Source organism: Carex rostrata, chromosome 13, assembly GCF_964058835.1.
Source record: "Carex rostrata chromosome 13, lpCarRost1.2, whole genome shotgun sequence".
NCBI lineage: Eukaryota > Viridiplantae > Streptophyta > Magnoliopsida > Poales > Cyperaceae > Carex > Carex rostrata.
The window spans coordinates 2,875,838-3,020,016 of NC_135930.1; the positions used below are offsets into that span (position 1 = coordinate 2,875,838).

Here is a 144,179-nt window from a genome sequence, read left to right on the forward strand (position 1 = left end):
TAGTCAGACTAAATTGACATCTAAATGAAAATTTTCCAAGCTGTTCAATTGTGTTTTTTCTCTACTGACAGGGCCGTAGTGACAAGTGATAGGATGGATTTCTGAAAGCACGGCATGCATGTTCAGACCTGCTCCCGAAGTGAAACTATAATGTAGCCAGCTTGGAGTAGATCCCTTTATGCCGTTGATGGAGAAAACAGAAGTATAAGACAGGTATTTTTGTGAATGACTCTCATATAGGTACGTTATGCATTGTTTATATTTGTTCTATTAATCAGTTATTTAGAGACTTTAGACTGTTTTACCTCTACAGAGAATATATTTAGGAAATGAAATTAGTGGAAAATGAAGACAAACTGTGAATCGGCAAAATAGGGTTTGGTTGAGTTAAAAGTAGGTTTGGCATTTTAATTTAAGTGCAAAAGCTTCTATCTTTGTGACTGAAATTCAAGTTAAGTTACCCAATAAACTGTTCTAGTAATGTTTTCCCTCGTCAAAATCTTCTATCATTGTTCATTTGTCCATATGAGTAAGTCTCCTGTTTTGACAATTTGGGTTGATAGTGAGTTAAGTAGTCATATCAGAATCTGTTCAATTTCACTTCCAATTCAGGTCCTTGGTCATCTTGCTTTGTCCCTATTAATTGTTTCTTTCTTACAGAAGAGTATTAACCTTACTTCTAAGTGGTGTGTACAAGAACTCTTGCATGCTTCAACTTTATCCAGTTATGCCCAAGGGAGATGCTGCTCTGCTTGTGATTTGGAATTTTTTAGCAAGATAAGTTTCTTCTTTCAATATTTAGTCTTGTTAATGGAAGTAAGATTTTTTTGGTATTTAATGCATAGATGCTTGATGTTCAATACCTGCATGGAGATATTTAAAGTTGGTCGGTTTGAACCCCCATGAGACTAAATGGTATTCAACCCTTGCGTACCATCTAAGGACCATCAGGTTTTGAGCTAGTAAATGCACCGAACTAAAACCAACTATAGTTGTACCTCAAAAACTGTGGTGGTATAGTATACTTGTGATGCCTCAAAGGCTACTAGTCAGACTAAATTGACATCTAAATGAAAATTTTCCAAGCTGTTCAATTGTGTTTTTTCTCTACTGACAGGGCCGTAGTGACAAGTGATAGGATGGATTTCTGAAAGCACGGCATGCATGTTCAGATCTGCTCCCGAAGTGAAACTATAATGTAGCCAGCTTGGAGTAGATCCCTTTATGCCGTTGATGGAGAAAACAGAAGTATAAGACAGGTATTTTTGTGAATGACGCTCATATAGGTACGTTATGCATTGTTTATATTTGTTCTATTAATCAGTTATTTAGAGACTTTAGACTGTTTTACCTCTACATAGAATATATTTAGGAAATGAAATTAGTGGAAAATGAAGACCAACTGAGAATCGGCAAAATAGGGTTTGGTTGAGTTAAAAGTAGGTTTGGCATTTTAATTTAAGTGCAAAAGCTTCTATCTTTGTGACTGAAATTCAAGTTAAGTTACCCAATAAACTTTTCTAGTAAGGTTTTCCCTCGTCAAAATCTTCTATCATTGTTCATTTGTCCATATGAGTAAGTCTCCTGTTTTGACAATTTGGGTTGATAGTGAGTTAAGTAGTCATATCAGAATCTGTTCAATTTCACTTCCAATTCAGGTCCTTGGTCATCTTGCTTTGTCCCTATTAATTGTTTCTTTCTTACAGAAGAGTATTAACCTTACTTCTAAGTGGTGTGTACAAGAATTCTTGCATGCTTCAACTTTATCCAGTTATGCCCAAGGGAGATGCTGCTCTGCTTGTGATTTGGAATTTTTTAGCAAGATAAGTTTCTTCTTTCAATATTTAGTCTTGTTAATGGAAGTAAGATTTTTTTGGTATTTAATGCATAGATGCTTGATATTCAATACCTACATGGAGATATTAAAAGTTGGTAGGTTTGAACCCCCATCAGACTAAATGGTATTCAACCCTTGTGTACCAGCAAAGGTCCATCAGGTTTGGAGCTAGTAAATATACCGATCTAAAACCATCTATATTGTTTCCACAAAAACTGGGGTGGTATAGTATACTTGTGATGCCTCAAAGGCTACTAGTCAGACTAAATCAACATCTAAATGAAAATTTTCCAAGCTGTTCAATTGTGTTTTTTCTCTACTGACAGGGCCGTAGTGAGAAGTGATAGGATGGATTTCAAAAAGCACGGCATGCATGTTCAGATTTGCTCCCTAAGTGAAACTATAAAGTAGCCAGCATGGAGTACATCCCTTTATGCCGTTGATGGAGAAAACAGAAGTATAAGACAGGTATTTTTGTGAATGAGGCTCATATAGGTACGTTATGCATTGTTTATATTTGTTTTATTAATCAGTTATTTAGAGACTTTAGACTGTTTTACCTCTACATAGAATATATTTAGAAAATGAAATTATTGGAAAATGAAGACCAACTGAGAATCGGCAAAATAGGGTTTGGTTGATTTAAATGTAGGTTTGGCATTTTAATTTAAGTGCAAAAGCTTCTATCTTTGTGACTGAAATTCAAGTTAAGTTACCCAATAAACTGTTCTAGTAGGGTTTTCCCTCGTCAAAATCTTCTATCATTGTTCATTTGTCCATATGAGTAAGTCTCCTGTTTTGACAATTTGGGTTGATAGTGAGTTTAGTCATATCATAATCTGTTCAATTTCACTTCCAATTCACGTCCTTGGTCATCTTGCTTTGTCCCTATTAATTGTTTGTTTCTTACAGAAGAGTATTAACCTTACTTCTATGTGGTGTGTACAACAACTCTTGGAAGCTTCAACTTTATCAAGTTATGCCCAATGGAGATGCTGCTCTGCTTGTGATTTGGAATTTTTTTGCAAGATAAGTTTCTTCTTTCAATATTTAGTCATGTTAACCGAAGTAAGATTTTTTTGGTATTTAATGCATAGATGCTTGATGTTCAATACCTGCATGGAGATATTTAAAGTTGGTAGGTTTGAACCCCCATGAGACTAAATGGTATTCAACCCTGGAGACTAAAGTTGGTAGGTTCGAACCCCCATGAGACTAAAGTTGGTAGGTTTGAACCCCCATGAGACTAAATGGTACTAGCAAAGGTCCATCAGGTTTGGAGCTTGTAAATGTACCGAGCTAAAACGAACTATAGTTGTGCCACAAAAACTGGGGTGGTATAGTATATGTGTGATGCCTCAAAGGCTACTAGTCAGACTAAATCGACATCTGAATGAAAATTTTCCAAGCTGTTCAATTGTATTTTTTCTGTACTGACAGGGCCGTAGTGGCAAGTCATAGGATGGATTTCTGAAAGCTTGGGACGCTCATTCAGATCTGCTCCCGAAGTGAAACTATAATGTAAGCCAGCATGGAGTACATCCCTTTATGCCGTTGATGGAGAAAACAGAAGTATAAGACAGGTTATTTTATGCATGAGGATCACGCAGGTACGTTATGCATTGTTTATATTTGTTCTATTAATTAGTTATTTAGAGACTTTAGATTGCTTTACCCTTACATAGAATATATTTAGGAACTGAAATTAGTGGAAAATGAAGACCAATTGAGAACCGGCAAAATAGGGTTTGGTTGAGTTAAAAGTTGGGGTTTGACATGCGAAATTTAGTGCAAAGCTTCTATCTTTGTGACTGAAATTCAAGTTAAGTTACCCTGTAAATTGTTCTAGTAGGGTTATCCCTCGTCAAAATCTTCTATCGTTGTTCATTGGTCCATGTAATTATGTCTCCTGTTTTGACAATTTTAGTTTTCAGTGAGTTAAGTAGTCATATCAGAATCTATTCAATTTCACTTCCAATTCAGGTCATTGGTCATTCTTCTTTGTCCCTATTAATTGTTTCTTTCTTACAGAGGAGTATTAACCTTACTTCTAAGTGGTGTGTACAACAACTCTTGCATGCTTCAACTTTATCCAGTTATGCCCAAGGAAGATGCTGCTCTGCTTGTGATTTGGAATTTTTTTGCAAGATAAGTTTCTTCTTTCAATATTTAGTCTTGTTAATGGAAGTAAGATTTTTTTGGTATTTAATGCATAGATGCTTGATGTTCAATACCTGCATGGAGATATTTAAAGTTGGTAGGTTTGAACCCCCATGAGACTAAATGGTATTCAACCCTTGCGTACCATCTAAGGTCCATCAGGTTTTGAGCTAGTAAATGCACCGAACTAAAACCAACTATAGTTGTACCTCAAAAACTGTGGTGGTATAGTATACTTGTGATGCCTCAAAGGCTACTAGTCAGACTAAATTGACATCTAAATGAAAATTTTCCAAGCTGTTCAATTGCGTTTTTTCTCTACTGACAGGGCCGTAGTGACAAGTGATAGGATGGATTTCTGAAAGCACGGCATGCATGTTCAGATCTGCTCCCGAAGTGAAACTGTAATGTAGCCAGCATGGAGTACATCCCTTTATGCCGTTGATGGAGAAAACAGAAGTATAAGACAGGTATTTTTATGCATAAGGATCACGCAGGTACGTTATGCATTGTTTATATTTGTTCTATTAATTAGTTATTTAGGGACTTTAGACTGCTTTACCCCTACATAGAATATATTTAGGAAGTGAAATTAGTGGAAAATGAAGACCAACTGAGAACCGGCAAAATAGGATTTGGTTGAGTTAAAAGTAGGTTTGACATGGGAAATAAAGTGCAAAATCTTCTATCTTTGTGACTGAAATTCAAGTTAAGTTACATAGTAAACTGTTCTAGGAGGATTATCCCACGTCAAAATCTTATATCGTTGTTCATTGGTTCGTATGATTATGTCTCCAATTTTGACAATTTGGGTTGCTAGTGAGTTAAGTAGTCATATCAGAATCTGTTCAATTTCACTTCCAATTCAGGTCATTGATCATCTTGCTTTGTCCCTATTAATTGTTTCTTTCTTACAGAAGAGTACTAACCATTCTTCTATGTGGTGTGTACAACAACTCTTGGAAGCTTCAACTTTATCAAGTTATGCCCAAGGGAGATGCTTCTCTGCTTGTGATTTGGAATTATTTTGCAAGATAAGTTTCTTCTTTCAATATTTAGTCATGTTAACCGAAGTAAGATTTCTTCTTTCATTGGTTCGTATGATTATGCCTCCAGTTTTGACAATTTGGGTTGCCAATTTGGGTTGCCAGTGAGTTAAGTTGTCATATCAGAATTTGTTCAAATTCACTTCCAGTTCTGGTCATTGGTCATCTTGTTTTGTCCGTATTAATGGTATTCAATCCTTGTGTACCAGCAAAGGTCCATCTGGTTTTGATCTAATAAATGTACCGAGCTAAAACCTACTATAGTAGTACATCTAAAACTATTGTGGTATAGTATACTTGTGATGCCTCAAATGCTACTAGTCAGACTAAATCGACATTCGAACGAAAATTTTCCATGGAGTTCAATTGTGTTTTTTCTTTACTGGCAGGGCCGTAATGACAAGTCATAGGATGGATATCTGAAAGCACGGGTTGTGACAAATTATGAAATGGAAACCCTGCCAGAATACTTGACTACAATAATGGCATAGAAGCTAGAGATCAGGGGTTGTACTGAGAGGTTGCTGTCGAAGATTGTAAGCCAAGAAGAAACTGGTTTTGAGAGGATCAAATTCAAGCACATTCCCAATGTGACTATCAAGAAAGTACTGGAAGAAGTACATTTCAAGAAAGTACTATGTTCTATATCAGAATAATTTATGCAAATCAAGCTACTGATAATGTTGGTACAGAGCGGTTTGATCACACATTTGTATATTATTTTTTTATGTGTCCTTATGTTCTTGTCTTGATTTGTGTCTGTTTCACAATTGGGTCTTTGTTGTACATGTAAGGTCCTATCGAGGCATAATTGCAGAAAATCTGGCATAGTTACAATTTTTGACGGGCTTATCTTTTATATGGTTCACAACATTTTCAATCATATGAATAATAAATGTCATGAAAGAAGACTTTTTTTTGTACAATCCTAATCTTTAGTTCACTAAATAAAATATTAGAGAAAAAAAATCATTTTTTAGTTTCATTTATCTCATTATTCTTTTTTGTTTATTTTCTTTTTTGCATGAGGTATTGCACCCGTTTCTATAATAACTGATTTTTTTTATCCCTTATTTTTTTTATCTGTTGGAGTAGTGTCTTGAGTTTTCAAATATATGGTTAGGTTAATGAAAATGTTTATATCAATTTAATATGGGTAAAACGTGAAAAAAAATGATGTAACAAAGATACAACTAGTTACATTATTCGAATATTATTTAAAAAAAATTAAAAAATAAAATATATCTAGCGTTGTAAAAATTATGCTAATAAGTTGTAAAGATTATTCTAATAAAGTGTAAAAAGGTATTGATGCTTTGTTAATTCATCTATATTGTATAGTAAAAAAAAAACTAATGGGTCATTTTTTATTTAAGAGAAAATTAAATGTGTTCTTACTGATATTTGTCAACCAAATTAATATCAACTGCATAATTTATTTATTTTACAAACTTCTGAGTTTCATATATGAAAAAAAAAACAATTCAGCCGAAATTCGTAGACTGCTAGATAAGAGAAACGTATCGGTGAAAATCCAAATTCAATATGCCTGAAATTTTTATAGTGACATCAATTAACATTATTTAAAAGTTAATACACCTTTCAATTAACATTATCCTTATTCTGAATTTTTATATGGTTCACATTTATATTGATTAAGATAACCATGAAGAAACGTTAATACACCTATCAAGTACTGCGTGCACAATTTTTGATGTATAAGATGCACCCTCAGCAATTAAAAATGGTATCAAAATCCTAATTACATGAATGCTACATCAAAACTGCAACATAATTTCCAAAATGTGACTTGTTTCCGATTAATCAAAATCTATTACTTTATTAACTTTCCTCATGACGTATGAAAAATAAATAACAATTAAATTTTATGAAAAGAGAGATGATTTATTTTGGATATATACGTCTTATGAAATATAAATTTTGTAAAAAATGTCCCTTGCGTTGCTAATATACAAATTATACTTTAGAAACCAATAATATACATCAAAATTTTGAAATAAATTAAATTTGTTAAACATTTGCTAATTAGGGAAATAATATCATGTCTTGTCCAGGCCAACTGGCAACACTGGAGATCTCCAGTTTATACCTCTTTCAATTGTTTAGTCGCATCAATTAGTGCTAAACAAAAAGAATGATGCATGATGAGTTTCCAAAAAGTATAATTAGTATAAATGAATGGGCAATAATTAGTCCTGAATTGATGAATTTCAGGTTGAGCAACAAAATTTGGGTTAATATATTGACAGCGTTCTTTTTGCTTCATACACTGCATAGACAACAGAATCAAAACAGGAACTTATATGACTCTTGTGCTGCACGATACGAAAACTACTCTGTCAATATGTTTATCTAGGATTGGCGAGGTCCAGGGCAGGCGGTCATGAATCATATAAAATCTATAGCCCTGCGACTGGGGTCCGCGTTTAATAACCTATCCGCGACCGTTGAAGGTATCGAAATCGAACCACTGAGAGAAGGGCCCCGCATCGCCAGAACAGGAGAAGATACGCGGTAAGCTACTGGAGAGCAGCTGGCGCGTTCTGTAGCAGATCCGTTGGGACAGATCATTTTGAATGATTGTTGTTTCTCTAATTTCGTCAGCATATAGGGAATCGATGTATGGATTCAATTTAGTCAATTCATAACTAATTTTGTTGTTTCACCTCACACTTCACGTTTCGCTATTGTTGGATCTGCGTTCCTGATTAATAAAAAAATTGATTCCATTCTTGAGTTGTTTGTACAATTTGAGAATTGCTGAGTGAAATTAGGTCTTCAACTTAACAATGTATGTTGTGTTGTTGTAGCTGGATTAATTTCTTTTCTAATTTTCTTGCTTTCAAGTATTTTTCACTTTTCAAAATCCTCAAAATTTATCAAAGTTCAAAAAATTCGCAGATTGCCGCAAAATTGAAATTTGGTGGCTATTAATCGCTAGAGGTTCACTGTGTAAGGTCATAATTAGGTCTCTCTAGACTTGATCTTGTTGTAATTTGTTTGAGTTGATTTCATATTCACTTCCACCAGAATAATAGCAGTCAAAAACCACATGAGAATACACCAACTTGATATAATCTTGTGTTCTTCTTACCTTATTCAATTTTGTAGTGCATCCCCACTTTGGCAATTTTGCACTTGTTTCCTTTGAAGTTTGAACTCGATACAGGCACCTTGCTGTATCTTTTAGTCCTTTCACTTGATCCTATCTGAATATATTCATAAATGAAATATATATCAGTTCAGTTGAAATAAAGTCTGGTACTGTGAGAAATTAAAAGTTGGTGCGGTTGACAATGCTAAAATCTGATCCTGGGGTATTATCAGAAGAAATTTAGTTAAGAATCACCAAAGGTATCCCCTAAAATAACTGTAATAGGAAAGGATCACCAAACATATCCAATTAAAAGTAGTTCTGAACACTGAATTATTTGTCATGTCACTAAATAAATTGGTCTCAAGAACTGAAAAATCATAGATTTGTCTCAAGAAATAAATAAATTGTATCATAGTTGAGCAAAATTCAAACTAAATACATTTTGTTAACACCCTCAAAGGTTGGTGGATTCATCACACAAAACTGGTAGCTCACCTATACCGGTATAGGGTCAATCAAGCTGCAGTTGAGTTTGTGATTAAGCTGGTACAATATTTGTACCAGAAAGAATCATGAGAAGCTCGCTGAACAGGTACTGTATTTCTAAGAGTCATAGTTCATTCCTCCTCCGACTTAAACTAAATTCTGGTTCTGGACTAAGTGCCAAAGTCCTGGAGCAAATTTTGTTAGGGTTCCAATTGCTAAAGAGTTACTGCAAGCAAATTTTGTTAGGGTCCCAATTGCTAAAGAGTCCTGGAGCAAATTTTGGAGGGAGAACAATAACAGCTTGGACGATCTAATCAAGTTCTTCAAGACTTGAACAATAACAGCTTGAACAATAACTGACATGTACCACTTCTGAACACAAAAAGAAACAGAAAAGATCAGATAAAAAGCACTTAATCTAGTAAAAACAGGTTCTTTCACAGACAAATTGAACAAACTTATGTCAGTTAGAGTGGTGCTTCAATAAAACCATTGGCCCATTGGCCCATTGGAATTGCAGATATTATTTTTTTATCTGCAAGAAACTCAACTGAAATGCTATCTAAATTAAGTGAAAGAGAAACTAGATGGTGGCATGGTGCATCATTTTGTCTCAGCAGGCCTCATATATATAAGCATCAAATATCCAATTGTTCAAACAAATGTTGTACCCAGATGATCCAAACTTCAAATTTCCATTTCCAAGTTATATTATGTTACCATTTTAAACTTTCTTGTTATTTTTTGTTTCACTGTTTCACATTCAATTGTTATTTATTTAATGAGGAGGGTTCCAATGCCTCATCTCTTCATACCTCAGCCATACCTCATATCTCCTCCCTTGGATCTGCATCAAGATCCGTATGGATCTAAGTGCTGGTTGAAATATTTTTCATTTTTTATTCCTCTCCAGTGCTCTATCGTTCTCTCTGGGAAAGAGAGATATCAGCCCCCACCTCCACCCGGTGCCTGCCTGCCTCGTCCCTCCCATCTCAATCTCCTTTTAGTGCAAATGTGGTACCGATTAGCTGACCAGTATTGGTATGTTGTTTGCAAGCATAATTATCTGTTATAGGCTAAACAGGGTAGGTGTTTAATTAGTACACTTTCAAGCTATTTGCAAGCATAATTCAGATGCATCGAACTCTTTTTACAATTTATGATACAAAAGTACAAAAGCGGGGCATGACTCAGGTACTTGGTAATTTATGGTATTAGTCTGGTATAATAACAGTACTACTTTGGCAGTCTAGTCAATACTTGAGAATGGTATCACTATTATTATTTTTTTTTTAATAATATTTTTCTAATTTTTGTCTTATTCTAAATGGTATCACCCTTTCGCTATTGTTTTATTTTACATATTTTCTTTTCATTAAATGGGCAGGCAACATATGCAACAACAAAAGAAATAAAGAGAGAATATCGAAGCTGGTTTGAGAGACAACAACATAAAGCATAGCAGAAGAAAAAAAAAAAAAAAGTCAAAATGGCAGGGAGCTTAATATTAGAAATCTGCACGCTGCAACTTTTTAATTTTCTTTTACTTGTCTTATTGTCTAGTTTTTTTACTTTCTATCATTTTCTTTCTTTTTCCTTAATTAGAACTAGGTCCTTTCTTTTAGATTTTTTTCAAAAGTCAAAACCTTGTATGGCAGACAGTTCTACTGTCAATTTAATGGAACTTGATTGATTGCTTGAATCCTAAATGCCAATGCAAGTGATTTTTTACTTTATTTTTCATCTAAATGCATGTACAAGCTTTGCTGATCTGGTACTGTGATTTCTTTAATAAGATCAGTGTATACTTATACAGTAAATTACAGAAAAAATACTCATTACAGAGTATAACTTAAACAGTAAATGACAGAAATATCCAACCTATTAACCATGAACAGGAAGAGATGATAAAAACTAAATATCATACCTTCATTTTTGTGTTGTTTCTCATAACAGTATCAAATTTCATGCAAAAGCAAACATTCTCCAATTTAGAATAAAAATTGAAAATCACATAAACTGATCACCCAATTAAGTTAATAAAAATACATTTTTGATTACTACAAAAATGCCAAAATTGGAAAACACCAAAAGTATCATTTCTATGCCTATACAAAAAGTACCATTTCTACGACTCTTTAGTTGGTGCATCGTCCATAGCATCATTCAGTTTTCTTCTCTCACAACTTGAAGAGTAGTGACCATACTGACCACAGATTTTCATTACCATTTCACCTTTTTCGAATTGTAAGTTTTACTATTAAAATTATTGTGTTTCAATTTTTGGTATGAGTACACAAATTTTCTGACACAAAAGTCAAAATAATTAGAAACAATTTAAAATTACATAATAATGGTTGCACCATCTGCCGTTAAGGATAAAACAAAAATAAAAAATACAAAGTTGGTTGCAGGGTAGACGACAGTCAAGGTAGTTTTTAATTAAATTGAAACTAATTATAAGATATAAATAAAATAATATTGTAAGAGTTGAAAGGCGAATAGGATAAATTTAAATTTTTAGAGACAAAAAAAATTATATTTATTTTTTAGGATAAATAAAGAAATTGTCCCTAAATTAAAACTCAATATAAACCAACCAGTAATGAATCGATGTACATCTAATTAAAATTAAAATACTGAAAAAACGATAAATGTGAGATACTTTCTTAATAGTGTCAAGGTTGTTAATTATAAATAGTAATTGCATTGTCAAATTTAGATGTGAGGGAATCAAACCAGATATAAAAGGAAATCAGATTAAAAAAGGAAAATGTATGTGACCCAGACAAATGACTTCGGCACTAATTAATTAATCTATTAATAGCAGGATTATTTCTATTGCCTCTATATATATCAAGCACCCCAACGTTCAATATTACATCTGCTTTGATTGTTTCTCGCTCTCTTAGTCTTGCATGCCCTCTCTGTTTTCAATAACAGGGCCCCTTCCGCAGAATAAACTGAGTGTCAGACTCGATCTAGGTTAGTGAACAAACAATCTCTTCTCCAACTTCTTTAGTTTTCTTCGACTTCTTTCAAGTTCCCAAGGTATTTCTTGCAAGCCATCTTTGTTCAGAATTTTCTTGTTTATTTTTTTTTTGGGGAATTTTGTGTTGCCGTGGATATTTTTTGTTTTTCAATCTTCATTTTCATATAAGAATATAAAACAGCATGGTCTCTGATGTGGGGCTCATGCATGCCCTCTCACGAGGATCATATATATAACTCAAAATGTGTACACTCTATTTTGAATGGATTGTCGCGGATTCGAATCGGATAGTTCCAATCTAAAACCCAAAAATTGAGTTACTTCACTGGATCTGAATTTAGTCGGTTTTGGGTCTCTAAATCTCGAAATTTGACCAAAAACTGGTTATTTGGATTTTTTTTTTTGGTAGATGAAAAATAATACAAATTTGGTTATTATACTTTCTTGTTTAGAATTAAAATAATTTAAAATTTAAATGTCAAAATAAAGCTGTTACATATAATCTATATAATTTTTTTATGTATATGCAGAAGATCTTGATATTTTAATTTTATTTTGGATAGTATCAAGTTTTTGCCAAAATAAAATAAAATATTGTGTATAGAACCAATGTCGGATGTCAAATTTTCAAGATTTATATAAAATAAAATTAAAATAACAAAAATAAAAGAAATAAAAATCTTAAGATATATTTTATTTGGCCGTAAAATCAGAAAACAAAAACATCAATCAGTGTTACTTGGTTAGAGGTATTTTTTTAACAACTTACTGATTTTACAACTTACTTGTAATTCCATTATTTACAAAGTTCGCTCTGAAGGTCGTTCGCTGTTCCTCGCTCGCTCTATTGTATCAGAATTCCAAGTAACAACTTACTGATTTTACAACGAAGTCGATTAACAACTTACTGATTTTACAGCTGATCTCATCTTGACCTTGATTAGAGGTATTTTTTTAATTTTAACATTCATCAAGTTATATAGGATCATGAATTAGTGTAGAGCCCGGTACAGATTCATACCAACGGTAAGTTTTTTTGTAGCTAATACTGTACTTGCTTTTGGAATCAGTTTAGGTTGTATTATCGAGGCAACATGCTAATCTTAATTAAGCATTACAATGAACAATCAGATTAGGTTGTATTCATCATGATAATTGATAGAACCAACAACATATACATGCCAAACTATATCTCACGTAAGCTTACCCTAGAAACATGCTATTTATGATATTATTTTTGTCATATTTCCTTCACAGGTAATTAACCATCATCATAAGATGTAGAAGTATGAACTTCTTTGCAAACACTCCTACTTTAAAAAAAATTACTTTAAGATATATGCACACACAAGAGTTATAAAAGAAGAAAATTTTCATTCTATGACATGATCCATGCTAAGGCACAAGGCATTTCTTTCTTCTCTCTGATTTTGGATCCCACACAGGGACTGCAGGCGACCACTTTGAGAGATGAGAGATTCATTCTATATTGTATTTAGATCCAATTTTATTTTAATATCGATGAATATTGTTAAATATATATTTTTTTTATTGATTTATCTTATTAATAAATATTTGTCATTTTGTATGAGAATTCATTTTTATTATCTTAAAAAATATTCCGTCACAACGCACGGGCACAATACTATAAAATCAAATCAAATTTCCATAAATATATTTTATTTGGCCACATGGGTTAAATAAAAGAAATAAAAATTTCCTAGAAATCTAGTCATAATTTTTTATGTGGTCGCATTGGCACAGTGTAGACTCTAGTCTTTGGGACCGCATCAGTATACTACAACTAGGGCAGAATTAAAATTTCTCAAAAATCTGAGTTTTCTGGTTTATATTTTTTCAAAAAATGGTAGAAATAAAAAATTTGGAAAAAAAAGTCTATATTTAATTATGTGACTTGAAGTCGATTAACAACAAATTTTCTTGGTTTTTTCCTAATTAACTGAAAGATTTCATTTTGTTTGTTTCCTCAGGTGGTTAATTACAACATAATTGCAAATTTGCAGAACTCAGTACCAGAATTCCATGTAACACCGATTGATGTTTGCATATTGCTGAAACTACTACATGAGTGGGCTTCTTAATTATTTTAGAACTGTTTGTAGGACCCAGCCATCTATGACTATTAATGATATTATGTTTGTTTGATTACAAAATAAGAATAGCCAAATTAAAAATAACTTATTATTTGTGTTATTAAGAAGTAAGGACAGAAAAAAAATTAGAGACAACTATATATGTACCGTGCTACATTTTTTGCCATATAATCGATATTACATTTGAAGAAAGTGATCAAATTCTGACAAAAATAAAAATTAATTAATTAAAAATAAATAAATAAATTTCAACAACAAAAAACGAATTATGTATAAAGCTTATTGATCTCAAAACTTTTTACCGTTACTAAAATTGGAGTGAAATTAAATTGTTCTAAACTCCATGACATTTTATCCCTTTAATCACATCATAAATTCAATTTTTTGATTCAAGCGTCATATGTTAATTTCGAACTTTTTTTATAAACCATAAGTACAAAAAAGATTTTTATGAAACCAACATGATTACTTTTAAAAAAAAAAAAAACCATAAAAACCGAATGCCATTTCAGTTTTTTTTTTTTTTTTGAATCGAAATGTCATTTTAGTTCCAACCGTTTTCACATATTTTAAGAAAAAAATACGCTGAAAAATTATAAAAATTTCCGGATCGAATTGCCATTTCGGTTCAAAATTTTTTTTCGGAACCGAAATGCCATTTCGGTTCCTATAATTTTTATATAAAAAAAAATAATCATGTTGATTTCATTGAAACTTTTTTCTAATTATGGTTTATAAAAAAATTCGTTAATTTCCAACAACTTATTCTCATTTAGTAATTTTTCTATTTTTTTTTATTTTGGAAAAGACAATTGATATCATTACATTTTGGATCAGAGACGGGAGTGTTGTTTTTCTGTTATAACCTTCTGACTCAACTGCTATTACTTATCACGGACGGGTGGGTCCTACAGAATGACTCATAGTAAGTAGTAACTCACTACATGAAGAGCAGCAGAGGATATTTTATAGAATAAAACATGAAGGAAAGTAAAGCGGTGTGATACTCGTTACTCGAGACCTGTCAACTCTTCCCTTTACTGTAGAGAAGTTGAAACAATGGAAAAATTGAAAATAATTGTAAATGAAACTTGATTGTGTTTCAATCTTTATTAGGGGTGTTCATTGGTTACGGTTTATTTGGTTTTGAACCGAACTAAATTAGTTTGAATTAAACGGTTTGGTTTTTTTTGGTTTAATGGTTCGGTTTGGTTTGTTTTTTAAAATCGAATTATAATTTCGGTTCGGTTCGGTTTGGTTTGAAAATTTTGAAAATCGGAATTATTGAACCGACTGAATTTTTATATATTATGAATTTGGTCCGGACCGCTCTGGTTTATTTCTTAATACTCCAGTTTATTTCTTAATACCCTGGTTTATTTATTAATCAATTGCTTTAAATATTTCAGTTTATTTCTTAATACTCCAGCTTATTTCTTAATATATTTCAGTTTATTTCTTAATACTCCAGCTTATTTCTTAATATATTTCAGTTTATTATAAATCAATTGTTTTAAATAAGAAAAATAATATATTTTGGTTTGAACCGAACAAATCGAAATAAAACTTTAGTTCAGCTCGATTCGGTTGCAATGCTAAATCAAACCGAACCGTTGAACACCCCAAATCTTTATAGATTTGGAGACTTGGCGATGCAACAATGGCAAGTTATACAAACAGGTTTATCTTCTTAATTTAAAAGTTTAATTCAGTTCTTCTACTTTGACAGATGTTTAGTTTATCTTCTTAATTGCATGCATATAATTTTGGAGGATATTCCAAACAGGTTTGCAAAAATGTTCTTAGTATAATTAAAATTGAAATTGAAGTGAAATTAAATTAAAATTGAAATGAAATTAAATTGTTCTAAACCCGATGACATTATATTCATTTAATCACATCATTAATTAAATTTTTGATTCAAGTGTCATAAGTTAATTTGCATCAAACGATTCATTCAACTCTGCTCATATTACGATGCATTATTCCCAATTTCCCATTTTTTTATATTTTATTTTGGAAAAGACCTTTGATATCATTAACTTTTTCACCAGAGACAGGAGTGCTGTTTGTCTGTTACAACCTTTCTGCTCTCTTGTAAAATCAATGGGTCGGCGTGCTCTGAGTCTCTGACGCATCTGTAAAACAAGCACAGCTAAGAGGAAAGATCGATGTGGAATGCACCGGTACTTTTAATATTCGTGCAAAAACAGATCGAACGATCTAGATCTAACCTCAAAACTTATGTTACCTCAGGTGGTATCAATACGTCTTTTCTCTACCCCTAAATTAAAACCTCAGTGGAATGCTTTCTCTCCAAGCTTCGTTCCCAATCTTTCCCATATCTTACTAATTAATGCCGAAGATCCTTTCCGTTCCATCGCAACGGCTACACTCCTCCCATACTCTTATTTAATGCCATTTAGTTGTTTCTGTTCATTTTGTTCCTCAACGGAGAAAGAGTGTGCCTCTGTCTTACGAGATTGAAGGAGAGAGCATGCCAAGCCTCCGCCTCTCTTCTCCTCCCGCGCGTGTGAGAGACTATCTGGTGGCTTATCTCGCTCTTCGCACAGTCGCTTTCGGACGCGCCTCTTTCAGACCCTCTCACAGAGACGAAGACAGGCGTCCTCTCTTCTTAGCTATTTCTCTCTACATTTCCTCTCTAGATTTCACATTACAGTCTTGTTTCTTGAAATTCTGTCAATTGGTTTAGGATTTTGCATTTTTAAGCTTAATTGAAACAGTATGGAGGTAGATTTCATTTGTAGATTTCACATTACATTATTTTGCAATTTTAACCTTAATTTTGAGAAATTTTCTGTTTCTTTTACAATTTCTTGCAATGTCTTACATTACTTTTTTGTTTCTAAATAAATGAAAAACAGGGAGCCATATTCATCCCAAATCGGTCTACAATGGACATGGATGTAGCTCAGTCACTCTTGACAGAGTCAAAGAGAGATGAAGACGAAGGAGTGGCATCTCTTGCAAAAGAGGCATACGGAAAGCCTCTAGCTGACACGATGTTGCAGGGACGGACACACATCATCTCTCTTTGCAAGCCTCCGCCTCTCTTCTCCTCCCGCGCATGTGAGACTATTTGGTGCGGTTTCTCCTAGCTTATCTCGCTCTTCGCACAGTCGCTTTCAGACGCGCCTCTTTCAGACCCTCTCACAGAGACGAAGACAGGCGTCCTCTCTTCTTAGCCATTTCTCTCTACATTTCCTCTCTAGATTTCACATTACAGTCTTGTTTCTTGAAATTCTGTCAATTGGTTTAGGATTTTGCATTTTTAAGCTTAATTGAAACAGTATGGAGGTAGATTTCATTTGTAGATTTCACATTACATTATTTTTCAATTTTAACCTTAATTTTGAGAATTTTTCTGTTTCTTTCACAATTTCTTGCAATGTCTTACATTACTTTTTTGTTTCTAAATAAATGAAAAACAGGGAGCCATATTCATCCCAAATCGGTCTACAATGGACATGGATGTAGCTCAGTCACTCTTGACAGAGTCAAAGAGAGATGAAGACGAAGGAGTGGCATCTCTTGCAAAAGAGGCATACGGAAAGCTTCTAGATGACACCATGCTGCAGGGACGGACACACATCCTCTCTTTCCTCAACAACCCTCCTGCACCTGTCGATTTGCTGCCAGACATTCCTTCTTCCACTCAGGTATATTATCTTGTTACTTGTTCTTTAGTCAGGTTTAGTTTCTTGGATGTTCTTTAGGCGGATCTGTAATTTTTTTCCTACTAGGTCTCTATTTCAACAAATTTAATTAGTACAATGTTAGCTTGGTTAGGAGTTGTTGAGATAGCGTGTTGTACCCCACAATTCAGGTATGTGCACGGTGTATGTGATTTTTTTTTTTTTTATATATCTTGTTCATTTGTTCTTGTTCTGGTATATCTTGTTCGTTCTTCCTCCACTTTTTGCCATTAGTAATTCAGGTGTGCACGGTCTTCCCTCTTTAGCGTTGTTTACTGCTCCGCTTCTAATTGGTATAATAAGGATCTGTCCCCTTTGTTTCTCAGGACTGTTATTCTATCTGATTGCGTCTAACCTCGTTGATTTGTTCTTGATCAGTGGTATTTTGGGGGGTTATTTCCTGTCGACCTTATTTTTTTTACCAAAAGTTTTTATTATGACTGTGATTGATACTCAGTGGAGTGATTTCTGTTTTTCACTGATTTAACGATGCTTGTTTTTCCTTGGTTCTCAATTTTACTTTTTACAGGAAGATTCAACTATCACTATACTTCTTTATTTTTTATATCAGGTTTGGTCTCCTACCCCTTTCTCAATTTTTAAGTTATTTTCATGTGCAGTCAAATACCCCTTTCTCAATTTTATATTTGTCAGGTTTTGGTTTGTATCCTCAAGTTATTACTGTTTCCAGTGATTTAGTAGTCTTGTTTGGCTGAATACAAGTGTGAAATTAGCTTCAGCTCCTTGGTATCTCTTCTGTGACTGATATTCTTTATCAATTTAGGATTGAAATCTACTCTTTATAATTGGCATCAAGAGGTACTTGTTTTTCAACCTTTGATAATTGGCATCAGTTACAATCATGGTTTTATAATTCAATTTTGTTTCATACTATTGCTGCATTAGGAAGTTAACATTTGTCATATGTTAGGTTTTATGTATTGCTTTAATATTTTAATACAATTGCAGTCTTAAGAGGTTTTTCTTGTTTTCTAAATGCATACTGGTAAACGGGTGCAGTTACTGGTATGGCACTGTATTTTTAGCACATATGATTGTAACTGGCATCAGTTACAATCATGGTTTTATAATTCAATTTTGTTTCATACTATTGCTGCATTATGAAGTTAACATTTGTCATATGTTAGGTTTTATGTATTGATTTAATACAATTGTAGTCTTAAGAGGTTTTTCTGCTTTTCTAAATGCATACTGGTAAACGGGTGCAGTTACTGGTATGGCACTGTATTTTTAGCACATATGCCTCTAGTTGAGCTTGTATGTAAAGGTTGTATCATGGTGTGGGCTAATGCAACTATCTGGCAGCAACTGCCATAAATTAAAAAAAAAAAGAATTGTGGTATCTCTTACTGCATGGGGAAAAAGATATAGTATATTTGTTTTTTATGAAAAAATAAAGGAGCAATATGCTTTTATGTCCGAGTTGATTAACTCATAAACAGACCAAATTGCTTCTTTTCAATAGTTCCAGGACGAAATTTTATGTTTCCCAATTATAGGGGAGGCCAACTGTATGCTTCGGCCTAATTAAAATTTTAAAACTTTTTCTTACTTTCAATCTACTAAATTGGGCATTCATAAAGGAGGGTTGCATTCCCAAACTGTTTGAAAGTTCTTTTTTATTTTTTTCTTCATTCAGAAGGAATACCCACTGTTGGAATGTCACTATTGGCATATGGATGGTCAACTTGACAAATAAATGTTAGAAACAAATAATTCATTATCACATCTTTTTCATGCATTAGCTTCTTCCAAATTCTAATGGGTTGCTCAAGTTTTGAAATTGAAAATTTCAGATTGCATCAGCTGATGTGTCTCAAATTGAGGACTCACTCCTTGCCAGTTTTGTCCCTGTAAGTAACTTTGGCAAAAAAAAAAATTAGATTATGTTCTCTCTTAAATTTCCCTCTTGCAACAAAAATGTTATGATGTATTTTATTTTGGGTCTTGCATGGAGATGCAGTTTTTTGGATCTTTGGCCTTGTTCTTTGAAAGATTTGGATCACCTTTTCCGGCAAGAGGTATACATACATATTGCCTTTTATACTGTTGTTCTAAAAGGAATTGTTTATACTGTTGAATGATCCAGAATCATTAGATCAAGCAAAGTGTGAAATTATTAGATGTCAAGTTCTGACTATCAATGTTACGCCCCTGACTAGATAGGATTTGGTTTTAGTGATATACAGGTCTAGTATTATCTTTCCCTTATCCTCACCTAATCTCTCTCTTTATTACTATCTAGAATGAAGCTCAAGATTTTTCTTTTCATTGTTACACGAAGGTACAAGTTTTGTGTGCCTCAGTGTGATGCAGAGTCGTCAGATCTAATCACAAGGTCAGACCATGGGTGATGTTCTCATCTTTTTGTATTTTCTTACTTGTTAAAGGGTAACTGTAACTTAAAATTGAGAATCTCGGGGAGACATCAGGAGCATCAACCAGTGATAACTGCTATTTTTCTCATTTTTCCTTTTGTGTAGATTTATCAATGCTATATATTTAGATTTTCGTCTTCTGAAACCTTTGTGAGAACTGCTATTAATTCTTGTGTTTTTTTTTTTTGTTTTTTTTTATTTAAGTGTCTAAGAAAAGAACAGAAAAGGAAATGACTGGGATCTAAATAACTTGTCTTTTTTGGTTTTTCTTTTTATTCTCATAAACCTCTTTTGATAGAGATCTAAATGACTTGTCTATTCTTGACATGAATTCATTAAGTTCATAATGTCATTTTATTGTGTTTTGTATGATGCAGGTTATTAGTCGTGGGAAATGACTGGGATGCAAATGCGGCATGGCACCTGGTTCTTTTGGTCTGACAGGGTAAAGACTGTTGCAAGACTGTTTCAAGGTGCTTGGAGAGAGATTTCGGATCAAATGATTTACAATTAGAGGTAATTATTCAACATCATTTGGTAATTGTTTCAAGACTGTTTAAGGATGCAAATGTGCTTGTAGAAAGTGCAAAATTAACCCTATAATTATTAATGCAGTTTCAAACGTCTCTTCTTCTTTATCTTGTTTTTGAGACCTGGAAGTTATTAGGGACCCTATAAATTATTCTGATATAAGAGCATCAAGAACTATCAGCCAAACACGCGGGCCCCTGAGCTCACTTGCAGAGAAATTATGTACTGGAAGAAGTACATTTCAAGAAAGTACTATGTTCTATATCAGAATAATTTATGCGAATCAAGCTACTGATAATGTTGGTACAGAGCGGTTTGATCACACATTTGTATATTATTTTTTTATGTGTCCTTATGTTCTTGTCTTGATTTGTGTCTGTTTCACAATTGGGTCTTTGTTGTACATGTAAGGTCCTATCGAGGCATAATTGCAGAAAATCTGGCATAGTTACAATTTTTGGCAATGCAATTGTTATTCAGCAATAACTTTGTTGAATTGGTTTATGTTTCTCTGTTTCTAAATAGAAAATTTGAATTGGTTTATGTTTTCCATAACTGATCTGGCAGCAAGTGGCGGTTACAACATGGCCATGGGTGCACCAGTTATTGTGGCAGAGAAACTATACAGGTCTAGTATTACTCCAACTTTTATCTGAATTGTGTTCATATTTTTATTTTTACTAATTCATTTCTGTAGTTCAATATCTATTTTTGTTCTTTTTCAGAGGATGAGTTCCATTCAGCACTGAATAAGCTTCTGGAAGTTTTAAATATTGGTTCTCCTATCTTCATTGGTCCATATAATTAAGTCTCCTGTTTTGACAATTTGGGTTGCCAGTGAGTTAAGTAGTCATATCAGAATCTGTTCAATTTCACTTCCAATTCAGGTCATTGGTCATCTTGCTTTGTCCCTATTAATTGTTTCTTTCTTACAGAAGAGTACTAACCTTACTTCTATGTGGTGTGTACAACAACTCTTGCAAGCTTCACCTTTATCAAGTTAGCCCAAGGGCGATGCTGCTCTGCTTGTGATTTGGAACTTTTTTGCAACATAAGCTTCTTCTTTCAATATTTAGTCATGTTAACCGAAGTAAGATTTTTTTGGTATTTAATGCATAGATGCTTGATGTTCAATACCTGCATGGAGATATTTAAAGTTGGTAGGTTTGAACACCCATCAGACTTAATGGTATTCAACCCTTGTGTACCAGCAAAGGTCCATCAGGTTTTGAGCTAGTAAATGTACCGATCTAAAACCAACTATAATTGTACCACAAAAACTGTGGTGGTATAGTATACTTGTCATGCCTCAAAGGCTACTAATTAGACTAAATGGATATCTGAATGAAATTTTTTCAAGCTGTTCAATTGTGTTTTTTCTCTACTGACAGGGCCGTAGTGAGAAGTCATAGGATGGATTTATGAAAGCACGACACACGTTCAGATCTGCTCCCGAAGGGAAACTATAAAGTAGCCAGCATGGAGTAGAACCCTTTATGCCGTTGATGGAGAAAAAAGAAGTATAAGACATGTATTTTTATGCATGAGGATCACGTAGGTACGTTATGCATTGTTTATATTTGTTGTATTTATTAGTTATTTAGAGACTTTAGACTGCTTTACCCCTACATAGAATATATTTAGGAAGTGAAATTAGTGGAAAATGAAGACCAATTGGGAACTGGAAAAATAGGGTTCAGTTGAGTTAAAAGTAGGTATGACATGCGAAATTCAGTGCAAATTCTTCTATCTTTTTCACTGAAATTGAAGTTAAGTTACACAGTAAACTGTTCTAGTAGGATTATCCCACGTCAAAATCTTCTATCGTTGTTTTGGTTCGTATGATTATGTCTCCAGTTTTGACAATTTGGGTTGCTAGTGAGTTAAGTAGTCATATCAGAATCTGTTCAATTTCACTTCCAATTCAGGTCATTGATCATCTTGCTTTGTCCCTATTAATTGTTTCTTACTTACAGAAGAGTACTAACCATTCTTCTATGTGGTGTGTACAACAACTCTTGGAAGCTTCAACTTTATCAAGTTATGCCCAAGGGAGATGCTGCTCTGCTTGTGATTTGGAATTTTTTTGCGAGATAAGTTTCTTCTTTCAATATCTAGTCTTGTTAATCGAAGTAAGATTTTTTTGGTATTTAATGCATATATGCTTGATGTTCAATACCTGCATGGAGATATTTGAAGTTGGTAGGTTTGAACCCCTATGAGACTAAATGGTATTCAACCCTTGTGTACCATCTAAGGTTCATCAGGTTTTGATCTTGTAAATGCACCGATCTAAAACCAACTATATTTGTACCTCAAAAACTGTGGTGGTATAGTATACTTGTGATGCATCAAAGGCTACTAATCAGACTAAATCGACATCTGAATGAAATTTTTTCAAGCTGTTCAATTGTGTTTTTTCTCTACTGGCAGGGCTGTAGTTAGGGTATTAATAATGGGGCGGGTACGGGTACCCCGGGTATACCCGGGTAGGGTACGGGTACGTCTCGGGTATGGGTAGGTCGGGTAGGAAGGGTATAAGGGTAAGGGTATCTCGGGTATATTTTTCTAAAACCATACCCTACCCGTCCTATACCCGTACCCGTGTACCCTTGACGGGTAGGGAGGGTACGGGTAGGGCGGGTATGGGTATTTTTTTTTTTTTTTTTTTTTGCTGTTTTTTTTTCTGGTTTTTTGTTGGTTTTTTTCTGGTTTTTTGTTGGTTTTTTCTTTTTTTTTGGGAGGGAAAAACAGAATTTTTGAATTTTGAATTCGGATGAACAGTACTCGGGTAATAGGGTACGGGTAAACTCGGGTAGTCATATCAGAATCTGTTCAATTTCACTTCCAATTCAGGTCATTGATCATCTTGCTTTGTCCCTATTAATTGTTTCTTTCTTACAGAAGAGTACTAACCATTCTTCTATGTGGTGTGTACAACAATTCTTGGAAGCTTCAACTTTATCAAGTTATGCCCAAGGGAGATGCTGCTCTGTTTGTGATTTGGAATTTTTTTGCTAGATAAGTTTCTTCTTTCAATATCTAGTCTTGTTAATCGAAGTAAGATTTTTTTGGTATTTAATGCATAGATGCTTGATGTTCAATAGCTGCAGGGAGATATTTGAAGTTGGTAGGTTTGAACCCCCATGAGACTATATGGTATTCAACCCTTGTGTACCATCAAAGCTCCATCAGCTTTTGAGCTAGTAAATGCACCGATCCAAAACTAACTATAGTTGTACCTCAAAAACTGTGGTGGTATAGTATACTTGTCATGCCTCAAAGGCTACTAATCAGACTAAATCGACATCGGAATGAAATTTTTTCAAGCTGTTCAATTGTGTTTTTTCTCTACTGACAGGGCTGTTGTGAGAAGTCATAGGATGGATTTATGAAAGCACGGCACGTTCGTTGAGATCTGCTCCGGAAGTGAAGCTATAAAGTAGCCAGCATGGAGTACAACCCTTTATGCCGTTGATGGAGAAAAAAGAAGTATAAGACAGGTATTTTTATGCATGAGGATCGCGTAGGTACGTTATTCATTATTTATAATTGTTCTATTAATTAGTTATTTAGAGACTTTAGACTGCTTTATCCCTACGTAGAATATATTTAGGAAGTGAAATTAGTGGAAAATGAAGACCAAGTGAGAACCGGCAAAATAGGGTTTGGTTGAGTTAAAAATAGGTTTGACATGCGAAATTATGTGCAAAATCTTCTATCTTTTTGACTGAATTTCAAGTTAAGTTACCCAGTAAACTGTTCTTGTAGGATTATCCCACGTGAAAATCTTCTATCGTTGTTCATTGGTTCGTATGATTATGTCTCCAGTTTTGACAATTTGGGTTGCCAGTGAGTAAAGTAGTCATATCAGAATCTGTTCAATTTAACTTCCAATTCAGGTCGTTGATCATCTTGCTTTGTCCCTATTAATTGTTTCTTTCTTACAGAAGAGTCCTAACCATTCTTCATTGTGGTGTGTACAACAACTCTTGGAAGCTTCAACTTTATCAAGTTATGCCCAAGGGAGATGCTGCTCTGCTTGTGATATGGAATTTTTTGGCAAGATAAGTTTCTTCTTTCAATATCTAGTCTTGTTAATCGAAGTAAGATTTTTTTGGTATTTAATGCATAGATGCTTGATGTTCAATACCTGCATGGAGATATTTGAAGTTGGTAGGTTTGAACCCCCATGAGACTATATGGTATTCAACCCTTGTGTACCATCTAACGTCCATCAGGTTTTGAGCTAGTAAATGCACTGATCTAAAACCAACTATAGTTGTACCTCAAAAACTGTGGTGGTATAGTACACTTGAGATGCCTCAAAGGCTACTAATCAGACTAAATCGACATCGGAATGAAATTTTTTCAAGCTGTTCAATTGTGTTTTTTCTCTACTGACAGGGCTGTTGTGAGAAGTCATAGGATGGATTTATGAAAGCATGGCACGCTCGTTCAGATCTGCTCCTGAATTGAAGCTATAAAGTAGCCAGCATGGAGTACAACCCTTTATGTCGTTGATGGAGAAAAAAGAAGTATAAGACAGGTATTTTTATGCATGAGGATCACGTAGGTACGTTATGCATTGTTTATATTTGTTCTATTAATTAGTTATTTAGAGACTTTAGACTGCTTTACCCCTACATAGAATATATTTAGGAAGTGAAATTTGTGGAAAAGGAAGACCAAGTGCGAACCGGCAAAATAGGGTTTGGTTGAGTTAAAAGTAGGTTTGACATGCGAAATTATGTGCTAAAGCTTCTATCTTTGTGACTGAATTTCAAGTTAAGTTACCCAGTAAACTGTTCTAGTAGGATTATCCCACGTGAAAATCTTCTATCGTTGTTCATTGGTTCGTATGATTATGTCTCCAGTTTTGACAATTTGGGTTGCCAGTGAGTAAATTTGTCAAATCAGAATCTGTTCGATTTCACTTCCAATTCAGGTCCTTGGTCATCTTGCTTTGTCCCTATTAATTGTTTGTTTCTTACAGAAGAGTATTAACCTTACTTCTAAGTGGTGTGTACAACAACTCTTGCAAGCTTCAACTTTATCAAGTTATGCCCAAGGGAGATGCTGCTCTGCTTGTGATTTGGAATTTTTTTGCAAGATAAGTTTCTTCTTTCAATATTTTGTGTTGTTAATCGAAGTAAGCTTTTTTTGGCATTTAATGCATAGATGCTTGATGTTCAATACCTGCATGGAGATATTTAAAGTTGATAGGTTGGAACCCCCATCTGACTAAATGGTATTCAACCCTTGTGTACCATCTAAGGTCCATCAGGTTTTGAGCTGCACCGATCGAAAACCATCTTTAGTTGTTCCACAAAAACTGGGGTGGTATAGTATACTTGTGATGCCTCAAAGGCTACTAGTCAGACTAAATTGACATCTAAATGAAAATTTCCAAGCTGTTCAATTGTGTTTTTTCTCTACTGACAGGGCCGTAGTGACAACTGATAGGATGGATTTCTGAAAGCACGACATGCATGTTCAGATTTGCTCCCTAACTTAAACTATAAAGTAGCCAGCATGGAGTACATCCCTCTATGCCGTTGATGGAGAAAACAGAAGTATAAGACAGGTATTTTTGTGAATGAGGCTCATATAGGTACGTTATGCATTGTTTATATTTGTTCTATTAATAACTTGTTTAGAGACTTTAGACGGTTTTACCTCTACATAGAATATATTTAGGATATGAAATTAGTGGAAAATGAAGACCAACTGAGAACCGGCAAAATTGGGTTTGGTTGAGTTAAAAGTACGTTTGACATGCGAAATGAAGTGCAAAAGCTTCTATCTTTGTGACTGAAATTCAAGTTAAATTACCCAGTAAACTGTTCTAGTAGGGTTATCCCTCGTCAAAATCTTCTATCGTTGTTCATTGGTCCATATAATTAAGTCTCCTGTTTTGACAATTTGGGTTGCCAGTGAGTTAAGTAGTCATATCAGAATCTGTTCAATTTCACTTCTAATTCAGGTCATTGGTTATTATTCTTTGTCCCTATTAATTGTTTCTTTCTTACAGAAGTGTATTAACCTTACTTCTAAGTGGTGTGTACAACAGCTCTTGCAAGCTTCAACTTTATCAAGTTATGCCCATGGAATACTCTGCTTGTGATTTGGAATTTTTTTGCCAGATAAGTTTCTGCTTTCAATATCTAGTCTTGTTAATCGAAGGAAGATTTTTTTGGTATTTAATGCATAGATGTTTCATGTTCAATACCTGCATGGAGATATTTAAAGTTGGTAGGTTTGAACACCCATCAGACTTAATGGTATTCAACCCTTGTGTACCAGCAAAGGTCCATCAGGTTTTGAGTTAGTAAATGTACCGATCTAAAACCAACTATAGTTGTACCACAAAAACTGTGGTGGTATAGTATACTTGTCATGCCTCAAAGGCTACTAATTAGACTAAATCGATATCTGAATGAAATTTTTTCAAGCTGTTCAATTGTGTTTTTTCTCTACTGACAGGGCCGTAGTGAGAAGTCATAGGATGGATTTATGAAAGCACGGCACGCACGTTCAGATCTGCTCCCGAAGTGAAACTATAATGTAGCCAGTATGGAGTACAACCCTTTATGCCGTTGATGGAGAAAAAAGAAGTATAAGACATGTATTTTTATGAATGAGGATCACGTAGGTACGTTATGCATTGTTTATATCTTTTTCACTGAAATTGAAGTTAAGTTACACAGTAAACTGTTCTAGCAGGATTATCCCACGTCAAAATCTTCAATCATTGTTCATTTGTCCATATGAGTAAGTCTCCTCTTTTGACAATTTGGGTTGATAATGAGTTAAGTAGTCATATCAGAATCTGTTCAATTTCACTTCCAATTCAGGTCCTTGGTCATCTTGCTTTGTCCGTATTAATTGTTTGTTTCTTACAGAAGAGTATTAACCTTACATCTATGTGGTGTGTACAACAACTCTTGGAAGCTTCAAATTTATCAAGTTATGCCCAAGGGAGATGCTGCTCTGCTTGTGATTTGGAATTTTTTTGCGAGATAAGTTCCTTCTTTCAATATCTAGTCTTGTTAATCGAAGTAAGATTTTTTTGGTATTTAATGCATAGATGCTTGATGTTCAATACCTGCATGGAGATATTTGAAGTTGGTAGGTTTGAACCCCCATGAGACTATATGGTATTCAACCCTTGTGTACCATCTAAGGTCCATCAGGTTTTGAGCTAGTAAATGCACCGATCTAAAACGAACTATAGTTGTACCTCAAAAACTGTGGTGGTATAGTACACTTGAGATGCCTCAAAGGCTACAAATCAGACTAAATCGACATCGGAATGAAATTTTTTGAAGCTGTTCAATTGTGTTTTTTCTCTACTGACAGGGCTGTTGTGAGAAGTCATAGGATGGATTTATGAAAGCACGGCACGCTCGTTCAGATCTGCTCCTGAATTGAAGCTATAAAGTAGCCAGCATGGAGTACAACCCTTTATGCCGTTGATGGAGAAAAAAGAAGTATAAGACAGATATTTTTATGAATGAGGATCACGTAGGTACGTTATTCATTATTTATATTTGTTCTATTAATTAGTTATTTAGAGACTTTAGACTGCTTTACCCCTACATAGAATATATTTAGGAAGTGAAATTGGTGGAAAATGAAGACCAAGTTAGAACCGGCAAAATAGGGTTTGGTTGAGTTAAAAGTAGGTTTGACATGCGAAATTATGTGCAAAATCTTCTATCTTTTTGACGGAATTTCAAGTTAAGTTACCCAATAAAATGTTCTAGTAGGGTTTTCCCTCATCAAAATGTTCTATCATTGTTCATTTGTCCATATGAGTAAGTCTCCTGTTTTGACAATTTGGGTTGATAGTGAGTTAAGTAGTCATATCAGAATCTGTTCAATTTCACTTCCAATTCAGGTCCTTGGTCATCTTGCTTTGTCCCTATTAATTGTTTCTTTCTTACAGAAGAGTATTAACCTCACTTCTAAGTGGTGTGTACAACAACTCTTGCATGCTTCAACTTTATCCAGTTATGCCCAATGGAGATGCTGCTCTGCTTGTGATTTGGAATTTTTTAGCAAGATAAGTTTCTTCTTTCAATATTTAGTCTTGTTAATCGAAGTTAGATTTTTTTGGTATTTAATGCATAGATGCTTGATGTTCAATACCTGCATGGAGATATTTAAAGTTGGTAGGTTTGAACCCCCATCAGACAAAATGGTATTCAACCGTTGCGTACCATGTAAGGTCCATCAGGTTTTGAGCTAGTAAATGCGCCGATCTAAAACCAACTATAGTTGTACCTCAAAAACTGTGGTGGTATAGTATACTTGTGATGCCTCAAAGGCTACTAGTCAGACTAAATTGACGTCTAAATGAAAATTTTCCAAGCTGTTCAATTGTGTTTTTTCTCTACTGACAGGGCCGTAGTGACAAGTGATAGGATGGATTTCTGAAAGCACGGCATGCATGTTCAGATCTGCTCCCGAAGTGAAACTATAATGTAGCCAGCTTGGAGTAGATCCTTTTATGCCGTTGATGGAGAAAACAGAAGTATAAGACAGGTATTTTTGTGAATGACGCTCATATAGGTACGTTATGCATTGTTTATATTTGTTCTATTAATAACTTGTTTAGAGACTTTAGACTGTTTTACCTCTACATAGAATATATTTAGGAAATGAAATTAGTGGAAAATGAAGACCAACTGAGAACCGGCAAAATAGGGTTTGGTTGAGTTGGTTGAGTTAAAAGTACGTTTGATGTGCGAAATTAAGTGTAAAAGCTTCTGTCTTTGTGACTGAAATTCAAGTTAAATTACCCAGTAAACTCTTCTAGTAGGGTTATCCCTCGTCAAAATCTTCTATCATTGTTCATTGGTCCATATAATTAAGTCTGCTGTTTTGACAATTTGGGTTGCCTGTGAGTTAAGTAGTCATGTCAGAATCTGTTCAATTTCACTTCCAATTCAGGTCCTTGGTGATCTTAATTTGTCCCTATTAATTGTTTGTTTTTTACAGAAGAGTATTAACCATACTTCTAAGTGGTGTGTACAACAACTCTTGCATGCGTCAACTTTATCCAGTTAAGCCCAAGGGAGATGCTGCTCTGCTTGTGATTTGGAATTTTTTAGCAAGATAAGTTTATTCGTTCAATATTTAGTCTTGTTAATCGAAGTAAGATTTTTCTGGTATTTAATGCATAGATGCTTAATGTTCAATACCTGCATGGAGATATTTAAAGTTGGTAGGTTTGAACCCCCATGAGACTAAATGGTATTCAACCCATGAGACTAAAGTTGGTAGGTTTGAACCCCCATGAGTCCATCAGGTTTGGAGCTCGTAAATGTATCGATCTAAAACGAACTATAGTTGTGCCACAAAAACTGGAGTGGTATAGTATATGTGTGATGCCTCAAAGGCTACTAAGTCAGAGTAAATCGACATCTGAATGAAAATTTTCCAAGCTGTTCAATTGTTTTTTTTCTGTACTGACAGGCCCGTAGTGGCAAGTCATAGGATGGATTTCTGAAAGCACGGCACGCTCATTCAGATCTGCTCCCGAAGTGAAACTATAATATAGCCAGCATGGAGTACATCCCTTTATGCCGTTGATGGAGAAAACAGAAGTATAAGACAGGTATTTTTATGCATGAGGATCACGCATGTACGTTATGCATTGTTTATATTTGTTCTATTAATTAGTTATTTAGAGACTTTAGATTGCTTTACCCTTACATAGAATATATTTAGGAACTGAAATTAGTGGAAAATGAAGACCAATTGAGAACCGGCAAAATAGGGTTTGGTTGAGTTAAAAGTTGGGGTTTGACATGCGAAATTTAGTGCAAAGCTTCTATCTTTGTGACTGAAATTCAAGTTAAGTTACCCTGTAAACTGTTCTAGTAGGGTTATCCCTCGTCAAAATCTTCTATCGTTGTTCATTGGTCCATGTAATTATGTCTCCTGTTTTGACAATTTTGGTTTTCAGTGAGTTAAGTAGTCATATCAGAATCTATTCAATTTCACTTCCAATTCAGGTCATTGGTCATTCTTCTTTGTCCCTATTAGTTGTTTCTTTCTTACAGAGGAGTATTAACCTTACTTCTAAGTGGTGTGTACAACAACTCTTGCATGCTTCAACTTTATCCAGTTATGCCCAAGGAAGATGCTGCTCTGCTTGTGATTTGGAATTTTTTGCAAGATAAGTTTCTTCTTTCAATATTTAGTCTTGTTAATGGAAGTAAGATTTTTTTGGTATTTAATGCATAGATGCTTGATGTTCAATACCTGCATGGAGATATTTAAAGTTGGTAGGTTTGAACCCCCATGAGACTAAATGGTATTCAACCCTTGCGTACCATCTAAGGTCCATCAGGTTTTGAGCTAGTAAATGCACCGAACTAAAACCAACTATAGTTGTACCTCAAAAACTGTGGTGGTATAGTATACTTGTGATGCCTCAAAGGCTACTAGTCAGACTAAATTGACATCTAAATGAAAATTTTCCAAGCTGTTCAATTGTGTTTTTTCTCTACTGACAGGGCCGTAGTGACAAGTGATAGGATGGATTTCTGAAAGCACGGCATGCATGTTCAGATCTGCTCCCGAAGTGAAACTGTAATGGAGTACATCCCTTTATGCCGTTGATGGAGAAAACAGAAGTATAAGACAGGTATTTTTGTGAATGACGCCCACATAGGTACGTTATGCATTGTTTATATTTGTTCTATTAATAACTTGTTTAGAGACTTTAGACTGTTTTACCTCTACATAGAATATATTTAGGAAATGAAATTAGTGGAAAATGAAGACCAACTGAGAACCGGCAAAATAGGGTTTGGTTGAGTTAAAAGTACGTTTGATATGCGAAATTAAGTGTAAAAGCTTTTATCTTTGTGACTGAAATTCAAGTTAAATTACCCAGTAAACTGTTCTAGTAGGGTTATCCCTCGTCAAAATCTTCTATCGTTGTTCATTGGTCCATATAATTAAGTCTCATGTTTTGACAATTTGGGTTGCCAGTGAGTTTATTAGTAGTCATATCAGAATCTGTTCAATTTCACTTCCAATTCAGGTCATTGGTCATTCTTCTTTGTCCCTATTAATTGTTTGTTCCTTACATAAGAGTATTAACCTTACTTCTAAGTAGTGTGTACAACAACTCTTGCAAGCTTCAACTTTATCAAGTTATGCCCAAGGTAGATTCTGCTCTGCCTGTGATTTGGAATTATTTTGCAAGATAAGTTTCTTCTTTCAATATTTAGTCATGTTAATCGAAGTAAGATTATTTTGGTATTTAATGCATAGATGCTTGATATTCAATACCTCCATGGAGATATTAAAAGTTGGTAGGTTTGAACCACCATCAGACTAAATGGTATTCAACCCTTGTGTACCAGCAAAGGTCCATCAGGTTTGGAGCTAGTAAATATACCGATCTAAAACCATCTATAGTTGTTCCACAAAAACTGGGGTGGTATAGTATACTTGTGATGCCTCAAAGGCTACTAGTCAGACTAAATCAACATCTAAATAAAAATTTTCCAAGCTGTTCAATTGTGTTTTTTCTCTACTGACATATGAGTAAGTCTCCTGTTTTGTCAATTTGGGTTCATAGTGAGTTAAGTAGTCATATCAGAATCTGTTCAATTTCACTTCCAATTCAGGTCATTGGTCATTCTTCTTTGTCCCTATTAATTGTTTCTTTCTTACAGAAGAGTATTAACCTCACTTCTAAGTGGTGTTTACAACAACTCTTGCATGCTTCAACTTTATCCAGTTATGCCCGATGGAGATGCTGCTCTGCTTGTGATTTGGAATTTTTTAGCAAGATAAGTTTCTTCTTTCAATATTTAGTCTTGTTAATGGAAGTAAGATTTTTTTGGTATTTAATGCATAGATGCTTGATATTCAATACCTATATGGAGATATTAAAAGTTGGTAGGTTTGAACCCCCATCAGACTAAATGGTATTCAACCCTTGTGTACCAGCAAAGGTCCATCAGGTTTGGAGCTAGTAAATATACCGATCTAAAACCATCTATATTGTTTCCACAAAAACTGGGGTGGTATAGTATACTTGTGATGCCTCAAAGGCTACTAGTCAGACTAAATCAACATCTAAATGAAAATTTTCCAAGCTGTTCAATTGTGTTTTTTCTCTACTGACAGGGCCGTAGTGACAAGTGATAGGATGGATTTATGAAAGCACGGCATGCATGTTCTGACCTGCTCCCGAAGTGAAACTATAATGTAGCCAGCTTGGAGTAGATCCCTTTATGCCGTTGATGGAGAAAACAGAAGTATAAGACAGGTATTTTTGTGAATGACGCTCATATAGGTACGTTATGCATTGTTTATATTTGTTCTATTAATCAGTTATTTAGAGACTTTAGACTGTTTTACCTCTACATAGAATATATTTAGGAAATGAAATTAGTGGAAAATGAAGACCAACTAAGAATCGGGAAAATAGGGTTTGGTTGAGTTAAAAGTAGGTTTGGCATTTTAATTTAAGTGCAAAACCTTCTATCTTTGTGACTGAAATTCAAGTTAAGTTACCCAATAAACTGTTCTAGTAAGGTTTTCCCTCGTCAAAATCTTCTATCATTGTTCATTTGTCCATATGAGTAAGTCTCCTGTTTTGACAATTTTGGTTGATAGTGAGTTAAGTAGTCATATCAGAATCTGTTCAATTTCACTTCCAATTCAGGTCCTTGGTCATCTTTCTTTGTCCCTATTAATTGTTTGTTTCTTACAGAAGAGTATTAACCTTACTTCTATGTGGTGTGTACAACAACTCTTGGAAGCTTCAACTTTATCAAGTTATGCCCAATGGAGATGCTGCTCTGCTTGTGATTTGGAATTTTTTTGCAAGATAAGTTTCTTCTTTCAATATTTAGTCATGTTAACCGAAGTAAGATTTTTTTGGTATTTAATGCATAGATGCTTGATGTTCAATACCTGCATGGAGATATTTAAAGTTGGTAGGTTTGAACCCCCATGAGGCTAAATGGTATTCAACCCTTGAGACTAAAGTTGGTAGGTTTGAACCCCCATGAGACTATAGTTGGTAGGTTTGAACCCCCATGAGACTAAATGGTACTAGCAAAGGTCCATCAGGTTTGGAGCTTGTAAATGTTCCGATCTAAAACGAACTATAGTTGTGCCACAAAACTGGGGTGGTATAGTATATGTGTGATGCCTCAAAGGCTACTAGTCAGACTAAATCGACATCTGAATGAAAATTTTCCAAGCTGTTCAATTGTATTTTTTCTGTACTGACAGGGCCGTAGTGGCAAGTCATAGGATGGATTTCTGAAAGCTTGGGACGCTCATTCAGATCTGCTCCCGAAGTGAAACTATAATGTAGCCAGCATGGAGTACATCCCTTTATGCCGTTGATGGAGAAAACAGAAGTATAAGACAGGTTATTTTATGCATGAGGATCACGCAGGTACGTTATGCATTGTTTATATTTGTTCTATTAATTAGTTATTTAGAGACTTTAGATTGCTTTACCCTTACATAGAATATATTTAGGAACTGAAATTAGTGGAAAATGAAGACCAATTGAGAACCGGCAAAATAGGGTTTGGTTGAGTTAAAAGTTGGGGTTTGACATGCGAAATTTAGTGCAAAGCTTCTATCTTTGTGACTGAAATTCAAGTTAAGTTACCCTGTAAACTGTTCTAGTAGGGTTATCCCTCGTCAAAATCTTCTATCGTTGTTCATTGGTCCATGTAATTATGTCTCCTGTTTTGACAATTTTGGTTTTCAGTGAGTTAAGTAGTCATATCAGAATCTATTCAATTTCACTTCCAATTCAGGTCATTGGTCATTCTTCTTTGTCCCTATTAGTTGTTTCTTTCTTACAGAGGAGTATTAACCTTACTTCTAAGTGGTGTGTACAACAACTCTTGCATGCTTCAACTTTATCCAGTTATGCCCAAGGAAGATGCTGCTCTGCTTGTGATTTGGAATTTTTTGCAAGATAAGTTTCTTCTTTCAATATTTAGTCTTGTTAATGGAAGTAAGATTTTTTTGGTATTTAATGCATAGATGCTTGATGTTCAATACCTGCATGGAGATATTTAAAGTTGGTAGGTTTGAACCCCCATGAGACTAAATGGTATTCAACCCTTGCGTACCATCTAAGGTCCATCAGGTTTTGAGCTAGTAAATGCACCGAACTAAAACCAACTATAGTTGTACCTCAAAAACTGTGGTGGTATAGTATACTTGTGATGCCTCAAAGGCTACTAGTCAGACTAAATTGACATCTAAATGAAAATTTTCCAAGCTGTTCAATTGTGTTTTTTCTCTACTGACAGGGCCGTAGTGACAAGTGATAGGATGGATTTCTGAAAGCACGGCATGCATGTTCAGATCTGCTCCCGAAGTGAAACTGTAATGTAGCCTGCATGGAGTAGATCCCTTTATGCCGTTGATGGAGAAAACAGAAGTATAAGACAGGTATTTTTATGCATAAGGATCACGCAGGTACGTTATGCATTGTTTATATTTGTTCTATTAATTAGTTATTTAGGGACTTTAGACTGCTTTACCCCTACATAGAATATATTTAGGGAGTGAAATTAGTGGAAAATGACGACCAACTGAGAACCGGAAAAATAGGATTTGGTTGAGTTAAAAGTAGGTTTGACATGCGAAATAAAGTGCAAAATCTTCTATCTTTGTGACTGAAATTCAAGTTAAGTTACCCAGTAAACTGTTCTAGGAGGATTATCCCACGTCAAAATCTTCTATCGTTGTTCATTGGTTCGTATGATTATGTCTCCAGTTTTGACAATTTGGGTTGCTAGTGAGTTAAGTAGTCATATCAGAATCTGTTCAATTTCACTTCCAATTCAGGTCATTGATCATCTTGCTTTGTCCTTATTAATTGTTTCTTTCTTACAGAAGAGTACTAACCATTCTTCTATGTGGTGTGTACAACAACTCTTGGAAGCTTCAACTTTATCAAGTTATGCCCAAGGGAGATGCTTCTCTGCTTGTGATTTGGAATTATTTTGCAAGATAAGTTTCTTCTTTCAATATTTAGTCATGTTAACCGAAGTAAGATTTCTTCTTTCATTGGTTCGTATGATTATGTCTCCAGTTTTGACAATTTGGGTTGCCAATTTGGGTTGCCAGTGAGTTAAGTTGTCATATCAGAATCTGTTCAAATTCACTTCCAGTTCTGGTCATTGGTCATCTTGTTTTGTCCGTATTAATGGTATTCAATCCTTGTGTACCAGCAAAGGTCCATCTGGTTTTGATCTAATAAATGTACCGAGCTAAAACCTACTATAGTAGTACATCTAAAACTATTGTGGTATAGTATACTTGTGATGCCTCAAATGCTACTAGTCAGACTAAATCGACATTCGAATGAAAATTTTCCATGGAGTTCAATTGTGTTTTTTCTTTACTGGCAGGGCCTTAATGACAAGTCATAGGATGGATATCTGAAAGCACGGGTTGTGACAAATTATGAAATGGAAACCCTGCCAGAATACTTGACTACAATAATGGCATAGAAGCTAGAGATCAGGGGTTGTACTGAGAGGTTGCTGTCGAAGATTGTAAGCCAAGAAGAAACTGGTTTTGAGAGGATCAAATTCAAGCACATTCCCAATGTGACTATCAACAAGAAAACATTCCTATCAGGTGCACTAGTTGATTATGATCACAGCTAAGGTTGTAAACTAAGAATATACTCTGATGCTGGGTAATTATAATTTTTCCGTGTTAAGTTTTTACTTTTTAGTATGATTTTTATGTGAAGCATGCATTGTTTATTTGATAATCAATGATCTTTTTCTTTTAAAGTGTAGGTATCAAATATGCAACATTCGAATGCCTGGATCACTAGGCTTGGAACAGAAAGATGCAAACACATTTGCAACATGGGTATGCTGGAATTGTAGTTTTATTTTTCATCATAAGATTTTCACAATGTAACCAAGAGTTTTGATATTTTATTCCACTGAAAATGCAGCATATAAATTATTTAAATTATGATAATTGCATCAACAACTATACCGAGCCAACAAAGAGGTAATTTACACTTCTGCCCTCCCTTTTCATTTAGTACATTCAAGCACCTGAATAATGGATGTAGATTGTAACAGTCATGATCAGTAATGCACAAATTTAGTACAAGGCATGCAGAATGGAAAACCTCCAAATTTTAATTTTAATTTTTTTTTTAATAACCGTCCATCTAACTTATGTTTGGAATTTGGATTCTGTCCAAATGGACTTGAATACATGAAATTATTCCTATTGATATAAATAAAACTTGTAGTCCAAGCCTCCAAGAATAAAGAAAAAAGGAAAACATGTTGGTTGAAGTAGTTGTAATCTTTTTATTATATTTACAAGCATAAGGGTCTTTCTGCTGACAATCTCGTAGCGACTCTTTATATGCTACTTACAAGAAGATACTGTTCAGTTTCACCACCAATTATAAGCACAGGGTCAGGTCAGAGATGATGTGACAACAAGAAGAAGCTTATTCTTGCCAATACTCTTTTTGTTCAGGTAAATTAATTCCTCACCTGGTCTAACTAGCTTAGCTTTATATTAATTATAATATATTTGATTCATTTTTTTTATCTACTTTTAATGTGGAGAGACAAGTGTAGTGGGTACAGATTCAAATTTCAGTACCTATTGATTTAGCTTACAACTACAAAAAGAACCTATGCAAATGATTTTTTTCCATAACAGTACAGTACTGAACTGAACTTGGTTTTTGAGTAGCATGTTCTTGTCTGTTTTTGGCCCCCTCATTCATCTACTATGAAAGAAGTATGAACTATTTCAGGCCAGCTATCTCAAATAGAACCGTATCACAATTATCTGATTCATAACATGAGTACAATATTTCTGGAAGCAGTCATAGCGGTTTAGTTTTTGTACATTATTTTGGTTTTATAATTAACCAACTGATAAATGTTCAATACAAAACTGAGAGATATATAGCTGTATTGAAGCACTTAAATGATGATTTTTTCAATAGGTTTATCTAAGCAATATGTTTTGGTTAATTTGAGCATTTGGTGCACACTATATACAAGTATCAGCAGTACAAAACTAGGGTCTTCTTAAATTCACCAAGCTTCTTTGTGAGCTTAATTAAAAAACTCATCGAATTGGTTTTAAGCGACGCATCCAAATTGTTGAAACAAATCTACTTCACGAGTGATCATGCAAAATTTATAAATTTTCAAACTAATTTAATATAAAGTCAAGCGGACAAAAAATGATGAAAAATGAACACATTAAAATTAATTATAAACCATCTTTTTTTTACCGTTTGACTTTATGCTAAAATGATGAAAAATGAACACATTAAAATTAATTATAAACCATCTTTTTTTTACCGCTTGACTTTATGCTAAATTAGTTCAAAACTTCATAAATTTGTAAATGCATCACTCGTGAAGTAGATTGGTTTCAATGGTTTGGATGTATCTTTCGAAACCAATTCAATAGGTTTTTGAATTAAGCTCACAAAGGGACTTGGTGAGCTTAAGAACACCCTAATTCTACACCAAGTATCAGTACTAAACAACTGATTTAAGTTTTCTCTTTGTGTGCTTTATAGATTTAGCAACCAAAGATGCCAATGTTAAAATCTGCAAAAGGACAGTGTTGATGGTAAAATAATTCACTTGGAAAGGATCGTTTTTCAAATATTTATACATGTTTCACAGTTGTACCATATCTAGATGATTTGTTCAGGATGGAAAATCATTTCTTGTTAATAGAACTGCTGAATCTTTTTTTATTCTTTTTTATTCTTTTCACTAAATGAATCTGATATAATTAATATTTCCAAAGAAGTTCCTTTTTATTTTGCATATTATGATGATTATGATTAATTGGACTAAATTGACAATTTGAATATTGCTTTCTCAAATTAAGCTAAAAGATAAAAAAAATATTGTATTTTCATTCTACTTACAAACTAGTTTTGTACTAATTTTCGTGCTGAATATCATTCCATGTTTCACAAAATTCTGTCAATATATGGACCATTAAAAAAATTTAATTCACATGAAACTCAACTGAAATGCTATCTAAATTAAGTGAAAGAGAAACTAGATGGTGGCATGGTGCATCATTTTGTCTCAGCAGGCCTCATATATATAAGCATCAAATATCCAATTGTTCAAACAAATGTTGTACCCAGATGATCCAAACTTCAAATTTCCATTTCCAAGTTATATTATGTTACCATTTTAAACTTTCTTGTTATTTTTTGTTTCACTGTTTCACATTCAATTGTTATTTATTTAATGAGGAGGGTTCCAATGCCTCATCTCTTCATACCTCAGCCATACCTCATATCTCCTCCCTTGGATCTGCATCAAGATCCGTATGGATCTAAGTGCTGGTTGAAATATTTTTCATTTTTTATTCCTCTCCAGTGCTCTATCGTTCTCTCTGGGAAAGAGAGATATCAGCCCCCACCTCCACCCGGTGCCTGCCTGCCTCGTCCCTCCCATCTCAATCTCCTTTTAGTGCAAATGTGGTACCGATTAGCTGACCAGTATTGGTATGTTGTTTGCAAGCATAATTATCTGTTATAGGCTAAACAGGGTAGGTGTTTAATTAGTACACTTTCAAGCTATTTGCAAGCATAATTCAGATGCATCGAACTCTTTTTACAATTTATGATACAAAAGTACAAAAGCGGGGCATGACTCAGGTACTTGGTAATTTATGGTATTAGTCTGGTATAATAACAGTACTACTTTGGCAGTCTAGTCAATACTTGAGAATGGTATCACTATTATTATTTTTTTTTTAATAATATTTTTCTAATTTTTGTCTTATTCTAAATGGTATCACCCTTTCGCTATTGTTTTATTTTACATATTTTCTTTTCATTAAATGGGCAGGCAACATATGCAACAACAAAAGAAATAAAGAGAGAATATCGAAGCTGGTTTGAGAGACAACAACATAAAGCATAGCAGAAGAAAAAAAAAAAAAAAGTCAAAATGGCAGGGAGCTTAATATTAGAAATCTGCACGCTGCAACTTTTTAATTTTCTTTTACTTGTCTTATTGTCTAGTTTTTTTACTTTCTATCATTTTCTTTCTTTTTCCTTAATTAGAACTAGGTCCTTTCTTTTAGATTTTTTTCAAAAGTCAAAACCTTGTATGGCAGACAGTTCTACTGTCAATTTAATGGAACTTGATTGATTGCTTGAATCCTAAATGCCAATGCAAGTGATTTTTTACTTTATTTTTCATCTAAATGCATGTACAAGCTTTGCTGATCTGGTACTGTGATTTCTTTAATAAGATCAGTGTATACTTATACAGTAAATTACAGAAAAAATACTCATTACAGAGTATAACTTAAACAGTAAATGACAGAAATATCCAACCTATTAACCATGAACAGGAAGAGATGATAAAAACTAAATATCATACCTTCATTTTTGTGTTGTTTCTCATAACAGTATCAAATTTCATGCAAAAGCAAACATTCTCCAATTTAGAATAAAAATTGAAAATCACATAAACTGATCACCCAATTAAGTTAATAAAAATACATTTTTGATTACTACAAAAATGCCAAAATTGGAAAACACCAAAAGTATCATTTCTATGCCTATACAAAAAGTACCATTTCTACGACTCTTTAGTTGGTGCATCGTCCATAGCATCATTCAGTTTTCTTCTCTCACAACTTGAAGAGTAGTGACCATACTGACCACAGATTTTCATTACCATTTCACCTTTTTCGAATTGTAAGTTTTACTATTAAAATTATTGTGTTTCAATTTTTGGTATGAGTACACAAATTTTCTGACACAAAAGTCAAAATAATTAGAAACAATTTAAAATTACATAATAATGGTTGCACCATCTGCCGTTAAGGATAAAACAAAAATAAAAAATACAAAGTTGGTTGCAGGGTAGACGACAGTCAAGGTAGTTTTTAATTAAATTGAAACTAATTATAAGATATAAATAAAATAATATTGTAAGAGTTGAAAGGCGAATAGGATAAATTTAAATTTTTAGAGACAAAAAAAATTATATTTATTTTTTAGGATAAATAAAGAAATTGTCCCTAAATTAAAACTCAATATAAACCAACCAGTAATGAATCGATGTACATCTAATTAAAATTAAAATACTGAAAAAACGATAAATGTGAGATACTTTCTTAATAGTGTCAAGGTTGTTAATTATAAATAGTAATTGCATTGTCAAATTTAGATGTGAGGGAATCAAACCAGATATAAAAGGAAATCAGATTAAAAAAGGAAAATGTATGTGACCCAGACAAATGACTTCGGCACTAATTAATTAATCTATTAATAGCAGGATTATTTCTATTGCCTCTATATATATCAAGCACCCCAACGTTCAATATTACATCTGCTTTGATTGTTTCTCGCTCTCTTAGTCTTGCATGCCCTCTCTGTTTTCAATAACAGGGCCCCTTCCGCAGAATAAACTGAGTGTCAGACTCGATCTAGGTTAGTGAACAAACAATCTCTTCTCCAACTTCTTTAGTTTTCTTCGACTTCTTTCAAGTTCCCAAGGTATTTCTTGCAAGCCATCTTTGTTCAGAATTTTCTTGTTTATTTTTTTTTTGGGGAATTTTGTGTTGCCGTGGATATTTTTTGTTTTTCAATCTTCATTTTCATATAAGAATATAAAACAGCATGGTCTCTGATGTGGGGCTCATGCATGCCCTCTCACGAGGATCATATATATAACTCAAAATGTGTACACTCTATTTTGAATGGATTGTCGCGGATTCGAATCGGATAGTTCCAATCTAAAACCCAAAAATTGAGTTACTTCACTGGATCTGAATTTAGTCGGTTTTGGGTCTCTAAATCTCGAAATTTGACCAAAAACTGGTTATTTGGATTTTTTTTTTTGGTAGATGAAAAATAATACAAATTTGGTTATTATACTTTCTTGTTTAGAATTAAAATAATTTAAAATTTAAATGTCAAAATAAAGCTGTTACATATAATCTATATAATTTTTTTATGTATATGCAGAAGATCTTGATATTTTAATTTTATTTTGGATAGTATCAAGTTTTTGCCAAAATAAAATAAAATATTGTGTATAGAACCAATGTCGGATGTCAAATTTTCAAGATTTATATAAAATAAAATTAAAATAACAAAAATAAAAGAAATAAAAATCTTAAGATATATTTTATTTGGCCGTAAAATCAGAAAACAAAAACATCAATCAGTGTTACTTGGTTAGAGGTATTTTTTTAACAACTTACTGATTTTACAACTTACTTGTAATTCCATTATTTACAAAGTTCGCTCTGAAGGTCGTTCGCTGTTCCTCGCTCGCTCTATTGTATCAGAATTCCAAGTAACAACTTACTGATTTTACAACGAAGTCGATTAACAACTTACTGATTTTACAGCTGATCTCATCTTGACCTTGATTAGAGGTATTTTTTTAATTTTAACATTCATCAAGTTATATAGGATCATGAATTAGTGTAGAGCCCGGTACAGATTCATACCAACGGTAAGTTTTTTTTGTAGCTAATACTGTACTTGCTTTTGGAATCAGTTTAGGTTGTATTATCGAGGCAACATGCTAATCTTAATTAAGCATTACAATGAACAATCAGATTAGGTTGTATTCATCATGATAATTGATAGAACCAACAACATATACATGCCAAACTATATCTCACGTAAGCTTACCCTAGAAACATGCTATTTATGATATTATTTTTGTCATATTTCCTTCACAGGTAATTAACCATCATCATAAGATGTAGAAGTATGAACTTCTTTGCAAACACTCCTACTTTAAAAAAAATTACTTTAAGATATATGCACACACAAGAGTTATAAAAGAAGAAAATTTTCATTCTATGACATGATCCATGCTAAGGCACAAGGCATTTCTTTCTTCTCTCTGATTTTGGATCCCACACAGGGACTGCAGGCGACCACTTTGAGAGATGAGAGATTCATTCTATATTGTATTTAGATCCAATTTTATTTTAATATCGATGAATATTGTTAAATATATATTTTTTTTATTGATTTATCTTATTAATAAATATTTGTCATTTTGTATGAGAATTCATTTTTATTATCTTAAAAAATATTCCGTCACAACGCACGGGCACAATACTATAAAATCAAATCAAATTTCCATAAATATATTTTATTTGGCCACATGGGTTAAATAAAAGAAATAAAAATTTCCTAGAAATCTAGTCATAATTTTTTATGTGGTCGCATTGGCACAGTGTAGACTCTAGTCTTTGGGACCGCATCAGTATACTACAACTAGGGCAGAATTAAAATTTCTCAAAAATCTGAGTTTTCTGGTTTATATTTTTTCAAAAAATGGTAGAAATAAAAAATTTGGAAAAAAAAGTCTATATTTAATTATGTGACTTGAAGTCGATTAACAACAAATTTTCTTGGTTTTTTCCTAATTAACTGAAAGATTTCATTTTGTTTGTTTCCTCAGGTGGTTAATTACAACATAATTGCAAATTTGCAGAACTCAGTACCAGAATTCCATGTAACACCGATTGATGTTTGCATATTGCTGAAACTACTACATGAGTGGGCTTCTTAATTATTTTAGAACTGTTTGTAGGACCCAGCCATCTATGACTATTAATGATATTATGTTTGTTTGATTACAAAATAAGAATAGCCAAATTAAAAATAACTTATTATTTGTGTTATTAAGAAGTAAGGACAGAAAAAAAATTAGAGACAACTATATATGTACCGTGCTACATTTTTTGCCATATAATTGATATTACATTTGAAGAAAGTGATCAAATTCTGACAAAAATAAAAATTAATTAATTAAAAATAAATAAATAAATTTCAACAACAAAAAACGAATTATGTATAAAGCTTATTGATCTCAAAACTTTTTACCGTTACTAAAATTGGAGTGAAATTAAATTGTTCTAAACTCCATGACATTTTATCCCTTTAATCACATCATAAATTCAATTTTTTGATTCAAGCGTCATATGTTAATTTCGAACTTTTTTTATAAACCATAAGTACAAAAAAGATTTTTATGAAACCAACATGATTACTTTTAAAAAAAAAAAAAAACCATAAGAACCGAATGCCATTTCAGTTTTTTTTTTTTTTTGAATCGAAATGTCATTTTAGTTCCAACCGTTTTCACATATTTTAAGAAAAAAATACGTTGAAAAATTATAAAAATTTCCGGATCGAATTGCCATTTCGGTTCAAAAAAAAATTTCGGAACCGAAATGCCATTTCGGTTCCTATAATTTTTATATAAAAAAAAATAATCATGTTGATTTCATTGAAACTTTTTTCTAATTATGGTTTATAAAAAAATTCGTTAATTTCCAACAACTTATTCTCATTTAGTAATTTTTCTATTTTTTTTTATTTTGGAAAAGACAATTGATATCATTACATTTTGGATCAGAGACGGGAGTGTTGTTTTTCTGTTATAACCTTCTGACTCAACTGCTATTACTTATCACGGACGGGTGGGTCCTACAGAATGACTCATAGTAAGTAGTAACTCACTACATGAAGAGCAGCAGAGGATATTTTATAGAATAAAACATGAAGGAAAGTAAAGCGGTGTGATACTCGTTACTCGAGACCTGTCAACTCTTCCCTTTACTGTAGAGAAGTTGAAACAATGGAAAAATTGAAAATAATTGTAAATGAAACTTGATTGTGTTTCAATCTTTATTAGGGGTGTTCATTGGTTACGGTTTATTTGGTTTTGAACCGAACTAAATTAGTTTGAATTAAACGGTTTGGTTTTTTTTGGTTTAATGGTTCGGTTTGGTTTGTTTTTTAAAATCGAATTATAATTTCGGTTCGGTTCGGTTTGGTTTGAAAATTTTGAAAATCGGAATTATTGAACCGACTGAATTTTTATATATTATGAATTTGGTCCGGACCGCTCTGGTTTATTTCTTAATACTCCAGTTTATTTCTTAATACCCTGGTTTATTTATTAATCAATTGCTTTAAATATTTCAGTTTATTTCTTAATACTCCAGCTTATTTCTTAATATATTTCAGTTTATTTCTTAATACTCCAGCTTATTTCTTAATATATTTCAGTTTATTATAAATCAATTGTTTTAAATAAGAAAAATAATATATTTTGGTTTGAACCGAACAAATCGAAATAAAACTTTAGTTCAGCTCGATTCGGTTGCAATGCTAAATCAAACCGAACCGTTGAACACCCCAAATCTTTATAGATTTGGAGACTTGGCGATGCAACAATGGCAAGTTATACAAACAGGTTTATCTTCTTAATTTAAAAGTTTAATTCAGTTCTTCTACTTTGACAGATGTTTAGTTTATCTTCTTAATTGCATGCATATAATTTTGGAGGATATTCCAAACAGGTTTGCAAAAATGTTCTTAGTATAATTAAAATTGAAATTGAAGTGAAATTAAATTAAAATTGAAATGAAATTAAATTGTTCTAAACCCGATGACATTATATTCATTTAATCACATCATTAATTAAATTTTTGATTCAAGTGTCATAAGTTAATTTGCATCAAACGATTCATTCAACTCTGCTCATATTACGATGCATTATTCCCAATTTCCCATTTTTTTATATTTTATTTTGGAAAAGACCTTTGATATCATTAACTTTTTCACCAGAGACAGGAGTGCTGTTTGTCTGTTACAACCTTTCTGCTCTCTTGTAAAATCAATGGGTCGGCGTGCTCTGAGTCTCTGACGCATCTGTAAAACAAGCACAGCTAAGAGGAAAGATCGATGTGGAATGCACCGGTACTTTTAATATTCGTGCAAAAACAGATCGAACGATCTAGATCTAACCTCAAAACTTATGTTACCTCAGGTGGTATCAATACGTCTTTTCTCTACCCCTAAATTAAAACCTCAGTGGAATGCTTTCTCTCCAAGCTTCGTTCCCAATCTTTCCCATATCTTACTAATTAATGCCGAAGATCCTTTCCGTTCCATCGCAACGGCTACACTCCTCCCATACTCTTATTTAATGCCATTTAGTTGTTTCTGTTCATTTTGTTCCTCAACGGAGAAAGAGTGTGCCTCTGTCTTACGAGATTGAAGGAGAGAGCATGCCAAGCCTCCGCCTCTCTTCTCCTCCCGCGCGTGTGAGAGACTATCTGGTGGCTTATCTCGCTCTTCGCACAGTCGCTTTCGGACGCGCCTCTTTCAGACCCTCTCACAGAGACGAAGACAGGCGTCCTCTCTTCTTAGCTATTTCTCTCTACATTTCCTCTCTAGATTTCACATTACAGTCTTGTTTCTTGAAATTCTGTCAATTGGTTTAGGATTTTGCATTTTTAAGCTTAATTGAAACAGTATGGAGGTAGATTTCATTTGTAGATTTCACATTACATTATTTTGCAATTTTAACCTTAATTTTGAGAAATTTTCTGTTTCTTTTACAATTTCTTGCAATGTCTTACATTACTTTTTTGTTTCTAAATAAATGAAAAACAGGGAGCCATATTCATCCCAAATCGGTCTACAATGGACATGGATGTAGCTCAGTCACTCTTGACAGAGTCAAAGAGAGATGAAGACGAAGGAGTGGCATCTCTTGCAAAAGAGGCATACGGAAAGCCTCTAGCTGACACGATGTTGCAGGGACGGACACACATCATCTCTCTTTGCAAGCCTCCGCCTCTCTTCTCCTCCCGCGCATGTGAGACTATTTGGTGCGGTTTCTCCTAGCTTATCTCGCTCTTCGCACAGTCGCTTTCAGACGCGCCTCTTTCAGACCCTCTCACAGAGACGAAGACAGGCGTCCTCTCTTCTTAGCCATTTCTCTCTACATTTCCTCTCTAGATTTCACATTACAGTCTTGTTTCTTGAAATTCTGTCAATTGGTTTAGGATTTTGCATTTTTAAGCTTAATTGAAACAGTATGGAGGTAGATTTCATTTGTAGATTTCACATTACATTATTTTTCAATTTTAACCTTAATTTTGAGAATTTTTCTGTTTCTTTCACAATTTCTTGCAATGTCTTACATTACTTTTTTGTTTCTAAATAAATGAAAAACAGGGAGCCATATTCATCCCAAATCGGTCTACAATGGACATGGATGTAGCTCAGTCACTCTTGACAGAGTCAAAGAGAGATGAAGACGAAGGAGTGGCATCTCTTGCAAAAGAGGCATACGGAAAGCTTCTAGATGACACCATGCTGCAGGGACGGACACACATCCTCTCTTTCCTCAACAACCCTCCTGCACCTGTCGATTTGCTGCCAGACATTCCTTCTTCCACTCAGGTATATTATCTTGTTACTTGTTCTTTAGTCAGGTTTAGTTTCTTGGATGTTCTTTAGGCGGATCTGTAATTTTTTTCCTACTAGGTCTCTATTTCAACAAATTTAATTAGTACAATGTTAGCTTGGTTAGGAGTTGTTGAGATAGCGTGTTGTACCCCACAATTCAGGTATGTGCACGGTGTATGTGATTTTTTTTTTTTTTATATATCTTGTTCATTTGTTCTTGTTCTGGTATATCTTGTTCGTTCTTCCTCCACTTTTTGCCATTAGTAATTCAGGTGTGCACGGTCTTCCCTCTTTAGCGTTGTTTACTGCTCCGCTTCTAATTGGTATAATAAGGATCTGTCCCCTTTGTTTCTCAGGACTGTTATTCTATCTGATTGCGTCTAACCTCGTTGATTTGTTCTTGATCAGTGGTATTTTGGGGGGTTATTTCCTGTCGACCTTATTTTTTTTACCAAAAGTTTTTATTATGACTGTGATTGATACTCAGTGGAGTGATTTCTGTTTTTCACTGATTTAACGATGCTTGTTTTTCCTTGGTTCTCAATTTTACTTTTTACAGGAAGATTCAACTATCACTATACTTCTTTATTTTTTATATCAGGTTTGGTCTCCTACCCCTTTCTCAATTTTTAAGTTATTTTCATGTGCAGTCAAATACCCCTTTCTCAATTTTATATTTGTCAGGTTTTGGTTTGTATCCTCAAGTTATTACTGTTTCCAGTGATTTAGTAGTCTTGTTTGGCTGAATACAAGTGTGAAATTAGCTTCAGCTCCTTGGTATCTCTTCTGTGACTGATATTCTTTATCAATTTAGGATTGAAATCTACTCTTTATAATTGGCATCAAGAGGTACTTGTTTTTCAACCTTTGATAATTGGCATCAGTTACAATCATGGTTTTATAATTCAATTTTGTTTCATACTATTGCTGCATTAGGAAGTTAACATTTGTCATATGTTAGGTTTTATGTATTGATTTAATATTTTAATACAATTGCAGTCTTAAGAGGTTTTTCTTGTTTTCTAAATGCATACTGGTAAACGGGTGCAGTTACTGGTATGGCACTGTATTTTTAGCACATATGATTGTAACTGGCATCAGTTACAATCATGGTTTTATAATTCAATTTTGTTTCATACTATTGCTGCATTATGAAGTTAACATTTGTCATATGTTAGGTTTTATGTATTGATTTAATACAATTGTAGTCTTAAGAGGTTTTTCTGCTTTTCTAAATGCATACTGGTAAACGGGTGCAGTTACTGGTATGGCACTGTATTTTTAGCACATATGCCTCTAGTTGAGCTTGTATGTAAAGGTTGTATCATGGTGTGGGCTAATGCAACTATCTGGCAGCAACTGCCATAAATTAAAAAAAAAAAGAATTGTGGTATCTCTTACTGCATGGGGAAAAAGATATAGTATATTTGTTTTTTATGAAAAAATAAAGGAGCAATATGCTTTTATGTCCGAGTTGATTAACTCATAAACAGACCAAATTGCTTCTTTTCAATAGTTCCAGGACGAAATTTTATGTTTCCCAATTATAGGGGAGGCCAACTGTATGCTTCGGCCTAATTAAAATTTTAAAACTTTTTCTTACTTTCAATCTACTAAATTGGGCATTCATAAAGGACGGTTGCATTCCCAAACTGTTTGAAAGTTCTTTTTTATTTTTTTCTTCATTCAGAAGGAATACCCACTGTTGGAATGTCACTATTGGCATATGGATGGTCAACTTGACAAATAAATGTTAGAAAGAAATAATTCATTATAACATCTTTTTCATGCATTAGCTTCTTCCAAATTCTAATGGGTTGCTCAAGTTTTGAAATTGAAAATTTCAGATTGCATCAGCTGATGTGTCTCAAATTGAGGACTCACTCCTTGCCAGTTTTGTCCCTGTAAGTAACTTTGGCAAAAAAAAAAATTAGATTATGTTCTCTCTTAAATTTCCCTCTTGCAACAAAAATGTTATGATGTATTTTATTTTGGGTCTTGCATGGAGATGCAGTTTTTTGGATCTTTGGCCTTGTTCTTTGAAAGATTTGGATCACCTTTTCCGGCAAGAGGTATACATACATATTGCCTTTTATACTGTTGTTCTAAAAGGAATTGTTTATACTGTTGAATGATCCAGAATCATTAGATCAAGCAAAGTGTGAAATTATTAGATGTCAAGTTCTGACTATCAATGTTACGCCCCTGACTAGATAGGATTTGGTTTTAGTGATATACAGGTCTAGTATTATCTTTCCCTTATCCTCACCTAATCTCTCTCTTTATTACTATCTAGAATGAAGCTCAAGATTTTTCTTTTCATTGTTACACGAAGGTACAAGTTTTGTGTGCCTCAGTGTGATGCAGAGTCGTCAGATCTAATCACAAGGTCAGACCATGGGTGATGTTCTCATCTTTTTGTATTTTCTTACTTGTTAAAGGGTAACTGTAACTTAAAATTGAGAATCTCGGGGAGACATCAGGAGCATCAACCAGTGATAACTGCTATTTTTCTCATTTTTCCTTTTGTGTAGATTTATCAATGCTATATATTTAGATTTTCGTCTTCTGAAACCTTTGTGAGAACTGCTATTAATTCTTGTGTTTTTTTTTTTTGTTTTTTTTTATTTAAGTGTCTAAGAAAAGAACAGAAAAGGAAATGACTGGGATCTAAATAACTTGTCTTTTTTGGTTTTTCTTTTTATTCTCATAAACCTCTTTTGATAGAGATCTAAATGACTTGTCTATTCTTGACATGAATTCATTAAGTTCATAATGTCATTTTATTGTGTTTTGTATGATGCAGGTTATTAGTCGTGGGAAATGACTGGGATGCAAATGCGGCATGGCACCTGGTTCTTTTGGTCTGACAGGGTAAAGACTGTTGCAAGACTGTTTCAAGGTGCTTGGAGAGAGATTTCGGATCAAATGATTTACAATTAGAGGTAATTATTCAACATCATTTGGTAATTGTTTCAAGACTGTTTAAGGATGCAAATGTGCTTGTAGAAAGTGCAAAATTAACCCTATAATTATTAATGCAGTTTCAAACGTCTCTTCTTCTTTATCTTGTTTTTGAGACCTGGAAGTTATTAGGGACCCTATAAATTATTCTGATATAAGAGCATCAAGAACTATCAGCCAAACACGCGGGCCCCTGAGCTCACTTGCAGAGAAATTATGTACTGGAAGAAGTACATTTCAAGAAAGTACTATGTTCTATATCAGAATAATTTATGCGAATCAAGCTACTGATAATGTTGGTACAGAGCGGTTTGATCACACATTTGTATATTATTTTTTTATGTGTCCTTATGTTCTTGTCTTGATTTGTGTCTGTTTCACAATTGGGTCTTTGTTGTACATGTAAGGTCCTATCGAGGCATAATTGCAGAAAATCTGGCATAGTTACAATTTTTGGCAATGCAATTGTTATTCAGCAATAACTTTGTTGAATTGGTTTATGTTTCTCTGTTTCTAAATAGAAAATTTGAATTGGTTTATGTTTTCCATAACTGATCTGGCAGCAAGTGGCGGTTACAACATGGCCATGGGTGCACCAGTTATTGTGGCAGAGAAACTATACAGGTCTAGTATTACTCCAACTTTTATCTGAATTGTGTTCATATTTTTATTTTTACTAATTCATTTCTGTAGTTCAATATCTATTTTTGTTCTTTTTCAGAGGATGAGTTCCATTCAGCACTGAATAAGCTTCTGGAAGTTTTAAATATTGGTTCTCCTATCTTCATTGGTCCATATAATTAAGTCTCCTGTTTTGACAATTTGGGTTGCCAGTGAGTTAAGTAGTCATATCAGAATCTGTTCAATTTCACTTCCAATTCAGGTCATTGGTCATCTTGCTTTGTCCCTATTAATTGTTTCTTTCTTACAGAAGAGTACTAACCTTACTTCTATGTGGTGTGTACAACAACTCTTGCAAGCTTCACCTTTATCAAGTTAGCCCAAGGGCGATGCTGCTCTGCTTGTGATTTGGAACTTTTTTGCAACATAAGCTTCTTCTTTCAATATTTAGTCATGTTAACCGAAGTAAGATTTTTTTGGTATTTAATGCATAGATGCTTGATGTTCAATACCTGCATGGAGATATTTAAAGTTGGTAGGTTTGAACACCCATCAGACTTAATGGTATTCAACCCTTGTGTACCAGCAAAGGTCCATCAGGTTTTGAGCTAGTAAATGTACCGATCTAAAACCAACTATAATTGTACCACAAAAACTGTGGTGGTATAGTATACTTGTCATGCCTCAAAGGCTACTAATTAGACTAAATGGATATCTGAATGAAATTTTTTCAAGCTGTTCAATTGTGTTTTTTCTCTACTGACAGGGCCGTAGTGAGAAGTCATAGGATGGATTTATGAAAGCACGACACACGTTCAGATCTGCTCCCGAAGGGAAACTATAAAGTAGCCAGCATGGAGTAGAACCCTTTATGCCGTTGATGGAGAAAAAAGAAGTATAAGACATGTATTTTTATGCATGAGGATCACGTAGGTACGTTATGCATTGTTTATATTTGTTGTATTTATTAGTTATTTAGAGACTTTAGACTGCTTTACCCCTACATAGAATATATTTAGGAAGTGAAATTAGTGGAAAATGAAGACCAATTGGGAACCGGAAAAATAGGGTTCAGTTGAGTTAAAAGTAGGTATGACATGCGAAATTCAGTGCAAATTCTTCTATCTTTTTCACTGAAATTGAAGTTAAGTTACACAGTAAACTGTTCTAGTAGGATTATCCCACGTCAAAATCTTCTATCGTTGTTTTGGTTCGTATGATTATGTCTCCAGTTTTGACAATTTGGGTTGCTAGTGAGTTAAGTAGTCATATCAGAATCTGTTCAATTTCACTTCCAATTCAGGTCATTGATCATCTTGCTTTGTCCCTATTAATTGTTTCTCACTTACAGAAGAGTACTAACCATTCTTCTATGTGGTGTGTACAACAACTCTTGGAAGCTTCAACTTTATCAAGTTATGCCCAAGGGAGATGCTGCTCTGCTTGTGATTTGGAATTTTTTTGCGAGATAAGTTTCTTCTTTCAATATCTAGTCTTGTTAATCGAAGTAAGATTTTTTTGGTATTTAATGCATATATGCTTGATGTTCAATACCTGCATGGAGATATTTGAAGTTGGTAGGTTTGAACCCCTATGAGACTAAATGGTATTCAACCCTTGTGTACCATCTAAGGTTCATCAGGTTTTGATCTTGTAAATGCACCGATCTAAAACCAACTATATTTGTACCTCAAAAACTGTGGTGGTATAGTATACTTGTGATGCATCAAAGGCTACTAATCAGACTAAATCGACATCTGAATGAAATTTTTTCAAGCTGTTCAATTGTGTTTTTTCTCTACTGGCAGGGCTGTAGTTAGGGTATTAATAATGGGGCGGGTACGGGTACCCCGGGTATACCCGGGTAGGGTACGGGTACGTCTCGGGTATGGGTAGGTCGGGTAGGAAGGGTATAAGGGTAAGGGTATCTCGGGTATATTTTTCTAAAACCATACCCTACCCGTCCTATACCCGTACCCGTGTACCCTTGACGGGTAGGGAGGGTACGGGTAGGGCGGGTATGGGTATTTTTTTTTTTTTTTTTTTTTGCTGTTTTTTTTCTGGTTTTTTGTTGGTTTTTTTCTGGTTTTTTGTTGGTTTTTTCTTTTTTTTTTGGGAGGGAAAAACAGAATTTTTGAATTTTGAATTCGGATGAACAGTACTCGGGTAATAGGGTACGGGTATAGTCGGGTACGGGTATAGTCGGGTACGGGTAAACTCGGGTAGTCATATCAGAATCTGTTCAATTTCACTTCCAATTCAGGTCATTGATCATCTTGCTTTGTCCCTATTAATTGTTTCTTTCTTACAGAAGAGTACTAACCATTCTTCTATGTGGTGTGTACAACAATTCTTGGAAGCTTCAACTTTATCAAGTTATGCCCAAGGGAGATGCTGCTCTGTTTGTGATTTGGAATTTTTTTGCTAGATAAGTTTCTTCTTTCAATATCTAGTCTTGTTAATCGAAGTAAGATTTTTTTGGTATTTAATGCATAGATGCTTGATGTTCAATAGCTGCAGGGAGATATTTGAAGTTGGTAGGTTTGAACCCCCATGAGACTATATGGTATTCAACCCTTGTGTACCATCAAAGCTCCATCAGCTTTTGAGCTAGTAAATGCACCGATCCAAAACTAACTATAGTTGTACCTCAAAAACTGTGGTGGTATAGTATACTTGTCATGCCTCAAAGGCTACTAATCAGACTAAATCGACATCGGAATGAAATTTTTTCAAGCTGTTCAATTGTGTTTTTTCTCTACTGACAGGGCTGTTGTGAGAAGTCATAGGATGGATTTATGAAAGCACGGCACGTTCGTTGAGATCTGCTCCGGAAGTGAAGCTATAAAGTAGCCAGCATGGAGTACAACCCTTTATGCCGTTGATGGAGAAAAAAGAAGTATAAGACAGGTATTTTTATGCATGAGGATCGCGTAGGTACGTTATTCATTATTTATAATTGTTCTATTAATTAGTTATTTAGAGACTTTAGACTGCTTTATCCCTACGTAGAATATATTTAGGAAGTGAAATTAGTGGAAAATGAAGACCAAGTGAGAACCGGCAAAATAGGGTTTGGTTGAGTTAAAAATAGGTTTGACATGCGAAATTATGTGCAAAATCTTCTATCTTTTTGACTGAATTTCAAGTTAAGTTACCCAGTAAACTGTTCTTGTAGGATTATCCCACGTGAAAATCTTCTATCGTTGTTCATTGGTTCGTATGATTATGTCTCCAGTTTTGACAATTTGGGTTGCCAGTGAGTAAAGTAGTCATATCAGAATCTGTTCAATTTAACTTCCAATTCAGGTCGTTGATCATCTTGCTTTGTCCCTATTAATTGTTTCTTTCTTACAGAAGAGTCCTAACCATTCTTCATTGTGGTGTGTACAACAACTCATGGAAGCTTCAACTTTATCAAGTTATGCCCAAGGGAGATGCTGCTCTGCTTGTGATATGGAATTTTTTTGCAAGATAAGTTTTCTTCTTTCAATATCTAGTCTTGTTAATCGAAGTAAGATTTTTTTGGTATTTAATGCATAGATGCTTGATGTTCAATAGCTGCAGGGAGATATTTGAAGTTGGTAGCTTTGAACCCCCATGAGACTATATGGTATTCAACCCTTGTGTACCATCAAAGGTCCATCAGCTTTTGAGCTAGTAAATGCACCGATCCAAAACTAACTATAGTTGTACCTCAAAAACTGTGGTGGTATAGTATACTTGTCATGCCTCAAAGGCTACTAATCAGACTAAATCGACATCAGAATGAAATTTTTTCAAGCTGTTCAATTGTGTTTTTTCTCTACTGACAGGGCTGTTGTGAGAAGTCATAGGATGGATTTATGAAAGCACGGCACGTTCGTTGAGATCTGCTCCGGAAGTGAAGCTATAGAGTAGCCAGCATGGAGTACAACCCTTTATGCCGTTGATGGAGAAAAAAGAAGTATAAGACAGGTATTTTTATGCATGAGGATCACGTAGGTACGTTATTCATTATTTATAATTGTTCTATTAATTAGTTATTTAGAGACTTTAGACTGCTTTATCCCTACGTAGAATATATTTAGGAAGTGAAATTAGTGGAAAATGAAGACCAAGTGAGAACCGGCAAAATAGGGTTTGGTTGAGTTAAAAATAGGTTTGACATGCGAAATTATGTGCAAAATCTTCTATCTTTTTGACTGAATTTCAAGTTAAGTTACCCAGTAAACTGTTCTTGTAGGATTATCCCACGTGAAAATCTTCTATCGTTGTTCATTTGTTCGTATGATTATATCTCCAGTTTTGACAATTTGGGTTGCCAGTGAGTAAAGTAGTCATATCAGAATCTGTTCAATTTCACTTCCATTTCAGGTCGTTGATCATCTTGCTTTGTCCCTATTAATTGTTTCTTTCTTACAGAAGAGTCCTAACCATTCTTCTATGTGGTGTGTCAACTCTTGGAATGTTCAACTTTATCAAGTTATGCCCAAGGGAGATGCTGCTCTGCTTGTGATTTGGAATTTTTTTGCAAGATAAGTTTCTTCTTTCAATATCTAGTCTTGTTAATCGAAGTAAGATTTTTTTGGTATTTAATGCATAGATGCTTGATGTTCAATACCTGCATGGAGATATTTGAAGTTGGTAGGTTTGAAACCCCATGAGACTATATGGTATTCAACCCTTGTGTACCATCTAACGTCCATCAGGTTTTGAGCTAGTAAATGCACTGATCTAAAACCAACTATAGTTGTACCTCAAAAACTGTGGTGGTATAGTACACTTGAGATGCCTCAAAGGCTACTAATCAGACTAAATCGACATCGGAATGAAATTTTTTCAAGCTGTTTAATTGTGTTTTTTCTCTACTGACAGGGCTGTTGTGAGAAGTCATAGGATGGATTTATGAAAGCACGGCACGCTCGTTCAGATCTGCTCCTGAATTGAAGCTATAAAGTAGCCAGCATGGAGTACAACCCTTTGTGCCGTTGATGGAGAAAAAAGAAGTATAAGACAGGTATTTTTATGCATGAGGATCACGTAGGTACGTTATGCATTGTTTATATTTGTTCTATGAATTAGTTATTTAGAGACTTTAGACTGCTTTACCCCTACATAGAATATATTTAGGAAGTGAAATTTGTGGAAAAGGAAGACCAAGTGCGAACCGGCAAAATAGGGTTTGGTTGAGTTAAAAGTAGGTTTGACATGCGAAATTATGTGCTAAAGCTTCTATCTTTGTGACTGAATTTCAAGTTAAGTTACCCAGTAAACTGTTCTAGTAGGATTAGCCCACGTGAAAATCTTCTATCGTTGTTCATTGGTTCGTATGATTATGTCTCCAGTTTTGACAATTTGGGTTGCCAGTGAGTAAATTTGTCAAATCAGAATCTGTTCGATTTCACTTCCAATTCAGGTCCTTGGTCATCTTGCTTTGTCCCTATTAATTGTTTGTTTCTTACAGAAGAGTATTAACCTTACTTCTAAGTGGTGTGTACAACAACTCTTGCAAGCTTCAACTTTATCAAGTTATGCCCAAGGGAGATGCTGCTCTGCTTGTGATTTGGAATTTTTTTGCAAGATAAGTTTCTTCTTTCAATATTTAGTGTTGTTAATCGAAGTAAGCTTTTTTTGGCATTTAATGCATAGATGCTTGATGTTCAATACCTGCATGGAGATATTTAAAGTTGATAGGTTGGAACCCCCATCAGACTAAATGGTATTCAACCCTTGTGTACCATCTGAGGTCCATCAGGTTTTGAGCTGCACCGATCGAAAACCATCTTTAGTTGTTCCACAAAAACTGGGGTGGTATAGTATATTTGTGATGCCTCAAAGGCTACTAGTCAGACTAAATTGACATCTAAATGAAAATTTCCAAGCTGTTCAATTGTGTTTTTTCTCTACTGACAGGGCCGTAGTGACAACTGATAGGATGGATTTCTGAAAGCACGACATGCATGTTCAGATTTGCTCCCTAACTGAAACCATAAAGTAGCCAGCATGGAGTACATCCCTTTATGCCGTTGATGGAGAAAACAGAAGTATAAGACAGGTATTTTTGTGAATGAGGCTCATATAGGTATGTTATGCATTGTTTATATTTGTTCTATTAATAACTTGTTTAGAGACTTTAGACGGTTTTACCTCTACATAGAATATATTTAGGATATGAAATTAGTGGAAAATGAAGACCAACTGAGAACCGGCAAAATTGGGTTTGGTTGAGTTAAAAGTACGTTTGACATGCGAAATGAAGTGCAAAAGCTTCTATCTTTGTGACTGAAATTCAAGTTAAAATACCCAGTAAACTGTTCTAGTAGGGTTATCCCTCGTCAAAATCTTCTATCGTTGTTCATTGGTCCATATAATTAAGTCTCCTGTTTTGACAATTTGGGTTGCCAGTGAGTTAAGTAGTCATATCAGAATCTGTTCAATTTCACTTCTAATTCAGGTCATTGGTTATTATTCTTTGTCCCTATTAATTGTTTCTTTCTTACAGAAGTGTATTAACCTTACTTCTAAGTGGTGTGTACAACAGCTCTTGCAAGCTTCAACTTTATCAAGTTATGCCCATGGAATACTCTGCTTGTGATTTGGAATTTTTTTGCCAGATTAGTTTCTGCTTTCAATATCTAGTCTTCTTAATCGAAGGAAGATTTTTTTGGTATTTAATGCATAGATGTTTCATGTTCAATACCTGCATGGAGATATTTAAAGTTGGTAGGTTTGAACACCCATCAGACTTAATGGTATTCAACCCTTGTGTACCAGCAAAGGTCCATCAGGTTTTGAGTTAGTAAATGTACCGATCTAAAACCAACTATAGTTGTACCACAAAAACTGTGGTGGTATAGTATACTTGTCATGCCTCAAAGGCTACTAATTAGACTAAATCGATATCTGAATGAAATTTTTTCAAGCTGTTCAATTGTGTTTTTTCTCTACTGACAGGGCCGTAGTGAGAAGTCATAGGATGGATTTATGAAAGCACGGCACGCACGTTCAGATCTGCTCCCGAAGTGAAACTATAAAGTAGCCAGTATGGAGTACAACCCTTTATGCCGTTGATGGAGAAAAAAGAAGTATAAGACATGTATTTTTATGAATGAGGATCACGTAGGTACGTTATGCATTGTTTATATTTGTTGTATTTATTAGTTATTTAGAGGATTTAGACTGCTTTACCCCTACATAGAATATATTTAGGAAGTGAAATTAGTGGAAAATGAAGACCAATTGGGAACCGGCAAAATAGGGTTCAGTTGAGTTAAAAGTAGGTATGACATGCGAAATTAAGTGCAAATTCTTCTATCTTTTTCACTGAAATTGAAGTTAAGTTACACAGTAAACTGTTCTAGTAGGATTATCCCACGTCAAAATCTTCAATCATTGTTCATTTGTCCATATGAGTAAGTCTCCTCTTTTGACAATTTGGGTTGATAATGAGTTAAGTAGTTATTTATTTGTTCGTTATGCATTGTTTATATTTGTTCTATTAATTAGTTATTTAGAGACTTTAGACTCCTTTACCCCTACATAGAATATATTTAGGAAGTGAAATTTGTGGAAAAGGAAGACCAATTGCGAACCGGCAAAATAGGGTTTTGTTGAGTTAAAAGTAGGTTTGACATGCGAAATTATGTGCTAAATCTTCTATCTTTGTGACTGAATTTCAAGTTAAGTTACCCAGTAAACTGTTCTAGTAGGATTATCCCACGTGAAAATCTTCTATCGTTGTTCATTGGTTCGTATGATTATGTCTCCAGTTTTGACAATTTGGGTTGCCAGTGAGTTAATTTGTCATATCAGAATCTGTTCGATTTCAATTCCAATTCAGGTCCTTGGTCATCTTGCATTGTCCCTATTAATTGTTTGTTTCTTACAGTCATATCAGAATCTGTTCAATTTCACTTCCAATTCAGGTCATTGATCATCTTGCTTTGTCCATATTAATTGTTTGTTTCTTACAGAAGAATACTAACCATTCTTCTATGTGGTGTGTACAACAACTCTTGGAAGCTTCAACTTTATCAAGTTATGCCCAAGGGAGATGCTGCTCTGCTTGTGATTTGGAATTTTTTTGCGAGATAAGTTTCTTCTTTCAATATCTAGTCTTGTTAATCGAAGTAAGATTTTTTTGGTATTTAATGCATAGATGCTTGATGTTCAATACCTGCATGGAGATATTTGAAGTTGGTAGGATTGAACCCCCATGAGACTAAATGGTATTCAACCCTTGTGTACCATCTAAGGTTCATCAGGTTTTGAGCTTGTAAATGCACTGATCTAAAACCAACTATAGTTGTACCTCAAAAATTGTGGTGGTATAGTATACTTGTGATGCCTCAAAGGCTACTAATCAGACTAAATCGACATCTGAATGAAATTTTTTCAAGCTGTTCAATTGTGATTTTTCTCTACTGGCCGGGCTGTAGTGAGAAGTAATAGGATGGATTTATGAAAGCACGGCACGCTCGTTCAGATCTGCTCCCGAAGTGAAACTATAAAGTAGCTAGCATGGATTACAACCCTTCATGCCGTTGATGGAGAAAAAAGAAGTATAAGACAGGTATTTTTATGCATGAGGATCACGCAGGTACGTTATGCATTGTTTATATTTGTTCTATTAATTAGTTATTTAGAGACTTTAGACTCCTTTACCCCTACATAGAATATATTTAGGAAGTGAAATTTGTGGAAAAGGAAGACCAATTGCGAACCGGCAAAATAGGGTTTTGTTGAGTTAAAAGTAGGTTTGACATGCGAAATTATGTGCTAAATCTTCTATCTTTGTGACTGAATTTCAAGTTAAGTTACCCAGTAAACTGTTCTAGTAGGATTATCCCACGTGAAAATATTCTATCGTTGTTCATTGGTTCGTATGATTATGTCTCCAGTTTTGACAATTTGGGTTGCAGTGAGTTAATTTGTCATATCAGAATCTGTTCGATTTCACTTCCAATTCAGGTCCTTGGTCATCTTGCTTTGTCCCTATTAATTGTTTGTTTCTTACAGTCATATCAGAATCTGTTCAATTTCACTTCCAATTCAGGTCATTGATCATCTTGCTTTGTCCCTATTAATTGTTTGTTTCTTACAGAAGAGTACTAACCATTCTTCTATGTGGTGTGTACAACAACTCTTGGAACCTTCAACTTTATCAAGTTATGCCCAAGGGAGATGCTGCTCTGCTTGTGATTTGGAATTTTTTTGCGAGATAAGTTTCTTCTTTCAATATCTAGTCTTGTTAATCGAAGTAAGATTTTTTTGGTATTTAATGCATAGATGCTTGATGTTCAATACCTGCATGGAGATATTTGAAGTTGGTAGGTTTGAACCCCCATGAGACTATATGGTATTCAACCCTTGTGTACCATCTAACGTCCATCAGGTTTTGAGCTAGCAAATGCACCGATCTAAAACCAACTATAGTTCTACCTCAAAAACTGTGGTGGTATAGTACACTTGAGATGCCTCAAAGGCTACTAATCAGACTAAATCGACATCGGAATGAAATTTTTTGAAGCTGTTCAATTGTGTTTTTTCTCTACTGACAGGGCTGTTGTGAGAAGTCATAGGATGGATTTATGAAAGCACGACATGCATGTTCAGATTTGCTCCCTAACTGAAACCATAAAGTAGCCAGCATGGAGTACATCCCTTTATGCCGTTGATGGAGAAAACAGAAGTATAAGACAGGTATTTTTGTGAATGAGGCTCATATAGGTATGTTATGCATTGTTTATATTTGTTCTATTAATAACTTGTTTAGAGACTTTAGACGGTTTTACCTCTACATAGAATATATTTAGGAAATGAAATTAGTGGAAAATGAAGACCAACTGAGAACCGGCAAAATTGGGTTGGGTTGAGTTAAAAGTACGTTTGACATGCGAAATTAAGTGCAAAAGCTTCTATCTTTGTGACTGAAATTCAAGTTAAATTACCCAGTAAACTGTTGTAGTAGGGTTATCCCTCGTCAAAATCTTCTATCGTTGTTCATTGGTCAATATAATTAAGTCTCCTGTTTTGACAATTTGGGTTGCCAGTGAGTTAAGTAGTCATATGAGAATCTGTTCAATTTCACTTCTAATTCAGGTCATTGGTCATTATTCTTTGTCCCTATTAATTGTTTCTTTCTTCAAGAAGTGTATTAACCTTACTTCTAAGTGGTGTGTACAACAGCTCTTGCAAGCTTCAACTTTATCAAGTTATGCCCATGGCATACTCTGCTTGTGATTTGGAATTTTTTGCAAGATAAGTTTCTTCTTTAACCTTACTTCTAAGTGGTGTGTACAACAGCTCTTGCAAGCTTCAACTTTATCAAGTTATGCCCATGGAATACTCTGCTTGTGATTTGGAATTTTTTTGCAAGATAAGTTTCTGCTTTCAATATCTAGTCTTGTTAATCGAAGTAAGATTTTTTTGGTATTTAATGCATAGATGTTTCATGTTCAATACCTGCATGGAGATATTTAAAGTTGGTAGGTTTGAACACCCATCAGACTTAATGGTATTCAACCCTTGTGTACCAGGAAAGGTCCATCAGGTTTTGAGTTAGTAAATGGACCGATCTAAAACCAACTATAGTTGTACCACAAAAACTGTGGTGGTATAGTATACTTGTCATGCCTCAAAGGCTACTAATTAGACTAAATCGATATCTGAATGAAATTTTTTCAAGCTGTTCAATTGTGTTTTTTCTCTACTGACAGGGCCGTAGTGAGAAGTCATAGGATGGATTTATGAAAGCACGGCACGCACGTTCAGATCTGCTCCCGAAGTGAAACTATAAAGTAGCCAGCATGGAGTACAACCCTTTATGCCGTTGATGGAGAAAAAAGAAGTATAAGACATGTATTTTTATGAATGAGGATCACGTAGGTACGTTATGCATTGTTTATATTTGTTCTATTTATTAGTTATTTAGAGACTTTAGACTGCTTTACCCCTACATAGAATATATTTAGGAAGTGAAATTAGTGGAAAATGAAGACCAATTGGGAACCGGCAAAATAGGGTTCAGTTGAGTTAAAAGTAGGTATGACATGCGAAATTAAGGGCAAATTCTTCTATCTTTTTCACTGAAATTGAAGTTAAGTTACACAGTAAACTGTTCTAGCAGGATTATCCCACGTCAAAATCTTCAATCATTGTTCATTTGTCCATATGAGTAAGTCTCCTCTTTTGACAATTTGGGTTGATAATGAGTTAAGTAGTCATATCAGAATCTGTTCAATTTCACTTCCAATTCAGGTCCTTGGTCATCTTGCTTTGTCCGTATTAATTGTTTGTTTCTTACAGAAGAGTATTAACCTTACATCTATGTGGTGTGTACAACAACTCTTGGAAGCTTCAAATTTATCAAGTTATGCCCAAGGGAGATGCTGCTCTGCTTGTGATTTGGAATTTTTTTGCGAGATAAGTTCCTTCTTTCAATATCTAGTCTTGTTAATCGAAGTAAGATTTTTTTGGTATTTAATGCATAGATGCTTGATGTTCAATACCTGCATGGAGATATTTGAGGTTGGTAGGTTTGAACCCCCATGAGACTATATGGTATTCAACCCTTGTGTACCATCTAAGGTCCATCAGGTTTTGAGCTAGTAAATGCACCGATCTAAAACCAACTATAGTTGTACCTCAAAAACTGTGGTGGTATAGTACACTTGAGATGCCTCAAAGGCTACTAATCAGACTAAATCGACATCGGAATGAAATTTTTTCAAGCTGTTCAATTGTGTTTTTTCTCTACTGACAGGGCTGTTGTGAGAAGTCATAGGATGGATTTATGAAAGCACGGCACGCTCGTTCAGATCTGCTCCTGAATTGAAGCTATAAAGTAGCCAGCATGGAGTACAACCCTTTATGCCGTTGATGGAGAAAAAAGAAGTATAAGACAGATATTTTTATGAATGAGGATCACGTATGTACGTTATTCATTATTTATATTTGTTCTATTAATTAGTTATTTAGAGACTTTAGACTGCTTTACCCCTACATAGAATATATTTAGGAAGTGAAATTGGTGGAAAATGAAGACCAAGTTAGAACCGGCAAAATAGGGTTTGGTTGAGTTAAAAGTAGGTTTGACATGCGAAATTATGTGCAAAATCTTCTATCTTTTTGACGGAATTTCAAGTTAAGTTACCCAATAAACTGTTCTAGTAGGGTTTTCCCTCATCAAAATGTTCTATCATTCTTCATTTGTCCATATGAGTAAGTCTCCTGTTTTGACAATTTGGGTTGATAGTGAGTTAAGTAGTCATATCAGAATCTGTTCAATTTCACTTCCAATTCAGGTCCTTGGTCATCTTGCTTTGTCCCTATTAATTGTTTCTTTCTTACAGAAGAGTATTAACCTCACTTCTAAGTGGTGTGTACAACAACTCTTGCATGCTTCAACTTTATCCAGTTATGCCCAATGGAGATGCTGCTCTGCTTGTGATTTGGAATTTTTTAGCAAGATAAGTTTCTTCTTTCAATATTTAGTCTTGTTAATGGAAGTAAGATTTTTTTGGTATTTAATGCATAGATGCTTGATGTTCAATACCTGCATGGAGATATTTAAAGTTGGTAGGTTTGAACCCCCATGAGACTAAATGGTATTCAACCCTTGCGTACCATCTAAGGTCCATCAGGTTTTGATCTAGTAAATGCACCGAACTAAAACCAACTATAGTTGTACCTCAAAAACTGTGGTGGTATAGTATACTTGTGATGCCTCAAAGGCTACTAGTCAGACTAAATTGACATCTAAATGAAAATTTTCCAAGCTGTTCAATTGTGTTTTTTCTCTACTGACAGGGCTGTAGTGACAAGTGATAGGATGGATTTCTGAAAGCACGGCATGCATGTTCAGATCTGCTCCCGAAGTGAAACTGTAATGGAGTAGATCCCTTTATGCCGTTGATGGAGAAAACAGAAGTATAAGACAGGTATTTTTGTGAATGACGCCCACATAGGTACGTTATGCATTGTTTATATTTGTTCTATTAATAACTTGTTTAGAGACTTTAGACTGTTTTACCTCTACATAGAATATATTTAGGAAATGAAATTAGTGGAAAATGAAGACCAACTGAGAACCGGCAAAATAGGGTTTGGTTGAGTTAAAAGTACGTTTGATATGCGAAATTAAGTGTAAAAGCTTCTATCTTTGTGACTGAAATTCAAGTTAAATTACCCAGTAAACTGTTCTAGTAGGGTTATCCCTCGTCAAAATCTTCTATCGTTGTTCATTGGTCCATATAATTAAGTCTCATGTTTTGACAATTTGGGTTGCCAGTGAGTTTAGTAGTCATATCAGAATCTGTTCAATTTCACTTCCAATTCAGGTCATTGGTCATTCTTCTTTGTCCCTATTAATTGTTTGTTCCTTACATAAGAGTATTAACCTTACTTCTAAGTAGTGTGTACAACAACTCTTGCAAGCTTCAACTTTATCAAGTTATGCCCAAGGTAGATTCTGCTCTGCTTGTGATTTGGAATTATTTTGCAAGATAAGTTTCTTCTTTCAATATTTAGTCATGTTAATCGAAGTAATATTATTTTGGTATTTAATGCATAGATGCTTGATATTCAATACCTCCATGGAGATATTAAAAGTTGGTAGGTTTGAACCACCATCAGACTAAATGGTATTCAACCCTTGTTTACCAGCAAAGGTCCATCAGGTTTGGAGCTAGTAAATATACCGATCTTAAACCATCTATAGTTGTTCCACAAAAACTGGGGTGGTATAGTATACTTGTGATGCCTCAAAGGCTACTAGTCAGACTAAATCAACATCTAAATAAAAATTTTCCAAGCTGTTCAATTGTGTTTTTTCTCTACTGACATATGAGTAAGTCTCCTGTTTTGTCAATTTGGGTTCATAGTGAGTTAAGTAGTCATATCAGAATCTGTTCAATTTCACTTCCAATTCAGGTCATTGGTCATTCTTCTTTGTCCCTATTAATTGTTTCTTTCTTACAGAAGAGTATTAACCTCACTTCTAAGTGGTGTTTACAACAACTCTTGCATGCTTCAACTTTATCCAGTTATGCCCGATGGAGATGCTGCTCTGCTTGTGATTTGGAATTTTTTAGCAAGATAAGTTTCTTCTTTCAATATTTAGTCTTGTTAATGGAAGTAAGGTTTTTTTGGTATTTAATGCATAGATGCTTGATATTCAATACCTATATGGAGATATTAAAAGTTGGTAGGTTTGAACCCCCATCAGACTAAATGGTATTCAACCCTTGTGTACCAGCAAAGGTCCATCAGGTTTGGAGCTAGTAAATATACCGATCTAAAACCATCTATATTGTTTCCACAAAAACTGGGGTGGTATAGTATACTTGTGATGCCTCAAAGGCTACTAGTCAGACTAAATCAACATCTAAATGAAAATTTTCCAAGCTGTTCAATTGTGTTTTTTCTCTACTGACAGGGCCGTAGTGACAAGTGATAGGATGGATTTCTGAAAGCACGGCATGCATGTTCTGACCTGCTCCCGAAGTGAAACTATAATGTAGCCAGCTTGGAGTAGATCCCTTTATGCCGTTGATGGAGAAAACAGAAGTATAAGACAGGTATTTTTGTGAATGACGCTCATATAGGTACGTTATGCATTGTTTATATTTGTTCTATTAATCAGTTATTTAGAGACTTTAGACTGTTTTACCTCTACATAGAATATATTTAGGAAATGAAATTAGTGGAAAATGAAGACCAACTGAGAATCGGCAAAATAGGGTTTGGTTGAGTTAAAAGTAGGTTTGGCATTTTAATTTAAGTGCAAAAGCTTCTATCTTTGTGACTGAAATTCAAGTTAAGTTACCCAATAAACTGTTCTAGTAAGGTTTTCCCTCGTCCAAATCTTCTATCATTGTTCATTTGTCCATATGAGTAAGTCTCCTGTTTTGACAATTTTGGTTGATAGTGAGTTAAGTAGTCATATCAGAATCTGTTCAATTTCACTTCCAATTCAGGTCCTTGGTCATCTTGCTTTGTCCCTATTAATTGTTTGTTTCTTACAGAAGAGTATTAACCTTACTTCTATGTGGTGTGTACAACAACTCTTGGAAGCTTCAACTTTATCAAGTTATGCCCAATGGAGATGCTGCTCTGCTTGTGATTTGGAATTTTTTTGCAAGATAAGTTTCTTCTTTCAATATTTAGTCATGTTAACCGAAGTAAGATTTTTTTGGTATTTAATGCATAGATGCTTGATGTTCAATACCTGCATGGAGATATTTAAAGTTGGTAGGTTTGAACCCCCATGAGGCTAAATGGTATTCAACCCTTGAGACTAAAGTTGGTAGGTTTGAACCCCCATGAGACTAAAGTTGGTAGGTTTGAACCCCCATGAGACTAAATGGTACTAGCAAAGGTCCATCAGGTTTGGAGCTTGTAAATGTTCCGATCTAAAACGAACTATAGTTGTGCCACAAAACTGGGGTGGTATAGTATATGTGTGATGCCTCAAAGGCTACTAGTCAGACTAAATCGACATCTGAATGAAAATTTTCCAAGCTGTTCAATTGTATTTTTTCTGTACTGACAGGGCCGTAGTGGCAAGTCATAGGATGGATTTCTGAAAGCTTGGGACGCTCATTCAGATCTGCTCCCGAAGTGAAACTATAATGTAGCCAGCATGGAGTACATCCCTTTATGCCGTTGATGGAGAAAACAGAAGTATAAGACAGGTTATTTTATGCATGAGGATCACGCAGGTACGTTATGCATTGTTTATATTTGTTCTATTAATTAGTTATTTAGAGACTTTAGATTGCTTTACCCTTACATAGAATATATTTAGGAACTGAAATTAGTGGAAAATGAAGACCAATTGAGAACCGGCAAAATAGGGTTTGGTTGAGTTAAAAGTTGGGGTTTGACATGCGAAATTTAGTGCAAAGCTTCTATCTTTGTGACTGAAATTCAAGTTAAGTTACCCTGTAAACTGTTCTAGTAGGGTTATCCCTCGTCAAAATCTTCTATCGTTGTTCATTGGTCCATGTAATTATGTCTCCTGTTTTGACAATTTTGGTTTTCAGTGAGTTAAGTAGTCATATCAGAATCTATTCAATTTCACTTCCAATTCAGGTCATTGGTCATTCTTCTTTGTCCCTATTAGTTGTTTCTTTCTTACAGAGGAGTATTAACCTTACTTCTAAGTGGTGTGTACAACAACTCTTGCATGCTTCAACTTTATCCAGTTATGCCCAAGGAAGATGCTGCTCTGCTTGTGATTTGGAATTTTTTTGCAAGATAAGTTTCTTCTTTCAATATTTAGTCTTGTTAATGGAAGTAAGATTTTTTTGGTATTTAATGCATAGATGCTTGATGTTCAATACCTGCATGGAGATATTTAAAGTTGGTAGGTTTGAACCCCCATGAGACTAAATGGTATTCAACCCTTGCGTACCATCTAAGGTCCATCAGGTTTTGAGCTAGTAAATGCACCGAACTAAAACCAACTATAGTTGTACCTCAAAAACTGTGGTGGTATAGTATACTTGTGATGCCTCAAAGGCTACTAGTCAGACTAAATTGACATCTAAATGAAAATTTTCCAAGCTGTTCAATTGTGTTTTTTCTCTACTGACAGGGCCGTAGTGACAAGTGATAGGATGGATTTCTGAAAGCACGGCATGCATGTTCAGATCTGCTCCCGAAGTGAAACTGTAATGTAGCCTGCATGGAGTACATCCCTTTATGCCGTTGATGGAGAAAACAGAAGTATAAGACAGGTATTTTTATGCATAAGGATCACGCAGGTACGTTATGCATTGTTTATATTTGTTCTATTAATTAGTTATTTAGGGACTTTAGACTGCTTTACCCCTACATAGAATATATTTAGGGAGTGAAATTAGTGGAAAATGACGACCAACTGAGAACCGGAAAAATAGGATTTGGTTGAGTTAAAAGTAGGTTTGACATGCGAAATAAAGTGCAAAATCTTCTATCTTTGTGACTGAAATTCAAGTTAAGTTACCCAGTAAACTGTTCTAGGAGGATTATCCCACGTCAAAATCTTCTATCGTTGTTCATTGGTTCGTATGATTATGTCTCCAGTTTTGACAATTTGGGTTGCTAGTGAGTTAAGTAGTCATATCAGAATCTGTTCAATTTCACTTCCAATTCAGGTCATTGATCATCTTGCTTTGTCCCTATTAATTGTTTCTTTCTTACAGAAGAGTACTAACCATTCTTCTATGTGGTGTGTACAACAACTCTTGGAAGCTTCAACTTTATCAAGTTATGCCCAAGGGAGATGCTTCTCTGCTTGTGATTTGGAATTATTTTGCAAGATAAGTTTCTTCTTTCAATATTTAGTCATGTTAACCGAAGTAAGATTTCTTCTTTCATTGGTTCGTATGATTATGTCTCCAGTTTTGACAATTTGGGTTGCCAATTTGGGTTGCCAGTGAGTTAAGTTGTCATATCAGAATCTGTTCAAATTCACTTCCAGTTCTGGTCATTGGTCATCTTGTTTTGTCCGTATTAATGGTATTCAATCCTTGTGTACCAGCAAAGGTCCATCTGGTTTTGATCTGATAAATGTACCGAGCTAAAACCTACTATAGTAGTACATCTAAAACTATTGTGGTATAGTATACTTGTGATGCCTCAAATGCTACTAGTCAGACTAAATCGACATTCGAATGAAAATTTTCCATGGAGTTCAATTGTGTTTTTTCTTTACTGGCAGGGCCTTAATGACAAGTCATAGGATGGATATCTGAAAGCACGGGTTGTGACAAATTATGAAATGGAAACCCTGCCAGAATACTTGACTACAATAATGGCATAGAAGCTAGAGATCAGGGGTTGTACTGAGAGGTTGCTGTCGAAGATTGTAAGCCAAGAAGAAACTGGTTTTGAGAGGATCAAATTCAAGCACATTCCCAATGTTACTATCCACAAGAAAACATTCCTATCAGGTGCACTAGTTGATTATGATCACAGCTAAGGTTGTAAACTAAGAATATACTCTGATGCTGGGTAATTATAATTTTCCGTGTTAAGTTTTTACTTTTTAGTATGATTTTTATGTGAAGCATGCATTGTTTATTTGATAATCAATGATCTTTTTCTTTTAAAGTGTAGGTATCAAATATGCAACATTCGAATGCCTGGATCACTAGGCTTGGAACAGAAAGATGCAAACACATTTGCAACATGGGTATGCTGGAATTGTAGTTTTATTTTTCAACATAAGATTTTCACAATGTAACCAAGAGTTTTGATATTTTATTCCACTGAAAATGCAGCATATAAATTATTTAAATTATGATAATTGCATCAACAACTATACCGAGCCAACAAAGAGGTAATTTACACTTCTGCCCTCCCTTTTCATTTGGTACATTCAAGCACCTGAATAATGGATGTAGATTGTAACAGTCATGATCAGTAATGCACAAATTTAGTACAAGGCATGCAGAATGGAAAACCTCCAAATTTTAATTTTAATTTTTTTTTTAATAACAGTCCATCTAACTTGTGTTTGGAATTTGGATTCTGTCCAAATGGACTTGAATACATGAAATTATTCCTATTGATATAAATAAAACTTGTAGTCCAAGCCTCCAAGAATAAAGAAAAAAGGAAAACATGTTGGTTGAAGTGACAGAAAAATAGATGATATAATAAAGAAGTTAATTTCTCTCTGAAAACTGATATATGTTTCTGAGCCATATACATCTGTTTATATACACAACTGTAACCTAGCTTTTCTAAATAAGGAACAATATTTACAAGGATAATTTAATTGATTAAATTTCCAAAGTAGAGCAGAGAGGAGACGCCATAGATAGATAGAAATCCTTAGAGGATTGATAGGATTATTGACAGATTTAGGTAGGATTCTTAACGCCCTCCCTCAAATTGATGATGGTAAGGAAACCAGCATCAATTTGTTTACGAAGAAATCATGTCGGGTTAGCGCCTTCGTAAAAATATCTGCTGTTTGAAGATTGGTGGGCACATGAGCAAGTGATATCAATCCTTGCTCGAATGCATCTCTAATGTAGTGGCAATCGACCTCAATATGCTTCGTGCGTTCATGGAAGACTGGGTTTACTGAAATTTGAATGGCACTGGTGTTGTCGGCGTGGAGAAGTGTAGGTGAGGTTTGTGCACATCCCAGTTCTTCTAGTATCCCTCTAAGCCATACAACCTCAGAGCACGCTAATGACATTGCTCGATACTCTGCTTCAGTTGAGGATTTGGAGACACGATCTTGTTTCTTGCATTTCCAAGCTAGAAGAGCATGTCCTAGAAAGACACACCATCCTGAAGTGGATTTTCTTGTGTCTGGGCATCCAGCCCAATCGGCGTCAGCATAGGCTGAAAGTTGGAGATCATTTTCAGATGAAAAGAATAAGCCTCTTTCTGGTGTACCTTTCAAATACCGAATAATGCGCTGAACAGCAGCTAGATGCAAATGTCGAGGAGCATGCATAAACTGGCTTACCACATGTACAGCATAAGAAATATCTGGTCTTGTAATTGTAAGGTACACCAGGCTCCCAACTATGCTCCTGTACATCTCTGGGTTAGGTAATAAGTCCCCATCTTCTTTGCTGAGCTTGAGGTTCACTTCCATCGGAGTTCTGGCAGTAGCAGAATGTTGTTGTTGTGCCTTCTCTATAATCTCACAGAGGTACTTGTGTTGATTCACAAACAACCCTTTTGTGGTGTGATGTACTTCTAAACCAAGAAAGTATTGTGCTTCTCCAAGATCTTTCATTTGAAAGGCAGCTGTTAAGGTATTTCGAAGCCTAGATATGCTTTGCAAATCATCACCTGTGATTAGTATATCATCAACATAAACAAGTGCCAATGCAATACCTTTCGGAGACTTAAAGATGAACATAGAAGGATCATACGGGCTCTGCTGAAATCCAGCAGATAGAACAACATTTCTGAAAGTTTGAAACCATTCTCGTGGAGCTTGCTTAAGCCCGTACAAAGATTTCCTTAGCCTACAAATCTCATTAGGCTTAGAGAGGGGCAGACCTGGAGGTGCCTTCATGTAAATTGTCTCTTTCAATTCACCATGCAGAAATGCATTTTTCACATCCATCTGCTTAATAGACCAATTCTTTGCAGCCGCAATAGCAAGAATAATTCGAACTGTGGTCATTTTGGCTACCGGTGCAAAGGTTTGCAAATAATCAATTCCATATTCTTGACTATAACCGAGAGCCACTAAACGAGCCTTGTACCGGTCTAACGTACCATCTGATTTTAATTTGACAGTGTATACCCATTTACACCCAATGGGTTTCACATTTTCCGGACAAGTAACCAAATCCCATGTTTCATTTTTGTGCAAAGCATCTAACTCTTCCTTCATCGCATTTTTCCAGCATTCTTGTGTCATTGCCTCATTAAATGACCCAGGAATAGAATTCACAGGAATAGCAGCCAGAAAACCATACCTTTGTGGAGCTTGAACGGGACGAGTTGACCGTCTAACCCACTCAACTTCATTGTTCAAAACTGGGTTTAACCCAGGGTTTAGTAAATCAGGCGCATGTGGTCTATCTGAATCAGGTTCAAGTGTATCACATGAATCAGGCCCGACTTGAGGGCTTGTGTTGGGTTCTACCTCAGCAGGAACAGGTTCTGACATTAGTTCAGAGTTTTCTTCTGTCTCTAATTCCCTTAGCAGTTGAGGACACAGGGTTTGGTTGTGTGGCTTGTGCTCAGGCTGTAGCATAGTAGTGGGTACCTTCTTTCTTTGTCGAGTATAAACAAAACCTGGTTTGAAACGGTTACTGGTAACAGAAGACAGTTGTTGTTCAATTAAGGGTTGGAATAAGTGCAAAACAGATGTTGAGATATTTGGTGATAGAGAGGGGCAATTATGATAGTAGAAAACAGACTCACGAAACAGAACATTGCGAGAAATACGAATTTTTCTTGATTTTGGATCATAACATCGATATCCCTTCTGACCTATAGCATAACCTAGAAAAACACATTCAGCTGACTGTGGGGTCAGTTTTGTCCTTTCAGATGGAAGAAGGTGAACATAACAAACACAACCAAATGTATGAAGGACATCATAGTTAGGTTGTCTTTTATAAAGTCGGAAATACGGTGATTCATTTTGCAAATTCTTTGATAATTGACGATTAATTAGAAATACAGAGGTACGAACTGCCTCATCCCAAAAAGTAGGAGGAACAGCAGATTCTAAAAGAATTGTTCTCACAGTGTCTAAAATATGTCGATTTTTCCGTTCAGGTACTCCATTTTGTTGAGGAGTACCTGGACAAGACCTTTCATGAAGAATCCCTTTGTCTAATAGAAATGCTTGAAAGTCATTTGACATATATTCCCCTCCAGAATCTGATCTCAATTTTTTAATGTCACAATCAAATTGATTTTTAATCATGGCAAGATAATATTTGAACATCTGTGAAACTTCTGATTTTCTCTTTAACAAGTACACCCATGTAAATCTAGTATAATCATCAATAAAAAGTACAAAATACTTGTATCCGACAGCCGATAAGACAGGAGACGGACCCCACAAATCAGAATGAATAAGTTCAAATGGACTTGTGCTTTTATTTGTACTAACTGAAAATGGGAGAGTTTTACTTTTCCCTAGAGAACAAGCAGAACAAGGACTGGAACTAACACTTTTATTAGGAATACAACCTTTTTGAAACATTAAAGATAAACTATTAGAATTTAAATGACCTAATTTCCTATGCCACAAGACCCAAGGGTCTTGTGTTTGAGAGACAACCAAAGCAGATCCAATTGAATTTGACAGATTTTGTTTATCGTCAATAAGAAAGAGTCGCCCACTTCTATGCGCCATCATGTTCACCTTCCCAGTTTCCTGGTCCTGTATCATACAACCATTAGGGGTAAAGAGCACATGACAATTATTTTCAACCAATTGTCCAACAGAAATCAGATTTGAAGATAGTTTTGGTACCAATAAAACATCATTCAATGGTTTGTTGTCTAGTAACACTGCACCAACACCCGTAATTGGTAGGTTAGTACCATCAGCAGTAGAAATTTTCTCAGTACCCTCATAAGGTGTCAGAGATAGAAAATTACTGGGGACCCCAGACATGTGATTTGATGCACCTGAGTCTATGTACCATTTAGAAGTGTTATTACCTGATAGGCCCATAGCAGACAAGGCAGATTGGATCATTTGTTGTACAGCCTGAGGAGTAATTTGCTGTGAGTCTTGACTTGAAATGCTTTGGCCCTGCCCACCTGACACTTGCTGTGCTGATACACCTTGGTTCTGTCCACCTGAAACCTGCTGTGCAGGTACAGCCAGAGCTTGAAGTATGGTTTTTCGATTCTGTGGTCTCCGATGGCATGCACTGATTATGTGACCCTCCTTTTTGCAGTAATTGCAAAATTTCTTCTTGCAATCTTTTGCAATGTGCCCAAAACCTTGACAAGAATAACACTTAACATCTTTCCCAATTTTACTTCCAAAATTACCTTTGCTCAAGAGTGCCATATTTGATGCGTCACCTGCTACCAAGGTTTCTTCCAGACTCAAACGAGTGCTCATGATCTGCTCCTCACGCATTAATTCCCTAAAGCACTCAATTAAATTGGGCACAGGTGACCGGGCCATAAGTTGCCGTCGAACCGGCTCAAATTCGGGTTTCAATTTCATGAGGAATTGATCCCTCATATTCTTCTCCTGTAATTGCTGGACAGTAATGAGAGCTGCAACGGGCACGTTGGAATACAAAATAGAATTGTACTCAAGCCAAAGAGACATAAAACCTGAATAATACTCTTGAACACTTTTCGGTCCTTGACTATATTCATGGATTTCTAAGTCAAGTTGGTATTTTCTAGCATCATTCTGATGATGGTATATAGTACTAAGGTATGTCCACATATCGGCTGCGGTTTGATGGGGTCTTAAATTGACACCAATATGCGGTTCAACTGACCCGAGAATCCAACTCATTACCCGAGAATTTTCAGCTGTCCATTTCTTCAATTTGGTTTCATCTACATTGTTATCCGCATTAGGTTTAGGCTTTTTTTCACTACCATCTATATACCCCCATAATTCATGACCTTGGATGAAACAACGAAGATTAAATTCCCACAGCCCATAATTTTTTCCATTCAAACAAATAGGAATAGTTGCACTCTTTGAACCAAATTCCATTGGAAAAGAAAACTAAAGGTAAACAAATTCTATAGAGATACAAACTGCAACACACAAATCAGGCAAACCAAAACAGATCTGGTTCGAGTCAGAAATAAGACCCGTATCAGATGAATCCCACTAAAGTTGCAACAACACCCTTGAAGTTGAGAGAAGCCTCTCAACAGAGTACCAAGACAAGAGAACCAAGATGTCTGTGAAATCACAGCTCTGATACCATGACAGAAAAATAGATGATATAATAAAGAAGTTAATTTCTCTCTGAAAACTGATATATGTTTCTGAGCCATATACATCTGTTTATATACACAACTGTAACCTAGCTTTTCTAAATAAGGAACAATATTTACAAGGATAATTTAATTGATTAAATTTCCAAAGTAGAGCAGAGAGGAGACGCCATAGATAGATAGAAATCCTTAGAGGATTGATAGGATTATTGACAGATTTAGGTAGGATTCTTAACATGAAGTAGTTGTAATCTTTTTATTATATTTACAAGCATAAGGGTCTTTCTGCTGACAATCTCGTAGCGACTCTTTATATGCTACTTACAAGAAGATACTGTTCAGTTTCACCACCAATTATAAGCACAGGGTCAGGTCAGAGATGATGTGACAACAAGAAGAAGCTTATTCTTGCCAATACTCTTTTTGTTCAGGTAAATTAATTCCTCACCTGGTCTAACTAGCTTAGCTTTATATTAATTATAATATATTTGATTCATTTTTTTTATCTACTTTTAATGTGGAGAGACAAGTGTAGTGGGTACAGATTCAAATTTCAGTACCTATTGATTTAGCTTACAACTACAAAAAGAACCTATGCAAATGATTTTTTTCCATAACAGTACAGTACTGAACTGAACTTGGTTTTTGAGTAGCATGTTCTTGTCTGTTTTTGGCCCCCTCATTCATCTACTATGAAAGAAGTTTGAACTATTTCAGGCCAGCTATCTCAAATAGAACCGTATCACAATTATCTGATTCATAACATGAGTACAATATTTCTGGAAGCAGTCATAGCGGTTTAGTTTTTGTACATTATTTTGGTTTTATAATTAACCAACTGATAAATGTTCAATACAAAACTGAGAGATATATAGCTGTATTGAAGCACTTAAATGATGATTTTTTCAATAGGTTTATCTAAGCAATATGTTTTGGTTAATTTGAGCATTTGGTGCACACTATATACAAGTATCAGCAGTACAAAACTAGGGTCTTCTTAAATTCACCAAGCTTCTTTGTGAGCTTAATTAAAAAACTCATCGAATTGGTTTTAAGCGACGCATCCAAATTGTTGAAACAAATCTACTTCACGAGTGATCATGCAAAATTTATAAATTTTCAAACTAATTTAATATAAAGTCAAGCGGACAAAAAATGATGAAAAATGAACACATTAAAATTAATTATAAACCATCTTTTTTTTACCGTTTGACTTTATGCTAAAATGATGAAAAATGAACACATTAAAATTAATTATAAACCATCTTTTTTTTACCGCTTGACTTTATGCTAAATTAGTTCAAAACTTCATAAATTTGTAAATGCATCACTCGTGAAGTAGATTGGTTTCAATGGTTTGGATGTATCTTTCGAAACCAATTCAATAGGTTTTTGAATTAAGCTCACAAAGGGACTTGGTGAGCTTAAGAACACCCTAATTCCACACCAAGTATCAGTACTAAACAACTGATTTAAGTTTTCTCTTTGTGTGCTTTATAGATTTAGCAACCAAAGATGCCAATGTTAAAATCTGCAAAAGGACAGTGTTGATGGTAAAATAATTCACTTGGAAAGGATCGTTTTTCAAATATTTATACATGTTTCACAGTTGTACCATATCTAGATGATTTGTTCAGGATGGAAAATCATTTCTTGTTAATAGAACTGCTGAATCTTTTTTTATTCTTTTTTATTCTTTTCACTAAATGAATCTGATATAATTAATATTTCCAAAGAAGTTCCTTTTTATTTTGCATATTATGATGATTATGATTAATTGGACTAAATTGACAATTTGAATATTGCTTTCTCAAATTAAGCTAAAAGATAAAAAAAATATTGTATTTTCATTCTACTTACAAACTAGTTTTGTACTAATTTTCGTGCTGAATATCATTCCATGTTTCACAAAATTCTGTCAATATATGGACCATTAAAAAAATTTAATTCACATGATGGATGGTAAAATTTGTATCAATGTTTTTATCATTTTTCATGAGTATGATATGCATAAAATATAAGTTATATTTTAATTGTTATATTTCAACAATATTGGGATTTCTCTAAAGAGTAAGGCTTGGGTGCTATGCATAGCATAAGGCCATCTGTGCTATGGCCTTAAAAATCTATCAAATAAACTTTAAACTTTGATTTAAGTAGCTCAGTAGATTGGTTATATAATGAATTTGTAGAATACCAAACTTTATTATTTATGAAATTTTCTTACTATTTTTTATGATTTATGAAAGATGACAAACAATGACTTCAAAATAAAAGAAAATTGTCAATATTTTAGGTCATTTTTTTATCATATTTCATAAATCATAAAAAAATAGTAAAAAAATTTCAAAAATAGTAAAAAGTAGTATTCTACAAGTTTATTACATACCAATTTATTGAGTTACGAAAATTGAAGTTTGAAGTTTATACGATAAGTTAATGAGGCCGTAGCACGGATGACCTTATGCTATCCATAGCACCCAAACTTTACTCTTGTATAAAATAGAGGGGTATAATATAAAAAGTATCTGACATGAAATATGAGTGTTAAGTATATATCCATGCTTCCTACGAAACAAATTTGAACCTTATTTTCTCCTGAGAATCAGTGGTAGAAAAGAAAGAAAATCAAAAATAGGATGAGAAAATAAAATTGCTGTGAATCTCTCTGCAGTCTCTGCAGTGTCAAAGATAAATATCAAATGAAAGAGACCTTCATATCTTTACCTTAACCATAAATCAGGAAAACAATTTTTCACAGATAATTTTTTATTTATAGAACTTATTATTAAATAATAAAGGGAAACAACGATAGTGCTGGAGTTTTTCTATGGCATAGGATCCGAAAAAAAATTCAGATCCAAATTTTGAAGCTGAAATTAATTTTTTGGGCTCCACGTGTTTTCTGTTTTAGAAAAAAAATTCAGCATCTCTTTCTATTTAAAAAAATCTCAGCACTATTTATATTTCAAAAAACACCCAGACACTCTTTCCTTTTGAAAAAAACCCATTGTCTGCAGAAAGAGTCTTACTTAAAGTCTTAAACCCAATTTAGCCCTAAATACCATTTGGTTCAGAAATTAGGTCCATAGTTAACACAAATTGGCCTACAATTATGACTTTTATATGTGATCTAATAACATACTTCTATTTTTCTATTTGAAAAGGTTGCCTCGTTCAATGGAGAGAACAGAGCTGTCTCACTCTATGACAAACACATAAGTAAGACCTACCAAGCCACTGCAAAAGAAGGTGCTGCTAACGGGTTTGGCATGGGATCTGTTTTCCTAATCATCTTTGCTAGTTATGGTCTTGCCATATGGTATGGTGGTCAGCTCATTATAAACAAAGGATACAGTGGAGGCACAGTTATTAGTGTTTTATTGGCAGTCCTCGTTGGTGCTTCGTAAGTCTTGTTTTCCTTCCGTTATTTGTTTTTCAAACTTTTTCTTTCTGTTATTTGTTTCTAAAAGGCAAACAAGATACTATAACTCTTGTGCTTTTGTACTGGCTTCCTTGCGATACCAGCCCTAGTACAAAAACGAGAGCAAGATGAAAATTTGGTGTGGATAATATAAGCCATCCCAAAATATTACCTTCTAGGCTCATTGGTATGCAGTTGTGGTCCTCTGGAAAAAGTATGCCAGGAACTATTTTAATCTACTAACTGTGAAAATAGAAAAAGATGAGCGTGCTGGATAAATCAACCAAAATCCTTCTCTAGTTTTTCCATATACCATCTGCAAACTTGAATTTAGCATTGTAATAATCTCTCCTTTTTCTTTTACATATGAAATAAGGTCTCTGGGCAATGCAGCTCCTTGTGTGACTGCTTTTGCTGAAGGCCAGACCGCAGTATATTGGATGTTTGAAACAATCAAGAGAAAGCCAGATATTGATGCATATGATGAAAGTGGTGTTACCTTGGAAAAAATGAATGGTGATGTCGAGCTGAGAGATGTGTATTTTAGTTATCCTGCAAGACCCGAGCAGCTAATATTTAATGGATTCTCATTGAGAGTTGACAGCGGTATGTAGTGAGCTAAACATATTGTGATTGGAAAAATCATTAGCCTAATGATAAAATCAGACTAATCAAATACTGCACCAAATAATTATGATACCAAAATCGAGTGTGTAGCAATGTTGAATGGTTGTCTTAAATAAATTTGGTGATTCGAGGTGAACTTTTTTAATGTTGCTTCTCCTATAATCAGGATCCCAAGTACTTCAATAATTTCACACTACTAGCCTAATAATGAAACCTCAACTGTTGCAGTTATGTACTGTACTAATCCATACTGAATCAAACAATTATAGTAAAATTGAGTGTAGAAATGGTGAATTATCCTTTTAAGGAAGTTTGATATTTTAGCTCTTTTGCAAGTAGTTAATCAATGACACTGAGAAGGATCCCGCAGAAAAAAAAATGATAATCTAATATGGAATTGGGGTTTGAATTTGTCACATAATAGGTACTACAATGGCTATAGTAGGAGAAAGTGGGAGTGGGAAATCCACAGTTATAAGTTTGGTAGAGAGATTCTACGACCCACAAGCAGGAGAGGTTCTAATAGATGGTGTTAATATAAAAACATTGAAGCTTGGTTGGATTAGAGAAAAAATTGGGCTTGTTAGCCAAGAGCCACTGTTGTTTATGACAACTATCAAGGACAATATATTGTATGGCAAAGAGGGAGCCACACTAGAAGAGGTCACATAAGCTGTTGAGCTGGCAAATGCTGCCAATTTCATTGACAAATTGCCTGATGTTAGTAACTCATAACTAATGATATATTTGCTTCCTTTTTTTCTATTAAATACTCAAGTTTCAATATTTGTACTGTACACAACTTGTTAATAATATAACAAATCAATTTTAACAGCCAATATGTTTATATTAATCCTGTCCAGGGGCTAGATACTAAGGTTGGTCAGAGTGGGGCTCAACTTTCAGGGGGTCAGAAGCAGAGGATTGCAATTGCAAGAGCTATCTTGAAAAACCCTAAGATCTTATTGCTTGATGAAGCCACAAGTGCATTGGATGTTGAGTCAGAGAGGATTGTGCAAGAGGCATTAGACAGAATAATGGTAGAGAGAACCACTCTTGTTGTGGCGCACCGTCTAAGCACCGTGAGAAATGCTGATCGCATTTCGGTCGTGCACGAGGGTATAATTGTAGAACAAGGTGAATAAAATTCTAATTCATTTTCCAAAACTTCAATATTTGAAAAAAACTACGAGTGTTACTAGACAGTTTCCAAATTCTCATCCCTGTTGAAGTGCAAACAAATGTTTACTATATTCTGTGCTATTTGGAAAAACAGTCTCTATTTATTTTTCTGGGTATGCATGTCAATTGGCACTTTTGCAACAAAAAATTGGTGAAAAATCCAATTGCCAAATTCAACCAATGAAGTAATTGGTATACAATATTGAAGATAATTATCATCCTTTCCCATAATTATTTAATTATGAAGGTCCCCATGATGAGTTGACAAAAGATCCAGATGGTGCTTACTCCCAACTAATTCGCCTCCAAGAAGCTAGTCATGAGGGCAAAGATCATCATCATGTGTCTACAAGAAAATCATATAGCCATAGCGCATCTTTGAAACGCTCGCTCAGCCGTCGCTTGTCAGGAGCGAGCAGCAAACACCTTTCCTTCAACCTTCCCTTCACCACTCCTGGTCTAACACCAGATGATGAAGATGCCGATGAAGGTTATGGCGACAAAAGTGCTCCTAAAAAGGCACCTGTGGGTCGACTGATGAGTTTGAATAAGCCAGAATTTCCTGTTTTAATCATGGGCTCAATATCAGCTGCAGTACATGGTGTACTGTTCCCCATGTTTGGACTGATCATAGCAAGGGCAATAAAAGCATTTTTCCAACCACCACACAAATTGAGGAAGGACACAAGTTTTTGGGCATTGATGTGTGTGGTATTGGGAATTGGATCTATTATTTCAATACCAGCGGAGTATTTCTTGTTTGCGGTGGCTGGGGGGAAGCTTGTTGAAAGGATCCGGAGTTTGTCTTTCCGGAGCATAGTTCGGCAGGAGGTTAGCTGGTTTGACGATCCCGGTAATTCTAGGTCAGTAAACTAATCAATTTTGATTATTATTTTAGAGTTTGTTGTTGATACAGATAGATATTTTTTCGTAATTAAATTCCAATTCATTTTGTTATCTATATTCATAGTGGGAAAATCGGTGCGAGGCTTTCAATGGATGCTTTGAATGTTCGCCGACTTGTACGAGACACTTTGGCATTAATTGCTCAGACCTTGGCTACTCTGATTTGTGGATTTGTGGTGGCAATGGTTGCGAACTGGCAGCTTACCCTCATAATAACGGTTGTAATCCCATTGGTGGGTCTCCAGGCTTATGCACAAGTGAAATTTCTCAAGGGATTTAGCGCCGATGCTAAGGTTAGATCAACATTACATTTCAGAATTTCATAACTTCAGATCCAGATACTTATTTGACATAACTATGTATGGGGGTATAAATGATTTATTTTTTCATTACTGAGATGACTAGGGCTATGAAGTCCACACTCTACAGTTAATTAACTTTCCAAATAGAAATGTGGACTGCTAATAACAGGTATATTCCACTAGCAGAGTTTGATTTTTTAAGCCTGAACAAGCAATATCTTAGTTATTCATGAACAAGAATTAACAAGGAAGAAACCAAATTATATTAAGCCATTCAAATTAGTATATGGTTCAACACACTACACAATAACGAGAGCAAAATATGGCAACCCAGAGAATATGTGCCCCATGATTTATTATTTTTGTTATAGGTGATGTATGAAGAAGCAAGTCAAATTGCAAGTGATGCAGTTGGTAGCATCCGTACTGTGGCATCATTCTGTGCTGAGAAACGCATAATAGAGACTTATAACCACAAGTGTGAAGCCTCCATGAACCAAGGTGTGCGTACAGGCTGGATCAGCGGCCTTGGTTTTGGTTTCTCTTTCTTGATGCTTTACCTAACCCTTGCGCTCTGCTTTTATGTTGGAGCGAAGTTCGTGGAAAAGGACAAGGCGACATTCACTGAAGTCTTTAAGGTAATAATTGCCATGAGTTACTAATGCTGTCATACCCTTAATATTACCAATAATACATTTACTGTAGATCCTGGTGGTTCCTTCATATTGCCGGTAATATTCATCAATGTTATAAAATGTGGTTTCGATGCGGTATGCGGAAGGCCACCGCATACTGCATATACGGTATGCAGTTGTATATGCGGACTTATATATGCGGAGTAAAAAGTTAATTAAATAAAATAGTGTTGTATATTAATAATATTATGTGTTATTAAGCCAAAACTTCTGCATAATAATTTATTTATTATGAGTTAAATTGATCTTCAAAGGTTTAGCCCAAAATTATTCGGCCCAAATCCCTCTTCAAGGAGACCCGGGAAAGATTGTTGTAAACTTGCAATCATTACTACTTTATTTATTATTTTAAGGGTGTTGCATAGTTAAAGTTGAAACCGAGCGTTGGAGATCAAACCACGTGGCACTCAGAGTTGAAACCGCGTAGAGTAAAGGAAGAAATCACCCGTGATAACTCCGGTACATTTAATCCTTTTTAGTCCCACACCTCCAAACCAAAAAAAATACATCCCTTGTGAGCCTATAAAAGAAGCTGGGACTTCGACATAGATGAGGAATAAGAATGGGTTTTCGTTTTATACTGGGTATCCTTCTCTTATTAAATTTTAGGATCTGAATTCGGATCTTTATTTGTTTAATAAATAAAATATTTTAAGTGGGGTTTAAAATTTGCATATTAGTCCACATAGATGGATTTTATACAGCTGAGCACTGCAAACGTATATGTGGCCGCATATGCGCCACTTAGAACCACATTTTATTACAGTGATATTCATGCATGCCAATAGTTAGAGCTAGAGTCTTGTTAGAAGGATTGACTTCGTTATGGTGATCCTTAAGACTGTTTTTCCAACAATATAAACCACATAATGAAAGATTGCCACAGGGTGGGCAGCAGTGGCAGATAATTAGTTGCAATCAGTGTTTCCTTGTAACATACTACTTTCAAATTCTTGACGTAATATATTTTTTTGTTCGATTTAACAACATTTCTGCACCTTAGGTGTATCTGTGACAGTGGAGGGAAGTTTCGTGTTTTTTTAACATACTTTTAATTGGGCAATATGTCAGGTCTTCTTCGCACTACTTTTGACAACTACAGGTATATCACAAACAAGTGCATTAGGTTCAGATTCAGCAAAGGCACGGGACTCTGCAATTTCTATATTTGAAATAGTTGACCGAAAGTCAAAGATTGATCCTGGTAGTGAAGAAGGACAAGTGCTAGAAATTGTAATGGGAGATATAGAGCTGCGCCATATCAGCTTTAGGTATCCGACTCGGCCTGATGTACCAATTTTCACGAACTTGTCTTTGAGCATCCCCTCGGGCAAGGTACATATGTTATGCTTCTCTATACTGTAGTCTTATATTGTTAGGTGCTGCCACTACATACAATTATAAATGGAGGCCCAAATTAATTTGTACATATCTAACAGTCTCTTGCTTATAGTCTAGATTTTATAGATAGTATCAAAAGTCTGGTTTTTACGGAGATTGTGCCAATTTATAAATATATCCAAAATTCCAACACTGGAAATTAACAAGTAGTTTTTATATTTTGCAGACTATTGCTCTAGTTGGAGAGAGCGGTAGTGGGAAATCAACGGTAATCGCACTCCTTGAACGATTCTATGACCCTGACAGTGGTAATATCTTACTAGATGGAACTGAAATCACCACGCTCAATGTGAGATGGCTTAGAAAACAAATGGGACTCGTTAGCCAAGAGCCGGTTCTGTTTGATGACACGATACGTGCCAACATATCATATGGGAAAGAAGGGGAAGTCACTGAAGAAGAACTAATTGCAGTTGCTGAAGCATCCAATTTCCACCAATTTATTTCCAGTCTTCCACAAGGGTACGACACATATGTAGGGGAGAGAGGGATAGAACTATCAGGTGGCCAGAAGCAGCGTGTAGCCATAGCTAGAGCTATATTGAAAAACCCTAAGATTTTGTTACTCGATGAAGCAACAAGTGCACTAGATGCTGAGTCAGAGCATGTGGTTCAGGAGGCATTGGATAGGGTCATGGTCGGTCGTACTACTATTGTGGTTGCACACCGGTTGTCTACCATCAAAGGTGCGGATATCATTGCCATAGTGAAGAATGGAGAAATTGTAGAGAAAGGAAGGCACGAGACGCTGATGAGGATAAAAGATGGTGTTTATGCCTCCCTTGTTGAGCTGCGATCAAATTAAAAATATAGCATATAGCAAAAACTGTATATATTTGTTGGTAAAAAGTAATTAACTTCATCCTGCTTATCAATATTGGTAGCCAAAGCTAAAACTGCTGCTATTCATTGGTAACTATCAAGCACATGACGGAAGTTTCATATATGTGTGTGTGTGTGTGTGTGTGTGTGTGTGTTTTGTATTTCAATTCAGTTTTATAACTTGAATTCTAAATTTGCATTCATTTTTGTGGTGTCTTTTTCATTACAACTGTTTGTTGATCGTGTCATTTATGATTGATTAAAGAAGGTACTTAATTTGTTGGGCTTGCTTTATATAAAAGGTTGCTGATTATGATGCACATATTTGATTGATAGACTTGTTGAGCTTCCGGTGATGATCATTGAAACATGAAATTGTGAGAAATAATGCAAGATTGGCAATCATTTTTTGCACACTACTTGGGAAAAAAGAACTCCACAGTTTATGCAAGATCTGGTAGATATAATGCTAGGATGAGGAAAATTGTGAAAACTTTTCTGCTACATAACTTCTGAACCTAAACCAAGATAGACATCTTCTTTATTAATCACTTCAATGGAAATGAAATCAGTGTAGCGTCATGTTAATAAGGCTTGTTAAAGGAGCGTCATGTTAATAAGGCTTGTTAAAGGAGATCAGAGAGAGGGCTTTTCTCATAGGCATTGCATCAAACAGGTCGAGGGAAAATATATAATATTGATTGATCAACAGCACAGTGTCTTCTCACAAATGATCAGTAGGAACTGAGGAAGGCCGTTTTTTTTTTCTTTGCACAAAGTTGCTAATTTTTGTATCTTCTAGAGTTCTTCCCTAAATATTTTTTTTTTGAAAAAAGATGAAGAATTATACATGCATCATGATTGTACGATCGGACGGTCCGGAAGCTCCTGATTCTATTACCACTAATTGATGGGGCTAACCAATTAAGTAATCCCTTCCAGTGAAAGACAGAATGTTGCTTCCATCTACTAATATAGGCAGAACAATTGGGAAAGGCACAAACTGGAGATCTCCAGTGTTGCAGGTTAGCCTGGACAAAGACTGGATAATGTTTCGCTAATGTCTGATTAATTGAAGTTTAACAAATTTGATTTATATCAATATTTTGATGTTTACTAGTTTCTAAAGTACAATTGGTACATTTGCAAGACGTATTAAAAAAAACTATTTAGTGACTTTTGATTTCTAGTGAAATTTATATTAATATTTAAATTGATCTGATTCGGCCCAATCGCGACTGGACTAGTTCAACTTGCCACAATAGATACCCTTTTTTTAATGAGGGTTACGATCAAGCCACCCGATACTCTTTTCAAACTCCTGTTATTACAACAAATGATTTTTTCTATTTGAGTTTGAAATCCATGACCTCCCACATTAGAGGACATGTGGCTTTGCCAATGAACCAAATGCGAGATCTTTCGCCATAATAATCAATAGATACTCCTAAATCATTAATTGAGGATACCAAATTTACATAATCTTAGATGTATTATCTAAAAAATTTTTAATTCAGAATATCAAGTTCACATTAATCTTAGACGTATAATCTAAAAAAAACGTTAATTCAGAATATCTAGTTCACATTAATCTTAGACATATTATCGAAAAAAAATATTAATTTAGGATATCAAGTTTACATTAATCTTAGACGTATTATCCAAAAAAACATTGACAGAGATTGTTTTTCTTCATGCAGCGCACGAGTCGTATGCAATCCTGTTTTGAATCTATTGTCAATGCGCTGCATGAAGTAAAAACTGTAGTGTTGTTAAATCTTTCTCCAAGTTTTCTGGTGAGGCTCACTTCATTGATTCACGATTAATTAGTGCCCATTCATTTAAACTAATTATACTTCTTGGAAACACATAATGCATCATTTTTTTTTTAGTAATAATTGAAGCGACTAACCAATTAATCCCTTGCGGTGAAAGACAGGATGTTGTTTCAATCTCGTGATTCAAGTCAGATGGTCTCCGTTTAGGGAGGTGTGTGACAACTCCTGCTTTCAAATTTCCTGAACAGTAATCCAACAAAAGCCAATTAGTATGATGACTTGCCTTACAGTTTTAATAGAATAAGCATTACAACACAACCCATTTCTTTCTTTCCACACATTCCAACAGAGAGCACACACTGTAATCAAGCAAGCCTGTTGCTGTTCTCAAGGTAAATGCAATACCTACAGAACGAGATCCTCAAAAGAATTCCATTCCCTATGAACATCTTTGAACGCATCCATCCGAAACTAAATATTTTATCTCTATGTACATAAGGTGGATTCCTCTTGCTCATTACAGAAATGACATGTTTGTATTTCCAATCCATCCCTTGGTTACTAGTACAGAATTTGTCAGATTTTAGTTAGGAGTTAGTTGGCTTATCAGGTCGGGTTGGAAAGATCTGTTAATCCAAATTGTATTTCCTTTCTATCTTAGTATCGCCTATAAATAGGCTTCATTTGTACTAGTTCGGATCGTGGAATAAAATGAAATTTTGAATAGTTTATTATTTCATTTTTACTTTTCTGTATCTAGTTCTTATTTTTCTTAGAAATTAGCTTGATTCTTTAGATTTTCTGTGTACTTCTACTATTTGTGAGCATCTCTACATCAGGGGTGTTACATAATATGTTCTTGCCCCAAGGCATGGTGACATGTGAGCTCTTCTCAATAATTTTGGAGCCAGCGAATTGAGGAGAGAGAAGTGTGGGTTGTGGGTCCGGGTCCGAAATTGGTTTTCAGAAGGAAGCATCACTTCGTACAATGCTACATACTGTTGATCTTTCGGTAGTAGCCTACAACAAGCCTCAGTCTATTCTCCGGAAGGGCTAAAGAGAGAGATTTAGAAAGGTGTATCAAGAATGAATGAGGATATTAGTTACAAAATATTGGTTTGTTATTTATAACAGAGAGAGCAGGGGAGAGAAGAGGGGGGGGGGGGGGGGGGGGGGGGGGGGGAGTGATTGCAGTCATTTAATAACAGAGGAGCCTCAGTAGTCAGTCTATTCTTTGCCAGAACCACGCACAATAAAAGCATGTAATCTGAACCGTTCAATGTGGGTCCTACATTTTCCTCTTTAGTATTTCTATTTATATCTAATTTCATTTTCTTTTCACATCTAATAATATGTATGGACAACACAATATCTATTTATAGAAACTTGACACTATTAAAATTCCGTTCATGAGTATTATCTTAATAAATTATCTAACATTTATCATTTTGTTTTTAATATTTAAAATAGTTGTAGCTAATATTTGATAGGATTTAGAGTTTATGGAATTATTTGATATGGAAAATTGAACCAAGCACCTAGATTATGTTATTTTAAAAGAAAAATGATAATGCATGATTTTTTGAAGGTGCTTCTTCTATTTATTGAGAAGAATTATTTTTTACTCTAATTTAATTTCCATCTGATGCAAAATTAGTTGTATAAACCCAAAAACAAATTTCATATGCACTGGCTTTCACTTACATTGATGGTTATTAATTAATTAATTGTTTGTGGGGGATTCAAGGTCTTATCTTTATATTTTGGTTAACAAAATTAATGTTTCTTTCCAAAATTATTTACTTCAATCAACCTTAAAAAAAATTAGTTACTTCAATACATGTTATCACTACATATGTTAGAGTAAAACATATATTTGCCACAAAACGGAACAGTTTTCTAAATTAATAAGTATGCAAAGTCAATCGGATATCAATATCAATATGTTATTGCCACAAGGCATGGTGACAGCAAGGGAGCTCTTATAAGAGAAGGAAGAATACTACTGTATTTTTATTACTGTATTGTACAATTAATATATGTGTACATGCAGTATGTATGTAGTACCTGAAACTTTTTATCCATGTTTATTGCTCGTTGTGCAAATATTTTGGATGTGCTAAAACAATAAAAAAAAAACGCTTAATTGTTTGATGCTAAAACAATAAATATATATCTTTGAAATCGGTCCTAATGTAATAGATGTGGTTTTTAAAAAAATGAAAATACATCTACAAATTTAGTTTTCTAATTTGAATAGTGCTTGATATTTTGAAAATATCAAATAAATGTATTTTTGAAAAAAATAATAATATTACATAAGTACTAGTTAAGTAGGCTATGTTTAAATTTAGGTTCAGCTATTGATTTGATTCAACTTAATTAGTTTTTAATTTGTTAACATGATGCATTACAATTTGTTTGCAATAAGTTTTTGATTTATACTTATTAACACCATATGCATGTATGTATGCCATGGAAGATAAAGTTTATCCATACTAATTTATTTATTTCCATAAATAGATAGGCCTAAATCTGACAGCTGTTCCTTTCACCTTGTAAGAATAATTAAGTTTAGAACATAGAAAAAAAAATATTAATTAGGGACAAAAATGGTATAACACTAGAAAAGATTCATTATGCCCTCAATATTTGAAAATGAGCCCTCAAAATAGCGCTAATAAAAATACACTTTCGATTACTACAAAAATGCCAAAATTGGAGTACACCAAAAGTACCTTTTGTATGCCTATACCAAAAGTATCATTTCTATGCCTATACCAAAAGTATCCTTTTTTATGACTCTTTAGTCGGTACATCGTCATAGCATCATCCAGTTTTCATCTCTCACAAGTTGAAGAGTAGTGATCATATTGACCACATATTTTGCATTATCGTTCACTAGTACAAAAAACCCCTTCACTGACTGTTCAAATACCCCTACACTGACTGTTATAGCAGCGTCAGTAAAGCCGGCGCCAGTGAAGGTTATTCTACACTGACTGTTTTTTAACAGTCAATGTAGGTACTCTACACTGACTGTTTTTTAACAGTCAATGTAGGTACTCTACACTGACTGTTTTTTAACAGTTAGTGTAGAGTACTTGCACTGACTATTAAAAAATAGTCGGTGTTGGGTACCTACAGTGACTTTTTAAAAACAGTCGGTGTTGGCGTAAAAATTTTGGCATGATTTTGCTTGTATCGGGGCTAGCCTCCATATTTTTGCTAGCCAAATATATTAATATATGACATTCATTGACATTAAATAAAATATCATGCAAATAACGTAGACAACATAAACAAAAGACAACGCAATTTAATAACATAACATATTCATTTACAAAAAACCACACTATACTTACAATGGAAGGTGTTAAACTAAACCCATGCACAAAATTGCCTTGTTATTGTGATACTATGGCCAAACCTAAAACCCTAAATTTGAAAATCAACCTCAATCATGGCCATGTAGTAACCGCCACTTGCTGCAAGATCAGACATGGATACCCAGCTTCGATTCAGCAAGAAGTCGAAGCTCTCTCCACATTCTACAAATACAGAACTAAATTAAGTAAGATGATAAGAAATCTCATAAAAAAGACACAAGTTCAATGAACAATAAAAGCAAGAACCATGAATAGATAAGCTAGAACCCAAATTGTTGGTCTACATTGCTAAGCACCTGGAAAATTTAATATATTCAAATAAATTTTGTATGGAGTGAAATTAGAATTTGTACACCAAAACAAGGAAAGGAATTAAGAGAGAAAGAGAGCTTACTGTTTTTCGTTTCTGTGGCGGCTGGCAGTGCAGGGAAATTAACAGCTAAAGAGAAACAAATTTAGTATCACAAAAAGAAGGTCAATTGCCGCTGCATCTATAGATTCCCTTACTGGTACCAGTATCAGGAGACAATATCAGTATTGACATTGCAAATATTGGTACCCATGTTGGCTGGTTTTATCAGGAGGTAATTAGTATCACAAAAAGAAGGCCAATTGTCACTGCATCTATAGATACCCTTACTGGTACCAGTATCAGGAGGCAAATACCAGTACTGATATTGCAAATATTGGCACCCATGTTGACTGGTTTTATCAGGAGGTAAATACCAACATGCACCATCACAAATTTCGACTCTGGTAATGTAATAATCTAAGAAAAAATGAATGTATTTTCATACATTTGTTGCAAGAAGAGGTTGAGGCCTGAAGAGAAGAAGACAAAGGTGCCGCAATATTATCATTCAACACATGTGAAGCTAACACCTGTCACTGGATCCAATGTGGCGTCTGATGGCATGCTTGGCAAGAGACATCCTGATACTGCTCCAACATTTAAAATAGTTAATTCTCATATTCAAATATATAATATGATATTATTAGATTTAATAAGAGTATGTCTTAACATACCTTGTGTTCCAACTGATAGATGTTCCGAACCAGCAACCAAAGATATGATAAAGAAAAGAGAGACAAAGGTGCAAATTAGTTGGCTGCATTAAGATAAGAGATTAATGAAAGAAATTGGGAAAAAAACATATATTGATATAGACTGAAAATAGGTCTTTGGACTTGGTAAAAAGAATAATAGTGATAAAGACTAACTTGCGACAAGTGATAATAGGGATGTTATTTTTTTTTCTCCAAATATCAAAGGTCTTTTATGTAAAGCAGAAAGTCAAATGGATTACCTTTTGTAATATACACTTGTCACAGGGGCACTTTGCAAATATACACTTTGAAATGGAACTTCTATGTAAAATAGAGTGCGAAATGGATTACTTTTTGTAACATACACTTATCTCAGGGGCACTCTGTAAAGTAGAAAGTGAAATTTATACAACTAGGCAACAACTTTGAACAAGGAGATTGACTTTCAAATTTAAATTTATTTGTATTTTTTTTCTCTTCAATGGAAAATTTCATACAAATATGAGAATATAAAATTCCTAAGGTTATAATTTTGGAGAGCGAAATTATCTCCTAGGTTATAATTTTTTTGTTTCTGAACATTGAAAGAGAGAATTATTCAAAACAAAAAATAAATAAATAAAATCTAACCTTGGAGAAAGAAATCCTTGAGACTGACACCGCACAAGGCAAAAACATTTGCGGTTACATTCATCTTTTGTAACTTCATACCAAGAAAAGTGTAAATTCACCTCATATTAACTAGAAAAGTGCAAACCAGTGGGTTAAATCAGTATAGGTACAGAATACTGAGAATTCATATCACCTAAGGTAACTAAAATTTTGAGTTCAGATCCGGACGTCCGATCTACTTTAGCACGAATATTAAAGGAGCGCTGTCTATTCCATTTAAACTAAATTTGAACATGTTTTGCTAATTAAACTAAATTTGTACCTATGTTGTTTGTTACAACATAGTGTTAATTCATCTCATATTTATTGGACAAATACAAACCAGTGTGTTAAATCAATACAGTTACAGCCTTGAATATTGGTTTACAACAATTGAATAGTGATATAAATATAATCGGTATTCAAATCAGAGAGAGCATGAAGAGTAACTTTGGTATTTGATATTGTATTTTTGCATTGCGACTCAAGGTGAATTACATGCCATATATATAGGCAGGATTATTACATTGCAAAGATAAAATCGTAAATAGTAAAAATGCTATTGAAGGAAACAGAAGAAATAAAGGGAATAGAATCTAAATAATAAAATCTAAATCAAGGGAATGTAATCTGTTTTCGTGACAGAGAAGAAATTGGTAGAAGAAGTATTGTCTCAAGTGCAAGGTCAATTGGATAGCTCCATTAATTCCTTATCTTATTACACCCCCCTCAAGCGGAGGTGACTTCAGTCACAGCAAGCTTGGACCGCAGGAACTGGAATCTTGGTGTAGGGAGTGGTTTGGTCAAGATGTCGGCTAGTTGATCCTTAGAGCATAAGAACTGAACAAAGAGCTCATTAGAAACCACTCGTTCACGCACAAAGTGATAATCTATTTCCACATGTTTAGTTCTTGCATGAAACATCGGATTGGCGGCAAGAAATGTAGCTCCAAGATTGTCACACCATAAAGTTGGAGATGAGGTGAGAGGTACATGTAACTCATGAAGCAAGTATTGGATCCAAAGAATTTCGGCACAAGTAATTGCTAAGCTTCAGTATTCAGCCTCAGTACTAGAACGAGAAACCGTGGGTTGTTTCTTGGCACTCCAAGAAATTAAATTTTGTCCAAGATAAATGCAAAAGCCCGAAGTAGATCGACGATCATCAAGTGAGCCGGCCCAATCGGCATCACTATATGCATGAAGTGACATGGGAGAGGCCGAATGAATAGTGAGACCATGGTGAATGGAACCACGGATGTAGCGCAAGATACGCTTAACCGCGGACCAATGATTGGTAGTTGGGGCATGCATGAATTGTGAGACTTTATTAACGGCGAAGGATAAATCTGGTCGAGTAATTGTGGCGTATTGGAGAGCACCAACAATGCTTCGGTATAGGTGTGGATTGTCGAAAGGTGCACTATCATTGGTAGAGAGGGAAGAGGATGGGGTCATGGGTGTAGGGCTTGGCTTCGCTTCATGCATGTTTGATCTTGTTAATAATTCATGAAGGTATTTTGATTGGGATAAGTGGAGGCCGAGAGGGGTAGTTTTTGTCTCAATCCCTAGAAAATAACTTAGAGATCCAAGGTCTTTAATTGAGAATTTGTCATGAAGATATGCAATACATTGAGAGATATGAGAAGCATTGCTACCGGTTATTATGATATCATCAACATAAACTAAAATCAAGGTAGTATGGTTGGTAGAGTGAGAAATGAAGAGGGAAGGGTCATAGCATGAAGCAACAAAACCAAGTTCAATAAGAACCGAGCTAAGTTTGGTGAACCAAGCCCGGGATGATTGTTTGAGGCCATAGAGGGCTTTGGAGAGAAGGCACACATGATTTGGTCGGTCCGGATCAACAAAACCGGGAGGTTGACACATAAGCACTTCTTCAGTTAGGTCTCCATTGAGAAAAGCATTAGGAACATCAAGTTGTCGGATAGACCAACTAGAGGAAACCGCAATAGAAAGTATGAGTCTAATTGTGGTTGGTCGAACCACAGGACTAAATGTGTCAAAATAGTCGATACCTTCGATTTGATTGTAGCCTTTAGCCACTAAACGTGCCTTGTAGCGCTCGATTGAACCGTCGGCTCGACGCTTGATCTTAAAAACCCATTTGCATCCGATAATTTGTTGATTTGGTGGAGGAGGTACCAAAGTCCAGGTTTTATTTAGAATTAAAAACCCATCTCCACTCAGGTTTCGTGTTTGCTTGAAGAAAGGTGTGTGGTTCGGTCTCAAGGGTTGTGTTGAAAGCAATATGGTCTGGAAATTCTCGAATGCGGCGAGTATTGTCACGGTTGCGTGTAATCATTTGATGAGTGGAGGAGGGAGGAAGAGTAGTCTGAGAAGAGGTTTCTGCAGTGGTGGTTCGGTCATTAGCATGTAACAGGGAGAGATTATGTGAAGAGTTAGGCTGGGGCGAAAGTATTGGAAGGGTTCGGTCAGTAGCAGGTAGGGTAGAGGAATTTAATATATTTGGTTGTAATGGTGCTGGGCCTTGTATTGAAGGTGAATTAGTTGGTGTAGTTTGGGCCGAAGTGGGATGAAGTGGAATAGAAGGCTGTTGGGCCGTAGATAGAAGTTGTGGCTGGGCTGAATGTGTTTGTATTGAGGAGGAATTAAATGGTAATTGCTGGGCCGAAATTGGTAAAAATGAGAGGGTATCTTGGTGCGTGGGGAGGTCAGCAGTGGGGGTTTTGTTTGAGGCAGAGGAGGGGTTTTTGCATGGGAAAAATGCTTCATCAAATCTTACATGCCGAGAAATGTAAATTTTGTTGGTTGGAAGGTGAAGGCAGCGGTAGCCTTTTTGATTGGTAGCATAACCAAGAAAGAGACAAGGAAGAGCTCGGTTTTCTAGTTTATTTGAGTTAAAAGGTCGTGTGTGTGGGAAGCAAAGGCAACCAAGAACTCGAAGAAGTGAGTAATCGGGTTGTTTATGGAAGAGTTCGGTGTATGGAACTTTTTCTGAATTAGAGGGAGAAGGGAGTCGGTTAATGAGGTAAACCACACTTGAAAAAATTTCATCCCAATAGAGTGTTGGAAGAGAAGCACGGGACATGACGGCTAAGGCAAGTTCGACTATATGCCTATGTTTTCGTTCGGCAAGGCCATTTTGTTCGGGTGTATAAGGGCATGTGGTTTGATGTATAATATGAGGGAATTGTTTGAAAATGGGTAGGTATTCGGTACCTCCATCGGTTCGTAAGGTTTTAATGGTGGAGGAGAGTAAATTTTTGGCTTGAGCTTTGAAGCGAGAAAAGAGAAAAGGAACTTCACTTTTGTGTTTCATAAAATAGATCCATGTGAAACGAGAAAAATCATCCACAAAAATAACATAAAAGCGAAATTCATTAAAAGACATAACGGGAGAGGGCCCCTAAACATCCGAGTGCACAAGTTCTAGTGGTGAAGAAGTTATAGAATGAGAGGAAGTAAAAGGTAGTTTGTGAGACTTAGCCATCAAACAATCGTGACAAGTACTCAACTTAATTGAATTACAAGGTAAATTGGATGTTTTAAGTAAATGTAAAGTAGTGGATGATGATGGATGTCCAAAACGAGCATGCCATAGATCGGGTGAAGCTCGGACTCCGAGAAAGGCTTGAGGTGGTTGAGAGCAAGGTGAAATGGAGAAGAGTCCATTAGTAGGTTGAATTTGGAGGATAGTTGTCTTGGTGAGGTGGTCCTTGAAAGAACAAGACAAAGAAGAGAAATTTATAATTAGTTGGGGGTTGTCTTGCAAAAGTCTAGAAATACTTATGAGATTCCTAGAAAATTGAGGAACATGAAGAATTTGTTGTAGAGAAATAGAATGATTATGAAAATTGAGTTTAGAAGAACCGATATGAAGTATTGGTAAACCCGCACCATTGCCTATTTGAAGAGTGTCTTGACCATCATAATTGAAGAAAGAAGAGAGGTTATTGAGATCATTGGTGACATGATTGGTGGCGCCCGAATCCAATACCCACTCGGATGGAGCATTGGTCGAGCTAGATGGATTAGCAACATAGGCTTGGAAAGGTGAACCCGGGTAGGATGGATCGGCCTCATAGCGAAAATAACATGCCTTGGCTACATGTCCAAACTTAGCACAAATTTGGCATTGGGGCTTGATAGCTTGCTGGTTTGGTTTTGGATTTAGGTATGAAGGTCGGTTCTGCATTTGATTGGTGTTGTTTTGGTTATAACCAGGAAAGGTATTCTTGGCAGGAGTATTGAATTGAGGTCGGTTTTGGTTGTTATTAGGGTAGCGGTTTTGGTTGTTATTGGGATAGCGGGTTTGGTTTGTATTGGGATTAACAGTTTTCGATTGGTAAGGCTTATTAGATTTCGGGTTGTATCCATTGTTAGGTCTCGGATTGGCAAGAAAAGCATTGGGATCAGAAAAATTAGAAAGAGAGTTAGAGTTTGAAGTTTGACCTTGTATTCTTGATTCATGAGCTAAAAGAATGCCATGAATGTCAGAGAAGGAGTAGGGTTGAAATCGGCTGGATGTGGTGATGAAATGACAAAAGAGTTATATTCCGGACCCAATCCATTGAGAACGGTTGTCACAAGGTCATCATCAGAGAGTGGACTACCAATGAAAGCAAGCTCGTCGGCAAGGTGGCGGATGCGCTAGAGGTAATCACTGCAAGAAGAGGAACCCTTGGTGGTAGATTGGATTTGACACTTCAGATCGGTGAGCCGAGCACGTGATGTAGCAGAGAAGCTTTGTTTGAGGGAGTTCCACAGGTCATAGGAGGTTTTGCAAGAGGAAACCTGGGCTTGAACCGTTTCAATCAAAGAAGAACGGATCCAACCTAATAATAACTGGTCCTGTCGATCCCAGGTAGGAAAAGATGGATTGTCGACGAGTTGACCATTTGTTGAGAGAACTTGGCGAGCTGGTGGCGGTTCTTCTAAAAAACGAGTTAAGTTGAAGCCGTGCACAATAGGTGTGATTTGAGATTTCCATGTGAGGAAGTTTGAATGATTAAGTTTAGTTGCAATGGGGTAATTAAGGGGAATAATTTGTTCTGCAGCGGGAGAAGGAATAATTTGTTCTGCAGCGGGAGAAGGAAGAGGAGGTGTAGAGGTGGCGGCCATTAAAATGGCTCTGATACCATATAATCGGTATTCAAATCAGAGAGAGCATGAAGAGTAACTTTGGTATTTGATATTGTATTTTTGCATTGCGACTCAAGGTGAATTACATGCCATATATATAGGCAGGATTATTACATTGCAAAGATAAAATCATAAATAGTAAAAATGCTATTGAAGGAAACAGAAGAAATAAAGGGAATAGAATCTAAATAATAAAATCTAAATCAAGGGAATGTAATCTGTTTTCGTGACAGAGAAGAAATTGGTAGAAGAAGTATTGTCTCAAGTACAAGGTCAATTGGATAGCTCCATTAATTCTTATCTTATTAATAAACAATTACCTCCATTGACATTGCAATTGGAGATCTGTCTGAGCATCTGCTTAGCAGGTCTGCGTTGAAGCCTACTTGAGAGCCACCTAACCACTATCCTTCTACAACTCTCCCCCTTTTCCTTCTCACTCATATCTTCAATTCCACCTTCTGACAAGCAATTCGAGCCCCAATCAAGCAAAATCAGCAAGCAATTCACAAAGGTGCAGATTTAACTCAACACGAGTTCAGATTTCAAGCCTTACAAGGCACAACAGAGAAGCAAAAAGAAAAACGCAAGGAAGCATAGAGGGATTTACCGAACAAAAGCTTCAATTCACGAAAAGGGGTGAGGGATTTGATGCGTCTGTGCTGGTGAGGCTGATGGGAGCGCGTCTGTGCTGTGCTGGTGCTGATTTGATGCGTCTGTGCTGGTGAGAGATCGAGAGAGAGATGGTGTGTCAGGGATGGTGCCGATCTAATGCGAGAGAGCGAGAGAGAGATGGGTGAGGTCTGGCGGCTAGAAGGTCTGAAGAGAGCGAGAGAGACGGAGAGGGTTTATCACAAAGAAGAGGGAAACGAAATTTAGAAGGGGAAATGAAGTTCTTCGCGGCTAAAATCGAAACATATAACCGTCAGTGTTGATAATTAGTACTGACTGTTTTTTAAAAAAACAGTTAGTGTTGAGAGTAACACTTACTGTTTTTTGAAAAACAGACAATAGTGATTATCAACACTGACAGTTTTTTAAAAAATAGTCAGTGTTGAACACCAACATTGACTATTTTTTTTAAAACCGTCGGTGACTTTTTTGGCAGGGAGTTAAAAAATTTGCAAGAAAGAGAAATAAAAAAGTTTACAAAATAATTTGTATAATTATATTATATAGATTGAATTTTATTTAAGAGATATATTTTTTACAAAAGTTTATGAGATAAAAAATAGTAAACATAACCAAAATAAAATTTCTGAAGTTCGACCATGTCTAAGTTTCAATCCAACGTGAAGTGTTTATAGTGCCTCGATGTTTCAATATTTCATCCTCTTGATTGATAGGTAAATGAAAATAAAATTTCATCAAATTTTGGTACAAGAAAATAAATGCAATGTTCTTTAAATCGAACGGTTCTGATTGATCAACAGATGATATATTCCCGTACGTCTTTGTGAAATTACAAAACAAGAGTTTATGTTTCATGTTTTATGCATGTAAGTGTGAGCCATAAACTCTAGTTTTGTCAGTTGATAAAAGCGCACGTAGGATATGTCGTCCGTTGGTCTATCAGATGCGTTCAAATTAAAGAGCATTACATTTATTTTATCGTCAAAAAGTTGGATCAAATATTATTTCTATTTACCTATCCATCTGGTTGTCGGAATATTGAAGCATCGAAGGGCTATAAACACTTCACGTTGGATCGAACCTTAGACATAACCAAACTCGAGAAATTTTGTGTTGTTTATGTTCATAGTTTTCTCTTGATCATTTTAAAACAAACTTATATTCATTTTATTGCAAATCGACCGTTGATTGATTACGTAAAAATGAAAGGTATGAAATTATTGGCTCAATTTGAAGAGACAAATAAAGATAAAATTATATAAAATTGACATTTATAAGTATTATTTGACATATAAGATGTAAAAAGAGTAGAAAATATTTATTTTTAATTCTTAGATACAATTAAATTTAAATAAATTAATTTTGAATGTCTAAATTAATTCTATATAAAGGAAAACAAATTAAAATAAAAAAAAAAGATAAGAAAAAAAACCAATTTTTAGTTTTTGAGATTTTTTTATATATCTTATTGGATTAGAATTTTGTTCATTCTGAAATATAAAACAATTTTTTAATATAATTTCAATAGAAAAATTATATTTTATTTTTAAAAATATCATGATTCATAAATATATTATAACTTGCAAACATCCCTCTAAATTTTTGATGAGTTCACTCCAAATATCATGTCTATGTGTGAATTTATTAGATTCCCTCCAAATTTTGACTACTCCCTCCATAATTATTCAGTTGGCGCCAAATATATTCGGCTATCAAAAATCATCCAATATGCAAACAACACCAAGAGCGATCTTCGCTGCACTCAAATTATCAAAATATCGTGCAACAAATCACGTTGTCCCATTATATATCTAATCACGTTGTATCATATATACAAATAATTTAGACAACATAATATATTCATTCACCAAAAAACACACAACATAATAGATTCATTCACCAAAAAACACACTATAACAAAATTTACATGACAAATATGAACAAAATATACAACTAAAATATGAACAAAATTTACAAAGCATTACATGTCTTGTAAATAGATTAGACACCCCAGTGGAGACCCTCCATCTGCACGCTCCTGACCATCTCCTCTAGCTTCTTCATGTCAGTCTCGTCATCCCATGCTTCACATCCAACAGCACTGACGACTTCCCGGCTATCAATAGAAACCAACATTAGTTGCTACTTAGCATAGCCACACAAATTAAACAAGATCCAGAAAATTCAAGTGTTTACATACATAAGAAAAAAGGCATGATTCTACTATCTCAAATGAGTGTAAAACAATATTCAGGTTATATATCAGTAGGGATGTTAAATTAGGCCAAATTTTAGGTTGTTAAATTAGGCCAAATTAACAACTCTCACCTTTGGTGTTCTACATGAATTGACAAGCATTTGTTATAAGAGCTGATGATATAAAATCAGCATATTAATTTCATTATTGACTTAAATTGACTTAAAAACCAACAAGTACCTCTAAATTCTGGTAAAATTTTATATAAAAAAAAATTATGCCAGTACCTCAATCTGATAAGGGCATCAATGTGGCTGTACCACCTAGCAACATTGACATACTAGTAAGAGGGAGCCGAGTTCAGAATTGCATAAACTGCAAGGTCATCCTCGGAAGCTTGGTACCTAATTTAACAATTCAACAAGCAGAAATCACAAAGTCAATGCCAAAATTTAGATAGTATCAGTAGATGCATTCATTATGAAAATTAGATTTTAGTGTAATAGCAAATGTATGTTCGTACCAGTTGATTTGTTGCTAACTAGAATGTCTCCCATATCAAACTGCAAAAGGAGGAGCACTGTAAATTATTGGGAGTACGGTAAATCATATATTTGGTTGAGTCAATCTGAGATGTCGCGAGATATTGAGATTTCTCAAGTTAAGCGATTGACTTATAAAAGACCCAAATATTCATTGGTCTTAGTTGCTAATTTAAGAAAGTTAATTGTAATTTACGATAGCAGCACACATTGCTCTAGTTTGCCTAAAAAAGGTAACCTATTAAAGTGGCCCAACAAGTCAATTTAACCTATTAGAGAGAATGCGTCAAACCAGTAGAGGTAGAGGTTTGTGCTCGGTAGCGGTAGAAGTTTGTGCAGAGGTAGACAGACGGCAAGGTGGAGGTAGAGGTTTGTGCTCAGTAGAGGTAAAGGTTTGTGCGGAGGTAGACAGGCAGCAAGGCAGAGGTAAACAGATGGCAAGGCGGAGGTAGAGGTTTGTGCTCGGATGCTCGATCCTCAGAGGGAGTCGGCAGGGGGAGGATTTGGGCTTGGATGCTCGGTGCTCAGAGATAGAGATAGACATCAAGGTGGAGGCATGCTCGGAGGTGTGCTTGTGCAAGGCGGAGGTAGAGGTGTGCTCGCCGAGAGATTAGAAGGGTTTGGGTTTTGAAATTTTGTTTTCTCTTAGAGATATTTGGGTTTTGAAATTAGAAGGGTTTGTTTTAGAGAGAAGGGGCCGGGAAATGAAAATTTCCTTAGCGCGCGCGGCTGATCAAAAGAGAATCGGGGGAAGGAAATTTTTCGCTAGACATAACCAAGTTTGTTTCTGTCCAAAAAGAATCACCGACGATTTTTTACAAAAACAGTCAGTATTAGCTACCAACACTGACTGTTTTTATAAACCGTCAGTGTTGAGAACCAACACTGACTGTTTTTCAAGCGTCAGTGTTGGTATTCAATACTGACTGTTTTCGAAAAACAGTTAGTGTTGGTACTCAACATTAATGATTGTTTTCGAAAAACAGTCAGTGTTGGTAATCAACACTGACTGTTTTTCAAGCGTCAGTGTTGGTGTTGAACACTGACTGTTTTTTGAAAAATCATCAGTGTTGATAACAAACACTGACTGTTATTTAATAAAAGAGTCAGTGTAGTATGAGCAACACTGATGCTTTGCTCAAAAAAGTCAGTGGTTAAGGGTCGGTGAAGGAGTTTTTTGTACTAGTGGTTTCACCTTTTTGGAATTGTAAGTTTTACTATTAAAATTATTGTGTTGCTTGGTATGAGTACACAAATTTTCTGACACAAAAGTAAAAGTAATTAGAAACAATTTAAAATTACATAATAATTGTTTCACCATCTGCCGTAAAGGATAGGGGGAATTTCACGTATACCCCTAAAAAACTTTAAAATTACATATTCCCGCCTCTAAAATTTGAAATTACATATTTCCCCCTCTAAACAAAAATAAAAATACAAAGTTGGTTTCAGGGTAGACGACAGTGAAGGTAGTTTTTAATAATTACATTATAATTAAATTGAAACTAATTATATGATATAAATATAATAATATTGTAAGAGTTGAAAGGTGAATAGGATAAATTTAAATCTTTAGAGAAAAAAAAGAAATTATATTTATTTTTTCGGAATAATGAATATAATTCTTAACAAGGTATAAATTAAGATTTTTAATAGTTGCGTTATAATTAAATTGAAGCTAATTATATAATATAAATAAAACAATACTGTAGAGTTGAAAGATGAATGAGATAAATTTAAATTTTTACAGACAAAAAAATTATATTTATTTTTTAGGATAAAAAAGAAATTGTCCCTAAATTAAAACTCAATATAAACCAACCAGTAATGAATCACTACAACTAATTAAAATTAAAATACAGAAAAAACGATAAATGTGAGATACTTTCTTCATAGTGTCAAGGTTGTTAATTATAAATAGTAATTGGATTGTCAAATTTAGATGTGAGGGAATCAAACCAGATATAAAAGGAAATCAGATTAAAAAAGGAAAATGTATGTGACCCAGACAAATGACTTCGGCACTAATTAATTAATCTATTAATAGCAGGATTATTTTCACCGCCTCAATTTTTGTTGCCTCTATATATATCAAGCACCCCCACGTTCATTACATCTGCTTTGATTGTTTCTCGCTCCCCTAGCCTTTGCATGCTCTCTCTGTTTTCAATCTGAGACTCGATCCGAAAGTGAACAAACAATATCTTTTCCAAGTTCTTTAGTTTTCTTCGACTTCTTTCAAGTTCCCAAGGTATTTATTGCAAGCCATCTTTGTTCAGAATTTTCTTGTTTATTTATTTTGGGGAATTTTGTGTTGCCGTGGATATTTTTTGTTTTTCAATCTTCATTTTCATATAAGAATATAAAACTGCATGGTCTCTGATGTGGGGGTCATGCATGCCCTCTCACGAGGATCATATATATAACTCAAACAAAAATTGTTCTTCCATCCAAGATTTTTAACATTCTCTAATTTAATGATTATATTGTATTATTTTAAAGTATAAACTGCATTGTTAAATTGATTTTTAATTTAGATTATTAAAATATTATTCTCATTTTGAAAGCCATTTTTTGTTGTTTTCCGCATGTCTATTTTTTAAAGTTGAATTAAGGAGTTCATCGTTATTTTTGAGAAAGACAACTATATATACATAATTTGCATTCACTTGATCTAAATTCAATTCTCCGTTCTTAAGCAGGAACCCTTGTAATCTCTGACAAATGGAGATCTTTTATGCTTTGATAAATCTACCATCTAAACCAGAGGAGTTTTCCCTTCCACCTCACTTTTACATATCGGACCAAGGTCAATCTTCATCATCGTCTGCTCCAGTGCCTTGCCTCCAGGGGTCTCCTTCTACCTCAAGAAGAGATCCCAAACTAGAATCTAAGTGTGACCATTGTGGCAAGGGATTCAAGACGGACCAAGCCAAGTTTGGCCACATGAGAATTCATAAGGACAAAAGCTTGAAGGGTACTCTCAAAAGGCCAGCTGATCACCTTCTCCCTTATAGATGGGCCTCAACTAGAAAGCGCATCCGGAAACCCGTGATAGACATGAACAGCCTGGAGGATGTCGTGGCTGTTCTTACTTTGATGGAGATGTCACGCTCAAAATCAAATGACTTGTGGAGGACCATGGAATCTGATCCATTGGATGAGAAGAAGCATGCCTCTGAAAACTGCAACAGGAGTTTCCCTTCGGACCAGGCTTTAGTCGAGCATGGCTCCAGTCACAAAAAGGAGAGGAAGAATGAAGCAATTCAGGAACCGACTGAAGTACTAAAGAATGGTGAAGTGCAGAAGAGTCGGAAGAGGAAGAGGAAGGTGAAAAGCGAAAGCGGGTCCCATGTGTGTGAGGTTTGCAATGAGAGTTATGCCACGGGGCAGCAGCTAGGTGGGCACAAGCGGGCTCATTACAAAAAGAACCTACTGATCAGTGAGGTGCCAAATGGTCAAGCTGACATGGCACAGAATGCTGTTAATGAATGCCTCTAGGCTGAAGGCAGAACGCGTTTCATATTAGCTTATAATTAAGTAGTAGTATAATGGAGTGTGTTGCGGTAGTTTTATTTTTCCATTGGAAATTAAGACAAATGATTTTATTTTAATGGAGTCTGTAGTGGTCTCTATTTTTTTTTTTTTTTAAATTAATGGGAAGAGTTTGCACTTTGCTATTAATTATAACTAATTACAAGTGCATGTTTTGTAAGTTCAGTTAGTTAAACTTTTTTGGTACATAGTTTCTATTTGTTTATTAATAAATAATAATACTGTGTTAATCTTATAAGTTTGTGTCTTTCGGGACTATTATGTAGTTGTTAATTATTATGCTTTATGAGACTGTTATTTAGTTGTCGTCTGTTTGACTTTTATATTCTACTTTTATCGTATGTCTCATATTCTTCTTTTATTGTCTATTGTATCAATCCACTTTTATTTAAGCATGTGAGAATATCTCGTATAATTAAAATATTCATCGGAAAAGCTGTACAGATGTAAAACCATATTTTTCAAAAAATGAAAAATTGTACAACAATCACGCAATATATCGTACAGATCTACTCTCATGTAATTTACTCTATTAATCTATATATTTTGTGTAAATCCCCCTAGCAAACATAAAAAAAAGTTTTAATTGAACAACATATATAATGTTGATACCTTATCCGCTAGTATTAGGTGTGGTAGAGCTGCTCTTCCAACTATCAGTCATAGTATCGGAAGAAAAGTTTGTTTCACCCTTTAACAGATAAGCTTCATCAATTATCATATTTTCCTTAACTATTTTATCTCCATTATAGTCCCCTTTTTCGATCACTCTCAGTGCCTCCAAAACCTCCTTTATAGATGGTCTCATTTCTCTATCAGGTTGCAAGCATCAAAATGCCAGCTCAGCAACCAAAGAAACCATGCAGTGCACCTCCCAATTTGACATGAACCCGAGAGCTGAGTCCACCAACTCGTTCAACTGACACCTCTGTATTTTGTTTAACGCCATATTAGCAAGGTTGATCTCATCTTTGCCCCTGCTCAAATCTACAGCCTGTTTTGATGAAATCAATTCCATCAAAACAACCCCAAAACTGTAGACATCACTCTTGTCAGTAAGATGGTAGCACTGGTAGTACACCGGGTCCACATACCCAGGAGTACCCTGAGGAATCGTCGAAACATGTGTCACATCCAATGGGAACAAACGCGACAAACCAAAATCACCAACCTTGACATGGAAACTATCATCTAGTAATATGTTATTCGTCTTGACATCTCGATGAATTATTGGGGGCTCAACTGTGTGTAAATACGCAAGAGCATTTGCCGTCTCGATAGCAATTGACAAGCGAACCGGCCAGGTTAATGCATTTTCACTAGAGCGGGACCCATGGAGGTGATCGGCAACAGTGCCATTGGGGACAAACTCGAAGACGAGAAGCAGCTCCCGGCTGGAGCGGGCTGTGCAGCCAAAGAGAGTGACGAGGTTCGGGTGGTGGAGACGAGAGAGAATATCAACTTCATTCATAAATTGCTCGGTGCTTTTGTAGTTGTTCTTGTAAAGGCGCTTTACTGCGATTGTCCGCCCATCCTTGAGTATCCCTAGAGAATTTTCCATTGTTCATTGTTAATCACTGATTAACAACCTCAATAATATCCAAAAAGCCTTCTTTTAAATAAAATATCATGAGTGCTCCTACAGAATTCAAGGTCCTAAGTTAGGAGTCGGGATCCATCTGAAGTAACTCAAATTTTGAGTTTGAATCCATACCATCCGATCAGAATCCGGGCCAATCCGGCCCGAGATGGAATGCACAGAGCCCCTTTAATATTTGTGCCTAAACAAATCGAACGGTATGGATTTAAACTCGAAATTTGAGTTAACTCAGGTGATATTTATTCCTAAGTAGGTATATCTAACTTAACTAACTCGAGTAAAAACAGAGATATTTTTCTCCACAATAATAAAAAAAAAATCAAAAAGTTGAGAAAGCATTTTGAAAAAATATTAATAAATGAGATCAATGTTGAATAAAAAACCTCCATCACCAAGCTCTATTGATTCGCTAAATCCTTTGATTCACAAAGCTCTTTCTCAAAAATGAGATCAATTTTTGAGAAAACAATTACCTTACATATACAAGTGATAGTATTTACCTTTATATACAATGCCAAAACCTCCATCACCAAGCTCTTTTGATATGCTAAATCCTTCAGTTGCCTCGCAAAGTTCCTCGTAAGAGAAAATCTGAGTGTATTCTGACCCCACCATCTCTGGGTCATGAAAGTCTTGATCAGAAACATCTCTTTGTACCAGAAGCTTTGACGATGATGAGATCAATCTCAGTTTCTTGCGCTTGTAGAATAGAAGTAACAAACCACATAATGCAAGCACAAATGCGAATCCCACAACGCATCCTGAAGTGAAGCATAATTAAATCAAAGTGAGAATACACATAAATAGAGTACAAAAAGTAAAATGTTTAAAATTTGATCATTCCATGAGCTAGATGAAGTTGACTTTTCAAGTAGGTTTATCGAAGTTTCAATGGAAACCATGTTAATTTTTCTTCAACCCAATTGATATTCTCAAAATATTAATTTGCCTCCAAAAGAAATGGAGCAGAGAATATTATTGAAATCATGCTAAAATGAGTAATTCATCAGTTTGGATGGGTTGAAGACCAACTACTATTCTAAATTAATTAGTTCGACTATATATCTCATAATATTATTGAAGCCCTGTATGAAAGAGATGTCTTATCTTAACTCTTCTTCTAAAATGCAAAAAGATTCATGATTTTATAAATAAATGTAAAGATAGCACAGTTTGTATGTTTACCTTACTGTAAAACTAAAATAGAAGTGATACTTACCTATTATGATTCTCGTTCGCAAGCGATGTTCTGCAATATGGATAAAGAATGAATTGTAAGAGGTTTAAAGAGATAATCTTGTATTGAACTTGTGTCTTTAATTACAATGACATGATGCATATTTATAGGCTTGACTAATCCTAGACATCTCCACTAATCATCCTCTAATTAACTACCACCTATACATTTCTAATCATCTGCCATATTGTATACACACTAATATCTCCATGTACTCCATACAGTTTACTAGCAAAAAATGAAAAACAAAATAACCAAATAGAATGTGAGCAAGTTATTAAGCTATGCATTGTTCATCACAAGCGAGTATGGATATGCTGTTAGCAAAGCAATCATGCTAATTAGGCAAAAGATGATTTGAGTAATTAGCTCCTATCAGGGAAAGATCTTGATTGTCATAATTGATTCGTATAGAATTATTACGAGGTGTAGTTGGACACGAAATAGGGAAGCAGGGGAGGGGAATAGGAAGAATAAGAAGAGAATAAAAGGATTCTGCAGTGGCCAATGCAAAAGAGCACAAATTAGGATAAATTAGTTGCTATTTCTAAAAATGAGAGAAGTTTCGTAATAGTTATACTTATGTTCTATTCCTACTGTTTGACAAGAACCCTGACAGAATTTTTGGACAGGATAGAAAAATGGAAATTTCCTACCAGCACCTCCAGTAAAAATAAATTAGAACAACATAGATTGATGAAAAGCAATAAAGATATCAATACTAGAAGTAAAATGTTATGGAATTATTATGCTAAACATTGAGTTAGGTATGAAATAAAAGACTTCTGATTTTATTTTAGAAGGGAACGGAATAATCGACTATATGAAAAAGGTAGCCATCCTTTTCAACAAGTATGGGAAAATTGGGAATTATTCACATGGAAGTAAGACCAGGAAACTTTGAAAAGGGAAATTTTAGAAAGAAAAAAAAAAGGTTAGCTATTATTGTAATAATTCTGAATAGTCATAGGCTTAAGGGTTAATCAGTCAAAAGTCTCGTATATTATCTCTATCAGAGCTAGCTGTTATGTTAAGACCACATTAATTATTCCAAAAGGGAAATGAAAAATACAAAAAGAAAATGGAACTGTCCATAATTTACAAAAAGATTAAAAAGAAAATTAACAGGGATGAATTGATTAAATATGCAAGCTACTAACCTTTTCCATCTTTAGGATCAAAAACCTCTGTCCAGTTTGCAAAGCAACCGGGCTGTGCTACAAGATCATATGAGTAACTAGATGATAGTAGAGTAAGCTGTGGGCTGTCATTTTTGAATGAGAAAATGGAGTCAAATGATGGATCAAGGGAATAATTATGAGGCTTCAAACAAATTTGCGTAGGCTTATGATCATCTTCACCAAGAGAAGATGAGTAGCTAAGCTTGTAATCCTTTCCAAATATCTTGGGTGGTGATTGTATATGATCAGGAGGGACACATCTCACAGAAGACAGGCTTATATTCAATAAATCATACATCCCACGGTACACGCTAATAGGACTAGAGAAATTAAAATAAAGATTATGACAGCCAGATTTATTCAAAGAACTACTAAGATAAGGATCTTGAACCGTAATGGTGTTGTTTTCATATGAGATGTTTTTCAATGGTAATGACTTGGGAAGCCATAAAATAAATGGCGTACTCTTGTTACATCCAATCGTTAAATAGCCCGGACAAATAAGACCCATCGTAACATCTGATTAGAAGATGAAAGGAGGCTTAATTTGAATAGAAGAATCACATGGAAGTGTACGGGTACATGGGTTGGAGAAGCAGGCTGGAAGGAAGAAAATGAAAAAAAGACAAGCCAGTACTGAAGCAGCCATTAAAGACAACCAACTGAGATACTTAAGTTATTGCTATTTCTAAACTATAGAGAAGATACGGATACAGACATACTATTCTTCCAACCTCTTATAAAATTTTCCATGGATTGAATTTGAACTTGACTTGGATATATATTGAAAGATAAGCAGTTAGGCCCTTACAATTATGAAAAATGTCACCAAGAAGGTAGTTTAGTTTCTACAATACATGCATCTCTTTAACAACAACTTTGAATAAATTCTCATGGATGCTAGTTATATAGTGGGAAAGGCCCCTGATTTCATTTCAGAAGGGAAATAAATCAGTCAGTTTAAATGTTTTCTCACAGTATGTAAATTTCGAAATATACATCAAGGTAGAATAACTTGTAGACGAATCCGTATCCTCTGAAATAACAGAATATTAGAGTTCAGATCAGGGCCGTCCAATTAGAATCTAGGCCAATCCAGTCCGAGGTGAAACACACAGGGCCCCTTTAATATACGTGCAAAAGAAAATCGGACGGTCCGGATCAAACGTAAGCTATATAATCATTTTTCCCACGACTTCAGTCTGGCTTTCTGGTGAAATATTCCATGTTATTGTAAACATAATTATTCGTTGGGCTTAAAAGATAGTTCACTTAGTCAAGGTCTTCTCTTGTCTCCAAGTACAAGTCTTTATATACCTATCTTTGCATCACCTCGATCCTACGTACGGTCCTACCATTGACTGGGAAGTAAACTCAAAAAATATAACAAGAGAATATAAACCTTTTTATGACAGTCAGATTGAAATGGACGGTTCAGATATGTTAGAAATCTCCAATGATCTTTGTACGGCTGGAGAGGACAATTATGAAAGTTATTTAGACCAGAATAAAAAATAAAACCAACTAAAGCAACAGGTGGCAGAAAGAAAAGAGAAGAAACAGCTATACAAGAATGTTTTTTATAAATCATAATTAATTAAATTAATTTTAACAAAGCAGCATGACTATTATTTTTTTTTACAAAAATCATAAGGACCGAATACCTAATTCGGTCTCCACATTTTACTTTTTTTTGGACCGAATTAAAGATTCGGTCCCTCTTTATTTTGAAACAGAGGGCTAGCCCCTGACAGAAACAGCTTGTTCCTAGAAGAAACAGTGGCTGTCCTTGGCTGAAACAGCTTGTTTTTGGTAGAAACAAGACCGAAATAGGGGCCAAAATAGAAGAAAATGTGGAAAAAAAAATAGGGGCTGTCCCTGGCAGAAACAGACTGAAATAGAGGCTGTCCCTGGAAGAAACAGGCCGAAACAGAGAAAAATGTGGAGACCGAATTCGCAATTCGGTCTCTCCAAAAAGTAAAATTTGGAGACCGAATTGGGGATTCGGTCCTTGTGGTTTTTGTAAGAAAAAATAATCATGCTACTTTGTTAAAATTAATTTAATTAATTATGGTTTATAAAAAAATTCGCTATACAAATATCTCATTTATTATCCTGGATTTCTGGTGACCTCATACAGTGTTGCACTACCACATAAAATGGTTCCATAATCCATACGTGGTTGAAAAATAGATTTATACACGGTTTTGCAATGTTCACGGGAGTTGTATATAATAGAGTCCGTAAATTCGTAAATTACATACGTAAATTGTATGCAGTGTCCTATGTTTTTTTTTTTGTTAATTTTGCTCATTTTTTTGGGCCAAAACACATTATACCCGGTTTAAAGTAAAACTCATGTGTCTTAAAACATTAATCCTACACAATTTTTTTATTAAAAAACCCTATTAATTCATATATTTTTTCCAATGTTTTCACCAAAACACATCATACACAGTTTTTAAATTAAAACTGTGTATGAAAACATTAATCGTACACTTTTTTTTTATTAAAAACCGTACATAATTCAATTTTTTTTTAAATCAATGAAATCTTAGATCTGAATTCAAATCAAACCCTATATCTAAATACCAAAAGCATTAAACTAAATTTAAAAAATTATAAATTGAAGAAAGCTGGTAACAATACCTGCACTATAACTATAAAATGAAGTATTTATACTTGTGCACGGAAATATTTGTATTTATGATGGAAATAATTTTTACATAAATAATTGTTTCTCCAACTAAATATTCCAAAACGTATGAGTACCATAAATAACTATAGTGGACCACTCAAATTACATTGGGGGATGTGGGGAGGGGGGGGGGGGGGGGGGGGGGGGGGTTGGGCATACACGTTTTTAGATGTGGTTTTGTTTTCTTCGTTTAATCCCGTCTATATTTCTGACGATCTGTGAGGAAATTTTGCAAATGTATAACCACGAACGTCTTCTATGTAATTTTCTTTTTCAATTGAGATACATGATATCTTACTTTCGAGCTCATCGTTACAGAAGTATTTATAGCTCGTTGTGCAAATATTTATACATATACTAATAAATATTTTTTTACATATAACACTGGATGACGTTTGAAAGTATACATGAAGTATTTATACCTATGTGGTCAACTATTTTTATTAGAGTAAGGTTGACGTGTCAACGATTGGGTAAGGTTGATGCGGTGATATGGGACCCACCACTTCATTAGAGGAAGGTTGGTGCAGGAACGAATGCGAAAATTGGAAAAGGGGGGACTATATTAGTCGGGATCATAGAGGAAAAAAGTGTTGTAGAAATTTTTGAATAACAATTAGTGGGGACCATATAATTAGTAGGAACTAATTCATAATTTCTTTAAATAGAGTACAGAATTGATAAGCCAAAATTGTATCTATTTAAACCTAGGGTTAGGTATGTAAATTAAGCCAAGTTTTGGTTAAATTAGTTTAAATTAGGTTTAATTAGGTTAGAAATGTCCAAAAGTTCAAGTTACTGCCCTAGTTATGTTTGTTTTACAGGTAATCAAGTGTTTGGACCTTAACGAAGCAAAACGGGTGAGTTAGCACGAAGAAATGAGCTTTTGCCAACATTTATTGCGGCCCGAAATGGAGTTATTGCGGCCCGCAACCAAACAAGTCAGAGCCTCTTCATTACAGCACAGTTATTGCGGCCCGCAATAAAGTTATTGCGGCCCGCAACGCACTGTAGCAGTCAGCCAAAAATAGAGTATGAACTTAAAACGGCCATAACTTTTGACTCGTAACTCCGATTTAGGCTTGTGACCACTTTTTGGAAAGCTAACGAGAAGATCTACAACCTGAGAATATAAAAGGAATGTATTGCGACCCGCAAGGACTTTTATTGCGGCCCGCAAGGACCTCTTTAGAATTTTTCTGCGCAGTCTGTTAACTGCTACAGTACATTGCGGCCCGCAATTAAGTCGGTTCAGAGTCTGAATTTGCTATTTTTGGTTGGTTATTTCTAGGTTTTAGAGGGGGCTATAAATAGGAACCTGTAGAACAGATTGAGGGACGTTTTTTAGGCAGAATTTCTAGGATTTTAATAAAGAAAAGCAAGGAATAGCAAGAAGAGAGAAGAAGGGAGGAGAGATCATTGATCAATCGGTTTTATTATTTTCTTTTCTTCCTTTGGAACTCTTTTATTCTTTTGATTTGATTTGTGCTTTAGCCATGACTGGCTAAGGGCTTTTCTAGGGTTGATTAGGGTTGTACTTGAAACTTTTGTTATGATTTAGTTGGTTTTATTTTATATATTCTTGTTCTTTGTTGTGATCTATTCTTTATTTTAATTGATTGTGAGGACTTAATCGAAATCACATGAAACCCTAGGATTTGGCATTTGCAATTGAGAAATTGAATATTAGGTCCATACCATAAGGAATAGGGTATTTGATAGGCTAAGTACCGAGAGGTGACGCTTGTCTTATACGGGCTTTACCTAATAGTTTAGATAATTGTGCCAAGTACCGAGAGGTGAAAGATAGTTTTCTAGATTTATTGGGACAGTAAGAACTTAATGACTTTAGATTAGGGTAGCCAAGTACCGAGAGGTGACGTTTATTCTAATTTAAAGATGGTATTAATATAGAGATATCCCTTTGTACCTACAACACCCAACTGTGCCTTCATAACTAAAAGAACAAATTTAATAAACCAATTAGTCATAACACTAGTGGATAGGAACCCTAAGAAACCCTAATTTCTCATACTTGTTAAAAACTCATATTTTGCTTTAAGACTTTAGTTTAATTCATTTTAATCGAAACCAAACTAACCTTTGAACAAACAAAAACCTTTTTTACTTTCTTTTACTAAATTAAATTGTTAGGTTAGAGTTAATATTCCGACTTGTCCCTGTGGAGACGATCCCTAAGTACTCCTCGATAAGGTTGTACACTTGCAACCAAATTGAGTGCAATTTAGAATTTATTACTTGTATTGCATAATTCACATCAAGAATTTTGAGAGTACTAAAGTGAGGGTACTCAAATAATTATTCTAAATTTAAACAAAATACATACCATACCAAATACACTACATTTACTGATATAAACAACAATTACAATTACATCACATATTATTAGTTATATTAATAATATTCTAACTAAAAAAAATAAAAATATAACAAAAAAAATCTAAAAATTCATACATTTACATAAACAGTACTTAAAATAATGAACAAAAAAATAGAAAAAAAAAAAAAGTATAACCAGAAACTTCATCTCAAAACTGTTTTGAGGCTCTTCTATTTTTTTTTTTTTACTCTTCCGTTATAAGCGCAGACGGAGCTGTCAGTGTAGGGGTAAGGGACGCGCAAAGTCTTCAAAATTGACTTCAGAGGAGCAAGGGTCGCTTCCGCAGAGAGAGGAATGGTGATGCGATTGGTATTGAATACGGGTGAGAGAACGATGAAGAATTAAAGGTGGGAATGGAAGTGACCAATCAACGAAAGTGACAGTAAGGAATAAACACAAATAATCGTGGGTGGGATTAGGAAGAGAGAAAGCAGAAAAAATAAAATAGAAAGATGCTGTGTGCACTTATGTGAGTCGGGGTTCTGGCAGTGGGGACTCACATGTCACTGACCTAATTTGTTAAATTTGATTCCTTGTATTTTAATGGTTCATATTAGTCTAATTGATATTTGTGCATTTCATTGATTTCAAATGTTCTAATTATTTTATGTGTATGTATCTATTTAACTCGTTTCGATATTAATGAAGAGAAGTATTTCTAAGCTGCCTAAAAGATCCACTGGTACCATCAAATAATCCCTGCGTTGCTAATGTACAAATTGTACTTTACAAACCAATATACATCAAAATATTTATATAACAATTAAATTTGTTAAACTTTAATTAATCAGACATTAGGGAAACAACATGTTGTCTTTGTCTAGGCTTAAGTTGCAACACTGGAGATCTCCAAAGTATCCCATATATATCAAGTCCACACAACAATTGAAAAAAAATTAAAAAATTCGATTCCAAACTTTGGATCAGAATTTTTTTTTTTTATATCGTTCTACAGTAGAACTCGAATCGAATCATGAATCTCGAATTTTTTGTTCACCCCTACTTCTACTACACAAAAAAATGAAGCCACTCCTACTATTTACCTTTATTTTTTAATATTAATATATATAATTTTTTTTTTTGCAATTTAGCCTTTAGCGTAATTTCTTTGTAAATTGCATTATGTGCAGTTCTCGCCTTTGACCAAACGTCGGTTTGCCCTCGCAAATAGTTCTAGCTTATATAAAAATACCAACAGCACAATTTAACTTCTCAATGTCATTGAATTCAAAATTTTATTAGTAAACTTTTTTATATTTTAAATCTGTATTTCAGAAAAAAAAAAAAAGACTTTGCACGCAGCTTATTCCTTGCATATACAATCTAACATATATGAAACAATTAACAATACATTTCTTTTTTCAACTCCATATTCTTATTCCTTGATTTTTTTTTTTTTTTTTTTTTTTTTTGTGTAACTGTATATAGGGGTGTTCATCGGTTCTAGGTAACCCAAAGTTATAATTCGGTTTAAAAAGAGAACTAAACCGAACCGATTTAGCATTGCAACCTAACCGAACTGAACCAAAGTTTTATTTCGGTTTGTTCGGTTCAAACTGAAATATATTATTTTTTATTTAAAATAATTTATTTATAATAAACCAAAGTATATTAAGAAATAAATCGGAGTATTAAGCAATAAATTCAAATATTAAGAAATAAATTGAAATATTCAAGCAATTGATTTAAAAAATAAATCGGAGTATTAAGAAATAAACCGGGCGGTCCAGACCAAATTCATAATATATAAAAATTTGGTCGGTTCGGTTATTTTGGTTTTAAAAATTTCAAAACCAAACCAAACCATTAAACTGAAAAAATCAAACTGTTTGGTCAAAACTAATTCGGTTCGGTTCAAAACCGACTAACCCGAACCGTTAAATCCAAAAACGCCCTCAATTTTTTTGTTTTTAAATGTCCCAACCGTCAGAATTTTGATGGTTTACTAGCACAAAACCGACATGATTCCTCGTGGTTGCTATAGTATTTTTCTATGGTACATACATACATAATCAAGTTTACTCGAGTTTTAATGGGATCATAGAAATAATTTTTTGTTAGTAGTTATTGTCATTTTTTTTTCATGCAACAATGGTGTACATTGAATACTACATCATGCCATAGTCAAAATTAGTCACATTCAAAATGGCATTGTTCTTTTGAATTACTGCTATTTTCAAATTAAATTTCTCAGGATATATATATGGCAAAATTAGCTATTCCAATTAGATTCTATTTAAAATCAAAACAAGAAAAGGTCTATGGGACCGAATCTACATTATGCAATAACCAAAATTTAAAATTTGTTCCTCCGAGTTAGTTCACTAAATCATTGAAATTGAACAGATGATTCAGAATTGAACTCTGATGGTCGAAAGTACCTGCACATCGAAAATCAAACTATATAATAATCACAGTAACTGCCAAGTTTCTGGTGGTTGGGGCATTAAAAAAAAAAAACTTGAGGGTATTTCTGGATTTATTTTAATGGAGGGTATTGATAAAAATTTCGACTATATTGCAAACATATTGTCGGTAACTCCCAAAGTAATACTAACTTTCGTGTTACAATTTCGATTTCAAGAAGGCCCAAATAAAATAACTGTAAATATCATTTTGTTTGTGGCCCAAATTGAAGTAGCAAATGAGCCCACCAAAAACCAATTGACTTTGGAATGTCATAGTCAGACCCAGCCCTCCCCCTTTCTCCGTGGAGTGCGTATCCTCTGAGATATCTCAACTTTTGCGTGACTGACGTGTCCGGTGCCTATTCGGGGGTGATGTGGGGACAAGTATTATGTGCTTTGAAGTTCGTGCATAACATATTAAAACGGTTAGGATTTTCCATAAAGTCACGCAAAGTTTGAGATATCTCAGAGGATACGAATTCGATAACGAATGCGTATTTTGCGTGACCGACGTGTCCGGTGCCTATTCGGGGATAGCGCAGGGGCAGTATTATTTGAGCTATGAGATTCGTGCAGAATGTAGAACGGTTGAGATTTTCCAAAAAGTCACGGAAAATATGAGATATCTCAGAGGATGCGAATTCCCTTTCTCCCCCCACTACCAACCCTAAAATCACCACCACACCGGCAGGCCATCCCAGCCTCTCATCTCGCGATTCATCGTCGGTATGCTCGGCAAACTCGCAGAAAAAACAAGGGGACTGGTATGAGACATTATGCAACATCACTCCTTTGTCCTTTGTGTGTTGTTCCTATGCAATAACGGATCAAACTTCTCCCCTTGTTTCTTCTGCGAGTTATCAAATCAGTTTCAACAGAAATGCCATCTGAATAAAGAAGAATTTTTGTTTCCAAGGGTAGCTGAAAGAATTTTCCTTCCTGTGAGTCTTAATTTACTGGTATCCAACTCAATTTATGGTAACAACAACCAAGATCCATGGTTACAAGTTAGAACACAAGACAAGACTAAAAGCAGTATCCTGTTAATTAGTAATTATACCCACAAACCATGTGGCTCTTACTGACATAAGTTTGTGCAATTGATCTGTTCCAGAGCCTATTTTCATTAGGTTAAGTGCCTTCAATCCTATCTTTCCTGTTTATTTTGTGTTCAGCAGTGGTACATGTGAGTGTACCAGCTTGAGTTATTGTACTCTGCTTAAGTAATTATGGTACATGTGGGTAATTGTTTTAATGGTGAATGGAGCCATGATAGATTCTAAAGCATTTGTCTTCAAAACTACAGAACTCTTTAAGCATCACCTGTTAAAAAGCATTTCAGGTTTGTAGTTTTATTTTTTTGGTAATCTTTTCCTATTACAGATTTTTCCTTTATTAGATATCTCTGCCATATATATGTCTATTTGATTTGCGGCCATTTTTATTAATAACCCAAAAAAATAAGGTATTTATCAAAATAACCACAAAATCTGAGTTTTTTCAAATATAACCAAACCGCCAGGTATGCTGGCGGTCCACTTCTATAGCGGACCGCCAAGGACATGGGCGGTCTGATAGAGACCTGACCGCCAGAGTTCTGGGCGGTCCGCTTTTTTTTTTTTTTTTTTTTTTAGATATAATTTTTTGTTAATATTTTCATTTGTTAAGTTTTAGTTTTTTTTTTGCTTAGGTGTATGGTTTATATGACTAAGGTGCAAGTGTGAGAATTTTTATGGAGGTTAAGCGAAGGATCTCGAAACCGACCGCAACCCGCTGACTCGTGTATTCAAGCTCTCTCAGGTAATTATCTAAATCAAAACTCATTATGAATTGTTTGTTGCGAATTGCTTGTGACCTTGCCGGGTTGTTGATTTTCCCGGACGGCGACCCGATTAGGGTTTAGGGTTAGGGTTAATTGGTTAAATTTGTAAATTAATTGTATTAATTGGTTGGATTTGTAAATTAATCGGTTGAATATGTAAATTAATTGGTTTAATTCATAAGATTGTGGTTGGTTGAATTTGTATGGAATTGGGGCCATGACTTTGTTGTTAGGCTATACTTGAATAAAATTAATTGGATATCGGCTTTGGAATTGTAAAATTATGGTCGAATTTGTTGAATTGCTTCAATTTTGGGTTATTAATAAAAATCTAGGGTTAGGGTTTACGGTTAAAAACTAAAATTGATAGTTTAGGGTTAGGGTTTAAGAACAAAATTGATAATTTTTAAATCTTGTATACTTTAAAATTTCTAAATCTAAACCATAAAATAATACCATGTATACTGTAAGATAAAATGTAAAAAATGCTACATTTCAGCTTAAACTACAACCTGCAAAGAATCATGTATATTGTAAAATTTCAAAATATAAACCATAAAATGTAGTATGCCTAGATCTAGCTAGTGGACAAAGACCTTTTCTCTTCTTAATTTGTGATTGTTTAATATTTTTTTTTGTAAATGTAGTATGCCTAAATCTAGACGGTGGGGACCACGGCCTGCGCCTGGAGCGGGCCCGTCGTCTGATGAGGATATGGCTGGAGCTGGAGCAGGATATGATGTATTTTGAAATGATTGCAGTTTTTTTATGATGTATTTTGGACTGTAGCATTATTATGATTGCAGTTTTATTTTATATTTCATGTTGGTTTTTATGTTTTTTTTGCTTTACATCGAAACGGTTTTCTGAAATTACAACGTGTCTATTTCGTCAAATTATAACTAATCAAGTGTTAAAACTAAGCAATTCCATCGAAACGGTCTTATACCTGTAGCAATCGCCTCAAAATTGCCCAAAATTATCCAAAATTGAAATGGTCCGTTATTTTTGGCAAATCAAATCAAACTGACAAATCAAATCAAAATGAAATATAACAATGAATACATGTAGCAATCGCCTCAAAATCGCCTAAAATCGCTTCAAAATCGCCAAAATCGCTATAGCGGCGCTATTTGAGAATAGCGCTATTTTTTCAGCCGGCACGCTATGACGTGATAAACGCTATTTAAACCTTTCCTTATAAATATATCAAATGTTTTTTTTTTTGGCAAATACCCTAAGCAAAAAAAAAACTAAAACATCACAAATAAAAATATTAACCAAAAAAAAAAAAGCGGACCGCCCAGAACTCTGGCGGTCGGGTCTCTATCAGACCGCCCATGTCCTTGGCGGTCCGCTATAGAAGTGGACCGCCAGCATACCTGGCGGTTTGGTTATATTTGAAAAAACTCAGATTTTGTGGTTATTTTGGTAAATACCTTATTTTTTTGGGTTATTAATAAAAATGGCTGTTTGATTTGCATGAGAACTACAAAACTGATCGATTTTAAGTTCCGCAACTTAAATCAGCCGTTTAGTGCCAATTAAACTAACAATGGTTCCGCATTTATTTTCCTAATTTTTTTATTTTCTAATATATTAATTATGTGCAAATCTTGAAGAACTAGATTAAATCTCCCAAGCTGTTGTAGTTCAGAACTAAAAATATTGCACTGTTAACAATGATGTAATGCTCTCTCAATATATGACTCGCATTAACTCTTTTAGAATTTGGGACCCTAAACAAAATTTGCTCAACCAAAAATAAGAATGAAACTTAATTTAGTTTTAAGTTAAAGTAGGAATAAACTATTGCCATTAGAAGTACTGTGCATGTTCTGTGAGCTTCTCAGGATTCTTACTGGTACAAATGTTGTACCAGCTTAATCGCAAAATAAACTGCAGTTTGATTGACCCTCTACTGGTATAGGTGAGGTACCAGTTTTGAGACTGTTTACAAGATGTATTTAGTTCGAATTTAGCTTAGTTTCTGTCGAGTTCGATTTCTGGCCCACTTTATAGGATTTGTAGAACTTTATGTTGGATAATTTTACTGGGCTTTATTATCAATTTATTTTGGTCAAATAGACAAATTTATGTTCCCGCTAAATTATCTGGCACTTGATTAAATTATCTTCACGGCTGAACCATATTACCAAAATGGTTGTGCTCTATCGTTCTTCAGTTTACAGTTTTAAGGACAATTTACAATTTCGGACCTATCATTCAGTCTTTTTGACATCGTAGCAGTTATTGCATTTCGAAGATCAAGTCATTTTTAAGGACATATTTAATGATTCTTCACTATGTTTCTTCTGACAAGTGAGCCCACCAAAAACAGATACTACAAAATGTGCTCTGTATGGGATTCATGAAAGGAAGTTTAGGTACCAAATAGAGGATTCCCAATGTGTGCAGTAAAAGAAATGCAATCTTATCAATTAGCCACTTGTTTAGGTAGCAAGTGAGATACTCTCACTATTTTTAGTCTTGTTTTTGTCAAGGCAAAGGTGAAATTGCAGCTTCAGTAGATGCTATGCATGGGAGTTGCCGTCAGCAACTGTGCCAGGGAGGAGAAACAAATATATCTGTCAATTTCCTTGTGTCCCTTCTTAAAAAGAATTAGCAGATTGTTAAGTGCTTGTACCTAAAGAGCACCATGGAGAAGGTTTACAGAGTTCTCTAGCCTTATTTATTTTTATTTTTTCTTCTACCAATGTTATTTTCTACTGTTTTAGTAAACTTTGGTTTTTGCCAATTTGGAGACATTCTCTTTTTAGCATTGTCTGCAGTTTAATATGTGTTTCGTCAGTTTAGATGTTTTGTACCTTACATGGAAAAATATTGTTTTGTCCTTTGGTTGAACAAATGAAGCGTAGAAATTCATGTTATATTTCAGCTCTTCTTTTTGTTATACAATTTTACTAGATGGACATTTACTTTTGAAAAATGCTAAATTCTCATATTACTAAGAATGTGTTACTGTTATCTTTCATGTAAACTCTTTATTTGACATGTGTCGAAAATTTACCTCAACGAGCAGCTCTCAGTTGCATTATTTACTGCAGCCTGTTTGTATCATAAAAGAACATATCACATTAACAGTTTACTGAAAACGGAAGAGAGATGACAGAAATTATGGACATATATATTAGATGAAAAGGGTTAATTACTCCAGAAAGAATATTAGGGGACTACTCCAAATCCAGTCAAATTAAGGGAGCGGAATTGATCCAAATACCTTATTAAATCGTCCGATTCAGCTGTTATTTTAGTCAATGAAGATGGTTCTTGGATGACTGTTTTAACTAAAAAGGAAATATTAAAGCCATATTTATTTGGTGGACCTAATAACAAAAACTGGATCCTTTTGGTTCCCTCACCGTTCTAAGGAAAATTGAGTTTTAAAAATAGCTTATGCCTCCGTTCACTTTTTAAGAAGTAATTTTAAATTATAAAAGTTTCTGGACAATCTCAGAGGACACTTTTTAGTCTCCTCCTTTTCATCCGAATTTGTTAAATTTCTTTAGATTAAGACGACTCCTATGTTTTCAATGATATATTTCACTTAGTCTTAGGTAATTAAATATGAAAATACCTATAGAATTTCAGCAATAAGTGAAATAATCAAAATAATTTGTAAATTAGTAACAATTATTCACTAATATTTGGACTGCATTTGCAACGATTTAAAGTTTACACAAATGCATGTGAGAGATATTGGAGATCTCCATTTATTAAGTTATTGTAGATTTGAATTTTGAACTAGATTTTCGATAACGAAAACAACATGAAGCATTTTTTATATATATGTATGTCTATTAATCATCGTTTAAATGATCATCTGTAGTTAATTACATCGCACGGTTTAGAAAGATTTTGGACAGAGATGGTCCAAACAATTTCGAACCAATTCTGCTCCCTTTTGTATGCTCTTATTTGGAAACCCTAATGCCTAGTAGCTGCCCGATTTTTTTTTACATATCCACCGTAAATTAAAAAATTCCAAACATTCCCTCGATTTTTTTTAAATTGACCCAACAGTCAGAATTCCTGACGGTTGTTATCCCTCAAAAACCGTTAGGAGTAATTTTTTTATTTTTGAAAAAACTCGGAATGAAAATATTAAACTAAATCTCATCAATATCCTTTTTTTTTATAGTATATCTTACATCCGAATACTAAAAACACTAAATTAAATTTCAAAATGAAAACAATTGAACTAAAAAATAAAAATTAATATAACAAAAAAAAACTCTAGATATTAGACTTCATATATTTATCTAAACAATACGTAAGAATGAGTATTGTAAATGAATAAAAAATAAAAATTTAATCGGAAACTTCAACTCAAGTTTTGAAAGACTTTCCTTTGTTTTTTCACAATTCTAACTACGTAGACCACCCGTTGAAGGTAAATCTTTGATTAACTTCAAAATCGATATCTCCTCCTCGCAAGCATTCGAAGTTTGTTTACAAGAGATGTCTCAGAGAAATACATGTACAACCTACATATGCTTTAGATATAAGATACATGATGTAAAAAAATATAATGATGAATTATAATAGAAAGCATGGATCGATGACGTGGAAAAAAATTCATTTCGTTTATCACATATGGATCATACAATAAAATCGTGGAAAAAATTTTATTTCGTTTATCACACATGGATCATACAATAAAATCGTGGAAAAATTTTTATTTCGTTTATCACACATGGATCATACAATAAAATCGTGGAAAAATTTTCATTTCGTTTATCACACATGGATCATACAATAAAATCGTGTACAATTATTGGAGCATTCATATACGCCTGCCAGAAAGAAGGATGCTACCCTAAAACTAATACCGTGTTTCTGTTTTGTTATGTCATTTAGTTATTGTGAGATTGATATGAATCATTTAGAAAGTTTATTGATAAACAATTATCATACTCAATTACTCCTTTAAACTACTCAATTACCCATTTAAACTACTCAATTACCCAAGTTTTTTATTTAAAATGCATTTTACCCATCAATTCGTGAAAAATAAATAACGTTCTTAATTAAATATAATTATAAAAATTGTAACGGTGAGCTAGCTGAAGAGGTATTTATCTGTATACCAGCTAGAAAATGTCATGTCAAGTGTTTTAAGTTGTTATAGTAATTTTTTTAATTACCGATAGCAAAAAAATGTCTTTCCGCGCATGTAAATTTAATATTAAATATTATTATTTATTAATCTTATTGATGTTGATCTGTTGGTGGTTTCATGCATGCTTGACACGAGAACAGGCAAGTGTACAAAGCTTGGTGCACCGAGGCATGAGCCCCTCTGTTGGCGGTACACTTGGGCGCCACATAATCAGCTGCTTCCAGCAGGTCCCGCTGCTTAAAAATAGCATTCATTCAAAACATAGCATGCAGTAACAAGTAATTAATCTCTCTAGACCTCAACTTGGCACGCAGTTAATTAATTAGCTAGTATTTGAGGAAAAATGGGTGGAAAAGGAGGAGGAAAAGGTGGAAAAGGAGGCGGAAGTTCAGGCAAAGGTAGTGGCTGCAGCAGAAATGCATGCAAAGGAAGAGGTGGTGGCGGAAGTACAATCAAAAGCCGCGGTGGATCAGGTGCTAAGGGATGTACTAGTACTACTGGTGGTCGTACGGGAGTTGGAAAATCTGGTAGTGGTGGGCATGGAGGGGGCTTGATGAAGGCCCCTGGCGCTGAGGGTTACATCTTACGGTCCTGGTTCGAAGGGAACCCGCAGGGTTACTTTCAATGGCTCCACCATATGGTGCATGGAAGCGACAAGACCCTACCAATTATATATGGCTCGCTCCACCATGGTGATAGCGACTAGTACTAGCTAGTTGGGAACTGATTTACGGTACTAGTGTAAAAAGTACTAGCTAGCTAGGTTTTTTATGTGTATATATCTGCTATGTGTACATTAATAATACATATAGGTTATAGGATCTGGTGGCCATGAATGGTTTTGTGTAGGATATATAACGTGTGTAACATGGTCTTTCTGGTGTTATGTAATGTAACATAATGAATGATACGCGCGTGTTGTCGGTAGCTAGCTGCATGTACGAGTATGACTTCTGTTGAAAGAATATGGGATGAAAAAGGGTGAATTTGGTGGTCACATGCATGTGAATCTCTTGCAAGGCCGGATACATGTATGTGATATTTTGTATGTTGGCAACACATGATAATAGTTTTTTGGACTTAATTGATTGATCAGGAGCAAAAAATAATTGATCAGGATCAAAAAATAAAAATCTAGTTGTACTCTTTTTTATTCTCCAAAACGAGACAAAGCAAACTGTGAAATCTAACAAAGAAAAAAGTAAATACAGATTTATTCTTGGGATTTATTCTTGGGATTAAAGCAGTTACATTTTGAAGGGCACAGAAGGAATTGGATTGGGGTTGTTTTAGATTATTTTTTAAATAGAAATATATGAGTTACTCGTTCAGATCATAAATTCAGCAGATGGAGAGAATTTTTCCAGTATCAATAACGCTCAGTACTGATGAATAAGAATAAAAAAAAGAACTTGGAATTGAACCCGACTTGGACAGCTGACCGACTCGGTGTCTTTCTTAAATGATCAAGTCAAGTTTAAGTAAATGCCAAAAAGGAAAGGTTAATTTAGAGCAATTCAACGAAAAATAAACTTTTGGCTAAAACTGATATCTCTCACCATTTCTTCAGCACCAAAGATAAACTTCTCTAAAGTTCTAAACTCCTGAAGAATAACTTTCGACTAATTAAAACCACTGTTACTTCAGCTCTAAAGAAAAACTTTTCAAGGAAGGAGACTGATTCTTATTATTTATTTTTTTTGCTGTTAAAGTAGTATCTAGAAAGGTTCCAATTCTGGTAGTGTTTTAAGACAATTTTCTGCTTTGACTTTGTAACTTCATGCTGTTGCCTACGCCTCTTCCTGTTATGTTTTGACTCTTTAACTTCATGCTGTTGCTACACCTGCACAAGTTTCACATGAAAATATTGGTGATGTACATTACAAGAATGTGCCTTTGTTAAGGGCATTCTAGGTTTCTAATAAGATTAGAAGAAACTTATTATATATACACATGTTTTTCTAGATATCGCTTTTTGGTAAAAAATGATTGAGATAAAAGTTTTACATTATTAAGCTCAAGTAGTTCAATTTCACTATTTTTTTAATATCTTCCAATATTTGATAACATGCTCAAGTGCCTAGAAAATTATAAATTCGATAACCTTTTATTTTAATAAATTCAGCCAATGAGCTACTTTCTGGAAGATACGTACATGAGTGCGTCTAAGGTACTATGCATAGCATGGATGGATCCGTACTACGGATTAATATCTTCGATTTCAAAATTCTTACAATCGATCCAAATTGTTGAACATGATTTTTATATGTAAATAAATTTATTTGCAGATCAAATTTTACATTTTTTAGAATTTATTTACTATTTTTTAAGATATGTAAAAAATCACTTGATCTGAAAATTCTGGACCATCCAAAAATAATGATTTTCTACCTATATAAAAAAATAGTGAAAAAATTATAAAAAATTATAAAATTTGGTCTATAAGTACATATTCATATGAAAATCATGTTGAATGGTTCTGATTATGCACAGTACCATAGACTCACTCAAACATTTACACCGAAATTATCCCATGGATGACTGAATCTGCATATTAATTAGCAAATTATTAAAATAAAGTTTTCTCCAATATTCAAAAAGGGGGAATTTTACGTATACCCCTCAAAAACTTCATAATTACATATTCCTCCCTCTAAAGTTTGAAATTACGTATTTGCCCCTCTAAACTTCAAATACTCACAAATTTACCTATTTTATTATCTTTTATATTAAAACTCATTCTAAAACTATAAAATACCCATTTTACCCTTTATTAAAAGCATATAAAGCCCATCAAACTCAAATTTGAATATAAATAGTTCCTCTACTGCCCAAACTGCTTTTAGTTATGCACGCGCAAGATCAATACGAATCTTGATGTGAACACACATGTATATTAAAGCGACTTGCGCGCTAGATCAACACGAAGATTGAAGTGCTATGCACAGATCTTAATGCGATGTACACGGATTGAATGGTAGATGAACCCTTTAGATTTAAATTTGAGCTTGTTGGGCTTTATATACTTTTAATAAAAGGGTAAAATAGGTATTTTACAATTTTAGAATGAGTTTTAATATAAAAGACAATAAAATGGGTAAATTTGTGAGTTTTTGAAGTTTAGAGAGGAAAATACGTAATTTTAAAGTTTAGAGAGGAAAATATGCAATTTTGAAGTTTTTAAGACGTGAAATTTCACCATTAAAAAATCATAGCTAGTCATAGGTAAAGACCAACTGGCACTAAATGTTTTCCGAGTAATTTAATTAATTAGCTTGTCTAAAGAATATGTTTATAAGGCCCTCTCTCATTTTAATGTCCCTGTCATGAAGTATCTGCCACATGATTATGAAAATGTTATGAAGATCGAGAGTAGTTAAGAAATATCATTTTCTCTTATAACCAACGGTTTTTCAGTTGTTTTCCGTAATTCTTCTTGGCGGACCACTACAAATCTACAATCTGAAATTAGTCGTTTGACCAACTATGCACTAAAAAAAGAGACTCGGATCACAGCTGGACCCACAAATTAGTTTTACCTTCTATGTACTCGATTCATCCGAAATTTTATGTTGAACGCCTCTTCTCTCTCATTTAATCTTACTTGGGGCCCACATATCTGAGCCAATTAGTGATATTATTTCATTCTCTTGCATGCTATATATGTGTGGTTTATAAAAAAAATAGGGTAGTGTACATCAGTGTCTTGGCTCATGTACTCCACGTCCATATAGATGAAAGATCTCTTCTTCATCAAAAAATCATTCAAAAATCAACATAAAATTAATTGTCAGAAAAAAAAAATGACAGAGGAGAAAGAGGAGAGGGAGAAATTGATTGTCAAAACCTAATTATTTGTACATGGAGAATGGGAAACATAAGCTCAACAAAGTAGGGCGTTTTGTTATTCTAGATTGGGCAAGAGCTCAAAACCTTGTTCTTGGGTAGGGCCCCAAAATTTCAAAATTCCAGGGTAGGGCCCCAAAATTAAACCTCTTTATACTCTACACATACAAAACTTTCCAAGTTAATAAGAACATATGAAGCTTACATGTTAGCATTAGTATCACACACAAGGGCGGATTAAGGATTTTTGCCGGGGGTGGGGGGTGCAAAAAAATATCGAATCAGGTTTAAATAGCTTATTGGATTTAAACTCATTTAACTAACTGGGTACTCAATAAAAAAACAATGCTTTAACTTATAATTTCTGATGTTTTAACTTATAATTTTAATTACCAATCATAATTCAAAAAAATTATTTTGATTTTAACACTAAATTTAACCCGAATTACAAATCAAATATCCAGAGGGGGGCAAAAAAAATTTCAAGGAGTAGCAAAGTCAATTGGTATCGATAGATATCACTACTAAAACTTGAAATCCAGGGGGGGGGGGGGGGGGGGGGGGGGCTACCCTCTATTCTACTCTGGATCTGCCCCTGCATGCATGGGTCAACATTTATTACTATATAAATACGATGTAAGTATCTATGAGGCTAAAAAATTAATATTGTTGAGAGTAAGATAACATAAACTGCTATTTTCAATAATAATGCAATTACCGATGATAATATCCTAATAATATTGACATGCAAATTGACAATATTAAAAATCAGTGCCAAAACACGTGCGTGCAGTATTGATATGCAAATTATATTATTAATTTTTTTTTTTTGTCATTTGCTTCAAGGTGTTTTTTTTTTTTAAGAGATAGAAAGTATGCTCATTCATTTTTTAAGGGAGCTTCAAGGTAATAATGCAAATTACCTGCTTTGCAAGGCTAATAATTTGAGGGTTTACATAGATGAAACATAATCTATTTTTGCAGAACTATTTGCATAAATGCTTTGTCAAGCATGCTAAATTAATTGGTCCATTTCGAATTAGCAAATTTCTTGCTTTTATGTTTTTTAGTAGAAGTATATATGACATATTCTTGAGAAGAAGGAACTCGGGTAACAAAGATGTCAAATTTTTAGTAGTTAAGAAGAGTAACAGAGATTATTTCATGTTTTAACGAAAAAAATGATATTATGAAAAGTTTTTGATAATTTGTCAAATAAATTAAATTTTTTAAAGTATTTTAATAGAAAAATAGACAATTTGAAAATTTTCAAGGGTATACCACCAATTATCCTTTTATATTTTTGATCAAAAGTCAGAAGGTGATTTCGAAATCTCAACTGGTTAGAAAGGACAAACAATGTGTAATACAACTTGGTGTTTATTTCCAATTTCAAAATTGACCAGTCGGTCTCAACTTAATTTCTTGTGTTTTTATTAATATAATTTATTTTCCTAAATTTTACATGAGCATTCAACATTTGGTTTATTAGAATGCAATAGATTTTTTATTGTAGTTGAACAGCAAGAACGTATTCGTTTGAAAAGATAAACTAAATTAGTGGTTTGATCTTAAATAATAATAATAATAATAATAAGTTTAATTTAAAATTTAAAATTAGATTAAAGAAGAAAAAGAGAGAAAGGATCGTAAGAATGTGTGTTTGTTTATTTTTAGTGGAAAAATAAGTAAATTTCAAGTTTTAATGAAAAAAATAGATATTAAGAAGATTTTTATTTTTATTTTTAAAGAAGTGACATTGCCATCAATTTTCATTAAAATGAAAACCAATGTATTACATAGTATTTCCGGTACTACCAATCTGGTACCAGCTGCACATAAATTTAAATAGGTATCAAGTAAATACCTACAAAAGTAACTACCATCCAGCAACCACATAAAAACCACAAGCACACAAAACAAACACAATCCTACAAATTATAACAATAGTCATGAAAGTGAAAAAATTCAATTAAGACCCTGCATCTTCCATATTCACCCAAGACATGTACCATCTGCAACTCATCTTTACCATCCAAAGCTGTCACTCCTCCATTTATAAGGGTTGTAACCTGAGTAGCCCCTATGGAAATGACCAGCATGGTACCTGTTGAGATGCCCAAAAGAAAGCAAGTGAAATAATCTTGGAACCTAAAGCATGAATATTCAAAATATTGTCATCACGAAAATTTCTATCCAGTCAAAGTGACCAAAGTACTACACCTCGTATTATTTCCACCATGTTTGTATTCTTTAAAGGAATACAGTAATCAAGTTCCCACAGATTAATCACACATAAACAATCAAACACAAAATTATTATAATTTGCAATCCAACTCCAAAGTGAATGAGCCACTTGACAAAACACAAAAAGATGATCAACTGTTTCCAACTCGGTACAATATACACATCTTTGATGAACCCGCCAACCTCTATTACCCAAATTAACCTTTGTGAGTATCATGTTTTGTTTGAGAGCCCACAAAAAAAAAAATTAATTTTTAAAGGAATGTTTGCTGCCCAAATACAATCAATCTCATTAATAGGAAATTCTAATCATTTATACAGATAATATTTAACAGTAAATTTTTCATGTGTCGTCCACCTCCAAACAATCTGATCACTACAGCAGAAATACCCTTCTGCGACCGGTCAAATGGGTCGCAGATGGGTGAAGCGCCGGTCGCAGAAGGTGGGCGCCGGTCCCAGATGACCAAAATGGGTCGCAGTTGCTCCGTCACTGATGACTACTCTGCTGACGTCATCGGTCTCTGAAGGTAATGGCGCCGGTCGCAGATGTCCCCTTCAGCGACCGACTAGATCCGTCCCTAGTGTGACATGCTGACGTGGCTAGAGACTTATCAGAGACCGACTGGACAGTCACGAAAGGTTCCCAAATCGGTCGCAGAAGCTTATTATTATTTTTTTTGTTATTTTTTTATTTTTTATTTCCAATTAGTAAGAACTGTAATAAACAAATATAATATTAAACTCATTCTATTCGTATATTTTTCTCTCACCTCAATTGATATGAAACGTAATATTCACAAGCATTTAACATCAAATATCAGACGATTCACAAGCAATTTAATTGATACATATCAAGCATTTAACATTAAATATCAAATAATTCACAAGCAATGTAATTGATACGTACCAAGAATTTACCATCAAATATCAAAAAATTCACTAACTCCTCTTGCTAAGTAATTAGAACTCCTCTTTATTGAATACATTCAAAGATATTCAAAGTTTGACATAAAATGGGAATGAAGTAATTAACAGTATTTTTCCAAATAAATGATTACTTGCCAGCAGTGACCTACAAAAACTTAAAGCTTGCTTTATATGAGAATTGTTCATGTTCATACAAATTTATGATATAAAATCCAGAAGTAAAACCGACCAGATCCTTTTATGGCTTATGGTGATAACAACACTTGTCAGCTATACTAAAGGCTATTTCCTTCTCTGTTTCTCTTCAAGTGAAATACTTTCAAATCCAAAGCTGGAACAATAATACCAACTATAAAAATTAAATCAAAATTATATTAACCATTTTGAACAGAAGTGCCATCACTGTCAAACAACACAAAATATCTGTGCTTAAAAGCTGAAAATATTTTTCTAATTTTATAAAAAGTCAACATGCACAAACAAAAAATATATTTCTATTTGTACCAGTTGCACGTGTATGTATATTTTTCTTTGGTACCAAACAGAAGTCAAATCCACCAATAAATCAAATTAATTCTATGGTACACAAATTAATTGTTTTCTTTTTTGTATAAGATCTTTTTCCATGACATTCTTACCTTGCCTGAAAAATAGGTCGTGTAATTATTCCGACTGTTGATAAGGGCTCCCAAACAATAGTCTATGATCAGGTTTGTTTGTTTGTTTTCTTTTTTCTGAAAATTAAGATAAGAATACAAGTTAAAATTAAGACAAGAGCTATAGCAATGCACAAAAATAACAAGGGCTTAATCATCATCTTGTTCAAAGTTATGATATGGTGATAGATCATAATCACATTCACTGCTTAAATCCTTTTGAAGCCATAATTAGTTAATTTCATACAACACATAAGTTATCTCTTAATTTCATTAGTCTCTAACAACATCAAGTCTGAAATTGCAAACAAATTTCAAACAAATTGGAAACAAATTTCAGTAATTAATCTCAACTAAGCATAAACAATAAATTTATTTTTATTTTCTGGTTCATAACAAATTGGAACAAAAATAGTAAATTTATTTCCCATTCAAACTTATATGAAGATGATAGATAAAAGAGCAAGAAAGCACCTGGGAACCTGGTCAGGCTATTCACTGGTACATTTAGATCTGTACCAGTTGGTTCTCAAAGAAGTCAAATTCAAAGTGCCTCGCTGTAACAATATCCTAAATAAAAAAAGAGAAACAATAGCCTAAATAAAAAAAGAGGCTCAATTGTATGAGAAACTCAAAACAATTTTAGACTGATGCAACGAACCAGTTGAACAAGATGACAGTACCAATTTGATGACAGAGTCATGTTAATATAAAGTACTGGTAAACCTAACTGATATACAAAAGCCATTTGATGGTATTGTCTGACTAAACTTAAAGTTATGCTAAAGATTATGCTAAAGATTGCAACTTAAAGATTATGCTAAAGATCACGAGGTCAAAACTAAACTTAAAGTTATGCTAAAGATTACAACTAGAGAAAAATGTAAAGGGTATGCATGCAAAATTCTCAATCTCATGCTTATTCACTTGCTGGTAAAAAAAAAAAAATGCAATACAGTAAAAGGGGTAACCTTAGAATTGTTTAAATCTGATCTTTCCATAATAGATCATTAATTGTTGGGACCATGAAATAATGATCTGCCATAATAGATCATTAAAATAATCAAGTCACTTGATGACTCATCAGTAGTAAGTGAACTTCTACATCTCTTCCATATGAGAAAACAAAAATTAAGATTTACTAGGAGAAACTTCGAGTACCTCTAACCAGAAGAAGAATTTGCACAAGAGGTTCAGTCTCTAATACTTGTTTGCTTCAGAGATTTGGATTGTCAGGTCTACAAATTCAAAAAAACAAAAAAAAAGGTGTATAGTCACTAATATTAATAGATACCGAAATACCTATTTAAAATTAAAAAAGCTACAAGTGCAGAATTGTATAAGTTGTCAACTATGCTAAAGAACCTAACTGACCCTCAACCATGCTAAAGATAGCAGATAGCTATGACATAAAAATCTAACTGATTATTGAGAAAATAATAATAGATACAAGGTGACATAAAAATCATGACCAGTACATACATACAAGGTGACAAAAATGTACCATCCCTCGTACCAGAACCATACATTTTTTCTAAAACTAATTGAATGGTACCATATCTAACACTACTAGTACCAAAACAACTGAAATTATTTACTGGTACCACACTCCAGTAACTAAACTACGAGGTATCAGGTCCCCACTCCAAGCTTCTGGCAAAAAAAATAAACTCCCGAATTGGCTAAACAAAAACATTAATTACAAATTGAGTGAGACAAGTACCATTAGACTATCATACTGTAAAAAAGTAAAGGAAAAACAAATTACAAGTACAAAGACAAAAATGTTGCATAAAAGGTATACACTTACGTGTTCTTAATGGTTAGCACCTCTTCCATCTGTTTTCCTTTGACCCATTCAATAGCTGAAATATTTTTTTAAAAGAAGAAGAAATATTAGCCTTTCATTGTTTGATTTAATAGAGCACATAAAATATGTCACAAAAAACATAAAAACTTCTCTACCCTAATTGTACCATCTTTCAGTCTTGTACAGTTAACAATTGGTACAGCAATACAAAATCCAGATGACTACCTTCTACATCATTCATTGAAAGATGAAAAAAAGATCAAGATGGATAAAAAAAAACACTGATTTTAGGCGCTCAAAAAGTTTATATATTGATCAGCATGAATATTACACCGTTATGAACAGATACTAAATTATCAATTTGGTACTAGACTGGTACTGGTACAAGCATCTCAGTACCGGACAGAATACACAGAACCCCTAAATCACAGAATCACAGTAATCTCCTCTCAGTCCCCTCAGTACTAAGAAAAAAAAAAAGATAAAAAATTAAAAATATTACCTTTGGGAAAAGGGGATCAGAGCCAGTGGTCGGTGGTCGAATGACAGGGTGATCGGTGGCCAGTGGTCGGTGGAGAGGAGGAGATCGAGAATGGAGAGGAGGTGGTCGGTGCTCGAACGGAGAGGAGGAGGTCGGTGGAGAACGGAGAGAACGGAGATGAGGTGGTCGGTGGAGAGGAGGAGATGATCGGTCGTCGATCAGAGGGAGGCGCGCGTCGATTTCGTCGATTTCGTGGCGCCGTTTTTTTTTTCTTTTTTTTTGCGGTTAACCTAACACAAAACAATGACAATGTGGGAGAGGAGAATAACGCATCTCCATAGATGTATTTCAGGTGACCTTCTGGGACCGGGCCAAATCGGTCCCACAAGGGTGTGGGCGCCGGTCCCAGAAGGCTGTGAGTTAAATCTGTCCCCGTTGTCTTTTTTTCCTTTCAGTTTTTTGATTTTTTTGGATCTTCTGTGACCAATGATCGGACTGGTTCCAAAAATCAGTCACAGATGGATCATTTTGCTGTAGTGGATCCAGGTCGGTACCCAAGCAGAAATTTGAAAACTGCTCTACTAAGAACCTCATTCACTTACTGTAATACCATTCAATTATCTTGAATAACTAATATCTACTACATTAGTTGTAAACACATCAACAACTAAGATATCCTTATCATAAGCTATAAGAAACAAATTAAGATAAACATCAGTTAAAGGTAAATCACATGCCCATCTATCCAATCAGAAACGAACTAATATACCTATCCCCACTTTCCAGTTTCCAATCAGAACTAACCAGGACAATAGATTTAAGGGAAATAATATATTTCCAAAGAGCTGACTGTAATCTATACTCACCTGTAATAGAATATTTATCAAGTAATTTTTTTTTCCAAGTTCCCTGTTTTTGAGCATCATAAAACCTCATCAACCACTTGGCTATCAAAGCCAAGTTCATCTTTAATTTGTAAGTCCAAAACACCAAGCCCATCATGTTTCTTACTATAAAAAACTTTATCTTAAGCAATGAGAGAATGTTTTTTCAGAACAATATTGCCCCCCATACCATAAAATTTCCTCCTAATTAAAGTGATCAATATTATACCTAATTTTACTTGGCATTTTATACAAAGACAACCAATACAAAGGTATAGCTGAGTGTTGAATTTATGCAATTTCTGAGGAGAGATTATTTTGAGAAAACAATTATTTCATTAAGTTCTTATTCTTTACACTGTTTCCATTCCTATATATATTATAAACATCTAAGCTACTGTTTTGTTACCGTTTGTACCTTGTACCTATGTACAGTATACCTATTTGTTGAATATATGCAAGGAGGCCCCTTTACTTCCTTGATTTAATCCTAGCCTTCTATTTCTAGATCTATGATGATTATTAATCTGAGATCCTAGATCCTATTTCTCAACACTCCCCCTCAAGCTTGGAATGTATATATCATACAATCCTAGCTTGCTTGAAATTTTTTCAAATGAACTCGGGTCCAAGCCTTTGGTGAGGATATCCGCTAGTTGATCTTCACTCTTAACGTATGGTGTTTCTATTTCCTTTGCTTGAACTTTTTCTCTAATGAAGTGACAATCCACTTCTATATGTTTGGTTCGCTCGTGAAATACCGGATTCGATGCGATATGTCTTGCGGAGTTATTATCACAATACATCTTCATTGGTTGATCACAAGCAATGCCTATTTCTTTGAGTAGATGTTTTATCCAAGTTAATTCGCATGCGGTTGACGCCATGGCACGATATTCCGCCTCCGCGCTAGATCGTGCCACAACGTTTTGTTTCTTGCTTTTCCATGTGACTAAATTTCCGCCTACAAATGTGCAAAAGCCGGTAGTGGATTTTCTATCAAAACTTCCAGCCCAATCTGCATCGGAATAGCCACATATGATATTAGAATTATTGTTTTTCATCCAAATTCCCTTGCCGGGATTTTTCTTTAAATACCTTAAAATTCTATTTATTGCCTCTAGGTGTGGAGTTCTTGGCGAGTGCATGAATCTACTAATTTGGCTTACGGAAAAAGAAATATCCGGACGGGTGACCGTTAGATAAATTAGCTTTCCAACTAGCCTTTGAAATTGGTTTATGTCTTTAATTGGTTCACCATCCTCATCATTTAATTTATGCCGGTTATCAATTGGGGTAGAGATTGGTTTGCATCCTAATTTACCGGTTTCCTTTAAGAGGTCTAAAGTATACTTTCTTTGGGAGATGAAGAGTCCCAATTTTGAATGTGCTACCTCTATTCCTAGAAAATATTTTAAATATCCAAGGTCTTTGATGTCAAATTTTTTCTTTAATTGGCTTTTAACTCTTTTAATTTCTTCTACGTTATTTCCGGTAACTATAATATCATCTACATATACTAGTACAAGGGTTATATTTTCTCCATCATTTTTAATAAATAATGAATGATCGGCACTACAAATTTTAAACTTGCAAGAAATTAAATAAGAGCTAAGTTTTCCATACCATGCCCGTGGAGATTGCTTCAATCCATAAATCGATTTATTTAACCTACAAACTAAATTAGAATTGTTTTCCAATTTATGGCCGGGTGGTAGGTTCATATATACCTCTTCTTCAAGTGTTCCTTGAAGAAAGACGTTTTTTACATCCATTTGGTACAAATTCCAATTGTTATTCGTCGCAATAGAAATTAAAATTCTAACGGTATTCATTTTAGCTACCGGGGCAAAGGTTTCATTGTAATCTATTCCATATGTTTGAGTATACCCTTTGGCAACTAATCTAGCCTTGTACCGTTCTATGGTACCATCACTATTATATTTGGTTTTGTATACCCATTTGCAACCAACGGGTTTTTTGTTTTTTGGTAATTGTACAATTACCCATGTCCCATTTTTTTCAAGAGCTCTTAGTTCTTCCTTCATGGCACCACACCATACCGGATCAATTATGGCTTCTTGGTAGTTATTTAGTTCTAGTGTTCTCTCAATGGAGGTGAGAAATGCATTATAAGAAGAAGAAATATTTTTATATGATATGAATTCTTGTATAGGGTATTGCACCGTATAGGTCTCATAGTCTCTAAGTCTAGTGGACGGTATTGGTGTTCTTAAGGACCGTCTAACTTCTTGATTTTCTTCTATCTCATTATCATTGGTTTCAATATTTTCTATTGTTTCTTCAACAACACTTGTCTCAACCTCTTGGTTATTATCTTGTGTAACTAATTGGTCATTTACATGAGGTAGTACCGTTGGTTCCAAATTTATTTGGTCACTTGCATGTGGTGTCTCACTCATTTCCATTGTTTTGAAATATGGCTTATCTTCACAAAATATAACGTCTCTAGACGTAAATAATTTTTTTGTTATAGGATCATAACACTTATATCCCTTTTTAAATGAGGAATATCTCAAAAAAATGGTTTTGGTTGACATATAGTCAAATTTATCCTTTCTTTTAATTATTACAAAGCATACGCAACCAAATACTCTTAGATAATCAAAATTAATTTTTCGTTGGTAAAGGATTTCCATTGGACTTTTATTTTGTAAAATAATGCTTGGTAATCTATTTATTAAATGAGTGGCGCAAAGGATGGCATCCGACCAAAATTTTTTTGGAACATTATTTTGAAATAGTAATGCACGTGTCATTTCCAATAGATGTCTATTTTTTCTTTCCGACACTCCATTTTGCTCGGGAGTGTTTATGCAAGTAGTTTGATGTATGATTCCTTTTTCTTTAAAAAAAGTTGTGAAATTTTTGTTTACAAATTCCGTTCCATTATCCGATCTAAAAATTTTAAGTTTTGCATCAAATTGATTTTCTATGAGACATAGAAATTCTTGAAAGCAATTGAAAACCTCATCTTTTGATTTTAATAAATACAACCAAGTAGTTCTAGAAAAATCATCAATAAATATAACAAAATATTTGAATCCATTATAAGAGTTAATTGGGGCCGGACCCCATACATCGGAGTGAACTAAATCAAACAATGCTTCACTTTTGCTATTTGATTGGAAAAAAGGAAGCTTTGTTTGTTTTGCCAACTTGCATATATCACAATTGATACAATTTGAAAATGAAAAATCTAGTGCACTATTTAAAATCTTGTTGGAAGGATGCCCAAGCCTCTTATGCCAAATGTCTTGGTTAATAGATTTAGCGGAAGCACAAATGTTTAATTCTTGTAAATTCAAGAGATAGTGTCCATTTTCAAGAAAACCTTCCCCAATCTTCCTCCCGGTTTCCCGGTCCTGAAAGATAACATTTTTATATGAGAAAATTACGTCACAATTAAACTCATATGTTAGTTTTTTTACGGAAATTAGATTTGTAGGGAATGTATCAAGATATAGAACATTATGAACTTTTTTGTTAAAAATATCAATTTCCCCTACACCATTAATTTGTGCTTTCATACCGTTGGCCACTAATACAAATTGATTATTTTTTGCCATGTCTAAATTTGTAAGAAGGTCTTTATTTCCAAACATATGGTCAGTGGCACCGCTATCTATAATTATTTGATTATACAAATTTAAATAATTTGAGTTAGAGACAATACCACAAGTGTTGTTTGAATTTTTCTTGGAGAACCACACAGAGAACTGCTCAAAAAACTGCTGCATCGGATCTAACCCGCTTGACCCGCCAGCGCCATCTGGGTTAGACCCTGGTTCACTTGAACCAATCATTTTTATTGGCCGGTTGGGTTCAGTTTGAGCAGAATAGCCCCCACGCGACTCAGCCCCTTTCTTTCTCTTCTTCCCTTCATTCCAGTCCGCCATTTTCACGTCTCCCCCTCCCCTCTTTGAATCCCACCACTTCGGCCTGAGATGTGGGTGAAGAAAATAACATTTTTCGGCTTGGTGACCCTCTTTTTTGCAGTGAGAGCATCTATCTCCCTTGATACTTGGCCGGTTTGAGTAATTTGGGAAGTTAGGGTTTTTTCCGAAATTGGGATTTTTTGTGGCAAAGCTATGAGTCTCGTGTCCCTCGCTGCCACCGACTTGTGGACCACTCATAGCAAGCCGTCGGCTTTCTTCTTGCTCCACCATGGTGGTAATTTGAGCAAAGGAGGGAAGGGAAGTTGTTAAAAGAAGTTGTGATTTCACGGCTTCATAGCTTGGATTGAGACCCGCGAGATATTGGAAGATTTTATCTTCTTCTTCTCTCTGAATGGCTATTGGATCTGGTATGGGTGGCCGATAAACTCGAAGTTCATGCCATTTCTTTTGAAGAGCACCTAGGTACTCTATATTACTCCTTGACCCTTGTTGTTCTTGCTGGATTTCTAGTTTTAATCGATAAATGTGGGAATTGTTGTTTTGTCGGCCATACATCGTTTTTATGTCTTCCCACAGTGAGAAAGCTGTTTCATGGCCAAGGAATATTTCTGAAACACTCGGCTCCATGGATTGCATGATCCATGTCATGACTCTGTCATTCTTAGATTGCCACTGTTTTCTTGCCTTTTTTTCGGCCTCAGTTGCCTCATCTTTCTTTTTTGGAACCGGTTTTTCAGACTCTCCTGTGATGAATTCTAAAACCTCTCTTCCACTGAGAGATAATCTTGCGGCACTTGCCCATGAGAGATAGTTTTGGCCGTTGAGCAATGAGTTTGTGAGTTTTGAGGTATTGGTGGCTTCTTTCGAATGCTGCCCCTCTGAAGCCATCTCTTTGACGTGCTAGACTTCTGTTTATGGGTTTTGATTTTGCTTGTGTATATACCAGTTTTGCTGGTAAGAATTTGGAAGAGATTTTTTCGGTCACAGAGACTGATGCTCTGATACCATGTTGAATTTATGCAATTTCTGAGGAAAGATTATTTTGAGAAAACAATTATTTCATTAAGTTCTTATTCTTTACACTGTTTCCATTCCTATATATATTACAAACATCTAAGCTACTGTTTTGTTACCGTTTGTACCTTATACCTATGTACAGTATACCTATTTGTTGAATATATGCAAGGAGGCCCCTTTACTTCCTTGATTTAATCCTAGCCTTCTATTTCTAGATCTATGATGATTATTAATCTGAGATCCTAGATCCTATTTCTCAACACTGAGACTACTGCATTCAATAAAATTACTTTACCTCCCATTGACAACAACCTACTTTTCCATGATTGCAACATCTTCACCATTTTTTTCAATCAAAGGCCGGCATCCACTCAGAACCTGTAATTTTTTCCAATGCAAAGCAATCCCAAAGTAATAGGTAACTTAACTAATTTACAACCTAATTCCGATGCCAATGACTAACCCACTGAGTCACTAATATTAATTCAAAGATACCATCTCACTCTTATCAAAATTAACTTTCAGCCCTGACAAATTTTCAAAACATAACAACAACCATTTTAAAGTAACAATCATCTTTCTATCACCACGTAAGAATAGAAATTTTGATGATATGTCAAAGAAAATAAAGAAAATAAGTTTTTTAATAGAAAAATAGACAATTACAAAAAATTTAATGGTACATACCCCCCATTTATCCTTTTATAGTTTTGATAAAATGTCAGAAGGTGATTTCGAAATCTCAACTGGTTAGAAAGGACAAACAATGTGTAGTACAAGTGTTTATTTCCAATTTCAAAATTGACCAGTCCGTCTCAACTTAATTTCAGTATAATTTCAACTTTATTTGTAAAACAAACCTCGTGTTTTATCAATATAATTTCAGTACCTACATTGTTCATTGGCATTCAACAATTAGTTGATTAACAGTTGATAAGCAGAGCAACCTCCTGCCTGTCAAACTAGAATCTCTTCAAATGAGAAACTGCGGTGAGCTTGATGTGCCATTGCTAGAGTCGGCATCATTTCTGTGTAAACTTGCAACTCTTTGTATTGGAAACAGTACTAATATTACTCATATCCCTTCCTCTGAAAATGCATTTACATCGCTTAGTACGCTGAAAATCAGTGGATGCTACAAGCTCATTGAACTTTCATCTATGCAACAAGCACATATTATCAACCCGAAAAACAACTTTGTCTCTTCAAAAATCAGTTCTCTGGATATTGATTACCTTTGCCTCCTTCTTGTTGAACCATTGAGATGCCTAAGATTTGTGAGGTATCTAGAAGTTGGCAACTGCTCAGGGATGGAGGCCCTGCCCGAGCAATGGTTGTTACAAAACTGTAATACCCTCAAGGATTTGTTCATCCGTGATGCAAGCTCACTGCGGTCATTGCCTGGTACAATGGTGATGCTCACTGCCCTCAAAGAACTTAAGATTAACAATGCTACATTGTTGGAGGTAATCCCGGAGTTGCCTGATTCGCTAACTTTTAAGAGCATTAACAGGACTGGCTTCCAATTTGTTAAGCTGGGGAAGTAGCTTCAGGGGCTAAGCTCTCATACTTTATTTCGACCCTCCTTGTAAGCATCATAATTATATTTTTTTCAGCTAGTTTTTTCTTGGTTTATGCTCTATGTTCTTCCAACTTACTAAATTCGATCAATGGCTCCCACAATTGATTAGGTTCTTGTTTGCATCAGTCTGTCTTTGTATAGCATCTTTACCAATGATTCGCACATACACAAACATTGGCACTGCCGATAAGTACCACATTGCTGTTGTATAGGCTTGGAAGTCCAGAGGAATAGAGCATGAAATTATGCAAGCTCCACGGAATTAAGGCTAAAATTTAATTACATAAATAACAGTGTGGTTTGTCCATGGTGGTACATATCTTTCCTTACTTTTCCAATTTATTAATTTCTCTGTACATTTTTTTTTAAAATTAAATTTCAGAGATACTAACAAATTTTCAACTTTTAACTCCGCCTATATCTAAATGATGTAGCCGGTCCCAAGCCCGGATAAAAGGAGGAGGGTTATTTAAAAAAGTTTGAAAAGTGTTTATTAAATAATTAACAACTGGATGTGAAAATGTGAACCCAAAAAATGATCATAATATAGTTAAAAAGAGTCACATAATGTGAGTTGCAAATGGAAAATTTAAAGTTTCTTCTGGGTATAGTTTGAACAACACTATATTTGATGCTTTTATTAGACTTCTTGAGACAAAATAATGCACCTTCTATTTACTCTTTCTAGTTAATCTAGATAGCATTTGAGCTGAGTTTCTTGTAGATGAAAATAATAGTTACAACTTTAAAGTGGAGGGCCTAATGTTTAATTCAAACACCACTCTAACAGACATAAAATTGTGCAATTGGTCTGTTTTTATTAGATTTAAGTGTTTTTGATTTGGTCTTTCCTGTTTTATTTGGTGTTCAGTAGTGGTGCATTTGGGTGTACCAACTTGAGTAATTTTACCTTGGTTTAATTATTATGGACGTCTTTGCTATTTTTTTCCGGTGAATGGACCAACAATAGATTCTAAAGCATTTTGCTCGAAAACTACAAAAATCTTTAAGAATCTCTTATGAAAAATAATTTCAGTTTCGTAGGTTCCTTTTGGTTATCCTTTCCTATTACTGATTTGTCCTTAATTGGATATGTTTGCCATATACATATTTATTTGATTTGCATAAGAAGTATAAAACTGACCCACTTTCTTTTTATTTCGTAATATTTTAATTATGTGCAGATCTTGAAGAAATGAATATATTGCATTGTCGACAATGATACAATTTGTGCAAATCTTAAAAGTACAGTACCTGTTCAGGTTTCTTACTGGTACAATTGTTGTACCAGGTTTACTGGTACAATTGTTGTAGCAGGCTACCAGCTTACTCACAATTCAACAACAGGTTAATTGACCCTCTCTACTCATATAGGTAAGCTACCAGTTCTGTTTGATGGGTCCTCCAACCTTTGAGACTGTTACAAAATATATTTAGTTCGATTTGAAGTAGTTTCCGGATAGTTGGATTTCTGCCCCTCTTTATTGGCTTTGTATAAGGCTTAATGTTGGATAAGTTCACTGGGCTTTATTTCAAAGGTACGAATTTTTCTTTGGTTGATGATAGATGATAAAATTCTAACCCAGGAGATACTGGCAATTAGATGTTGTGCGGTAGCACAAGGCTGCTCCCTTTGCAGCATTGGATGTCTGGAATCAATAGATCATTTGTTATGGAACTGCCCCTGTTCAACAAGGCTTTGGCGCGGCCTGGGAGCACAACTATACTTATCCCACTAGTGGGCTCTAGCCCTCCTGAAGTCTGTTGGAACGAACGGCAACCCTGATGGGGGAGCTCAAACAGCAATGGGATATAGCTTGGGCAGCGGGATCATCGGCTCTCTGTCAAGAGAGGAACAGGAAAACCTTCTCTCAACATAGAAAACCAGAGAAAATTTTGATCAATTCAGCTGCACTCGATGTACTCAACTGGTCGATTTCTGGCTAGACTGCAAATAGTCCAGAGAATCTTAGATATTTTAGGAGCTTTTCTTATTTTACTAGCTAGTAGAACTTTTTACGAGTTGAGAATTGTAATTATTTTCTTGAGATTATAAAGACAACTTGGTCGATGTAATGACCTTGTACATACCTTCTCAAAAAAAAGATTTTAGGTCAAATTGACCAATTTATGTGCTGACTAAATTATCTGGCAATTGATATCTTCTGACAAGTGAGCCCATCAAAAAACAGATACAGCACAATGTGCTCTGCATGGGATTCATGAAAGGGAATCTAGGTAAAGAATAGAGGAGTCATATGCTTAGTGAAAAATGCAATGGTATCTATTAGTGTCTTGTTTATGTAGCAAGAAAGACTGCTCTCATCCTTTTTAGTCTGCATGGGACTTGCCGTCGGCAACTATTCCATGGAGGAGAAGCAACTATATCTGTCAATCTTCTTGTGTCCCTTCTTCAAAATAATTGGCAGAATGTTAGGTGCTTGTACCGAAAGAGCACCATGGAGAAGGTTTATAGAGTTTTCTTGGCTTTATTTTTTGAGAAAAGGTTTTCATCCCTAGTATTATGTCTACGGTTTGTCCACATGCCTTATCCACTCGCGTTTAACAGATTTAAAACCGTCCTTCCCGATTTCATAATACTAGGATTCCATCGCCATTTCTTAATACTAGGATTCCATCGCGTTTAACAGATGTCCCTACCTTCCAACGGATATTCAAAACCTTCGCCTATTTAAACCTTTATTCTTCTGATCATGGGTTTCTTTTTTTTAATCTCATTTCCCAAACCGTCTTTCCCGATCAAATTTTCTCCGCAACTGAGGCGTTTCATTCCTCTTTAGGATTCCATCGCGATTTCTTTCCTCTTTCCGATTTCATTTAAACTAGTCGTGATTCCTTCGTGTTTCTGATTTCTATTCTCTAGCTTGTCGCGATTTCTACGGAGCTAGTAGCGATATCATCGCTATTGAAATTCATTCAAATGAAATCGTAATTGTTATTTTTTTTTGTATTTACCTTCTCTCATTCATTTTTCCTTCTCAATGACAAATTTATTTGAGATTACTTATTCGGTCTCATTTTTTATATATGATCGCAATGAAACCTTCAACCGTGGAGCGCGATCAGATAGAAGTTGTCTTGGTTGAAGCGCACAGTGAAATTTAAATCTTGTAAGTTATTTATTTTTCTATTGAATTTATTGTTTTCATTGGATGTAATATAACGGATCTAGCATTTTTTAGAAATTTTATTTGAATTTTATATGTATGATGTAATTTTGTTTGATTTTGTATTCTCCATTTTTTACAATACATATATATATGTATTACAAGATATATGTCACATCAAGCTGACAATTAAATTAAATATTGTAAGGAGTAATTTCCAAATAAAACTAAATAATATCTAATTTGTTGAGTTTGGTCTAAATATAATGCAAACGAGGTCGAAGATATACAGTAGAATTCAGGACAACTTTTGTATATGGTCGTTCAATTGATCTCGCAACAGACTACAAGATTTATACTTGAAGCAAAAACTTTGTTTTCATAAAATAAATTAATAATAAAATAAAATTAATATAGAACGAAGATAACAAATTGTTTGGCTAATTATATACTTTCATGTGTCATGGTTCATGCTCCACGAGGATAATCATTTTGGGTTTATGTTTATGTTAAGAGGAGGATGATTCTAGTGAACATTAAACATATATTTAACATGACAAAATTAGTCATGACACCCTTTGATTTATATGGAGGTAGACTTTTACTACAACATGAGCAATCTGATTCGATAAAACTTCTTGATTTCAAGGTAAAACCTAGATGTACGCGCCTGTTGAACTTTTCAAGAAGTGGCATCTCTGCCATAAACAGAGGCAATGATGCTCCTTTTAGAAACCAAATGAATTCTTTGACATGGAAATTGAGTTGAAAGGAAAGAGAATATTTGGGAGAAAAAACAAAGATAGACATTTATCTTACCAATAATGCAAACTGAACTTGCAACTAATCCCATCACAATACAGCAGCACACAAGACAACTTTTAGCAGGTCAAGTGCTTTTCAGTATGGGGCATGGTCTAAGAAGTCGTTTTACCCGCATTAAGATTAGTGTCCCAGTTTAAATCCATAGGCAGTTTACAATTATAGTTTTGCACGAATCTCAATATGGATCGAAGAGGATGAACATCAGAACAAATTTGCTCCGGTGCCCATTGGTTACCCCTTACACCCATTAGGAAAAACTTGGCATTTGTATCAAGTACATTGATCCTTTAAAGTATTATTATCGTAAAAAACAGATTTTGTGCTAGGCAATTGATCCCAGTTGACAGAATTGTTGTCCTTCCTATCAGAAGAATCATTTTGTTTTATTGTTTACTAAAATTAGTGTTATCAGATCCCAGAGCAGATAATTGATAATTCAAAGGTAAGTGCATAACTGTTATTTTATTGTTAGTAATATTATTAATTAGTTTGTTATCTTAATTTATTAAGTACAATATTTTTATTCTAAAAATAAGTGAGTTCAGATGGAAAAAATAACTAATTTAAAAAATTTAATATATAATTTTCTAATATAAAGAATGATGGCTATATATATAAATTTCTTCTAGATCTATATTTAATAGCATAAAATTAGTCATGATCATTCTTTATATGGAGTTTCTCTCTTATTTTAAGCAAAGCTCTTTGTTATATACTTCTCAAAATCTACTTGAAGTTTGAACTTGTTATCAATCACCAATTTTGAGAAGAGATTGGGGTCAAGTCACCTAACTATTTAATATCTATAATGATCTTTCATCTGAGTTTTGAAACTACGACTTCTCACACAGAGAGCATTATATTTTAACGTTAAATCAAAGGTTGTTTCTCGTAAATCTTGTGTATTGTGCGTATTTCTTTTGGTGGTTGTGAGCCTTAATTCCTAGCCCTCTTCCTCAACCATACAAGACAACCAAAAAGGAAAGAGACATGAACTCTCATCGACCCGAATCAACACCACATAATAATAAGCTCATCATGGTTTTTTTTTATATATTTCTTGCAATTATTTTTGTTGGCACTCTTACTGCTGTGTGTTTTATAGCCATAGAGGAATACTTACTGGTATCACCAAAGGTCACCATTATAAATGCCAACTTGACTCGGTTCGAGCTTACCAGTAGCACCACACCTTGTCTTTCCTATAACCTCACCTCTACTATGAGCATCCACAACAGTGGTTGGTTCAAAACAGCCGTGTATCAGGACATGGAGGTAGATTTTTATTACAACATGGAGCAATTTGACTCGGTAAAACTTCAAGATTTACGGATTAAACCAAAAAGGACCCACCTATTTAATTTTTCAAGAAGTGGCAACTCTACCATAAGTATAAGTGTTGATGGTACCAGAGGCATTGATAATGCTCCTTTTAGAAGTTCAAATGAGACGAGATTCTTTGAATTGGAAATTGGGATAAAAGGATTAATACCAGATGTACAAGATTCGCGTTTGTCTTTTCAATGCAAACTGAATTTGCAACTGCTCACATCTCAAAACAGCAACCCACAAGGAAGCTTTAAGCCAGTTGAATGTCATTAGGAAGCACTTGGCATTTGTTTCTACTTGTTCCATTTTTGTAATTTTTTTATTTTAAGAATATTGATGCCTTGCAACTGTAGTTTGTGTAAGAATATGTCAGAGGAACAATCAAAATTCTGTTAATGGTTAATTGGTTTTCTGGTTTATATAGACTATATCACTACAGCATATATTATTTAATGACTATAAGTTTCCAATGGCATAAGTTATCACAGTTGTTTCATCGAAATTTTCAAAACTCACGACCCGCAATTGTAGCATTTCATCACAATTAAAAAAAAAAATTACAATCATAGCTAGATTTTTTTTTTTTGCATCTCAAATAAATATTGCTGGATATGTTTTGTATGATAACAAGCTCAACACAGCGTGTAATATATTTTCTGTAATTGTTCACATTATTGTTACTTTTGTTTTCGCCTTTTCGGTAGGATCATATCTGATTTCATCATTCCCCCACAAGGCCACCATTATAAATGCAAACTTGACCTGGTTCGAGCATACCAGTAGCACTATACCTTGTCTTTCCTATAACCTAACATTTACTATGACCATCCACAATGGTGTCTGGTACAATACCGTCGATTATCAGGAAATGGAGGTAAATTTTACTACAAAATGGGGCAATTTGATTTGATAAATCTTCATATACACGCCTGTTGAACTTTTCAAGAAGTGGCGTCTCAGCCATAAGAGGAGACATTGATGCTTCTTTTAGAAGATCAAATGAATTCTTGACATGGAAATTGGGTTAAAAGGAATGAGAATATTTGGGAGCAAAAACAAAGTTAGGC

At 34.6% G+C, this 144,179-nt stretch overlaps 2 protein-coding genes, 8 long non-coding RNA genes and 1 pseudogene across 18 annotated transcripts; 10 read left to right on the forward strand and 1 right to left on the reverse strand.

The window, feature by feature from the left end:
* Positions 1-1,939: 1,939 nt before the first annotated feature.
* On the forward strand, positions 1,940-28,741 carry LOC144563992 (uncharacterized). Its single transcript, XR_013514524.1, has 3 exons — positions 1,940-1,988; positions 5,258-5,306; positions 28,683-28,741. It is a non-coding gene; the product is annotated as an uncharacterized LOC144563992 (long non-coding RNA).
* Positions 17,002-17,433, forward strand: LOC144564800 (uncharacterized). Its single transcript, XR_013514746.1, has 2 exons — positions 17,002-17,071; positions 17,206-17,433. It is a non-coding gene; the product is annotated as an uncharacterized LOC144564800 (long non-coding RNA).
* Positions 19,679-21,189, forward strand: LOC144564590 (uncharacterized). 4 transcript variants are annotated; one of them, XR_013514661.1, is made up of 6 exons: positions 19,679-19,828; positions 19,881-19,934; positions 20,073-20,130; positions 20,246-20,384; positions 20,967-21,027; positions 21,125-21,189. It is a non-coding gene; the product is annotated as an uncharacterized LOC144564590 (long non-coding RNA). The 4 variants fall into 4 exon arrangements; XR_013514658.1 differs by having other exon boundaries at positions 20,967-21,188; XR_013514660.1 differs by lacking the exons at positions 20,967-21,027; positions 21,125-21,189 and adding an exon at positions 20,484-20,614.
* A 3,569-nt stretch (positions 28,742-32,310) lies between the features above and the next one.
* Positions 32,311-63,021, forward strand: LOC144564009 (uncharacterized). Its single transcript, XR_013514528.1, has 3 exons — positions 32,311-32,383; positions 35,653-35,701; positions 62,963-63,021. It is a non-coding gene; the product is annotated as an uncharacterized LOC144564009 (long non-coding RNA).
* On the forward strand, positions 35,885-38,137 carry LOC144564636 (uncharacterized). Of its 2 annotated transcripts, none has more exons than XR_013514682.1 (5): positions 35,885-36,120; positions 36,227-36,302; positions 36,391-36,449; positions 36,700-36,935; positions 38,005-38,137. It is a non-coding gene; the product is annotated as an uncharacterized LOC144564636 (long non-coding RNA). The 2 variants fall into 2 exon arrangements; XR_013514683.1 differs by having other exon boundaries at positions 38,011-38,057.
* On the forward strand, positions 46,273-46,704 carry LOC144564802 (uncharacterized). Its single transcript, XR_013514747.1, has 2 exons — positions 46,273-46,342; positions 46,477-46,704. It is a non-coding gene; the product is annotated as an uncharacterized LOC144564802 (long non-coding RNA).
* Positions 48,950-50,460, forward strand: LOC144564592 (uncharacterized). Of its 4 annotated transcripts, XR_013514665.1 has the most exons (6): positions 48,950-49,099; positions 49,152-49,205; positions 49,344-49,401; positions 49,517-49,655; positions 50,238-50,298; positions 50,396-50,460. It is a non-coding gene; the product is annotated as an uncharacterized LOC144564592 (long non-coding RNA). The 4 variants fall into 4 exon arrangements; XR_013514662.1 differs by having other exon boundaries at positions 50,238-50,459; XR_013514664.1 differs by lacking the exons at positions 50,238-50,298; positions 50,396-50,460 and adding an exon at positions 49,755-49,885.
* A 5,021-nt stretch (positions 63,022-68,042) lies between the features above and the next one.
* Positions 68,043-68,630, forward strand: LOC144564559 (uncharacterized). The gene is made up of 3 exons (XR_013514649.1): positions 68,043-68,277; positions 68,383-68,458; positions 68,547-68,630. It is a non-coding gene; the product is annotated as an uncharacterized LOC144564559 (long non-coding RNA).
* An 8,202-nt stretch (positions 68,631-76,832) lies between these two features.
* On the forward strand, positions 76,833-83,286 carry LOC144564470 (ABC transporter B family member 4-like; annotated as a pseudogene). The gene is made up of 9 exons (XR_013514636.1): positions 76,833-77,095; positions 77,490-77,719; positions 78,165-78,460; positions 78,604-78,877; positions 79,170-79,785; positions 79,893-80,121; positions 80,502-80,768; positions 81,897-82,160; positions 82,393-83,286. The product of XR_013514636.1 is annotated as an ABC transporter B family member 4-like (transcript).
* A 17,850-nt stretch (positions 83,287-101,136) lies between these two features.
* Positions 101,137-101,913, forward strand: LOC144564474 (zinc finger protein ZAT3-like). The gene has a single exon (XM_078314070.1). It carries the CDS (start codon positions 101,137-101,139, stop codon positions 101,911-101,913), a length of 777 nt encoding a protein of 258 aa, XP_078170196.1.
* A 502-nt stretch (positions 101,914-102,415) lies between these two features.
* Positions 102,416-106,792, reverse strand: LOC144564794 (LEAF RUST 10 DISEASE-RESISTANCE LOCUS RECEPTOR-LIKE PROTEIN KINASE-like 1.1). The gene is made up of 4 exons (XM_078314393.1): positions 105,965-106,792; positions 104,787-104,816; positions 104,068-104,328; positions 102,416-103,512 (listed from the first exon to the last, which is right to left on the reverse strand). The coding sequence occupies exons 1-4, from the start codon at positions 106,494-106,496 to the stop codon at positions 102,797-102,799; spliced, it is 1,539 nt and encodes a 512-aa protein (XP_078170519.1). The 5' UTR covers positions 106,497-106,792; the 3' UTR covers positions 102,416-102,796.
* Between the last annotated feature and the right edge of the window lie 37,387 nt (positions 106,793-144,179).

Excerpts from the sequence above, each read along its gene's own strand:
- LOC144564474 (XM_078314070.1), top strand. The coding sequence starts at position 101,137 with ATGGAGATCTTTTATGCTTTGATAAATCTACCATCTAAACCAGAGGAG.
- LOC144564794 (XM_078314393.1), bottom strand. The coding sequence starts at position 106,496 with ATGGGTCTTATTTGTCCGGGCTATTTAACGATTGGATGTAACAAGAGT. Across the intron at positions 104,817-105,964 it reads TGATCCTAAAGATGGAAAAG|AACATCGCTTGCGAACGAGA; the intron begins GTTAGTAGCTTG and ends TCCATATTGCAG. Across the intron at positions 103,513-104,067 it reads TTTTGGCATTGTATATAAAG|GGATACTCAAGGATGGGCGG; the intron begins GTAAATACTATC and ends AAAATTCTCTAG.